This window comes from Ornithodoros turicata, unplaced genomic scaffold (assembly GCF_037126465.1).
Source record: "Ornithodoros turicata isolate Travis unplaced genomic scaffold, ASM3712646v1 Chromosome166, whole genome shotgun sequence".
Lineage (NCBI taxonomy): Eukaryota > Metazoa > Arthropoda > Arachnida > Ixodida > Argasidae > Ornithodoros > Ornithodoros turicata.
This window is the reverse complement of record NW_026999324.1, coordinates 16,737-160,915: the sequence shown is the minus strand read 5'-3', so window position 1 is coordinate 160,915 and position 144,179 is coordinate 16,737. Positions and strand designations below refer to the sequence as shown.

The window sequence follows — 144,179 nt, the reverse complement described above, 5'->3', positions numbered from 1 at the left end:
ATTCGCTGTGCGCATTTTTTCCTCGTATTTTACCCTTTTTGCTGAGAAACTTCAGCAGAGTGCTCTGTGAAAAAGAGCAACCTCACATTTATCTGTTGCAGCCCCATTCAGCCGACACACAGAAAATAATGCAGGCCATATTTGTTATGACGCCTGATGCATTTGGTATATTCTTTTTCGAAAGCCCTGTACTCTGTCGATATCAGCAGAGGTAAGGACCTTTCGTACATGTCAATACATTTCGGGCTTAATCCAGTACATGCCACAGCATTGACTTGGACGAACAAGCGGGTTGTAGCGGGGTAGACGTTTTGGTCTGTGACAGTGCAATTGAAATTTTAAGATGCTATAATGCACTATGCATGCTAAGGAATAATAAACGCATACGCCTGGTAGCCTTTGGTTCATTTGAGGTCAGGGCAGGGTTTGCCACTGCATCTTGTGGGATCTGCCCTTATTTAGGTAAATTATCCCACGGGTGTAGGCTATAATAGCTAGGTTTGTTCCCTTCTACCAACCAAGAATGACTCTGACAGGCAAAGAAGACCAACTCATTGTCCCTGTACCTCTGTCAAGCGCTTCTGCACTGTCTGCTGCCAGAGACACGAGTGTCCCGTCTCCTGCACCTTTCTTCCCGTCACACCTCACAGTGACCATCGCTCCCAGGGCCTCCGAGGAAGAAGTCAGGTTGGCTTTTATCGGTGCACGATATCAGCGAAAGCTAACTTGTTTTAGAGGCTGGGAGCAGGTCACAGAGCCAGTGCACACGTGAATGGCAAAGTTCCTTTCGCTCTATAGGTCCAGGTGTGTTCCTGTATACGCCGTCTGCAGTGTAACTCAGCAGAGTGACATGTATAACCTAGAATCGTAACAGTAAAATGTTAGTTCGGGCCACGATCGCGGCCGATTTTTGAGTCCAGAAGAAGTCAGGTTGGTTTTTATCGGTGTACGATATCAGCGTAATTTAACTTGTTTCCGAGGCTGGGAGCAGGTTAAAGAGCCAGTGCACACGTGAATGGCAAAGTTTCTTTCGCTCTATAGGTCCAGGTGTGTTCCTGTCTACGCCGTCTGCAGTGGAACTCAACAGAGTGGCATACTGCCACGAATCATCTTCGAGAAATTTGGAGCGCAGGCACGAAACGGTACATGTCATCCCGGCGCGTGCTGAAGAAGAAGCAAGAAGCTTCCAGACACATCGCCTGCTCTCTGGCAAACGCAGGTGCTGTTTCTAGACTTTTCGGCGCGACGCTTAAATGCTTTTGTGCTCCAGGCTGGGGCATTCATTCTTTGAACTCAGTGGTGTTCAGAGAACTATCACTCTTGTGCCTTTGCTACCAAGTAGTTTAATAAACCGTTTGCTGTTTATTGGACGACTCGCCGGCCCATTTCGCTTTGTGACATTTCTGGTGGAGGTGCGGGGCATCCTTTGTTCAACGGCCTGGAAGACCAACTGCGACGAAGCAGAAGACAGCTTGGCCTGCCTGCACAATTCCACCCATTGGAACCCCCTAAACGTAAGAGGAATATGACTGCGGAGACCAGCACCCAAGTGGTGCAGCCTGTTGCCACGCCCATAGTCGGTCGCACGCACCTGCACGGTCATCGAATACATTCAGGTCTTACGACGATGTGGACGATTATGTCGACCACTACGAGCGGATCGCCAGGTTCAACAACCGGAGTGACGACCAGAAGGTCGTCAACGTCTACTTCTCCCTGGAAGGCACGCGAAGACATGATTCGAGAACCTGGGCACTTCGCTCACGTCCTGGGACGTCTTCAAAAGCAAACTCCACGAGGCATTCGCTTTTGAACAACGAGCTGTAGCTGTACGCGCTGAACATCTGCTCCAGAGACGGATCCAGCTGCCAAACGAAAGCGTTACTGGCTTCGTTGAGAATATGTGTTGCGGCTCTTCCAGCGAGCTGACCCAAAAGCATCCAAGGAGAAGAAGATTCAGCGAGTCATGAGGGGCGGAAAAGAAGAAATTTTTCGCGCCCTGTCCCGAAATCAACCCGCCACGACCGACGCTTTTCTGGACGAACCGTCCGCATTGAGAGGGCTCTGCTCTCTCGGCTACCGTCGACCAACGACACCAGGGCTACGAGGCTTTCTCCACGACCGCTGGCCTCGACGTCTGATCGCTCAGACAGCTGATTCGAGAGCGATCATCAAGAACGAGGTTCAGCACGCAATCCAGACGTCGTCAACCGCCTACTCCGACGCCGAAGCACCGAGACCAGCCTACGCCGCCGCTCTGAGACAGGTGCCACCTACTTGTCCGCCGTGTTACAGAAACCGTTGGTCGCCTCATCCGCCTGTCCAACCGACTTCGAGCGTACCACCACGCTCTCAGCCGTTTTGCAAAAGGGACGTCCTGCGGACTCCCGACTTCAGGCCGCTTTGCTACCACTGCGGAGAGGCCAACCACGCCGATGATCGCCGATGTCCCTACCGACGCCTTGGCCTTCCAGGATTTTCACCCGACGCATCCCGCCCTCAGCGCGGTAGTCGCCCAGCCGAAATTGAATCTACGGCAGCAGAATGCTTCTGCTGGATAACGATGCGACCTGTTCCCAAGCGTCCCCCACCGCAGCAGGTCGCCAGGAAGAGCACGTTCACCGTCACCAGCAAGACGACCTGTGTGGCGCAGCCCTAACCGGGGAAACTGAGGACTGCAGCTCCGGGAGGTGAAGCTGCGGACCGACGACAAGTTACAATTCCTCCAACTCGACGAACACCAACAGAGCACCAACACGACGCTCGAAAAACTACCAATAACCTGAAAATACTTATCGACGGCCATGAGATGATTGCGTTACCGGAGCCGACAACTCTGCTATAAGTGGTACGTTGCCTAAGTGGCAGTCATACAAGTGTGTGACATCCAGTACATCATCAGCTTCGCCGTCCTACCGAACTGCCCACGGGATGTAATACTCGGAATGGACTTTCTAGTCGAAAACGAAGCAGTCATCGTCTTCACAAATGGAGTTATCTCTTTTAAAACGCCGGAAACTGTAGAAGACAAGTGTCCGTGTCTTTTCTGGTGTTTGTTGTAGAAAGGGTATTGCAGAGGTCTGTGATTCCGTCGTTGTGTGGGATGTTTGTATACAGTGATGTTACATCCAGCGTGGCTAGTATGGTGTTCCTACCAAATGTACGAGTGTTGTTTACATCTCTGATTATTCTGAGGAGGTGCAGTGTGCCTTGTACATGCCATGGCAGTGTTGTCGGAATATGGTTTAAATAGTGGTCCAGGAATTTCGAGGGTCTTTCTGTTGGTGTGTTGTTATTAGATACAATGTGCCTGCCGGGGATGTCAGCGCCGTATACAGCTCGTTGGCGTGTACCTTGTGGATTTTGGGCAGTAAATAGAAACGACCTCCGCCTGTGTTTGATGGGGTCAGATATCTGAGGTCATCACGTGTGATGAGCTTTTGTTCGTGGAGGTCCTGTATGGTATGGGTTATTAGCGCCGTGTACTTCTTTGTTGGATCGTGGTCCATTTTGAGGTAGTGTTGCGTATTGTTGAGTTGCCTACGAGCTTCAGAAATATATTTATCTGTGGGCCTGATGATGCTACTCCCACCTTTATCTGCGGGCTTGATAATGATATCTCTGTCAGCTAGCGCTTTGATGATGTCGCGCTGTGTTTTAGTGAGGTTGTGATCACGCGAGCTTTAGGAAATACCGCGAAGGATGTCGTTCCTTACTTGTTTAATGTACAGGTCTAATGCGGGTTCTCGACCGTGATTTGGTGTCAAGGTTGATGGTAGTCGGAGGTCGTTGTTGTTTTCTTGTGTTGTGTCAGCGAATAATTCTCTAAGGCGTAGCCGTCTCGCAAAGTTTGATATGCCTCTGTGGATTTCGTATTCGTATTCTGTAACCGGTCTGGAGCCTAGATCACTTCGTTCACATAATCCCCTCCACACTCTAACAAAACGGCCATTCACTCCGGTCGTAAAGGCCGTACGGACCTTTCTTCCCTCCGGGCTGTTGACCCACAATTCGCATGAACCTTTAAACACGTCACACCTATCCCTTTAAATACCGTGCCAATGATGAGGACGGTGCCCAGAAGAACAACAGTCTCTGTTCCAAATATCGGCGGCTTCTGTCCTGAGGCAACTCCTTTCCGTACCGCATAGAATAGTTTTAGCTAAGATCTTATAGTTTCCCGTCAGTAACGTAATCGGACGATAAGCATCTAGGTCAATTTTCGAGACTTGCCTTTGCACGGAGGAACAACAACACGCTGCATTTGTCATTTCAGGGCCAGCATGCTGGGGCATAACAGCCCCTGGGTTAAGCAGATGTTAAGAACCCGACTCATGCAAGAAGCGATCGTGCTCCAGAAGCGCTTATGGAAGTCAACTGGGAGGCCATCAATGCCAGGGCACTCCATTGTTGTTGTTTTTTCAAACCTGTATTAAAGCCCTCTCCCTAGGAAGCATAGTTGCACTGAAAGTGGTTCAGTGGATTCTTGTTCAGATGTGGGCATTTCGACCATTGCGCTTGCTACGAAGTTTGACGCCACGTATCTTCATAACTGTTTGACTTATTCAGCATGTCTTTTTTTTTCCACATTTTGTCAGTGGTGGATAGCATTGCATCCTAAGTTCAGTAGATTCTAAGGTTGGCCTTTGAGGAGATAAGAAATCGCAAATTTTCCAGATTTGTAAAATATGGTGCCCTTTAAGAACTTCGGTAGTCTCCCTAATTGCTTAACACTGCTCACTGCCATGATAGGTGACGCTGTCACAAGTAAAAAATAAATTAAGTTATAGTTACATTTAACCAATGATTACAACTGAGCAAAATCATCGGCCAACATTGAACGAGCCTTGTACAGAGCTCCAAACCTTTTGTCACTTTCTGTTTTTGTTTTTCTGTTTGTTTGTTTCTGTCTCTAGCGCACTTTGGGTCCATGATGTCCGCGTCCCATCACACTCCCTGCATAGGTTTCCTTATGGAAATAAGAAATCCTTATTCCTTTAGCACAAGCGGAGTAGCACCGTAGACAGATATCAATTTCACACTATATTTTATGTGCCCATCAACAGCAGTATGCCTTGAGAATGGTGCACATATGAACTAATGCAACGGACAATTAACGGCGAAAAAAATTGCAGGACTGTTACGATTGTGCAACGCGAATTTCAGCGATAGCTGTTGTGTGTTGGCGTTGACATTTTTATATATGACACTGATTACTTAACTACCTTAGAGTGACGAGTACCGCCGTGTGGTCTGCAAAGTGAGTGGTGATGTGTAGAACCGGGATTAGCGGGTAAAAAGTATTACTAAAATCGTGACACAGTGGTACAGGAAACGCTGAAAAATCGGAAAAATGGGAACACTTTCCGGTACAACATACCCATCTTTAAATATGTCAACACTGAGTTTGAGCTTGATAGAACTGTTCTTATTTGCTTCAGATTGCTTTGCATCAACGATACCGACATTCAACAGACAGAAGAAGACAGAGAAGAAGAAGAGACAAGCAGCGGCGGGTTTCGTGGTACAGCTATGTACTGCCACAGCAATTTCCCGAGAACTCCCCGTAATAGCTGCCACTACAAAAACACACTAATGCGTGCGTTGTCCTGAGTTCACGGAGACATCTATAGAAGGGGTGTTTAAAGAGCAAATTGACAGATAACTTTGGGAGGCGCACTTGACGACACGCAGCGAGGTAACCCCGTGATAAGCACACATTCCATCAAGATGAGCCCCTTAGAGAAAGGGTATCTGCAGCAGATTACGCCTTGCGTTGTAGGTAAGATACCTAGTCGAGCACGTTCACATGCTACCCCACATGATCTGTTGTTTGGTACACCCTTTTTCCCTGACTGTCTTTTGTCGTGCCATTAGTGTGTGTTTACGGCGGAGGCAGTTCTTATGAAGTGTGTGGAGAATTTTTGTTCGCAGGCTTTTCGTTAGCCTCGCTATATTTCTGCACAAAAGTCGTGCAAGCGTGTTCCCGTCCCTCCAGTTTATCTATGGAATTACATATTTTTCAAGGCCTGACGCAATCCAAAGATTTTTGCAAAATTAATGCTTGCCAGATTTTGAACACATAGAAGCCTATGGGAGATGCAACAAAATCACTTCTCTCTGCACGCAAACTCGTGATATTTGGGCCAAAGAAATGGCATTCCCTAGAGTAACAGTCGGGGCATTGATTACAATCAACAAAGTCGACAAGCTTACTGCAGTTTTCCCGATCCCTGCGAATCAAAATTATGGCTTCGTCGTATGCTATCATATTCTGCACACTGACGCCGATTGCATTACTTCCCTGAATCGTGGGAGCAAACAAGGCCAAGGCAATAAATCTGCGACTGTGCGGCTAACTTTCTCGGGAAGCGGAGGGTAACTACAGGTTTTCCCGTCCATTTTAGTCCAAGTGCCATCTGAATTAGTCCAGGTGCCATCTGAAATAATCCGAGCGCCATTCAATTTAATCCGGGCGCCATCTGAAAAAAATCCAGATACCATTGAATTTAATCCGGGTGCTATCTGAAATAATCCATGGTGTTTTTAAGCACTATAACCGTGTACGCACACGAGGGACATCCCCGCAGAATATTCTACAGATATGTTGTGGAAAGAAAAATAAAAAGCTGCTGACAGGACTTAAATTCTGCTGCGTTTTATGTTGAGCATTCGCACGGCGCCGATATATCGAGTGTTAAAGCAGAAGCGTAGCAGACCACAGCATTGGTGATGTCGTCTGCTACGGAATATCTTCCGAGTGAGCTGCAGGATATTCCACACGGTTAGAAGAGCACGAAAAGGCATGACTCACATAGCAGACGACACCACTGGTGCTGCCGTCTGCTACAGAACGTGTTCTCACTGAGCTGGAAGATATCCCACGCGGTTAGAAGAGCACAAAATGCATGACTCACATAGCAGACGACACCATTGGTTAAAAAGCGATAAAAACGGGGCGATAAAAAAGCGAACAGGGTTTTATCGCTTTTAGGACACCATTGGTCCCGTCGTCCGCTACGGAATATCTTGTGACTAAGCTGTAAAATGTGTGGGATGCCTTTCCGTGCTCTTCAAACCGCAGGGAGTATCCTACGGCAGAGTCACAACATATTCCTTCGCAGACGACAGGAACACTGGTGTCGTCTGCTATGAGCATCATGCCTTTTCGCGTTCTGCTAACCGCGCGGAATATCCTGCAGTTCAGTCAGAAGATATTCTGTAGCAGACGACAGCACCAGTGGTGTCGTCTGCAATGTGAATGGTGGCTTCTCGTGTTTTTCTAACCGCGTGGAATATCCTGCAGTTCAGTCAGAATATATTCTGTAGCAGACGACAGCACCAGTGGTGTCGTCTGCGATGTGAATGGTGGCTTCTCGTGTTTTTCTAACCGTGTTGAATATCCTGCAGTTCAGTCAGAAGATATCCTGTAGCAGACGACAGCACCAGTTGCATCGTCTGCTATGTGAGTCATGCCTTTTCGAGCTCTTTTAACTGCGCGGAATATCCAACTGTTCAGTCAGAAGATATTGTGTAACAGACGACAGCACAAGTGCCATCGTTTGCTATATTTCCACTCCAACTCCCAATATCTCAGCGTCATGCAAATGTTCCACACGACAGACACGGCACACCTTCGATTTCATCAGCAGTTTGTTTTTTACTTTTTCTTCCACTAAAATACTATAAAAAGATGTCCCCGTGAGAACACACGGTTATAGTGCTTAGAAACACCATGAATTATTTCAGATGCCACCAGGATTAAATTGAATAGCATCTGGATTTTTTCAGATGGCGCACGGATTAAATTGAATGGCGCCTGGATTATTTCAGATGGCACTTGGACTAAAATGGATGGAAAAACCTGTAGACCGCATGAGTCCGCCTTAACTCGATTCAGTTACACGTAGAGCGAATCAGCTTATGCAGGAACCAAATTTTACGCTTGAATCCACCAACATGCAAACGTGCTAAATGCAACAACTCCAACAGGTAGTCATAGTCATAGTCATAGTAAAGTGATGGACCAATGTATCTGTTGCAATGTATCCCAACTGTTGTACGCGTATCACTAATTAACTTTACCGAAAGGTTTGGATTCGGTATTCCACCTTGCGAAATTCCCCATCTCGAAACGAAAATAAATGTTCTACTGGTTTGCATTTTTAAACATCCGATATCACTGATTAACCTCTCAGCTTCAAGACTTTTCGATGTCGGTCGAAGTCGGTAATGAAAGTCACATTTTAACGGACGTTAAGTCTAGGAGGGCATACAATCTGGAACTGCATTTTTTAAAAATAACTTTAGTGTGTAGAATCGTGTAATATGTGAGCACTTTTTGAAACCTGAGTACGGTTAAGCTGGCTTACTGCAATGACAACGAGGAATGTCGCGTATAGGGATGTCACCAAATGCTACAATTGACTCGTTGCCATGGTCATTTCCGCACTGAGCAGAACTGGTGGAGAACAACTGGTTTATTCGCGCCCAGCGCGCTCACGTTCAAACTGAGCTGCCATCATCCGATGGCACTTGTGCTCCCACAGGCCTCAACCCCTGGTGGTAACCAGGGGAGAATGCCAGGAAACATTGCGCCGGGGGAAGGAACGTCACCGTGGAGGACCTCCACGGGGGGAGGGAGGTGGGGGAGATGGTTTCACCCTGTCGAGGGAGATGGTTTCGCTGCGCCCATTAAGGTCGACTGTTACGGTATTTTCTTCGCTGCAGGCCAATATATTGTAAGGGCCAGCATATGCAGGGGTCAGGGATTGCTTGCCATGATCCACACGGGCGAAGGCGTGAGAAGCACTGGCCAAATCTGCGTGCACGAAAATCTTCCTATGGGAGGGCTGACGAGGTAGGGCGGGTTTGACGGTCTGGAAATGCTGACGGAGGCGCCTTGCGAAGCTGTCACCGGCGAGGGGAGGCTTCGGGCTGGAATAGAGGAAGTCACCAGGCAAGCGCAAAGGGGAGCCTCCCTCCGGCGGAGTAACTCCGCCGAGCTATACGTGAGATGCTGTTTCAGCGATTTCACGTATGCACGTACAACTTAGTCCAACTTTCTCATGGCTCTACCATGCTCATACCGCTCATATTGTTTATAGCGGCACGCATTGCGCTCATTGCTTTTGCTCATATGCTCATTCGCTTGCTCGTAGTGCACGTTGCTTTTCTCACATTCCTCATATTTTTTTCACATAAAGACCTCCACGTTTTCTTTTTTTTTCAACAGGGCTACCCTCGGTGTCCGTGTCCAATCACCTGATATATCCCGAAACGATTGAAAACTGATGTATTGTCATCAAGCAGGAGAGCTACCTATGGAGGTAGGCTACTTTACACTAGACGTGCACTATGCTGAAAGGCAGGATAACAACGCTCCTAGGGGAGATTGCTGTTTGTACGGGCCATACCATGCGAGCAATCCATGATATACGGGAGAATCGCGACGGAGGACAGTACAGGTCTAGCAAACTGGCTAGAACAGAATGTGCCACTCACCCTGATCATAGCGGAAGGTGCGAGTGAAGCAGAGCCAGCGACGGGAGCACGCGACTGAGCCGAGCACTGTCTGTTTCCTGGTTATCAGCGCCCGTAGTCCAGCACGAACTCCCTGAAACAAACCTACGCTCCCACAGTCGGGGCCACCGAAGGTCAACCGGCACCGGCGTATCCACATTTGGAAATTTTTTTCCGCAATCAAACACGCCAAATGTTTCCGATCCCTTGCTGCAACCGGCAACGGTTCCATGAAACTTACAGTGGCCCATTCAACTCTTGGAAGGTCAAAAACAACAGCCGCTCTGCACCACAAGAGCAGCGGAATCTGGCACTGAAGGAAGCAGTGCTCTGGTGACTCCGGGATGGCACAAGACGGGCAGTGATCAGTGCGACAAAGTTGGAAGCGGTGTAAACGTTCACGAAGCGGGAACACACCATGTGCCAGCCTTCATGGAAAACTGAAGAAATGTTACTTCGACGATCGCCGCAAACGCAGATTGGGTTCTGGCGAATGCGACCCATCACCTGTGCCAGCTGTACAAGTTTGCTGGTGTGGCGGTAGCGTCAACAATCAAAGTGGTCGCCTCTCGGGCTCCCTAGCGGTATCCAACGACGACGACGATGATTGAGACAATGACATGATCTGGCTCAAGCCAGATCATGCTGCATCGTCTGCTATGGAATTACATCCCCACTGATCCCCACTATTTTTTATCCCCACTGATTTTTTTTTTTTTTTTTTTGCTGGGATGCCTCTTGTGCCTGATGTCCTTAGGTATCATCGAACGTATGCGGGAACCTTAGGTGCAGGAAAAAAAGAATAGGTTTGTACTCTTTGGCGTGCTGCCAAACGTGTGCGAAATGCGACGCCGTTATAACAGCCGCAGGAAGGGTCTGCTCTTCGGATGTAAAAGATACACACTATCGCTTGTTTTACAGATCAGCAATATTCTAGTTAAAGGGTATGATAAAGGAAGCTCTAAAATCAAAAGTCTATAACGTTATGCAAGCCACTTCGAGGGAATCGAGCGATTCACTTACCATGTTTTCCGAAGCGTTGCCGTTAAGTAGTCGCGATGTGCTAAAACTCTCTATTTGTTCCTAAAGCAATAAAGCTGAACGCATGAGTGTCAGTGTCGACCACCACTCGGGCGATTCTTCCTCGTCCGCGTGGTCCTAAATTCCGCTAACGCAGCGTATAGCTTTTTGAATTCTGTAGTAGTTTATGTTGTCAATGCAGGGTACGCTGTAGAGCTTCGTTCACAGTGCAGCATTTCATCGCGTGCAGGCAAATTTGTGCGTACAAGTACGACAGAAGCGATCAGCTAGTGGTGGTGGTGGTGGTGGTGATTGTGGAAGGGCTTCCCGTTGTCGGCCTCACAAAGCTCGGAAAGGTCACAGCTGAGGACTGCGGACAATGTGCGTCCTGGGCCGACATCTAAAGGAACTGCACAGACATATGTCTGGAAGCGTCTCAGGAAAACACAGGAATAAATCCAGACAACACAGCCTGCACCAGGGTTAATATCCGGGCGCTTCACATACGTGCGTGGTGCCGCAACTGTCACCCAACGCATGCGTTGCACGAAGTGTTGTGACGTCAAGTTTAATGTACACATTTTAGTTCGCCGTGTCGCAAACTCCAGTTAGTTTTGGGGGCAATTCAAGTACTAACGTCTGATTAATCTTGAATAGTTCTTTCTTTGTACCTCCATGCATTCCATGTTTGCTACGGCCATGTTGAAACACGTATTGTCACGTATAGGGACAACGACTAGTAGGAAAAATCACATCTCTCGTGCTGCTCCGAATGAACAAGTTACAGCCATCATTTCCCGTCATATTTCATTAAGGTGCGGGGCACGAGAGGTGAAGTTCCCCGTCGCCTTTATCCCCGTAAATGACAATATCCCAAGCAGCACGCAATATTGACCCATATTAGCTTGTCATTGGCGAGAAGGGTCCAATATGAGGCCCGTTTCGCAAAGATTTGCCTCATATCGGCTGAAACTGGGCAATGAGGGCCCCATGTTGCCCAGTTTGAGTCAATATTGGAAAAATCCTGGCAATATGGGCCCCATATTGCCCACTTTGAGCCAACATTGGGAAAATTGCATGTATACCCCATATTGACTGAAAACGGTACGTACCCGTGTTGCGCACATGCCCAAGCAGCACTGTAAGATTGGACGATGAAGCGTGTGAAATGCCCAATTCAGTGCATCGATCGTTACATCCAACCACATCCCGCAGAGGATACACATTATTTGAAACAGTCAACAAACGTGGCAATCCCATTGTAACGCTCAATAGAACTCGACAACAATGCCAATCGGTCGAGCCGACTGAAAGCGAGCAGGTTGTTGAGATTTGTTTGAAATCATGCGTCCTACAACTAATGCTCATGCGCAACAGCGGGATCGGACGTTTCATACGGCTAAAATGTCGCTGGTTCCTGTAATGATAACGGAATTGCGGCAGGTCAAGTAAAAAACACAATGTTTGATAGGAAGGGATGGATGAGGCGTGCTTCTTGGGCTGTAACTCGTTTCAGCTCGTTTTTACACTATTAAAAAAGGGTGTACAGTAACTCTTTAGGGGGGAGTGCACCTTGTGGAAACCTACGTTCCCACAACCTCGGGGCGTCAGCCCGTCCGTTCTGCGCGCAAAGGAACAAGCAGCACACACAGAAATTCAAACAGACATACCAGATTTATTGTCCTTCAGACCACAGACTCCCGGCAGCAGGCAATCCTAAACCAAAAAAGGCTCCCCGTGATAACGTGCCCACCGCTTTTATCTATTCGGTCACGCCCCTCTTCGTCGGATGCCCAGCGCGCCCTCTGTCGGAGGGCATCCGGACGCTGGATCCGATACTTCCCCTCCCCCTAGAGGGTCATCAGGTCGTGCGTCAGTTCTAGGACTGCCTCGTCGAATGGTGACTGCGGGGCTGCTGTCTGGGGTGGAGGAGGCCTTGCTTCTGCCAGTAGTTTTGGCTTGAGTCGTGTTAGGGTTGATAGGGCCGCACTGACATCGCTGTCCTTGCGGGCGGCTTCGACCCGGGCGAGGTGGAGGGGACCCCTGCGATGGGTGGCACGGTGCAACTCGGGAACGTGGAAGGTTGGACAGAGCAGTCGTTTCTCATCTGCCGTTAGTGGCTGGAGTGGGTCAGCGGGGTGCCGCTCTGTCAGGGTGTGGCCCCGAAAGGGAGCTGGAGTGAGGGGCAAGTCATCACCTCGGAGAGGCCGCGGCTGGCAGGTCCAACGCGATCGGGATGCCCACTACAATGGCTGCCCGTCTGCAACGATGGTCCACGTTGCCACGGAGTGGCCCTGGGGGAAGGCAGGACCAGGTGCGGGTGCAGAACTTCCCTGCGAACAGGAGCGGGAGTCCTGCCGGGGGGACTGCGCTTCGAGGGCTCGTGGGGCCGGGAACGTCGACGCATCTGCATGCGAGGAGAGAAAAAGGGAACACGGTAAGAGGGCATCTCCAAGTCGTAAGCGCCGGAAGGGCACTCCCTAGGACAAACAGCGGAAAACTGTGCAACAGAAATCACACTAATAAAACACTATATCAAAAGCACTATGCTTACCGATGGAGATAGTGGCAGCTACGTGCGCCGCCTGCGGGGACGCAAGTTGTAGCGGCTGGACGCAGGTCTGGGAGCGGGATCCGGGTCCAGGTCCTGGAGGGAGGCAGGTTGCAAATAGGGGTCCTCTCAGTCCGGGTCTCGGATATTATAAGACTTCAAGTCCGAGATGTGAACCGGCCCAGTCTCTTCGCCGGTATCGCAGCGACGAAGCCGGTAAGTGAGGCCGGAGGAGCACGCACTTACCTCGAAGGGCCATCCCGCCTATCTGCGACTGAAGCTGCAAAGCCTCGAGAGGCATCACTTAGCGGGTGAGTCCGTCGAAGGACGAGGTCACCGACGCTGTAGGTGAGGTTCCGACGTCCACGGTTGTACCGGTGAGCCTGGTCCAACCTTGCGACGTCCAGGTTTTCCCGAGCCGTCCGGGCTGCATCGTTCAGTCGACTCCGGAGGTCCTCAGCAAACCTTGAATAAGGAGGCCGGATAGCACCATCCCGGAGGCCCAGAGCATTCTCCACTGGAAAAGGGGCCTCTCGTCCCAAGTTCAGGAACGCCGGGGTGAAGCCTGTAGATCTGTTGACCGTCGTCCGTGTAGCGAACGCCAGTTCAGCAAGGCGAAGATCCCAATCACGGTGGTGCTGACTAGTAAAAGCAACCAACATCATTTTCAGGTTCCGATTAACACTTTCGGTAGTGTTAACCTGAGGGTGATACGGGGAAGTCTTCTTACGCTGAATGCCTAAGACAGTGCAAGAATCTGAGAACACCTTACTTGTAAAGTAGGTTGCGTTGTCGGTGATCAGCTGTGCGGGAAACCCGAACCGGCAAAAGGTGCCGAGTAGTTTCTCCCGCGCTCTCTGGGAAGTCAGTGTCCTTAGAGGAAACAGCTCAACCCATTTCGTGAAATGGTCAGTAACCACGAACAAATATTGGTTGCCTCTAGGACTACGGGGAAACGGTCCCTTCACATCACAAGCAACTATCTGCCAGGGTCTATTGCTCTGAACAGACTGTAAGCGCCCAGGGTAAACCACCACGAGGTTTTGCTCTCTGGCATACAGGACAAGTACGAACATACTTTGTTACATCCTGCCTCATTCCTGGCCATGTCGCAATACGACACAACTTTTCATAAGTTTTCCTGTCGCTGCTGTGACCTGCCAAGGCCGAGTCATGAAAGTAACGTATGAAAGACTTACGGAACTTCCGTGGCACCACGACTCTGAACGGGGATGAGCCGTCGTCCTCATCTGCCTGCGGTATGTATCTGAACAGGATGCCATCCTCGCCCAGCAGATAGGAGTCGTGGCGTCCGTCTGTCGTTTCGGTGTCCGCCGAGTCATGCTCACCTATCCACTGCGACACCCGCTGACAAAGGCCGTCCGCTCTCTGAGCGTCTAGGAGCTGCTCTCTTCTCACGACCGTGCCCCAAGACGAAGATACGTCTCGTGCCACCTGTGCTGCTGCCAGAAGTTGAGAAGGCGCCTCGGTGCCTTCCTCTTCCCCCTCCGGTAGAGGCGCGCGGGACAGCGCGTCTGCTACCACGTTCGTTGAGCCCCGCGTGTACTCCACGTTGAAGGAGTAGCCTTGTAGCGTCAGGGCCCACCTGGCAAGACGTCAAGACGGGTTATGGAGCCGATGCAGCCAAGAAAGTGCCTGGTGGTCAGTCTGGACAGTGAAGGTACTGCCGTCCAGGTTAAGGTCCAACTTCCTGAAAGCGAAGATTATCGCCAAGCACTCCTTTTCCGTCACGGAGTAGTTCCGTTCTGCCGGATTCAGCGTGCGACTTGCAAAAGACACTGGACAAAGAGTAGCGTCATGCTCCTGCAAGAGAACTGCGCGAACACCATAGTCGCTTGGATCTGTTTGCACAACAAATGGTCTGTTAAGGTCGGGCAGATAAAACCTAGCCGTATCAGCGATTGCTTGTGATAGAGCTCGAAATGATCGTTCCTGCTCTTCTCCCCAATTCCAGCACGTGTCCTTACGCAACACCGCTAGCTTGGCACAATTAGGAAGGAATTGTCTGTAAAAACCAACCATACCTAGGAAGCGCTGCAAGGCTTTGACGTTACCGGGAACTCCGTGATCGCCTTTAGCTTGTCGTCGTTAGGACGGATGGTACAGGTTGGGGCAAAAGTTTACGGAACACGCGAGCGACGTACTTTTTCTTCGGTGCGACACCCTAGCGGCTGCCGGAAGCGGGTGAGTTCACTGTTTCGGGGGGGGGGGGGGGGGGGTGAATGGATGCGCTGTTAGCGACACGCAGTGGTCGCTCCAGTGTCGCTTGGGTGTGCCTGGGAAGTACGAGTTCCCGCTGGCAGTGTGTCGCTCACAGCGCACCCTTCCATCCCTCCGAAACAGTGAACTCACCCGCTTCCGGCTGCCGCTAGGGTGTCGCACCGAAGAAAAAGTACGTCGCTCGCGTGTTCCGTAAACTTTTGTCCCAACCTGTACTTCCGTCCACCACAAAGCCTAGAAGGCTGATCCTACACGATGCCAGCTGCACCTTGCGGGGGTTGATCGTTATACCCGCTTCATTCATCCTTGCAAGGACGATTGACAGGTGTTCCAAGTGTTCTTGAAAATTTCTAGAAAACACTACGACATCGTCCATGTATGCGATTGCGAAATTGTGCTTCGCATCTCCCAACACTGTATCCATCAACCGCGTCCATCAACGTCACCAGACACACGGGAACCGTCACCGTTCGGATACAGCGTGGTCCCTGGCCAGCACAGCGCTTACACGAAGTATCGCACCTCTCATGCCCAAGGTCATCACAGCGAGCACACAGCGGGTCCACACACTCTTTTTGGAAGTGACACTCTGCGCCCCACCTCATACAGACTCGTTTGATGTCATAGTAGTTGAAGGTCAAATGCTTTCCGCGCACACTTATCAAGTTCAGAACTGGGGTCCGCACTTCCATAGGACAGCGCCGGTTGCCCGTTTCGACCACCCTCTAGCTCATTCTGAGGGAACGTCTCACGAGCTACTTCACGACTTCCCAATCAGGTCGCATTCTCCACCGTCAATGTGGCGCATGCTTATAACGACCTTCCCTACCTTCTTCACAAGAGGAAGTAGGAAGTTCACTCGTGACACAGCCGGGAGCAGTGCTCCGGAAAACGCTAGAGGCCGTCTGGCCATAGAACTATATCGTGAAAAACGCCGAAAAACGGTACGCTATACTCGCCTGAAATAGCGAGGCGTACCACACAAAGAAATCAGCATACGGAAAGACGAGAAACCATAAAAAAAATCACCCACCCGTAATATGCAGCGAAGCTACAACCTCCTTTCCTAAATGTTCATATCTCTCCTTCTCGTTCATGTTCTCCTTGTTCCTCTTAGCGCCGTATTGTCGACTGCAGGATGGGACTGTATGGTGTGTATTGTCATGTGTGTTGACAAACACTATCTCTATAACTAATTCTAACTCTAACTTGCTCCCAAGGGAGATTGCTTTTTGCACGTGACATACATTGCGAACAATCCTGCAACTCTGCGAGAGTCGCTACGGAGCGCAGTGCGGTCCTAGTGGGCTTACTAGAACTTGATATGCCACTCACCTTGATGACGAGCAAAGAGCCGAGTCGTTGTAAGCCAGCGGCGACAGCATTCCACAGACCCAAATAATGACTGCTCACGGATGATATGTGCACGCAGCCCGGCTCTCAATACCTAGAATATAGCCATGATCCCTACATCCGGGCCATGAAAGGCCAGCCTGCACCGGTGAATCCAAATTTGGAAGTTGATTTCCGAAATCAGCATTGCTAAGTGCTTCCGCTCTGCGCGCACGACCGGAAACGGCTCCAGGTACCTTACAGTGGCCCAATCAACTGCTGGGAGCCCAAATATTTGAGCTACCCTACTCCATAGCAAAAGTCGCAAAAAAAAAGAAACAATGTTCTCTCAGTCTCAGACATGCCACAAGACGGACAGCAGCCCGTGCGACATGTCCGAAAACAGTGTAAACGTTCACATAGTGGTAGGACACTATCGGCCAGCTTCCAGTGGAGACTAGCGGGCCGTGCATCAAGCCAGCAGTGATAGGCCGCCAGGCGAATTTCGTTGGCACTGCTGGTCTTGCGGGACCCGGTCGCATTTCCCTGTAGGCGGTGTACAAATCACGAACGCTACACAAGAAAATGTCTTCACATGTGCACTGGATACGCACACAAGTGCGGACAAGTGTAAGCTTGTCCACATCAAAAATATCCATTCAAAAATATCACGCATCACGACTTCCGTGTGGTTGAGACCTACAGTCCCATTCAACGGATACGCCCCATAGAAAGCGGTGCGCGTGTCGTGTGAAAGCAGCTTGTGTTACCGGTGGTGGGGATGAAGCAGGAGCTAAAAAGCACATGCGACTGTAATGCCATGCAGCTAACAGTCGTAACCGCAAAGTAATTGGCAGATAAACAAACTTAAGCTCCCGCAGCACAGCACTACAGCGGCTGAATACCCGTGACGATTTGACAGCTGAGCCCCCGCACTGTCAAAACCAAGTACTAGGATTTTAACCTGAGGTCTTACAGGGAATTCAAACGGTGCAACACAGGCTGGCTCAACATTTAAAAGAAGAGCGACACTTTTGGATCTGTTCAATCTTGCCCCAGAAACCGTACCGTAGTCTTCAATCGCTTTCAAAACTGGCGCTAGGGAACTCTCGCGCGGTAGTATGACCGAGACATTATCTGTTGGTATTAATCTTGTAATGTGCTAGCCACCAGTGAGAGTGGATATCTTTTTATATGTTTACGGGTATCAGTGTTATAACGGCTCGAGCACGACGAGCGCACGCATTACATGTTTGAAGCTTGAGCGCCTTGTCTATTTCGCGTTGTTCCAGCGCAATTACAGCGCTGTACTAGGACCGGGTCGCACTGCGTACACATTTCTAACAGGTTATGGGCCCAGGACGATGCATGGACCAAGGTTTCATTTGACGTGGCGAATGGACTGGCTTGCGATATGCTCGATGAGCTGCGAGACTGTTGACGATGCAACACAGGCAACTTCAAGGCACGCTGTTTCTTATCCGCATTGGTTTAGGGTGACGTCTTCAGAAGAGATTACTTTCAGGGTACGTCTACACAACCAAGTTAATCTATTATGTCTATGTCAGACGAATTCAAACTTTCGAATATGTCGTCTGACAATTACCATTCTCGGTCGATCCGGGTAAGAGCCGCCCTTGTACAGAAGGGATGCTGGGAAGCGATCGACCTTGGCTACTCAAGCAGGGAAATGAGTGCCCAACAGAAGAAGACCGAGAACAAGGCACTGACATTTCTGTTCTTCGTAGTCGAGGATAACTACCTTGATGACATCGGGGCAAGTGCAAGAGCGAAGGAAGCGTGGGATGCGTTGCACGAAATATATTCGAAGTTTGGACTTCTCCACGTAGTACAGTTGATGAGAGACTTCTTCAAAGTTAAAATGAAGAGGAAAGAGCTCATGAATGACTACCTAGGAAGACTTATGGACCTGCACAGGAAGCCGTCGAATGCAGGTTACGCCTTCACGGAGCGAGAGGTTGCATTGGTCATGCTCATGGGACTTCCTGGTACGTATGAGCCACTTATTCTCAACTTAGAACAAGAGGAAGACACCGTGACTACTAAAGCAGTGAAGACGAGGCTACTTATGGAAGAAAAACAAGAATTGCGTAGCGATGAAGAGCTGGTGAATATGAGAGTCAGAGAGCTTTGATGACTAAAAACTACCCTAAGAAGGACGGCAGAAAAGCTCACCAAGGGTGCCCGTGACGGCACCAAGGCACGCGGAAGAGGAAAGTACGGTGTTTCGCCTACGGAAGGGTTGCACACACATATCTAGAGATTGTAATCAGTTCCCTGCTGACGAGAAGGTTGACAACCTTGACAAGACCAAGAAAGGAATCGTGTCACAAGCGAACATCGCGATGCATAATGATCTATGTGTCCAGAATACCGTTTCCGCACAGCCTCACGTGTGGCATCTTGACCCGGGTGCTACAGATCACATGACATCGTACAAGGCGAAGCTGACTGACTTTAAGCCCTGCGAGTCTACAGTAGAGAAATCCAACACAGAGTTCATGAAAGTTATTGGGAAGGGAGGCGTTCAGATGCAATCGTCTGAAAAGTGAGGTGGCACTCACGTCACACTGGAAGATGTTCTCTACGTGCCAGAGTTGAACTGTAACCTCCTTTTAGTTGGAGTGATCGAGGATCAGTGTCATTACAGAGCTATAGTGCGACCGGGTCGCACTGCGTACACATTTGTAACATTAACAGCGTACGCAAACACAGGCGGTGGGCATCTGTCAGGTGGCTAGGATGGCTTGATGGCAAGGACATACAAGGCGGGGGAGAGAGGGCATCCCTGTCGCACATCAGGCATAACGTCAAACGGAGACAACAGACCACAAGCTACGGAAACGACACTTTTTTGCGCCTTTCAAAACATCTGATAGCGGTAGAATTCGAACCATACGCTCTTTCGGACTGGTGCCTAAAACCAGCGGCTTAGACCACTCGGCCACGACACCGTTACTGTGTGCATTGTTATCAAGCAGAAGAGCTACCTATGGAGGTCCCCTTTACACAAACAGGAACACTACAGGCTCACTCTGCTGAAAGGCAGGATAACAAAGCTCCTGAGGGAAATTGCTGTTTATACGGCGCATACTACGCGAACAATCCATGATATAAGGGAGTCTCACGGCGGACGACAGTACAAATGTAGCAAACTGGCTAGAGCAGAATGTGTCACTCACCCTGATCATAGCGGAAGATGCGAGTGAAGCGAAGGCAGCGAAGGGAGCACTCGACTGTGCCGAGCACTGCGTGTAGAATGGTGATCATCGCCCGCAGTCCAGACCGAACTGCATGAAACAGACCTAAAGTGCCGCAGTCGGGGCCACCGTGGGCTAACCGGCACCTCGTACTGTTACCTCGTATTGCCAAGTGTAGGATAACAATTCAAAACTAGTACTGCTCTCGCCTTAAAAACGAAGAGCAGCATTCTCCTGGGGTGAGGCCTGGTGTTAGCCTAACCCACGGAACAGTGTATTGTCATCAAACAAGCGAACTATCTCTGGAAGTAGTTCCGACCCTCGGCACTATTACGTGTATTGTCATCATTGTACTGCCAACTGTAGTATGGAACAAGCGTAATATCGCGGACATCACGCTTCAAAAGTAAAGCGCCACCTGCGGCAATGCAAGCGCCACCTGTGGCACGCAAGGGCTCATGGGAACTTAAAGCGCCTTCATAGGATCATTTCTATAGTACGTGTATTGTCATCAAGCAGGAGAGCTACCGTCGGAACTATATATATATATATATATATATATGTATTAGCATCGTCGGAACTATATGTGTGTATTGGCATCGAGGCGGAAGACCAGTCACAAGGACTGGCTCCCATATAACTATCGCAACAAGCTAGGACTAAAACTAGAACTAGTGCAATGCCAACTCCTGCTTGTGAAATCACGTGACGTTAAGGATTTAACGCTTAGTAGTGAACAACGTACCTTCCATGCGTTTCTTCGAAGAGCACTGACCAAGTTAGCCAGCGTCTTCCGAACTCCATAGCACCAAGGACTGCTCTCTCCCTCCGTAAAACTCTGCGAACACCCGCTCGAACGAGGCTTAGAACGTGTGACGGCCCCCGAGCGCGACCGCCGTGTACTGCTATGCAGCGCGCAATCCACACTTGGTAAAAAATCAACGATGAAAGATGAAAGTCACTGAAAAGGTTAGCCAGCTGTAGGGATCGAACCCACATCTTCTGGATTGCCGGTCCAGGGCTCTACCAATTGAGCTAAGCTAACACGCCTCACCAGCGACTTTCGGGGTGCGTCATCTGAAGGGACGACAAACCAGCCACTCACTCTCACTCACTCATACACACATTCATACGACGGAAAATTTTCCGTCGTATGAATGTGTGTATGAGTGAGCAAAAATGTAAGAGTGAGAGGAGGGTGAGTGAGAGTGAGTGGCTGGTTTGTCGTCCCTTCAGATGACGCACCCCCAAAGTCGCTGGTGAGGCGTGTTAGCTTAGCTCAATTGGTAGAGCCCTGGACCGGCAATCCAGAAGATGTGTGTTCGATCCCTACAGCTGGCTAACCTTTTCAGTGACTTTCATCTTTCATCGTTGATTTCTTAGGCAATTTGAGGCTTTGTTTGTATCTGTCCCTTCTATGTTGTTCCAGCCTCAGAACATCAGTTTATCTCTTGCACACTTGGTAATTTATCTCTACGGCTAAGAGAATGAACTGTCGTCTATCCCGGATTGGAACGGGGGGTTGAAGGAGCGTTTGAGTGGTGCCCCAGCGAATCCGTGGAACCCCATACAGCTCCTCAACTCTGTGCTACAAAACGTCGGGAACGAGACACTCATGAAAAGCGTGCTGCGCAGTTTCATGGCTAGAACAGAAAGGACATCGAGGCGAGGTGAGACCATAACGATGCAAACGATCCCTGAGCGGCAGGACATCGTGCGCAAGTCTCCACTGCAAACTTGCACGACGCGAGTCCAACCATCCTGCAGTAGCGTAGCGCCACGCGATCTGACGCGGAACAGATAGCTCCGGTGCACCCGTGGGTGCCGGAAGTAAGCCCAGCAGGGACACATAGAACCGCCTCACTGACCATGTAGAAAGATCAGCGTCCACGTGGCTCTCGCGGAGGCGACGGACTGATGACACGTACTCTTTTAAGTGGGGAGCAGTAAACTCTGAGCGCGGCCTATTCTGCTGAAAGGAACAAAAGAAACGAATCTCCGGACCAAGAAGGTAGTGCAAAAGGTCGTGTGCAGGATGGTTAGGCTCACTCAGAGCATCAAAAATTGCCTTTATACCTAATGCAAGGCACTTCACTTTTACATGTGGCACTCGCAAGCCACCAACCTCACGCGACTGGTACAGACGCGCGCGCGACACCCATTCCACGCTGTTACCCCATATGAACTAAAAAGCAATACGGGTCACGGTAAGAAAGATCTGACGTGGCGGAAGCGATATGGTACCATGGTACCAATACTTGCTTAAGAACCACGACGCCGCTAGCCGAGCTATACAAGTAAGTGGGAGAACCAGACCCTTCAATTCACGGAGTACGGGAATGCTACGCTGGTGAATGCGCATCCACAATGATACTGCGGAACTATAACCAGTGTACTGCAGCGATAATCGCAAACGCGAAATTCGAGTCTGGGGAGTGCCACATATCATCGGAGCAAGTTATACAACTTTGCTGGTGTGGCTGATGCGTTTAGAAAAAAATGCTCATCACTGCTGCACCCCTCGCGGGACGCGATGACGACGACGCCTCAGTTAACCGTTGCTGTTGGCACCATTCCGTGAAACATTGTATCGGGCCAGCAAGGCTTCCCTTCCCCGAAGATGTTAATCTTTTGGGACAATAAGATACAAATAACAAACTACCAATGACAGTAGGCGCATTCTTTTCGCTCGCACTGGATTGCACAACCTTGGACTCCGCGCAAGACGGGTTATCGGGTGCTGCACTTTCCTGCTGAAAGGAATTTTAATAGTAATGCTTTTCTTTTCAACAGGAAAGTGCAGTTCGGAAACAACCCAGTTCGAATCTAGCGCAAGAGGTGCAAGCGAAAAGAATGCACCTAGTAATTAGGTTGAATCACGCGCCTATTTTAAATATAGCGACTGTCAGGATTTTTAAGAAAAAAATCTCGTGCAAAAGAAAAAAAAGATGCAGTGCCGGCGTGGTGGCTTAAAGGGTCATTTCATCGCGAACTCTTCCACACCGAGGCGAAAAAGGTGTGGAGAGTATGGTCACGAGGCACTTACGTATGTGGAAAAATGCAGGAAGTGTGGTGGCGATCATTAGACGACGCGTTGCCGGGTGAGCAACTATGCCAGTGCAATCGTTGGAGAGGAAGCTCGGGAAGGTGAGCCAGAGGCTTTGCAGGGAGCTCTGCAGGAAATGCTGCGAGCCACTGACGAAGAGTTCGTGGAACCGGCTTGGAGCAGGGAGGGTGAAGTGCTTCCTCAATATACTGAGGCTCAGTGCGTAGAAACCTCCACAGATGTGGAGACTCCATGAATGGTCCATGTCATTGCAGGACCTGGAGGCGACACACAGAAGCTGTCGCGTGACGAACACTTGTTGTGAACGGATGCAGTAGGCAAAAGCTCTGCTCTATAGGCAAGCAGCAGTGTGACTGACAACAGCGGAGGGCAATGGGACTCTGCGCCAGAGGAGACATGGGCGATTCTCAATACCCACGAGGGAGAAGACTAGGAGATGATGCTTGCTATGGTAGGAAGCGCGGGTGCTCAACCGCAGAGCGGCACGTTGGGCAGAGGAAGAAACAGGCTGTTGCTTGCACTACGTGACAAATGGCGTAGCGGCGCTGTCGTTTGTTTTTTTGTGCTTTTTCGTAGAAAGCAATGGGAAAACCCGTACGCTTTACGAGTAGTATGGCACCTTCTACGGATGAAAACAAAGTGATGAATTGGTTGTTGTGACAACAAATATGACACGTTCCAATTATGGATGCGCATCTTGTTTAGCATAATCCACAGGGAAGAATTCCGTTCTTTCTGCTCTGTTATGCAGACGATGACGATAAAGCATTTTATATTTTTATGCGTTAGTAGTACAGTCGACGGTACGCGAAAAGATGTGCCGTAGTCTATGTAGCCCTGGCGCAGCGCGCATGCGCGGTGAGTCAAAAGGGAAGGACAGCGCGCGTGCAGAACGCGCGATGCTGCGCACGGATAGTGTTGCTGGGTTTACTCAAATTTTTGGAGGTCAGCTCAACTTCAGGTCGGTCTCCAAAAATACCGGAAAAATATCAAAGTACGCCTAAATATACTGTATTTGTGCGTGAAATATGGTTTTACGCAATTTGGTATGCGCGTGCCAGGGGTCCCACTGCTGGGGGTGATGTGAAAAAATAAATATTGAGCCATTTCACAATAAGGGTCGGAGTCCTATGGTGGCCAAAAAGGTCAAAGAGCTTTGAGGACGGACTTTGTAGGGTTGGATTTGGCCAGGGACCATGCAGTATTCAGGGAGAGGCCAGCTGATTGCGGTTCGGGAAGCTTGGTAGTATGGGCAATGAGGAGTAATGTGCTCTAGATCCTCTGCCACTGCGGCTGTCTACAACTTAGATGAAACTCTCTGTATATACCCGAATTGCGTTCATCCTACATCCTCCGAACTGTCTACGAGACCACTATACAACTGAAAATGCGCATTGATAGTTGATGGTTGCGAGTGCACGCTCATGCATTCCTCGTTGTCATTGCAGTACGCCAGCTACAGCCGTACTCGGGTTTTAAAAAGTACTCATACATTACACGATCGTACACACTAAAGTTGCTTTTTAAACCAAAATGCAGTTCCAGATTGTGATTGCAGTACCAGATTGCAGTTCCAGATTCCTGCCAAGCTTAACGTCCGTTAAAATGTGACTTTCATTACCGACTTCGGCTGACATCGAAAAGTCTTGAAACTGAGAGGTTAGTCAGTGATATCGGGTGTTTAAAAAAAACGCAAAGCAGTCGAACATTTGCTTCCGTTTCGTGACAGTGAATTTCGTGATGGGGAATTTCGCAAGACGGAATCCCGAAACCCAATCTTTTGATAAAGTTAATTATTGATACTCGTGAAACTGTTGGGATACCTTGCGACATATACATTGGTCCATCATTTACTATGACTATGAGTGCCTGTTGGAGTTGTTACATTTAGCGCGTTTGCATGTTAGTAGATTCAACCGAAAAAGTTCGTTCCTGCATAAATGAATTCACGCTAGGTGTAACTGTTTCGAGATGAGGCGGACTCATGCTATCTAGTTCACCTCCGCTTGCGGAGAGAGTTGGCTGCACAGTCGCAGAATTATTTCCTTGGCTTTGCTTTCCTCCCACGATTTAAGGAAGTAATGCTATCGGCGCCAGTGTGCACAACATGATAGCAAACGACGAAACCATAATTTTGATTCGCTAGGATCTGGAAAACTGCAGTAAGCGTACTTGTTGATTGCTATGAATGTCCCGACTATTACTGTAGGGAATACCATTCTTTTGGCCCAAATATGTCAGGTGGGCGTGCATGGAGAAGCGGTTTCGTGCATCTCCCGTAGGCTCTCATGTATTGAAAATCTGACAAACATTAATTCTGCAAAATTCACTGGATCGCGTCAGGCCTTCAAGAATATGCCATTCCCCAGATAAACTGGAGGGACGGGAACACGTTTGCGCATGTTTCGTGTAGAAATATAGCGAGGTTTACGAGAAGCCTGTGAACAAAAATTCTCCAAAGACTTCTAAAGAACTGAGCCCGCCTTAACGTTCTCTTTTCGAATACTTCTTCCTGTACTATCTCTCCATGGCTGCGCTCTTTTTCATTCCACATTTTGCAAGTGCGTCTTTTATTTGTCACGTATGGCGATTCTTACATGAGCGTGTTTCGCATGTTTTTTTATCTCATTTTTAATCACAACGCGTGTATAATTTACGAATCACTTTTACAGCTGTAGCTCTTCACCTCACTCGCGACTCAAGTTTAATGGAAACACACATTAATGGCGGACAAAAGACATGTTGCAAGGTGATCAGTCATACACCTGGGAACAACGGTATATCCAAACAGCAGAACATGTGGGGTAGCACGCGGACATGCTCGACTTGAGGTCTGACCTACAACGCAAGGCGTAATCTGCTGCAGATACCCTTCATCTAAGGGGCTCAGATTGATGAAAAGTGCGCTTATCACGGGGTTACCTCGCTGCGTGTCGTCCCAAAGTTATCTGGCGATTTGCTCTTTAAACACCCCTTCTACGGATGTCTTCGCGAACTCACGATAACACAAGCAATTGTTTTTTTTTTGTTTTTTTTCTGTGGCAACTGTTAAGGGGAAGTTCTCGGGAAATTGCTGTGACTATACATAGCTGTACCACGGAATCCGCCGCTTCTTGTCTCTTCTTCTTCTCTGTCTTCTTCTGTCGTCTTCTTCTGTCTGTTGACTGTCGGTTTTGTTGATGCAAAAGAAGTTAAAACAATCTGAAACAAATAAAAGCACTTTTATCCAGCTCAAAATCAGTGTTGACATATTTAGAGATGGGTATGTTGTACTTGAAGGTATCCCGATTTTTCAGCGTTTCCTGTCACGATTTTAGTAATACTTTTGTCCAGCTAATCCCAGCCCTACACATGACCACTCACTTCACTGATCCCACGGCGGTACTCGTCTCTCTAAAGTAGTTGAAGTAATCAATGTCATATATGAAAATGTCAACACCCACACACAAGAGAATTCGCGTTGGACAGTCGTAACAGTCCTGTCATTTTTTTTTATCGTTAATTGTCCGTTATATTAGTTCATATGTGCACCATCACCAAGGCATACTGCTGTTCATGGGCACATAAAATATAGTGCAAAACTGAGATCTGTCTACCGCTGTGCTCCGCTCGTACCCGTACTTGTGTCGTGCCGCTAATACGGAATAAGAAAGATGCACGCAATAGGAAGTGTTCACACACCGGAAGCGCTCTAGGAAACTGCACGACAAAGGAAGCTCTGAAACCCAGGATTCAAAAGCAACTTTATTGTTGCGTTTGACGGCGTGATGCCAATCACTTCAAGGGAATTAGGCGATTGGCTCATCACATCATCGGAATAGTTGTAATATAGACTTTCCAGTCTCCTAAATATCTCATTATCCTTCCTATCCTTCTAAGTCGATAAACGTTGCCAGCCACGAAGCCATTGCTGTGAAGTTTGACGCTACGTTGGTTGACATACTCGAAACGTTGCCATGAACCCAAAAGTGCGTTAGAGTAATGCTATCGCATTTAATATAACTTTAGTCTGAAGTTATAGATAAAGCGTGAATTCTTTGTCTATATCCTTTTTGCTCTCCCCATCGACAAACACTAAATAACAAAGGGTTTGAAGCACTGTACAAGGCTCGTTCAATGTTGGCAGATGATTTTGCTATATATTATTTTATATATTTTTTATAATACTATTTGATATAATTTGCTATTTGCTATATACAGAGGGTGTCCACGCTAAGTGTGAACAGATCTTTTAAAAATATATCAATCACTTTTTCCGAGATTAAATCAATTGCAATATAGCATATGCTGAAGCGCACTCCCTAGGGGGGCATTAACAGACTCCTAAGGCAATGTCTTAATTAACTTTCAATAATTAACTTTTTAATTATAAAAGCTACGAAGTTGCTTCAATGTGAACATCTGATCTCTTCGGTCACCAGATACCAAAGCCGTTTTCAGAATAAAAATCCATTCGATAGATCGTCCGCAAAAAATTCGTGAAGGAACGCCTTTTTTTTCTTTATTTTATTCATTACGCATCTCTAGACGCGTCTTTCCTTCGCCTCCAATACAAGAGGATGAAAGAGCACACTATCGCCTCTTGCGTCTTGGAAAAAGATTAAAAGAAAACAGAAAATGCAGCCCAAGATAAGGGCAGTCGCGATAGAGTCACCCGATAGATTTGTGTTCTTGTTTTGTTTCGGCTAGTTAAAGCTAATCTTCGACGCATGAGGCGGCACTGTGCTCTTTCACTCTCTCACACTGGGGGTAAAGGAAAGCCGCTTCTTTGAAGATGCGCAATAAACCGAGTAAAGAAAAAAATGGCGTTTCTTCACGAATTTTTTTGCGGACGATCTGCCGAACGGATTTTTGTTCTGAAAACGGTTTTGGTGTCTGGTGACTGAAGAGAGAGAGAGAGAGATTATGGTTTTAATGGCACAAAGGCAACAAAGGGAGAGAAGAGATCAGACGTTCTCTTTGGAGCAACTTCGTAGCTTTTATAATTCAAAAGTTAATTATTGAAAGTTAATTAAGATATTGCATTAGGAGTCTGTTAAAGCCCCCCTAGGGAGTGCCCTTCAGCATATGCTATATTGCAATTGATTTCATCTCGGAAAAGGTGATTGATATATTTTTTTTTAAATCTGTTCACACTTACCGTGGACACCCTGTATATATATATGTATAAGCAGGAAAAATCAGAAGACGACAAAGAGCTTACAGGAAAACACAAAGGGGAGTTTATTAACACATATAGGGATAGGGGACGACGTTTCGGCAGTCAGCGCTGCCTTCGACGGGACTGGGGTTTGGTGACAAGAACAAGCTTTATATATGGGAGAGGGTTATGTACAAGGGAAAGAGAGCAGCGCATGCGCTTTTGTCATGACTAACATAGGTTGGTGACTAAGTGAAAGGGGAATGACCGGGTCTGTGCAGCAGGACCTTGAGGAAATACCCGTGAGCCTGAAAAAGAGACAAAAGAGTGTATGTATTGTGCTGGATTAGGAATGCAGGTTGCGAATAGTAGAAAGGATTCCTGGATCTTCGTTTATCTGACACTGGAATTTATGAATGAGATAAGACTCGCGCTGTTCTTATCTCATTCATAAATTCCAGTGTCAGATAAACGAATTACAGTCTAGGTTTGCTCTAATTGCTCTAACTGCTCTAATTTGCTCTGACAATTAGAGCAAACCTAGACTGTAATTCGTCCAACGTTATCTATCTCCTTCAATGTAACGCATGCCAAGCACAATACGTGGGCCAGACAAAAATCGCATTCAGAATCAGATTTAACAATCACCTATCGGACGTGACGAAAAAACCGAATCTTCCAGTTTCACGCCATTTTAACCAGCCAGGGCATTCAATTAACGATGTTTCAATTTTCCTTCTTCAAACAAACTTCAGTTCCGACCGGTGCCGAGAACAGTGCGAATCTTACCTTATCTACAAATTCCAATCTATCATAAACGAGGACCCCGGTGTACTGTCAACAATAAGAAACTTATCTGCTTAGATAGTGTACTGCTGCTTGTTCCCCTTTTCTTTGCAGAACAACAGTCCACAGCCCTTGGATGCCATCCCACCTCCCGGACTATGACCTCTTCACCGGACATGACTCAACCACTTCCTTGTACTTGACCTGCTGACGGCCGCCAGGTGGCGGGACCCCCTGACTGTGACGTCATTGTAGCACTGTATAAAACTCCAAGTGTCATTTGTCATTCTTCAGTGCTGACGAAGACGGAGCTTCCGCCGCAACGTTGACTTCCCCCTTAACTTTCCACTAGTAAATAAATAACTCCCCCTTTTTCTACTTCCTACATCTTCGTTGTCTCCCTCATATTTTGTTAGTACCTATTTAATTTCGCGGTCGGTCGCCCGAACCCCTTTCTTCCAGTATATATATATATATATATACGCTACAAAATTTAGGTTCGAACGACCAGGATGTTGAATATAGATAGGGGAGAAAAGACACCAGAGACTGAAGTAGGGAGTAGGGGAAGTTATTTATTAAGCTGGCATTTAAACTAAGGGTCTGGGGAAGTCTACGTTTCGGCGGAAGCTCCGCCTTCTTCGGGACTGAGACGAAAATCTATGTACAAGGTCTTTTAAAAGGTTACAAAAGTGTCGTCACAGTTGGTACAATTCCACTGCGAGGCAGTCGTCAGTGAGTCATGTTCTGGAAGATTCCGGAAGGTTCCTGGGTCATCGGCCGGGGAGATTACGTGTCAGAGTCTTGGGTCGCGCTCGTTGAAAACCTGTTGTCCGGGGTGTTCTTAGAGTCATTGTGTCCAACTGTAAAGAAAAGAAGAAAAGAGGCAGCGGGCACTCCGAGGACATACAGAAAAAAAGTTATCCGGATATGCTTCTTACAGTTGATAGCACTCCTTTATCCTCATTTATTAGATATTGGAATTTGTAGATCAAGTACGATTCGCGTTGCTCTCTGCAGCGATCGGATGTGAAATTTGACTCTAAAATAAAAAGTGCGACGTTATTAATGGAATGACCGGGTCGACTAAAATGGCGAGAAACCGGGAGGCTACCTTTTTTCGAAACATCTGATCGGTGGTTATTGAATCGAATCCTGAATGAATTTTTACTTTGACCTACATATTGCGCGGAGCATGTTGTACATTGAATGATATAAATAATGTTACTGGAGTTACAGTCAAAGTCGCCATTGATTTTAAGGGAGAAGTCGGAGTTTGTACTCTTGACCGCTGCCGTGCTTTGCATTGATTTGCATACAGTATTTGGCATCTTTTACCATTGCATGGATGGCATCCCGCCGTAGGTGTTAATGGTTTGGGAACTTTGGAGTTGACTAGTCTATCTTGGAGGTTGCGGGCACGTCTGTAGGTAACTCGTGGCTTCTCGGCAAATATTTGTCGTGTCCGTTCAGATTGCAGAAGGATGCTATGGTGGCGGTGGAGGATACTGTTAATATTACCCGCGCCTGCACCAAAGGTAAGAACAAGGTTTACGCGGTCGCCCTTGGGTTCGTCGTTGCGTTTACCGAATAAGTTCCTCCGGTCTGTTTGTCGTGCTTTGGACAGGGCGTCTCTTACTAGACTGGGTGGAAAATTACGATTAACGAAGGTCTGCTGTAATTCCGCGAGGTTTTTGTTTAGAACATCGTCGTCCGAGCAGATCCTCCTTGCGTACGTTGGTGCCATCTTGGTTCCCATAGCTGTGCCAAGCACAGTGCCTGTGCCTGGCACAGCTATGGGAACCAAGATGGCACCAACGTACGCAAGGAGGATCTGCTCGGACGACGATGTTCTAAACAAAAACCTCGCGGAATTAGAGCAGACCTTCGTTAATCGTAATTTTCCACCCAGTCTAGTAAGAGACGCCCTGTCCAAAGCACGACAAACAGACCGGAGGAACTTATTCGGTAAACGCAACGACGAACCCAAGGGCGACCGCGTAAACCTTGTTCTTACCTTTGGTGCAGGCGCGGGTAATATTAACAGTATCCTCCACCGCCACCATAGCATCCTTCTGCAATCTGAACGGACACGACAAATATTTGCCGAGAAGCCACGAGTTACCTACAGACGTGCCCGCAACCTCCAAGATAGACTAGTCAACTCCAAAGTTCTCAAACCATTAACACCTACGGCGGGATGCCATCCATGCAATGGTAAAAGATGCCAAATATGCAAATCAATGCAAAGCACGGCAGCGGTCAAGAGTACAAACTCCGACTTCTCCCTTAAAATCAATGGCGACTTTGACTGTAACTCCAGTAACATTATTTATATCATTCAATGTACAACATGCTCCGCGCAATATGTAGGTCAAAGTAAAAATTCATTCAGGATTCGATTCAATAACCACCGATCAGATGTTTCGAAAAAAGGTAGCCTCCCGGTTTCTCGCCATTTTAGTCGACCCGGTCATTCCATTAATAACCTCGCACTTTTTATTTTAGAGTCAAACTTCACATCCGATCGCTGCAGAGAGCAACGCGAATCGTACTTGATCTACAAATTCCAATCTCTAATAAATGAGGATAAAGGAGTGCTATCAACTGTAAGAAGCATATCCGGATAACTTTTTTTCTGTATGTCCTCGGAGTGCCCGCTGCCTCTTTTCTTCTTTTCTTTACAGTTGGACACAATGACTCTAAGAACACCCCGGACAACAGGTTTTCAACGAGCGCGACCCAAGACTCTGACACGTAACCTCCTCGGCCGATGACCCAGGAACCTTCCGGAATCTTCCAGAACATGACTCACTGACGACTGCCTAGCAGTAGAATTGTACCAACTGTGACGACACTTTTGTAACCTTTTAAAAGACCTTGTACATAGATTTTCGTCTCAGTCCCGAAGAAGGCGGAGCTTCCGCCGAAACGTAGACTTCCCCAGACCCTTAGTTTAAATGCCAGCTTAAAAAATAACTTCCCCTACTCCCTACTTCAGTCTCTGGTGTCTTTTCTCCCCTATCTATATATATATATATATATAGTTGAAATAAATGGGAGACAGAAGACGAAAGTAGGGGAAGTAATAAAAAAGGGGTTTATTAAAACTTAAAAATCATGAAAGTTAGGGAGGATGTCTACGTTACGGCGGAAGCTCCGCCTTCTTCGGGACAAAAGAGCTAAATGTGGCCACGAGGCTGATAAGGGGCTTGAGCCCCTTCTCAAGCCCCTTCTCAAGCCCCTTATCAGCCTCGTGGCCACATTTAGCTCTTTTGTCCCGAAGAAGGCGGAGCTTCCGCCGTAACGTAGACACCCTCCCTAACTTTCATGATTTTTAAGTTTTAATAAACCCCTTTTTTATTACTTCCCCTACTTTCGTCTTCTGTCTCCCATTTATTTCAACTATAATTACGTAGCCGTCCGATCCAACTCCAACTTTTCAAGATATATATATATATATATATATGTGTGTGTGTGTAGGGAAGGCTTTGGCTGCTCGTTGAACACATGTTTATAAGTCCCAACCCAAACGTCGCCACACCAGCATTGGACAGCTGTTTCGGACTTATTGGGCTTTCATCAGCAGTGCGTAGGTGGGCGACGTTTGAGCGAGTGGCGTCGGAATATATATATCGACTGAGTATGTCAACCAACGTGGCGTCAAGCTTCGTAGCAAGCCCAATGGTCGAAATGGCCACATCTGAACAGGAATCAATTAGGTAAGAGGGTTCTATCCGGAGCAATCTCTGAATACAAACGGACAACCTCTTATTGTGCAATCGGAACACAAACTTTTGGGGCTTACTTTTGACAAGAAGCTCACGTTCCAATCTCACATCAACAACATCAAGGTAAAATGCACCAAATCATTAAATATGTTAAAAGTTTTATCTCACAGGTCTTGGGGAGCACATCAAGAGGCTTTACACCGGGTGTGTACCGCTGTGGTTCGGTGTAGACTGGATTACATGTGTATGGATTACGTATGGATTACTTGGATTACGTAATTTATGCGTCGGCACGTCGTTCTGTCTTAATACGCATAAACCCCGTACATCATCACGGACTACGGCTGGTGCTTGGTGCTATCCGCACCTCGCCAGAGGGAAGCTTTTATGTTGAAAGCAATGAGTGGCACTGAAAAGACGACAAGCCTATACGTTTATATACGTTGTGCACTCAGGGTGAGAAGTTACCGACTACACGCTGCTTGTTCGAATGTTGGGGGCACACATTTCCAACAGCTCTTCTTGAACAAGCCTTCAGTTGTTCCTCCTCTTTCGATGCGTATCTCACAACAGGTTCAACAGTACCATTTTGTGAATTCAACTGTTAGGACAACTTCCATGGACACCGCCCCTAAGGTCTAACAGTTCCCTAGCAAGATACGAGAAAAATGATACCAACACGGCCGTATTGCAACAGCAGTTGGAACACCTGAGATGAAGTTTGGGAGAGCACACAGGTTTCTATACAGATGAATCCGAAACCAACACAGGTGTATCGAGTGTCATGGTGACTTTGAGACGCACCAGGGCAGTCCGTTTGAACTGGTAGACATCCATTTTTAGTACTGAGGTTTACGGAATTATTGTCACACTGAATTACATTTTGCAGCACAATATCGTCTCATCAGTCATCTACACTGACTCTTTTAGGGCTATGCAGGCAATATGCAGGCCACATAAAACAAAAAAAACTCCCTTGCTCACCGGGCGCGGTATCTTACATCACAAATCATCAACAAAACTACCGGTTGATATTCTGCTGGGTATCCAGCCACGATGGGATACCGGGAAACAAGGGTGCTGAGAGCGCAGCAGCCAAGGCAATGGACAACGACATCACACCGTTTGATATTCCTGCCCAAGACCTGATTCGGCTCCTGCGAAACTGCAGCAGCAGCAGATCCCGAGCGGCAGGAGATTTGCAATACACAGGAAAATAATAAGCTCCACCTTGTCGAAAGGAACATTGAATGGCACGGGTATCACCTTAAAAAACGGAATGCAGGAGACCCTGCGATGTAGACTGAGAATAGGGCAGACTTATGTCACTCACAGGTTTTTACTCCGAGGAGGGAAGGCCCTTAAGTGCACACACTGTGGTGAGCAGCCCTCTGTTGTCCATGTCCTCACCTCATGTCCTCTTTTTGAAAGTCAACGTCAGTGTTATTTTAGCAGGTTTTGGAAGCACTTCACAGGCCCTCACCAACGCCCTCTTGCTGGGTGATGAGCTACTCGTTCAGTTCGAGGCTGTTTTTAACTTCCTCCATGACATTGGCTTCACTGGTAAGTTGTAAAATTTGTACTTGTTAGTATTTCATTTTACAGGACTCACAATGTTTTGTTCTTAATGTCATTATTTTATTTTTACTTTCCCGTATGACAGCTGCGGATCAAACTTGATCAGACCGGATCTGGTTTTCATCAGGCCGGATCAAGAGAAATCCGAGGTCGGCCTCTTCCAGTAGGTTCCGTGATGGATATGCCATTATGCTGCCTGAACAAAACCGAAATTTCTTGGATCCCGGAACACCTAGGTTTTGATCAGGCCAGTACAAGCTATAGTAAGGTTCAGTTCACCCACCGAACGCGAACCTGGCATTAGTCGATGTGGATGGGGTTAACACTAGGGCCCCCCGGCCCGGGTCGGGGCTTGAGCTTTTTTCTGTTATTTTTCTTTTGTGTTTAAGTCGTGTGGTACCCTTTGAAGGACTTCTGCAGAGGTAGAGGGATTTTGTAATGTTGAGTCGATGATGTTTGCGTGACCTCAAAATTCATAGCATTAAAGTTAATTTTACCCTGATATTGATTTTTCCACATGCCCACTGTTTTTGGCGCTCTATGGCTTTTGTCACTTTTTCGCCAAAAGCCCCAATCAATCAATCAGTGCATTTGTTTAGTTACTCATGTTCTCATTAGACAGAGTTTGCTTTGGCTCCCTACACATGTCATATCACTATCATGAACTCAATTGCAGACAATAACATCTGTAGGGCAAGGAGCCCCTCTAGTGAGTGAAACATATCGTGCGAATCGAGAAATAAATTCGGAAAACTGGCGAGGCGCCACCGTTCCGTGATTTAGTGAACTGTCGTTTCACCATAGACGATGATAAAGAACGACGCTTTTGTGGTATCTTGCGATCCCCGCACAACCGTTTTGGTACCAGCATAATGACCCCGAAAGTACTTATCATTATGCTTTTGGTGTGCATGATAGGAGCCTCTAACTGCAAATCTTTCGGGATGCGAGAAGGCCCATCATGGCCCCGGCATAGGGTTGAGTATAAGTGGGTTCCGCTTGAGCGCAGTATGTCTCTACTGTCACTCTGTGCGGATTTGCTCATCTTATGTAAGATGTGTTTGCACGATGCGTGGTCGCATGTCTTACCCCCGGGACCAATTATTTGTGTGTGATTTTCACATGCAAATTGGTGGTGGTGGTGGTGGCGGCGGTGGTGGTGGAGGTGGGAGGGAAAACCACCACTTTAGTTACTACATGTTCTGCTTTATTACCACATTCTTTAGTTTTATTGCAGGGAATCAGTACTTCAGAAGTGTATCGTTAAACTAGTCATGTACATTGATGTTATGAAGGTTCTTCAATGTACCCACAGTGTCACTTTTGAAAGATGCACCCAATCTGACGGTGCACTCTGCTGGGAGTAAGCTTTTTTTTTCAATATTATTTTAAGGTGTGATTTGAAAATGGTCGATATCAGCCGTCGGTAACTCAAACAGACAATGCGAGTCCCGATATGCTCTTTTTCTAGAAGGTTTTTTTCAGTGAACTGCGAGAGCTGCTGTACCCTGACAGGAGCACCTTATGTATAGGTTGTCCAGAAAACGTGTTATTGAATAATAATAATAATAATAATAATAATAATAATAATAATAATAACAAGTAATATTATTATTAGTATTTTACTCACTTCATTCAAATGATTACAATGCGAGGACTCGCCTAAGCCAACAAGCCCTTGTGAGCAGTCATGCGGGACAGTGGAAACCGCGCTTAAAAACTGTACGTAGAAACACGAAATACAGCATCAACGAACAAGTTACAATGAAACAGAAAATGTTACAATAGATTCACAATAAAAGAACACGTTAAGCGCATTCAACTACAGAATAAAGAACGAAATAATGTTTTTAGGGTGGCAGTCGATGATAAATTCAAATCATCAGCCTGCAGGCAGTTAAAAAGGGAGGGAACATAGAGAGAGCGTCGCCATTTTCCATAAGAAGTGAAGATTCCAGGGACAACGTATATTTCAGGGAGCCTGGTTTCTATTTGAAGAATCCGCACAGTCTTAGAATTTTCGGTCCAGTAATATTTCCGAATCATTATCTCGGCAAATAAGTTTTCAAATGGAGCAAGGTTATTTTGTTTAAATAAACTGTCTGAACGCGTCTGTCGGCCAAAGAACACACTTTTTAAGGCAGACTCTTAAGACATGGTTAATCCTGTTCTTCCAAGTAAATCAACAATTGAAAAAGATTGTTAAACCATATCTCAGTATGGAGTAACCCAAAGACAGCAATATATGCCTGCCAATTGAGCAAGGAATACACGACCTAATATTGTAGAGCAGACAAGCAAAGATGAATACGTTTGTGAGGATTCCTGAAACATATTAGCTTTGATTTCGCTTCATTGACTGCTATAGAATTTACAAAGAACCAGTCCATAACCTTTTTGGCATCTCTTTGTAAAGATCGAACTGCATCTTGGAGTCGCAAATCAGTAGAGAGCAAGATGGTGTCATCAGCTTACTGAAGTTTTGAAGTCCTGCTCACCACGACAGGTCGTTTATGTGGAAGAGATGTGGAAGAGTACAGGGGCCAAACAGGACACCTGAGGAACGCCCGTATGGAGGGCTACTGACTTGCTGTGTTGACAACTAACAATGACTGTGTGTGAACGTCCTTGTAAATAACTACATAGCCAATTAAAGAAAAGGCCATCTTTTGCGAAAATTATACTCGTGGGGGTTAACCCCAACAAGTTTAACTTTCGCAAAAGATGCTCATTATTTATAGAATGAAAAGCTTTGAATAAATCCAAAGAAAGCGCAACGGCTACAAGGTTCATGTCAAGTGCAGAATACAAATAACCAGCAAAGTCTTCCAACTAAGATATAGTACCCTTATTTTGCACAAAACTATAATGTGAAGCGGATAATAGGTCAATTTAGTTTTATTTCAGGGAGTCAGTACTTCAGAAGTGTATCGTTACATTAGTCATGTATTTTGATGTTATGAAGGTTCTTAAATATACCTGCAGTATCACTTTTGAAAGATGCACCTGTTGTCAATCTGACGGTGCATTCTGCTGGGAGTAACCTTTTTTTAAATATTACTGTAAGATGTCATTTGAAAATGGTCGATATCAGCCCTCGCTAGCAGAAACAGACCATACGAGTCCCGATATGCTGTACCCTGACAGGAGGACCTGATGTACAGGTTGTCCAGAAAACGTGTTATTGAATAATAATAATAATAATAATAATAATAATAATAATAATAATAATAATAATTGGAATTGGAACTTTTATTGCAATATATTAAATATACACATAATACAGGCCCCGCCTAAACCGATAGGCTTGTGGGCAGAACCTCGCGGTCAAGTGGCAAAACACTATGCACTAGCGAGACAAAACAAACATACACTGAAAAAACACAGACTGAAATACTTCCAAACAGCAACGCAGTAACGATCTAGATATTAAAATTATCAGCTTGGTTCATAACGTCCTTATACTTCAAAGAATGAAGTGCTTGTTTAACATCACTGATAGTATTAAAGTTTAAAGCATCCTGAGGTAACAAGTTGAATATGGTCGGCACATAATAACGGCGATAACTCTTCCCGTAATTTGTATAAATTCTGGGAACATAATATAAATCTGAAGATCTAGTGGCATAGCAACTTGAGCGATAATTCCTAAATTCCTGTGACCAATAATGCCTCAGTATAACAGTTCTGGTGAAAAGGTCCTTTAAATGTGGCATGCCATGTAACTTGAAGAGGTCAACTGTTTCTAAACATGACCCGAGTAACCGCCCGTAAGACAAACTCCTAAGCGATGCACGGAGAATACTGTCAATTCTATCACTCCAAAATCTGGAACAGTTAAAATATAAGGTGATACCGTAATGTAAATGAGAATAACCAAGAGATTGTAAGATTAACCGTCGTACAGGGTAAGGCATGAAAGTTCTAACATTATACAGAAGACAAGCGACAGATCGTAATTTCCTTGCAATATTCGAAAGATGAGTATTCCACTTCATGTCCGAATCGAAATAAATGCCTAAATGCTTAATAGAAGAGACATACGGCAACAAAACGCAATCACAATCATAACATTCCGACCCGTGCAGATATACAGGCAAATTACAAGATACTTGCTTCAAAGGGCTATGGAAGCAAATAAGCTTTGACTTAGAGGGATTGACACACATGGAATTGCCATTAAACCAGTCCATCAACAAACGAATGTTGGCTTGTAAACACTCTACCGCCTGCGTGTAAGAAACGTGACTTGTTAGAAGCAAAGTGTCGTCAGCGTATTGAAAGATATGTGCGCCTTTTGTAACTCTTGAAAGGTCGTTGACGTATATATTAAAGAGCAGCGGAGCCAAGCAAGACCCTTGCGGGACACCAGCACGTATGGAAACAGGTCTGCTCGTGGCATCTTTTATTTTCACCCTTTGCGTTCTATCCTGTAGATATGAGTGGAACCAATTGTAAAAGGGTCCTCTGAACCCAATAGCTTCTAATTTTCTCAAGAGGTGAGCGTGACTGATAACATCGAAAGCTTTAGATAGGTCTACTGATAGTGCTACCGTAACGATGTTATTGTCCAAAGCCTCATAAACAAGGTCACATAAGTCTTCCAATAACGATATAGTACCTTTAGCTTTTACAAAACCATACTGATTCTCAGAAAGTAATCCAAATTTTTCAAGAAAGGAATTAGCAATTCTACACACATGCTTTTCCATTATTTGAGATAATATCGGCAAAACCGAAATAGGACGGTAGTTCGTCAACAAGTCACGTTTCCCATTTTTGAACAAGGGACGCACAACAGAAGTTTTCAGCCCAGAAGGAATATAGCCAGAACGAAAAGTACCATTGATTACAAAAAGCAGTATTTCCTTCAAGACTGAGAAGTTACGTCTGATATCAGCAATCCTAATCCCATCAGAACCAGCAGCCTTATTGCACCTAAAACTAGATATAATTGACCATAAGTCAGCTTCAGTCATCTCATGCAGAAATGCAGACGCAATAGATGAAGATTGAACAGGATAATCACAAGGAGCGCATTCCTCTGAAGACGTACGACCAAAATGAGTGCAAAAATCAACGGCTAGTCGCATTGGTGGCAAATCAAATTTAGAGATTAAGACGTCCTCAGCACTATCACCACTAGAACCACGCAAATTGTTAATAAGCCCCCAAGTTTTTTTGGGGTTTCTGCTGTTTTTTTGAAAAGCATTATAATAATAACGCTTCTTTGCCAATTTAAGCATGCTGTTAACCCTGTTCCTTTGTGTTTTGTATTGCAATATCAATTCATCATCATCAGGTCTATTGCGCACTCTTTTCCACAGGGCATTTTTTTCAGCTATTTCCGCCAAGATGTCGTTTGTTAGCCAATAGTGGTGAGAACGTCTCCTTTTCCGATAAGTCACCAACCTTGCTTTCTCGTAAAAGTCATTAAAACAATCAACCAGCCTATCATAGACTTGAACATGGTTGCCAGTACTAAGTATGGCATTCCAATCGTTATTCGCTAACAGTCTGTCAAGTATCCTAGTGTCAACAATTTCAATTCTAGATAGTTGTGGTAGTTTCAGTTGAACCGGATGAACTACAAGTGACAGGTAGACTAGATAGTGATCCGCGATTTTCTCGGAGATTACAGCACTAAACCAGCTTTGACAATCAGAACGCACATTTATATGGTCAATACATGATTCTTGTAATTGGCCCAATCGTGATTCAACTCTTGTCGGTTCTCGAATGGTGGGTTGCATTCCATAATGTGTAAGCAAATCTAAATAATCTGAAACAATCTTACGGGTATCATCTAGTATATTAATATTTACATCACCAACCATACAAATAGTATTGCAAGACTTCTTGGAATCAAGAACTATACGTAATTCCTCCAAAAAGGAAGTCACATTGGTACATGGTGGACGATAACATGCCAACATCGTAAACAATTTTGTTTTACAAGATAGAGTCAAAAACAGTAATTCAGCCTCATGTACCGCGGGAAACTCGATGTCACAATGCCATGAAGATTTAACAAACACAGCAATTCCTCCACCTCGCCTATTTTGTCTGACATGGAAAAATGCATCAAAACCATTAAGCTGATACAATTCAACTTCTGTATTACATAAGTTTACTTCTGTTATCACCAAAACATCTAAAATGTCAGCACAACTCTCAACTAACGCAACCAGCTCCAACCAGTGCTTACGTAAACTTCTAATATTTACATGCAAAACCTTTATAGATCCTTCAAGAGAACCTTCGGATGCTAATAAGTTATTCCGTAATGATAAGACATCGGGAACACTACAAGACTCGATAGACATGAATAAAGACAACCAACCATTTCAGATCAAGTTATCAAAATCGGAAAGAGATTTGATCTGTCTTGCGCCTTCGCCCTCTATCTTTCTAATGAAAACCTTTCCGTTTTTCACCCACGCAAACCGGTAATGATTTTCCTTACACCAGTTTCTCGCTTTCCAAAAAAGCTCTCGATTCTTTTGCGTTAAGTTCTCGTTGAAGTACAACTTTGAAACCAACCAATGAAGTCCGCCTTGCTTGGATCGCACATCCATTAAACGATTTTTAACATCTTGGTTTTTAAAACGGACTATAATAGGTGGAGTAGTGTTTCGTTTTGTAGGAAGCCTATGAACTTCTTGAATATCATCTATATCAAACGGAGTTATATTGAATTCTTGTGCCATTGTAGGCAACAGTGAACGCAGGTTCTCGTCAGTTGAATAGCTCAGCCCGTGTATCTCCATATTCAAATTCCTACTACGTTGTTCATTATCATTTAGAGCCTCCCGAGCAAAGTTTAGTTCTTTTGCTTGTAGATTCAACTTGGTCTCCAGGCTGACGACTTTCGTATTGAGATCCTTTACCACCTTACTGTGATCAGATACGGTAGCGCATAGTTCGTCGTACTTGTTTGAAAAGTACTCCAGAGAGGTCTCAATTGATTTGACAGAATCCTTAAGGGAAGACAACTTCTCAACGGCCTCCTTAATGGCCATTAAATCATTTACACGATGGGAGATATGCTTGAGGTTTTCCACGGCCGATTTTAGGGGCATGAATTCGTCGAGCTTTCTACAAACTTCAGCTAAATCAGGTGAACAGGCCGTTGACTGTGAACTACGACTCTCGGAGTTGCGACACGTACGGCATTTCCAAGCTTCCCTCTTTTCAGCACTCATAGATTTAAATGTGCTGTCAGCTACCCCTGAGCACTGAGTGGCTAAGTGATAGGCAAACTTACATTCAAAACATTGCAGAAATCTGCCATCTCTTGGTAAGGACCTATTACAAGCGATACAATCGTGTACCGACATAACGACTAACACAGTTTGTGTATTGCAGTCAGTGGCAATGAATAAAATAACACAAATATGGAGCTATAGCTCACCTGTTAAAACAAGCAGAATCAATTGAGCAACTGATCAACTTCGCCACTGACTGCGAGCCGTCCCAACATGGAAGTTGCTTAAATATCCTGAAGGTAGATGCCGCACATGCGTTGTAGCGGAGTGAGATCTGGCCGATACGCAGATAATACACGTGTTGCTCCCTACTGCCACCAAACTTGAAAACCGGACTGAAGTACAAAGAAGACAGGGTATCCAGGCAAGATAGATCCTCGTAGTAGGCGGCAGCTGTTAAAACAAGCAGAATCAATTGAGCAACTGATCAACTTCGCCACTGACTGCGAGCCGTCCCAACATGGAAGTTGCTGAATGTGGAATAATAATAATAATAATAATAATAATAATAATAATAATAATAATAATAATAATAATTACTATTATTATTATTCAATAACACGTTTTCTGGACAACCTATACATGAGGTGCTCCTGTCAGGGTACAGCACCTCTCACAGTTCACTGGAGAAATCCTTCTAGAAAAAGAGCATATCGGGATTCGTATGATCTGTTTGTGCTTGGGCTGATATCGACCATTTTCAAATCACATCTTAAAATAATATTTAAAAAAGCTTACTCACAACAGAGTGCACCGTCAGATTGACATCAGGTGCATCTTTCAAAAGTAATACTGCAGGTATATTTAAGAACCTTCATAACATCAAAGTACATGACTAATATAACGATACACTTCTGAAGTACTGTTTCCCTGCAATAAAACTAAATAATGTGTTAATAAAGCAGAAAATGTAATAACTGAAGTAGTGGTTTTCCCTCCCACCTCCACCACCACCACCACCAATTTGTATGTGAAAATCACACACAAATAATTGGTCCCGGGGGTAAGACATGCGACCACGCATCGTGCAAGCACATCTTACATAAGATGAGCAATACCGCAGAGAGTGACAGTAGGGACATACTGCGCTCAAGCGGAACCCACTTATACACAACCCTATGCCGGGGCCATGATGGGCCTTCTCGCACCCCGAAAGATTTGCAGTTAGAGGCTCCTATCATGCACACCAAAAGCATAATGATAAGTACTTTCGGGGTCATTATGCTGGTACCAAAACGGCTGTGTGGCGATCGCAAGATAGCACAAAAGCGTCGTTCCTTATCATCGTCTATGGTGAAACGACAGTTCACTAAATCACGGAACGGCGGCGCCTCGTCAGTTTTTCGAATTTATTTCTGGATTCGCACGATATGTTTCTCTCAGTATAGAGTGGCTCCTTTCCCTACAGAGGTTATTGTCTGTAATTGAGCTCATTGTAGTGATATGACATGTGTAGGGAGCCAAAGTAAACTCTGTCTAATCAGAACATGATTAATGGACCATTTTCCTGAGATGTGGCGCCCTCTCGAATGTCGTCTGCTACTGGCTGAAAACAAATGCATGTGAGGAGCGCTGCGGTTTCTGTGTCTTTCGTTCCAGCATACTTCGTGCATTCACTTTTTGAGTATCCATCTTAGGCTTCGAGGCCTGCTGCTTCTCCCTGTACAAAGTGTAAGTGTCCGTTTGATGAATGCAACATGACCCTGGAGCAAACCGTGTCCGTGTCATTCCATGCCAGACCAATGAACTGTGCAAAACTGTTTTTAAGAAGAGGAAGAAGAAGATTCTTGCGCTTGTTGAGTGCAGTGCAGTCATCCAGCACTAAAGCTATTCCTTATCGTTCCTGGGTCCTTTCATACATTTCTGGTGCCGAGAAGCGTAGCCTCGCTCATTGACGGAAGCAATCCAGGAACGGGAAAATGGTGTATAGCACCGTTAACGTAGTAATGGCTACGGCTGTTTTCAGCAATGGTTTCAGAATATGGTTCCATTGTTTTCAACCAGAAGAGCAGACGACACCGGATGCGCATGCGCACAGCGATCGCGTGAAAATGGCGGATTAAACAAATGCACTGATTGATTGATTGATTGATTGATTGATTGATTGATTGATTGATTGATTGATTGATTGATTGATTGATTGATTGATTGATTGATTGATTGATTGATTGATTGATTGATTGATTGATTGATTGATTGATTGATTGATTGATTGATTGATTGATTGATTGATTGATTGATTGATTGATTGATTGATTGATTGATTGATTGATTGATTGATTGATTGATTGATTGATTGATTGATTGATTGATTGATTGATTGATTGATTGATTGATTGATTGATTGATTGATTGATTGATTGATTGATTGATTGATTGATTGATTGATTGATTGATTGATTGATTGATTGATTGATTGATTGATTGATTGATTGATTGATTGATTGATTGATTGATTGATTGATTGATTGATTGATTGATTGATTGATTGATTGATTGATTGATTGATTGATTGATTGATTGATTGATTGATTGATTGATTGATTGATTGATTGATTGATTGATTGATTGATTGATTGATTGATTGATTGATTGATTGATTGATTGATTGATTGATTGATTGATTGATTGATTGATTGATTGATTGATTGATTGATTGATTGATTGATTGATTGATTGATTGATTGATTGATTGATTGATTGATTGATTGATTGATTGATTGATTGATTGATTGATTGATTGATTGATTGATTGATTGATTGATTGATTGATTGATTGATTGATTGATTGATTGATTGATTGATTGATTGATTGATTGATTGATTGATTGATTGATTGATTGATTGATTGATTGATTGATTGATTGATTGATTGATTGATTGATTGATTGATTGATTGATTGATTGATTGATTGATTGATTGATTGATTGATTGATTGATTGATTGATTGATTGATTGATTGATTGATTGATTGATTGATTGATTGATTGATTGATTGATTGATTGATTGATTGATTGATTGATTGATTGATTGATTGATTGATTGATTGATTGATTGATTGATTGATTGATTGATTGATTGATTGATTGATTGATTGATTGATTGATTGATTGATTGATTGATTGATTGATTGATTGATTGATTGATTGATTGATTGATTGATTGATTGATTGATTGATTGATTGATTGATTGATTGATTGATTGATTGATTGATTGATTGATTGATTGATTGATTGATGATTGATTGATTGATTGATTGATTGATTGATTGATTGATTGATTGATTGATTGATTGATTGATTGATTGATTGATTGATTGATTGATTGATTGATTGATTGATTGATTGATTGATTGATTGATTGATTGATTGATTGATTGATTGATTGATTGATTGATTGATTGATTGATTGATTGATTGATTGATTGATTGATTGATTGATTGATTGATTGATTGATTGATTGATTGATTGATTGATTGATTGATTGATTGATTGATTGATTGATTGATTGATTGATTGATTGATTGATTGATTGATTGATTGATTGATTGATTGATTGATTGATTGATTGATTGATTGATTGATTGATTGATTGATTGATTGATTGATTGATTGATTGATTGATTGATTGATTGATTGATTGATTGATTGATTGATTGATTGATTGATTGATTGATTGATTGATTGATTGATTGATTGATTGATTGATTGGGGCTTTCGGCGAAAAAGTGACAAAAGCCATAGAGCGCCAAAAACAGTGGGCATATCGAGCAATCAATATGAGAGGAAAATAAAATTTAATGCTATGAATTTTGAGGTCACGCCAACATTATCCACTCAACATTACAAAATCCCTCTCCCTCTGCAGAAGTCCTTTAAAGGGTACCACACGACTTAAACAAATTGGGAGGAAGTAGAGTAGACAGAGTTTGTGTCAAGTCGCTTGCTGTGTAAGGTAGAAGATATTCAGATGATTGAGACCAATGACATCTCTGATCATAAAGGAGTTTTAATTGAGTTAGCAAAAGCGGGTTTTCCAGGCTCCCGACACTCCTGCCACACGAACACCAAATTATTGCAGTGTCCAGAAATTCGTGTGGACACACATACCTTAATTCAGAGAGCGGTCCGGGAGAGTGACGGTGCATATGATTGGTGGGTGAAACTCAAAGATGACATGTGGAACTGCGTGAGAGCAGGGGGCCAGAAAAACTCCCATGAGAGACGTGGTTTCACATACAAAGTTCGGCACATCTGCATCAATTTCAGCAAACCGGCACTGGGTTTGCTCCCGGTGTGGCATTTTCTTCTGCCAACGATCACCTGGTACCCCTGAAGGAGAAGCGGTGGGACGCTGTAAGGTACTCGGCGGTGAAAAATAAAGGTGAGAAGGAAGCTTTGTGCTCGCGAACGCTCCTTTCCAAACATCTTTCTTTGGCGTAGCCTCCAATGGAGGCTGCAATGGAAGACGAAAGCAGGATGACAGACACGAGACCAGGGCGGCTTAGCCTTGCCGGTGGTGCTCGACAAGTGCCTTGCACTTCAGTCGCGCATTTACGTCGAGGTGTTGCACACTTCCAAACACCCAGCGTGCGCATTAGTAGAGTACTCTCTGTGATGTGCCACCAGGTGGTTCGTTCAGAGCCCTAGGTTTCGGCTAAGGTCTGAAGTCCTGCCTTGTCAATACAGTACCAGTGTTGATGTTGTAAGACTTTTATGACTCCAGCTTCAGGACGCTGACACTCAGTTAGGGGCTGTCAGCGATTTTTATACAGCAATCCTGGAGTTGGAGTCCGGTCCCCCAGTCCCTTTACTGCCGACGAAGATGTCCTGGCGTAGAATCATTGCGGGCTGGCTATATGCCCACCGCGTCAGAGTTTAGTAGAAGTTGGCCCACGATGTTCTTCCTCTTCGTCAGCGATTGCGCCGTCTTCATATCCACGCGCTGACGGTTGCTCGACTTCACGGATGTGTGAAACGGCCGAGCACTGTTTAAGGCGTTGTCACGTTCCCCTTTCGTTGTGGCATAGGTTAACGCAAGTATTTGAGCTCTCGACTGTTTCCTGGGCCACTGTGCGGTTCCTAGAACCGTTCCGCGCACTCAGCGCAAACGATTCGCTTCGTTAATTACGGTGGTAAACTTTCAAATTTGTAACCGTAGTTACCGGCTGGCTTTCGGTGACCCAGACTTCGGAGACGCAGCTATATTCCAGGCTGTCAGAATAGGTCTTCGTAGTCAAATCGCCAGTGATAAAGCACTGTACGGCTTCCGGAGTGCTCTTGCCGTTGGCTCTACTCAACTTTTTCGTCATGTTCAAGGTGAGTGGCAAGTCATGTTGTAGTCGACCGTTTATTTCGAGGCACAGGAGAAGGAAATGGGTTCATACGACTAAACAAATCAGGGGAGAGTAGACTTGACAGAGTATATGTGTCAAGTTGCTTGCTGTGTAATGTAGAAAATATTCAGACGATTGAAACCATTCAGATCTCTGATGATAAGGGAGTTTTAGTTGAGTTAACACAAGTGGGGCTTCCAGGCTCCCGACACTCCTGGGGCATGCACACCAAATCACTTCCTTACAAAAATGTTTTCTACTCTCTATAGACATTCTATAAACGAGACCACTACAATTCTTTAGTCTGTCTATTGAGACCCTATACACATTATTTACACATTTTAATAGACAACGAACTGATAATTGGCACACCACATTCTATAGAACGTGTATTTATTTGACAAATGGACAGTCTATAGAAACATACTTCAGCCTGTATAGTAGATACGCAGCGAATATTAAAAATGGCAAGGATTTCTGACTAGAATGGCACGCTAAAAACACTAAAGGATCATTTTGGCTTGTTGGTGACAGACTTTCATAATATTAAAGAGCTAAAAACAGGACCAATACAAGACATGCACAACACTGAGCGCCCACTTTCAACAACTTTAATGAAAGGCCACATGGAAGGTGCTTGTAATCCTTGCAACAGGAACTCCCTTTCAGATAATAGAATGCTTTCCGAGCTAACACACATGTTGCCTGCTTTCTTGACCAGGCAGGCCTCCCAGATCTATCGGCTTTTTATGTTCCCTCATCTCCGTTTCATCGAAAACGCCATCACACCCGCAGTCCCTCCTGTGTATAAACAAGTTACCTTGTTTACTGTTTTTACGATTCTTACGTTCTTTTGAGAGGGTGTTCAGACATCTCTCATTTGCCATATCTCATGTACCAGTGTCGCGTCACGAACGTTACAAAGCACGAAGAAAGCTCGTTCCTTTCTCTGGATTCCTTACCACAGTAAATATAAAAATATAACATTAAGATGTACATTTCTGAGTAGCTTGTAACATGTGTTCTACTTTAATCTTACTCCTCTTCACGTCCTTTTTTTTTTCCTTTTCCAAAACGAGAAGCAGCGACGCGAGGTTCTTCTTTATTGGTGCAGGTGAGACGCCGAAGGTTCTACATGTGTAGTCTGTTTAACATGAAAAAAATGACCACTAATCGCCAAAAATGGAAAGTCACAACAAGAACAACAATAGTCAAGGCAATAAAACTTTCAAACTAGCCGACATTTCACGTGTGAACCTTAGAAAACCGACCTCGAATTTTACTGAAATTTCAAAGAGATATTTGGGGACACTGAAGTTACTGTCTGCTGCGAAAATTCCAATTACATCGTGTAGAGTGTTATAGCTTTCACGTACCATTTTGCAAATATAAAAAAATATATAATGCCGTTTGTTTTCTCTATCTTCTATACCCTGTTTTGTGAGATACCTGGGCCATTCCACGCCAAGTGATCAGGTGCAGCTCGACCCTCCCCCCTTAGAATTTTATGTGATTGTTTTTGGTGGCTCCTTATGACTCCGAAAGGAACAGCACATAAATCTTTTCTAATGAAATTGAGATGTGTGAACAGCCCGGAGGGAAGAAAGGGTCGGTACGGGCTTCTACAGCCGGAGTGAATGGCTGCCTTGTTAGAGTGTGGAGGGGATTATGTAAAGGAAGTGATCTTGGCTCCAGACCGGTTACAGAAATGGAAGGTTCACGAAAGCAGGGACGAAACGGGACAGCAGGCAAAAATTGGCAAGCGTTCCGAAAGATAAGGAGGTTAGTGGTTTTGTGGGGAAACCTCCAGAGCGAGCAAATCTTTTTTTTAATATATATATATATTCGTAATACAGAGTTGTGGCATGCAGTAAAGAAAGCAAAAAGCAGTGGCCATTCAGAACATAACAGATGATAAGGGGGACAGAAGAGAACAGGTATGAGCATATTTTATTTGTGAAGTGTTTCTAGGGTGCCTTGTGATTTGTTGATATACCAGACGGGTGAGGAGCGTTGAACTTGTATACGAGATAAAACTCCCTATCACGTCTGTCACGTGTAGATCTGAACGTGCTTGCATGTTTTGCAGCGTGGGAGGTTGCAAGGTCATGTTCCAGTGCGCTGGGCGTTCGTTTTGCTGATCTTGGAATTGACCAAGGAGTCTGCGGTTATTTGCACGTCGGTATGTAACCTGTATTGGGTGGGTGGATATATTGCTAAGTCGGTCACTGCCTTGCACAGGCATCCTTGAGGACGGGCTCGTGCTTCTGTAGAATGACTTTGATGTTTGGAAGTACGTTGGAATATCTTGTGATGAAACTTATTTGGCACGCGTCAGGATCTTTACAGTGTTCCAGAACCTCGTTTCGATCAAGTGTGAGTGCCTTGCGACGGAATTCGGTTAGGAGGGAGTCTGGATAGTCCCTTTCGGCAAGTGTGCTGCTGAGTTCGTCAAGCTTCTCATCATAATCTGTGTCGTTTGAACAAATTCTGCGCAGTATTACACTCTGCCCATTACGAATTTCAGCTCACATTCGATCGAAACGAGGTTCTGGAACACCGAACAGATCCTGACACGTGCCAAATAAGCTTAATCACAAGATATTCAAACGCACTTCCAAACATCAAAGCCATTCTACAGAAGCACGAGCCCCTCCTCCAAAGCAGTGACCGATTTAGCAATATTGTGGCAAGGAAACAGGTTTGGCAAGGTTTATTCGGGTTGATGCTGGAACTTCCAGAAGCGGGAGCGAGCGAGCGAGCGAGCGTGCCGGAACCGATGATCACGTTGACGATCGTCTGCCTCACAACTTCCCCCGGCGAAGAAAAGGAGCCAACCTGGCGACTGATGAACGGGACGGTTAGGGGGTGATGAAAGGCTTAAGGCGGGTGACGTGGACGGTTTCAGTGCCGCGGTGTCGACGGTCAGTAGGAGGCTCAACGGGTTCCACGACATAGTTCACCTCTGAGGTACGGCGAAGGACGCGGTAAGGGCCAAGGTATCGGGAAATGAGCTTTTCGCATAAGCCAGGAGTGCGAATGGGCGCCCAGAGCCATACTTTATCGCCGACACGAAATTCAGCGTGCCGGTGGCACTCATCGTAGCGATGCTTGGCGAGCGCTTGGTGGTGAAAAGTACGGAAACGGGCCAGTTGGCGGCATTCTTCGGTACGGGAAGTAGCGTCGGCCTAGGGTAGGTTGTGATCGGTTTGCGGGGTGTAAGGGAAAATGGTGTCGATGGTGCACAAGGGCTCGCGGCCATAAACAAGACGGAAAGGGCTGAAGCCCGTGGTGGCTTGGACTGCCGAGTTGTAGGCAAACGTGACGTAGGGGAGGATGGCGTCCCAGTTGCTGTGATTGGCAGACACGTAACAAGCCAGCATATCGGCGAGGGTGTGATTGAAGCGCTCCGTAAGTCCATTTGTCTGAGGGTGGTAGGCAGAAGTGGGAGTGTGCACCACAGAGCAAGCCCGGAATATCTCCTGAAGCAGGGCGGCCAAGAAAGAACGGCCACGGTCGCTGACGATAACCCGCGGGGCGCCGTGGCGTAGGAGAATGTACCATCAAGGTGGCGGATTATAGGGGAAAATGTGGTATCCTTGAGCTGCTCCGTTCGAAGGAATGTGGGGTCGAAGGAGGTCAGAGGACAGCAAAGTAGGAGGGAAGGATCCGAGGCAGGGGACGGTTGATCGAGGGGTGGTGCCATCTCGTGCGGAAGGGGACAACGGGAAAGTGCGTCGGCATCAGAGTGCAGGCGGCCCGACTTGTACTTCACAGAGACGTCGAACTCTTGAAGTCGTAGTGTCCACCTTCCAAGGCGGCCAACGGGATCTTTGAGGGTGCCGAGCCAACACAGGGCGTGGTGATCGGTAATAACAGAGAAGGGCCGGCCGTAAAGATACGGACGAAATTTCTGTATGGCCCAGATGACGGCAAGGCACTCCTTCTCAGTGGTGGTGTAATTACGTTCGTTCTTAGAAAGGGTACGACTCGCAAAAGCGACAGGGTGTTCCATGGGAGCGTCAGAGGGGCGTTGAGCCAGTACCGCGCCGATGCCGACCCCGCTGGCGTCCGTATGCAGCTCTGTAGGTACGGAAGGGTCAAAGTGCTGAAGGACTGGAGCCGAAGTCAGGAGGGATTTGCCAGTATCCCGAGCGCAAGTCCAGAGAAGAAAAGAAATTAGCATCACTGAGGGCATCCAGGGCATCATCAATCCGGGGCATGGGGTAGACGTCGCGACGTGTTATCTTGTTCAGCCGACGATAATCAACGCAGAACCGTATGCTGCCGTCCTTTTTCGTTACTAAGACAACAGGCGACGCCCAAGGGCTGGATGAATATATTCACCCACCCAATAACGCAAGGTTACATACCGACGCACAAAAAACCTAGAAGATTCCTTGGACAATGCCAAAATCAGCAGAACGAACACCCAGTACACTGGAACACGACCCTGCAACCTCCCGCGCTGCACAACATGCAAGCACGTTCAACACGCAAACTCCATCAAAATCACTGTGAACAATTACACCCACCCCGTTAACCACGCATTCACATGCACAAGCTCCAATGTCATATATTGCATTGAATGCGATGCGCAGACTGCTCTATGCAATACATTGGTGAAAGCGTCCAACAAATGAACAACCGCGTTACCGGACACCTAACCGACATGTCCAACAAACTCCCCAAAGCAGTCGCCGAACACTTTAACGTCCCTGGTCACAATTTTGACAAGATTAAACTATATATTCTAGAAACCAGGTTCAGATCCACACGTGACAGACGTGATAGGGAATCTTGTCTCATATACAAGTTCAACACTCTTCACCCGTCTGGTATCAGCAAATCACAAGGCACCCTAGAAACACTTCACAAATAAAATATGCTCATACCTATTCTTTTCTGTCCCCTTTATCATCTGTTATGTTCTGCATGGCCGCTGCTTTTCGCTTTCTTCATTGCATGCCACAACTTTGTATTACAAATATATATTTAAAAAAATTTTGCTCGCTCTGGAGTTTCCCCCACAAAACCACTAACCTCCTTATCTTTCGGAACGCTTGCCAATTCTTGCCTGTTGTCCCGTTTCGTCCCTGTGTTCATGAGCCTCCCATTTATGTAACTGGTCTGGAGCCAAGATCACTTTGTTCACACAATCCCCTACACACTCTAACAAAGCAGCCATTCACTCCGGCCGTAGAATACTGTGCTGACCCTCTCTTCCCACCGGGCTGTTGACCCACAGTCCGCATGAACATTTAACACGTCACACCCAACCCTTTAAATACCATGCGAATGATGAGCATGGTGCCCAGAAAAACAACAGTGTCTGTTCGAAATATCGGCGGCTCCTGTCCTGAGGCAACTCCCTTCCCATGGTCATAATTTAGTTTTACAACAGTAATTATATCGGCAACCTCTTAGAATAGACAAAACAGGAAACACTATGCACTCTTGATGTTTCAATATTTCTCCTCAATAAAATGAAGAGATGCATACCAACGGCAGCGTCTCGTCTGCGTGGGTCAATAAACGGCTTCGGTGACATTCTCCTTACACAAGTTGGATTGCAATTCAAACAGTGATTTTCCAAGTAGCTCATCATCTTGGAACACAGCCCTTAGTAGGTTGTGGGCAAAGCTTAGGGCTGCTACCGCACCTATGTATGTAGCCTTTAGGCGTTCTAGTGTGTTGATGCCAACATGTACACCATTCCCAATGTCCTCCTGCAGGTGGAGAAACACACTATTAGCTAACTATATTAGCACACTACTAGAAAAACAAACTATTAGCTAACTATATGACTTTGACATTAGGGCAAACCCTGATGCTTGCATTCATCATGCACGAACTCTGTAAACACTACACCATTGATATATTATGTAAATTGTATACAGTGAAGACACATAGAAAACTGAAAAATTTGGACACACTGAGAACGTTTGGAGAAAAGTAGACTCTCATGCGGCATCATGCTGAATGAAATGGTACGCAGTATTCATAAAATCTGGAAAAGTAGGCAAGTTAACCCATTGAAAAGTGTTTCTTGTGTGCAAAGAAGGGTTTTGAGGACTACTGGCTATATGTTAAGGGGGAATCATTTTTTCATAAATCTATGGGCAATTTTTGTCAGCACAAGACACGTGAGCGCTGTAAACTGTCATCTTAAAATTGGTACTTGTGTGTTCTCTTAACTTTTCTCTAGTCAGTGACATATTTGTTAGGGTACAAGGTTGAGCCGTTGATTTTTAATAAATTAAAGTTTGGTGCGTCTCGACCATGTGCTGCCATCTCGATAGAGTGTAGCACACTAAAATATTTGCGAATTCGGGCTCAATACAAATCAGTCCTGGAATTCTACATGTGCCATTGACAAGTGTAAAGCAATGAGAACAGGCGTGTACTTTTGTTTTTACGATATTTTATGCTGTTTCTGAGCGGTGTGCGAACAAACTTTCTCTATTGTCTTGCGCAGAAGTGATTCCCCCTCAATACTAAGTAGGAAACAATACTAACTGCAAAACATACGAAACGAGAGAAATTCACAAAGCATCACCATTCTTGAAAGCTATAATACTAACATGAATGAAAATATAGTAGCAAACAGCACATCGGAAAAGATGTATCTCATGCTGGCGTTTCCTCCTCCTTTTGGCGAAGAAAAGAGGCATATTCTTCGATATTGAAAATATGTAATATTCGTACAGTCCTAACTGCAATACTGAAGACAAATCGGCCATGAAGCAAAAATTGCAGATTACGTGCATGAAATGACAACTTACCGTGGCGGGGGCCCGACCATTAGTGGAGCTGCTGGCAGTACGGACCCACCTGCGGAGCTTTTTAATCATCTTCACAACAGCATCTGGGTGTAACAGTGCAGGTTAATGTTGCGAGCACTAATCAATGCCGCCATAGAGGGTGTCTCAGTTAAATCCTCAGGCTAGATAATTCGCGAACATGGTGCACCAATCCAAAACCTTTCTTTTTTACAAGTATCTGTCCGATACCGCCTACAAGCTCTGCACCATGTGAATGAGTGGGAAGCGCTCATTATTTAAATAAAAATTCAAATGAATTTCGTCAAAAAAACATTATTTCTAAAGCAGGGTGCTATCTGTATTGAAATGGGTACTACCCCCTTTGGGACCTGCGGTGGACAACTGTGGGACATTTGTTCCTGTCATTAATTGGTTGCGGTTTACATATTTTTGTCGCAGCTGGTCGCGGAGAAGCACAAAAGGACACCTACTCCGCTCACTTTTCCACCAATGAGGTATGCCCTTACACCAATGAATTACACCCTTTTGCACTTCACTGCGACCAGCCGCGACAAAAATATGCAAACCAAAACAAATTAATTACAGCAAGAAATGACCCGCTTCGGTGGCAGAATTTTCTCTAAAAGGTGTCTACTGAAGTTTCCAAAAGCGGTAGTGCCCATTTTAATATCGACGAAACTGATTAGAATTTATATTTAAATAATGAGCTCCTTACACTCATTTACACAGTGCACAGCTTGTAGGTGGTACCAGACAGATACTTCTAAAAAAATAAGTTATTCGACTGGTGCACCCGTTCGCAAGGTATTTAGCCTGGGGACTTAACTGAAACACCCGGTATAGCAGAAGCGAAATAAGTCACAAAAAGATGTCATACCTCCCTGGGCCTTCTTGTCCTTCAGTTCGTTGTGTGTGCTAGCCAGTTCCTCCCGCAGCTGTACGTTTTCCTGACGCAGTTCATTGTTTTCCTCTTGCAGCTCTGCCAAGCCCTTTTTGAGTTCCTCCATTTGATGGTCATGATCACAGCCCCCTTCATGCTAATGCAAATGACACATTCCAGATAAGCATGTAGCGTGAAATGAAAAACATAAATTAATGTACCTCTTGCGTTTGCCCCTTCATTGTCATTGCCGCCAGTTCTGTGCACCTCGTTTCCATTTTGCGCTGATCGCCTATAAAATAATTAAGAGCTAGAACACTAAGCAAGTTCTGACAGATAACGTATGAGCAGAACTAAGCACTATGCAGTGGTAAATATACAATTCGTGTCTTAATAGCGGTGTGCCGATGACTATCGTGAATATAAAATGCTCCCTGGACAAAAATAACCCTTGGTTCATGCTGCGCCATTTCCTGGCCATGTCAGCCTCAAAGCACTGCATAAAATGCGAAACCAGCAATGCCAACAATATGGCCAAACATGGCAGCCATGCTGGCCTTCACTTATACTTATGCAATGAGGGAAGAAAGAAAAGAGCAGTGCATATAACATCAAATGCATGAATATCTCACTTTTTACGTACCAATAGGAACGAAACTGAACTGAACGAAAGCTGGCGATGGCTCCTCTCCGTCTTTCCAGACGATGTCGAATGTCTTTCCGACATAGCTCTGAACAAGGTCAGGGTCTCTTGAAAGTGGTCTCGCAGTCTTCACGTCGGTCATACAGACTAACGAATACACATCCCACGTGTCCTCGCTAACCCATTTGACTATATAGAATGTGAGTCATGACAAAGCAGACAGTGGGGCTACCTACACACATAGAACGAAAACAGAAAACGCGAATAGGAACGACAGCGGTAACCGTTCAAAACATGGCGCGGAGTCTGTGACTATCGGATAGAGAAGTGGCAGTCAGAACAACTACGACTTTAGCTAAGCCAGTTTTCTTCGCAGCAAGTTCAACGTATCGCCAGTGGAGAATTTAGGGGGGGGGGGCGACCACCCCCCATACGGTCGTGTTCCCTATGTAAAAACCCTATCTCCTGGACGATGCTGCACCGCAAAGCACGAAATTTCTTTAGGACCCCCCCCCCCCCCATATCAGACCATTAAATCCGCCCCTGCGTATCGCATGAAAGATAGTGATCCCATTTAATAGCATCATACTAAGGCTAATAAATATAAGTCATGACGTTACCAGTGTTTTAATTATATTCTGGCGGTTGCTCTTGGTTTCGATGCTGCCGTACGCCATACTTCTTTCCATTCCAACTGAAGCCAATTCGTTAAGCGCCGGTGTACAACAACTGTTGATGCGCCTTTTCTCGAATCTTTGTGAGAGGAATCATTCTGGCTCGAGGTGTCTGCTAACGACAGTCTTCGACGCAGATACAGAAAGTTTTTGTGGGACGATAGTGAGCCGATACCAGCAAGAACTGAAGTAAGGCAAAAGGAAACGAGCGCGTTCGGCGCGGCAAGACGCGCAAGATGACTCTGACAACACGGATTCAAGGAGTGATGAGCCCAACGACTTCTCCGAGGATATATAGTTCTCCATTGAATCTGACGATGACAGTGATGAAGATCATTGGCATTACCCATGCTGAGAACGTAAAAGAGGGTGCCCGTGAAATGTGCGAGACACCTTACGACGAAGACGACGCTCTGCTGCACAATGAGGATGCGTGCTCACTACTTCATTACTCACACGTTAATGTTGTACGTTAATGATTTAATTAGTTGTATACATGTGCATGAAAATACAGCAGGCTCAACTTTTAGTGCTTTCAACTAATGGCGGTTACGCGAAGCGAGTTCTTTTCTTTTTCTTTTTGTTAGTTGACTGGGCTTAACTTGCGTTTTCGTTTTCTTTTTTCCTTTTTTTGGGCATAGGTGGAGGAAATTTCACTGCTGGAAGCCGACAGCCATGACCATGACACAGAAAGCTTGTGTTCCGTAGATGTACCTTCTACCTCTGGAAGTGAGGACGGCATCTTACTGTACATGATGAGGAAATGCAGGAGGAGCCAGTGGAAAGAAATGATCTGGTATGCTCATTTTCATGAAATTTGCGGCGTAGCTCCGGGAGCTAAAGCAGAGTAAATTTGCATATCTCTGGTAGTTCTTTGCTAGCACAGTGTAGTATAACGTTGGGTATTCGAGGCAGCCTACACTTGCTGTTTACGGCAGGGTAGAGTGGTGCCTGAGGAGGAACAGAAGTAGGAGATAACATAGAACGAGATATACGAGGAAAACGACTTGGCGGATACCTAGACCATTTCTAGGTTAATATTAGGTGTAGTAGCAACACCGGCACCAGAGCTACGTCTGACAACATTAAGAGCCCCTCCGTCACTCAGATTGCCCTGCAACACCAAAATAACAAGAAGGAAAGGAATCATTCATAATAATGAGCAGTTGTAGGCAGCTAAGTTTCTTCACACGGACACGTGTCAGTCATGTCATACAGCTTGTCCAGTCTTAGTACAATGCTATGAGTGTTAGCTAGCAATTAAGATACCTGTGCTGCTGTCTGCGTGTTGACAAGGTATATTTCTTGCTGTTTCAATAATGGCAACCTGATAGACATCAGAGTGCTGCTGAAGGGTTATACACACATAATGCTCGAGATAAGCAGTATATTATGTCTTTATTACAGCTTAATGAAGTGCAAGGATTGAAACCAGTTGCTAGAATTACTGGTAACATACGTTTGATGTGACTCTTGTTCGTGTGAGTGCAGGATCACAAGCTGTATGCTGGCTGCAGACTAACAAAAGGGGAAAGCCTGCTTTTGATTATGGGTCACTGCCTACGCCATCACTCAACAAAAGAGGCAACATAATCCTTGCTCAAGTTGGTGGAGCTACATCTGCTAAACCCTTATGAAAATGGATTTTTCTTTCTGCAGACTTCTTGTGGACTTCTTGTTTCTTGTTTTGACAGTGTGTTGACTTTAACTTCTTGTTGATCAAGTCAACAGGAATTGGTATTGACATCATTTTTACAATCTCTTGAACTACCTTATGTGTACCTTCTGTGGACAAGGTATATAGATGTCGCTGTTGACATGCAGTTTGTGGACTTTCTATGCGCCTATGTAGCAAGTACTTATTTATTTCAACCGTTTTTTTTACATAGACGAATTCCGTATTATTAATTACTGCATTATCGGACAGTAATGTTCACAGAGGTCGACCTCAAGGGGGCACCGAGCATCCCATAGGGAGGGGGGGGGATATATGTATATAGAGGCATACTGCTCTATTCATTGGGAGGCAAGCTGGGTAATATCAGCAATTTCTGAGTGTGTTGTAAAAAAACATGTGCGGTGTACACCACTCCTGGGAGGTGGAGAGGTCCGTGTTATCGGCTCTCTAAACAAAGCGGTATTTGGATCTGACCTTATACTTAAATGTAGCAGATTGAACGCAACTTTGCCACCTTTTAACTACATATTAAAACACTAAATACATTTTCGATGGCTTTGAAAAGACTGTTCCTCGTATTATTTATACTTCAGTTCAGTACACAATATATTTCCAACTTATGCGATCACATGAGAATCATGCGCATGCGACAGGTTTGCTGCACATTTTGATTCTGCGCCTCAGTGCCTCGCCCTCGCCTCATCACGAAGGAGTCATCGCCATTAGCATCATCGGAATATCGTTGGGACGGTTGCAACATGTTTCATTTCAGCGTTCGCTCGTCAATTACAGAACAAAGGAGAATATGATTTTGCGTCGTGAGAGGTAAGCTGTGTGATAGAAGTATCATGTCTCATCAAGCTTCACTTATATTCATACGATGACTGAAAATTGTGCTGTAGGTTTTTGCTGTTCGTTTCGAGCAGCGGCTGCGGCCTTGCGTCCCGTCACGTAAAGGGCAACCTCCATGGAGCGAATGTACAGCGAAAAAGCTGCGAACTTCGCTCAGCGTCGGACGCCCAGCGCGAGGCGTCAAAAATGTCAGGGTCCGCCGCCGATCTGCCCATGCCAGATATTTTCGCCCAGCGTCCGCGATTCCGGAAGCGTCAACTGCAGATGAACCAATCAAAGTGCTCTTCCGCTACGAATCTAAGCCAGATCGCCTGCACGTGGTCGTCTGCTCTCGTGAATCGTCGTCATCGTCCTCTTCTTGCAACTGGATGCTGTCGTCTGCTCGCTGTTTCGCCAACTGCATCGTTAGAACGTGAGGCATTCCCTGCCAAGAAACATGTTTTCCTTTCGCAGTAGTGAATATGCCTTTCGGTACGTTACTGGGCGCATCTTTCCCGACAGTTGTTGGATTTAGTTGCAAAATTGCAAGTTGCTTAGTTGCACTAAGCTTTCACCTTATACCCTGGCAACAGTGACATCACAGCATGACTTCCCGACGCCGTCCGCTGGTTTTTCGCTCCATGGAGCTGGTGTCGGCGAACAACTGGCGGCGGAACGCGCGTGGCAGTCTGCCGCGCGAACTTCGTTGCAAAAATTCGTTCCATGGAGGTTGCCCTTAAGTGTACAAGTATCAGTTCGTGGCCGGTGTTGGTTCTGCTAATTTCATTCTCGTTTTTGCAGGCCATGAAAGAACAAAGGAGGATATCATTTTGCGTCGTAAGGGCTAATCTGTGTGATAGAAGTGTGTAATCAAGCATCACTTGTACTCCTACCATGACTATTGTGCTGTAGGGTTTTGAATGTTTCGAGCGGCGGCAGCAGTTTTCCGTCCCGTCAGGTATGTGTACAAGTATCAGTTCGTGGCCGGTGTTGATTGTGAACCAAATTTGTTGTTGCTATGACCATTCTACTCGGTTTTACTCACTTGTGTTTGAACATTACTAATTTGCGATTGAACGCCCTATTCAGACACATTTCTCTCCAGCGCTTCAGCGACATCGCTTTCGCCGAAACTCAGTGAATTTTGAAGTCCACCGTTATCGTGGGTCACCAGAAGAACTCAGACCGCAACCCGTCATTGACTGTCTGTGCCACGCGACACTGTGTGGCATAAAGCATGTGTTACGTGTGGAAAACTTCGCTACTGTGTGCACGGGATGTTTTGTATGATTGTGTCGACACTGGATATCACTTTCAAGGTATGGATTTTAGGAATAAAATAGATACATATATAGTTTTGCAGTACTTCATTTCGTGTATTTTATACGTGTTGCGATTGAGTGAACTATAGAATGGAGAAATTCAACTTCGCTCAAGTCACAGAAAGTCCACAAAACGTCTTCGCATCATACGGGGATGGCGTTATAATCTTGCTTCAGTAAATCATGTATCTTCCTCGATTAAGAAGAATATACAGAGTGCCTCACGGTAACGGTCGCCAAGCCTTTTAAAAAAGAACGAAGGTAGTTTCGTGGGTGACGCCCACTCATTGATAGCTGAGTCACAACAAAGTCAACAGAGAAATTGAGATAACGTATAACAAGACTTACACATGAAGGTCACACGAAATTTGTGTAAAGTATATGGAGAGTTTGCAGAAAGACCTGTTGCCTTCCTGTGTAATTGTCAACAAGACTTAAAGTTCCATAAGTCAGCATGAAATCAATAACACAAGGCTAATAGACAGTCTACTGAATGCCTGTGCTCTCTGTTGACTAAGTTTTGTAGAATGGAAACAAAAGGTCAACAGCCATTTTTGTAAGGGAATGACACGGCACTTCCAACGTCGAAGTACAGGTTCTTCAAGGAGTTCGCAGCAGATAAAGGATGTAAAGTAATGCACTATTACTGCCCAAGCTGCATGTTCTACCTTGGTGAAGATGTCAGCAACGAAGCAACATGTCCTAACTGTCAGACATCCAATGATTTAAAAATTCTAACAGACACAGGCTCATTTTTTATTACGTTGAGCCTAAAGGACCAGTTCACGGACCTCCTCCAGCACCAAGAGCTGCATTTTTCGAAGCGAACATGCCTGTCACTTGACGTTGGAGATATGACAACTAGCGCAGCGTACCAGAGCTTCCCTATGCATAAAAGTGGCCTTTCCATTACATGGAGCACAGATGGTGTGCAGCTCTTTAAGTCATCGTCGTACAGTGTTTGGCCCCTGCAGCTTCGGGTGAACGAACTCCCACAGAACGAAAGGTTGAAGCACATGTTACTTGGAGGCCTTTGGTTTCGCAAGAAAAAGCCTGACATAAATGTGTTCTTGAGACCCGTCGTGAAAGTAATGAAAGTAAGGTAATGAATGAACTTTCTGCATCCGGTGTGACCTGGACTGATAACTGTGGTGCAGAACGCACGACGAGAGTATTCCGAGGACCCTGTTGCGTGGACACTGTGGCTAGGGCAATGGTGATGAACATGACGCAGTTCAATGGAGAATACGGGTGCGCGTGGTGCCACCATGCTGGTGATGTTTTGAGTAAAGGGAATGGCCATGCACGGGTATATTCTGCTCATTACCAACAAAATCATGTTTTGTACCGACGCATCCTTTCGAAGAAATGCATCTGTTGCTGAAGAAACGTGTGAGCCAAAATTTGGCGTAAAAGGTGTAAACATACTATTTGTGTTGTCTTTTTTCGCATTTCCTGGCAGCTTTGTGGTTGACTATATGCATGCTGTGTGCGCTGGCTTTGTCAGATACACAGCAGGCATGTGGTTTGACCACTAAGCAGCGTTTCCATGCCCAGCAAACCCGCAACCCTCTAAGGACATCCTCGCATGATCCTGAGGTCCTGGTCCATCATGGATGTCCTAAAAATGTCTTTAATATAATAGATATCTAATAAGATATCTTTAAAAATGTCCGAATTTTATCCAGTGGGATGTCCGAGCAGTATGTCATTGGGACTTCCTGACAACATGCTACCTGGATGTCAAATTTAAATTGAAATGCATGTATATTTTTGTGCTGAAACTATTGCAGCTTCATAGCACATAACACAGTTTTGAACAGTATGTTGGAAAGGCAGGTCCATGGTCATTTTGAGCATCGAACAAAAAAGTATGAAATCATTATTGAAGCGCACATGGCAGGTAACACATCAAACAACCAATATTTCACGAAACCTGTTCCTCATATCATTGTTCATATCACCTGTTCACGAAACCAACATTGCAATGCATGGCCCAAGCTTACCTGAATTGAATGAGAGCGAATTAATTTTGGAATGTAGAAACACACATATTTCATGCTTCACTACACAAAAGTCTCGTACTCTGATAAAGTGCACCTATATAGGTCAACTGACCAGATGTCCCCGGCTTTTTGTCCATTGTTTCTGTGTCCGAAGTTTGTAATGATCTGCTTGTTGATCTAACAAAAATACAGGGCCTTTATTTTTCTCCTTTACAGCATTTTCTAAAAGGCTGTGAGAGCAGCACAGATGCCGTTTTTGCAATTGAGTTATACGGCCATGCGGACATCATCTGGAAGAGAGTATATCAGTACAAGATGATTTAATACCTAAAATTCATTAATTAACTCTTTAATTAGGGAATTTTGGACAAAAGCGAGATAGCAGGATAGGAGTCAATCCTCGTTCAAAGCCATTCTATGTTTTAAAAATCCAGAAAAGAGCGCGTGCCGTGAAATATTCATCGCTGGATTTTGGTATGCAAAATGAGCAAAAACAAAGAACCGCGCCTCAGACCGCATCATCTAAGCCGACGAAGGCTTATCAGGGCCGGAAAGCGGTTTATCTGGCCAGCATATCGGCCAACTCCAACCATCTCGTCGCTCCAAATCACGTGGCCCCTGACATGAACTGAGCGCTGTGCTCTCTGCGTTCCCAGTCACTGCGGTTTCGTGTCAAAATTCAGGGATGGATATTTTAACGCACGTGCGTGTTTCAGGATTTGCTAGACGCGGAATGGCTTTTAACAAGCATAGTCTCTCATTCTGCTATTGCGCTTTTGCCCAAAATCCCCTAATTAAAGAGTTAATTAATGAATTTTATGTACTTAGTCAACTTGTAGTTTTATACATTCTTCGAGAGGATGTCCGCCTGGTCCTATAATTCGATTGCAAAAATGACATCTGTGCTGCGCTCATAGCTTTTTTTATAAAAATTCTGCAAAGCATCAAAATAAACAGCCTGTATAGTACTTGGGCTCGTTGGAAATGTAATCACGCTAGAACTTTGGTATTCAATCTCACGAAGCTTGTCGTCCTCCAGCTCGGGCGTGATTACTTAGTATATGGGCTGTAGTTCCACAATCCGTGATAGCAATTAATAATGTTGAAATGCCTTGCGCTGAGTTGAGGGAAGCATTTTGACTGTGAAACTACCCGCCTGCCAACTGCTGCAAAGATAGTGCAAGCATGAAACGGTGGGCCAGCACAAACCCCGCTTACTAAAATAATTGCTTACTACTGCTGCTTTGAATTCACCGAGTTCTGGTGACGCCACATATGTGTGTTCGATGTTGTACATGGCGCTACAGCCCTGTCAGGTCGCACAAAGACGGTGAAAACATATTGAAAGACGTACAGTAAAAATATATGTAACAACCTTAAAGATCACAATGGTGGTTACGGTGGGTGATCTCCCCCAGGTAAAAAATCTGAACTGGAATCCGAAGTGGTTCCATTTGTATGCCAAAGTGGTTTGAAGTGGAATAAACCGTTTCTGGTTCAGAGTAAAGTGCTTCCACTTGATTGCCAAGCGTTTCCAACTGTTTGTTGGGTCAATATACCAGAAACATTCGCGCAGAGTACCGAAATCGAACGTTGCACAATTTTCACTTGAGTTTGAAACCGAAACTTTAATGGTCTCGTCGTCGACACGAGGAGCAAGACCGAGTGCCATCTGCATAAGTACGTGTTTTGAAATATCGTTGCGGTTGGTCGTCGGCACGGAGGAGAAGTAAGGAGAACGAACTCTGCCGAGCCGCCGTTGAGAAAGCGTGGTCTCGATTCCTCGAGTCAAACTGTTGCCGTGGCGCGGCGCTCGCGCTCCGTCAGGTACTTGCTCCTCTGAAATAAGGTTGCTGTAATGCACTCTTTCAGATGTACTTGTGTGTCCAGTGGAAGCAGAAAAAAATGTTTTGATAAGTAAACACGCTTATCGTGTATCAAGGAACGATCTCTCCGTGAATTTTTCGCCTACAGTTTTTGTTAGTGCAAAGCGAGAAGCTTTTATTTTAGAATGTGGGGAAGCCGCCGTGAAGGGGGCTCCGCGTTGGCTGGACGGCTTGAATGTCTCCGTAAGCGTGGTGCTCTCGCAGTCAAGAAGCTATTCTCTCTTTTTTTTGCGATAAAACACGACACCCGAAGAAGCACAAAGGTTGTTATCCGACATCGTACAGGATGGTACGCGTATTTACATCACCACGAACGCACGACCACGAAATGTACATTGATAATGGTTGGCATTGATCAGTATTAGTTCCCGGGAACACCTCGCAGTGTAGGGTAATGATATGTCATTGGGCTGGTTAATCCGCATTTGCATTCTAGCTGTTGCACGAGAGCTTTGTCGCGTATGCACAACGCTTTGGGAAACAGGAGCATTTTGTCGTAATTGTGATGCCGCCGCTGGGATAGAGAGTTACATATTTCGCATGCCACCATACACGAATTTAATACCAAGGTACCAGAACCCACTTCTGTCGCAGGTTTTGCAGGTCGCGGTACAGGATTCAGTGCATGCACTTCCTGTTTCTCGAAGACGATTTTCATCTTGGTGTACCGGGGGGGAGGGGGGTAAATCCCATATCTACTGGAATTAGGGCTTTTTAGCTTTTCTGGCAGGTATGTATTGGTGGTGTTGCAGTGTATTGTTCCTTTTTTTTTTGTGGTGGTGGTAAAATATCCGGTGCAACGCTTTGAGAAGCATATGCTTCTACAGAAGTAACTTGAAACTGAACACCAAAGCGATAGTGTATAATGTAGAAGTGTTGTTCAAGATTTCAGTGTTCGTCAACATAAATTCGAGACTAGATCCCGACTTTATTTTGCAGTTCGCAAAAAGCGAGCGATTGGCATGCATGACAAGATATAAGAAACTAAGTGCCAGAACCTTCGGAACCGCACCGTCTCCCATCATCAGTGCGTCCCGCCCCTCCTTGCCCCCACTCACACACACAAAGGTCTCTTAACTGATTGACACGTATGGAGATAAAACTTTCTCAGCCCCAGCTTATGCAACGACCCACATAACGCGCGATTCCGGAAAGATAGCATCCGGTGACTTTCGATTACACAGCTTCTAACTTTCTTTCTTCCCTCCTGACTTTCTTTCCTCCATACCACTCAAATGCGTGGCTTTTCGGAACAACGTTTGCTTCCTGTGGGGTATGTTAGCGTGTTAGCGCAGCGGTCAAAGTACGCGCGCACCACAGAGAGAAGGGCACGATACCCGAGACGGCCGGGGAGAAGCGACAGAGGATTCCGTCGGAGGCATTCGACACTGCACCTTTGGCAATGTCAGACGTTTGTCTTACGTATTAAAGTTTCGTTTTTTTTTTCTTCTTATTTCCGATTCAATTTTTATCGGACAGGTAGGTTCCATCTATGAGATAAAAACGAGGTAGCAGAAACCGAAAAAAAAGAAAAGAAAAAATAATTGTAGCTGACCAGAAAATATTAACTCGTTACTGGAGACACCGTTGTTTATGCTTATCAAACAAACATTCGTTTTGAACGCTTTTTAGTAGAGTATTCGAGCACAAACGGCGCATTGCCGTGCAGGCGATTTCGCGGAGCGAGTACCGGAGGGAACGCGAGCGCCGCGCCGCGGCCAACAATTGACTCGATAAATTGGGACGTCGTTTTTCAGTGGAGTTCGGTCTCCGTACTTCCCCTCCGTCGGGTCGCAGTTTTCGTCTTTCAACTCTTCAAAACGGGCAAAAACGTGAATATTTAGAATATCCGTCGTCAGGCACTGCATTATGTGCAACTGCTTGTGTTACAACTTCTGCACCAGCTCAATCGGAAGAAACTACAAGCGATGCGCAGGACTGCAATTACGCTGGTAAGTAGTAGTGATTCGACATTTATGTACATTTATCTCAATGTGTGGTTCTACTCCCCGTTATTACTATTGTTTAAAATATCGTAAATTCCAGGCTACCTGTTGGGTAAACTCCATGCCCTCCTGCTCATGCTTCTCTCCCATGCGGTTACTATTATTTATCTGAACTTTGTGTAGCCTCCTAGTGCTTGAATTGACTTTGTTATGAATTGTCTTGTAGCTGACAGTTTGTCATACAAATGGAGGAGACTTACAGGATGCTTATGAATCACGCAGAACAAGGGCCAGCGACTGAAGTGAGGTATGTGGCATATGATTGTTGCAGGAAAACATTTACGTGTACTTTTACGAAATGTTTTTCTACAGGTTTTCTCACTGAAACTGAATTCCAAGTTTATCGCTTCAATATGCACCACGTTTATGTAATTTTGTCCTCGGATGAGGCAAGAATGTATCCAGTCTCATCTGCCACGAGGTGTCCTTCAGAATCAGTTAGGAACAGCAGCACTCCTTTCTGGCTGTTGTAAACTGTACTTTTTGCACGAAACAGGATTGCAGATACTAAAGTAGCAATGTGGGTAGTTGGTGCTGACGCCTCATCTCAAAGCAGCAACACAGGACAAGGACGACGAGTGAAAAAGCAGTAAGTTCTTATCACTCGTCGTTTCTGTCCTGTGTTACAGCTTCGAGATGAACAGGGCTGCCGACTGCTGGTAAGACCAAATTATCTTCACGTAAAGCAGCATTGCCACTGATGTGAATTTCTTCTTTTTGGTGCTAACAATACATTCGGGTACAGGCGTCGTAATACAGTCGGTTTGCGCTTTTTCTATCATTGACTCCAGACATCATTTATACCCGATTAACTACCATACACAGGAGTGTTATGAGAATTGATCTGAGAGTTGCCATGTTTTACAGATGCGGAGAAAGATCACTTGCGCCACTCTCACTGCACCGCCGAATTTTATGGCAAGTCGAGTCCTTTCTTTCCACTTATTCGGCTGTCATAGTGAGCGCCACTTTGCCAGTGCTTAAGTTTTTTTCAGTAAGCAAAGCCAATAGTCAGTTGTGACGTGGATAGGTGAGCATGCGGATCTGGCTAGTTCTAGCAGAGGGTATTATAGCTGTTGATATTTCAGTATGGTGAACCCTTTGGCTCGGCCTCACATATGCAGTGCTGTTCTGTAAGGCCCGAAACGTAGCCAGTACTCAACGTGTTGTTTGTGTGGATTATGGCCGTCGCACAAGAGGAAGATTTTGAAGTAGCATGTGTGTATGTTTCATATGAAATCAGGTTAAAACTTGGGCAGGTTGGTGTGACATACTAAAATCGTATGTTTCCTGGGCGCTGAGGAGCGTGACGTTGCGGGCAACGAGCACGAGCTGTACAATGACTGTGCAGTGAGCTTTATGTGTGGTCTCATCTTGCATCTGACCCAATATGCCATTAAGCGAAACAGAAAACTTTGTGACACTATTATGTTTGAAGTGGACACTGCGATAAAAAGGCGGCTACGCCACGGCAAAGAACGTGCATCAAAGGAATCAAGAACCGCTGCATCTCGCCATTAAATCGAGAACCAGGGAACTGTGTGCGACAGTGCGACTAAGTTAAGTCAAGAGAGAAACATTTTTAAGTACAATATCAAGAGGTGCCGAAGATGTGTTCCAACATCAACCAGATAAATGTGTGTGACAGTGCGACTAAGTCAAGCCAAGACTGAAACATTTTTAAGTGCAGTATCAAGAGATGCCAAATAATCTGCATCAAAAGAATCGAGAGCTGAATATGTGTCTCAACATTAAATCAAGAGAACCAGGCAACGGTGTGTGACTAAGTCAAGTCAAAGTGAAAAATTTTGAAGTACAATATCAAGAGTGAAAGTGCTTTCGTATTGCGCAGCATAAAATAAATAACTTTTAGAGTCTTGCTATGTTATGTTGCTTGCCTGTGCTGCAGATAGGCAAACTGATGTGCAAACAGAGTTGAGTAGAACAAACCGATGAACTGACGTACAGGCAAGCTAGTGGACAATCTATGATAAACATGCCTGAGCAGTTGGTGAACACTGAAGACTGCACAAGACAGCTGTCTTGTATAGTGTTTACCCATTGCTCAGGCTTGTTTAACATTTCAGCAAGTCTGTCCACCAGATGCCTGTATCTCTGTCATTTTATCAGCATTAGGGGCACGCCATGAAAGAAAACACAGTATGGGAGAAAGATCCATTTCAGGTCCGTGAAATGTAGTTCGGAACGTTATAAGGACGTTTTGAGGATATCCTGGGATGTGACTTTGGCACTTTACCGGTAGTCCCACAGACGTCCCAGAGATGATAAGGGATGTCGGAAGGACGTTTCTAATGTCCGGAGCTGAACGTTCTGGGGACGTCCACAGGTCGTTGTTGGTTTACTGGGCATGGCCGCACATCCGCCGAGAGATACTCTACTTTTAACTTGTCAGGTAAGTTGGGCTTATCAAAAGTCAATGCAATGTTCCTGGTAGTGATATATTCACCATTCTTGCGGATTTTAATTTTTCTCACGTCGATGACATCCTGGTCCTTTAAGTTTTCTAGGATTTCTTCCACAGGCACGTCAATCAGTTCTGATACTGCGATGACGCCCCTGCAAGTGTTTTGTGCAAGGAAGCTGAAATATTTTTACCCATCATCTCATGTGTGTTTAGAATGCGTTCACAGTCTATTTCGTTGGTGCATTTTACGAGAAGGTCGCCAGATCTGATGCGTTTGATTTCAGTAATGTTCTTAGACAGTGATGCCACTGCTTTCTCAATGAAAAAAGGGTGACGTCTTTCCCAGTGGTGTGCTTTTGTCTTTCTCTGTATCTGAAGAAGAAAGTACAATGTATTTTGAAGTGAACTGTTTTGTTAATGTCCTTAAGGCTTCGGTCCGTGGACGCTTTGCGGCCACGATCTCAGTAGAAGAAGAATATGAAGCATGTAGGTTTGATCAATGAGTATTCCAAAAAAGTCACCCGTATTTCATGATCATACATAAGGGAAGGTCCCGTAGTTTGACAACCCATCAGCCAGGGCTTGACCAAGACCCCGACTGCCACCGTTCAAGGCTTCTACCCTTCGCCTTTCATCCCCTCGGCACGGTACGGATAACACCTTGGGACTGGGGGCTAGGCTCCGTGGTGGCGCCACTCACCAAACATCAGCGTACGCCCTTCTTAGACTTGGCCAAGTGAACTAAGTGCTTGTCTGACATTTTTAGCGCTGCTCAACACATTTGCCAAGCAGTCTCACGCAACCAGCGAGCAACTTGTGCTTTCCTCTTTTAGTGCCTATAGGATTAGACACTTCGAACTCGTCAAAATACAATTGTATCACAATTTCGGGGCTTTGTGCGTGCTTTCCAAATACCCTGTGTTGTTTGAAAAGCTCCTCATCACAGAAGTGGCTCCGAGATGCCGTGACTTTCATAGCATACATCGCGAACTCTGGAAATCAACTGGATCAGTTCAAGAATGGGAACATATGCATAGCTATCTGCTTCGCATGTGCCTGGTATCTGCGGCAGCCTGACAGTGGATGGTTCTATAAACCCCAAGCTTCGTTTCCAGTGGTTCTCTCTTTCACGCCTGCTATAAATGATCCTCATTGAGTTTTCACTGACTTCCGAAATTTCATTTTTGTATCTAAATAACTATTCAACCAAATCTTCCGATATCTCACTGATTGTGGACTCTGGAATTTGCCGGGCTTCTTTCCACTTGAGCAGGAGAAAGGATAATTGATCAACAGCGCTCCACATGCTTGGTTCTTCGTCAGAGTGTCTTTCATTCCGAATCTCTTCCTCGACGTCGCCTGAATAATCGCTGTCAGCGTAGTCCTGCAAAAACGGTCGACCACAAAATCTTGTTGTTCAGTGCCAGTGAAGAAATGCTTGTGGTGTCTCCTTGCATGTTTACTGAAGGAAGCATAACGCTTGAAACTTTGTGCGCAGCCCTCGAGACTACATATCCAGCCTTCCTCACTGATGTATGCGCAAGCGAAATGGCGAAAAAGGGACTTGACAGAAGCCCAAGCTCTTGCATAGCATTTTGTGCAGGTGTACACTCTTAAACCCGTACCTTTTATTGTAACTTTTAGAAACATGTAACTTCTGTATAGACGTAGATTTCGAGATTTCTTATAGGTTACACCACTGTAACGTATATTTAGAGGTTAAAAGCGACCAAAGTCATGTCTTTACAACACGAATAGAAGTTACATCTCGGAAAAAACAAAAACATCTTGTTGTAACTTATAAATGTACCCTCTACTCCGACACAGTAACTTCTAAGCGAAATCTCCAACGATAATCTCTTTGTTAGTTTCTTATCGTTTGTTTTCCTTTTGTTTTTCAGCATAATTCCGCGTTTCAGCCTCCCATTCGAGACGACAGTTGCGAATCTACGCTGTTATTTTTTATCTGTTTCAGCGTCACCTATACGTCAACTACATGTTATCAATGCTGTATGAACACAGATTATAAGTTCGCAGTCTGAAATACAGGTCGTATGTTTCTTTTTAAAGGGTGGAAAACAATTGTCAATGCCGCAACCACCAAGATTTCCGATTTCGCTGCGTAGCCGAGCCTGGTCTAGGTCTATCCACACTGAGAGCGGTTTCCTTGAAACGCTTAACGCTCGTCGTCCGTCCGTTAACAAGTGTAATCTGTTTTAATCAGTGGTTTTCCTCGCGTTTATCATAGTATCGTCAGGAACACCGGAAAAGCTAGATGTCGCTAGCAAACAAGTATATTTTCGGTGTTCTGAGGGGAAAGTGTAGTGAGTGCGAAGATTGCAAAGAATATATAACCGAAAACGAACGTCACCACCGCAGCCCTAATTCACACACTTCATACACTGGGTAAGTGTACATTTTGTGCTAGGTACGTGCGTTATTTTGATAGCAAGAGCTCTTAGCGCATGTTTGTTGTGATTATGGCAAGCGTTTTGCGGCCCTGCATATGAACGCCACTTACGCTTGCTACTTTTCTGCTCTTACTTGGTCGCCAAGTCAATACACCGGCGTGCATTTTGCGAGCTGCGGATATATGCATCGAGATATATAATTCGCAGCTTCCTACTTGTTGTATTCTTACGATATTCTAAGACTCAATCGCGGAGTGAACGCCTTCCCGCATTTATGCTGATTTGTACCTTGTGCTTTGTACGGATTTGAATGGTTCCGTAAATGTTACTCTCATTGCCCAAACTTTTGTTCCCAGGATCCCACATGCAGGTTCACATACCGTCACCAGCGCAATGCAGTACCTCACAAACTCGTCCCAGAGCGCCTCCAACGCTGATAACGCAGTAATGTAGTGTCTCCTGCGTTACTGTACACTCATATTCCTCAAGGTTGTGTGCGTTTTATGTAATACTGTATTGCCATTTGCGCTCGCCTCTGCAACACGAATGTGGAATAAATTTTTTTCTGCTGCAATTCTCCATTTCGTTGGGTGTGTTCAGCTTAGCAAACATAGGTCAGTTGTTTTGACTCGCTAGCTTCCTCGCACTTTTATGCATTGCTTCACACTTAGAAGATAGTTCTTTTTTCCACATACATGGTAAAGCGACCATGGTTTCTCCTCACATCAGAATCGCACTTGTGCACAATGTGTCACCTCTCGACAGACTTCTGTTTTTGTAATAAACATATGTTCAAGATCTCCTTTTCTGCTGGTTCATTTTGGTACCTTGGTGTGTTCTGTAAATGTCTGTCGATATCCCACGCACAGGGTGTTTGTTTTTATTCGCATCACACCAGCGCTCATTTGACAGATGGGTTATGTTAATTTTCGCAAATTAACCCATCCGTAGTTACAAACATTTCCGACATTTCCTGACGCATGTGTTTGTAACTACGGATCGACTAATTAGCAAAAATTCACATACCCCACCTGCCAAATGAGCGCTACTCTGTTGTGAATAAAATTGAACATCTTGTATAAAAAGCCGCACGTTGGCGTAACCTTTACGGGCAGGTGCTGGGTTGAAGGCCGTAACCTCTAATTAGTGGGTTTCCTTGTAACTTTTATAAAAGGGGTCGCTCAGAGGGTACCTGGTAGCTTCTGAAATAGAGGGTAAAATATTGCGATTTTTTACCCTTTACTAAAGGGTACGGAGTTAAGAGTGTATGTATTGACCTGTGAAATTTACAACATAGGTTGTAAAGTTACAACATAATTTGTTGAGTTTCATAATTAACTAATAAACAATTAGTGAAAGTTCCACATGTTAACTTGAACTTCAATAGACACAGGGACTCGCATACTTTGGTACCGGCACAGTCACAGGCACAGTCAGGAACGTCAGAACAGGAGGGGGGGCGCAAAGCTCCGGTTTTGCCCCCTTCCACCCACCAACTCCACACACTGACGCCCATCACTGGAATGGCGAACTCTGCGACTTTCAAAAATCGTCGACGGCACGGCGAAGAAGGTTGATAACTGACATAAGAAGCAAGTCCTGGCTTGATGACGATAAGTTTACCTATTAGTACGCTGTGGCGACTTTTTCGGGAGTTTTGATTCAGTATTTGGCACGTTGAGATGTTTCGGACCGCACATGTCGCTGGACGGGTATGCTGTAGCCAGAGAACAGTGACGAAATAGAAATATATGAAGACTAGTATGAGAAATTGTGAAGTAGAGACTCCTTCAGCAGGACAGTACTGCAAGTTAAAGCATGTAGGAAGACCAGCTTACCTGGAGGCAGGTAAATGATGCATTCACACTGGTATAAGCTTGTAACGGGCAACGTTAATTTCAGTCTGGGGACGACGAAGCAGGTAACAGGACGACGGGTCCAGTGTGTTTTTTCCCACCTGTCATCTGCTTCGTCGTCCTCTGTCTAACATCTCCTCTGCATCATGCATGCAGGTTCATGGAAACGAGTATGGCGGGCTAGAATGCTGCGCTTCTGTGCGCCTCGCTTTCCTTTTAGTCTCTCCACAGTCTAATCTGTAGCTTAGTGAAAATATTGTAAAGAAAAACCAAGAGTGTGAACAGGATGACTTCTGCTCTCCTTGTTGCATTATACATGCCGCCTCATTTTGCACAGGTGTTTCACCAGGATCGGCAAGATTTCATTGATCTTGAGCCGGACGAAGTGATTACCAAAAGCTGCAAAAATCAAGATTGCTCACAAATCCCGGATCACTACCGCCACCACGGTAAATTTCGGAATTCGTTTCATAATGTGGCTCTTTTAGTTTATATTGTTTTGAGATTTCATCATTGTAGCATATTACTTGAAGGCCACGTCAGAAGAGCAGCACGCAAGATTTTGAAGACGCAGCACCTCTGATGGTCCCGGGCCGACAGTAAAGCACTATTTCTGAAGCCTATGCACCAATTACTGCATGGTTATCAAAGTGTGCAACTTTTGTCTAAGTATCAGAACAAAGCTTACTTCCGGCAGTTTTATTGTTTTGAGTACCAAGTGTTGACATTTTTCAGGCTTGTAGCTTCCCTCGAGACAGCGCACACGCCGCTGCAGGACACGGGTGATTATAAAAAAATTCGTCGTTCCCGGCTTTGGTAACCAAGAAAGTGTCTTGTCAAAGGGTACTCCCATAAATGGGAAAGCAAGACGCCACATCGTTTCAGAGCTGCTTCAAGCCTGTGCCAAAATTGCATGGTAAGCCACGGCAGCTTAGTCTGCCACCGCTGCTAAGTATGCTACTCGTATGCTATCAGCATTAGGATTTCTTTTGCTTGTATCTATATCTTTTTACATTCAAAAAAACGTCTTTTTCTGTTCAGGTTTCCGTCTCCATGCGCACGACAGGGCGCTTGATCTACTTTTGTTGAAGTACCCCCACTTGATGGATACTATTGGAACAGGAGGGGTACGGTTGTTGTTCCTTACTGAGGAGACATCTAATAGGACGCTGTCAGATGGATACTTCTGACTGCTGTAGAAGTTACTTACTTTACTTATGCTTCCTGTATCTCGCGAAACTTTGTTTATCTTAGCAATTGTGGAAAGAGAACCTGAGGCGAAAATTCAAAAATGAAAGAGCGAAGCTCGATCCAAGTGAGGAGGGTGTGAGGAACATTCGCGGAAAGCATAAGCAGAAGACCAATCCCTGCAGAAAAGGAGAAGATGGGCCAGCACCAAAGATTGTGCGCTAAGTATCCCGCATATGTGTGTACACAAACCCTCTCATTCACATCGTGTTATATACAGGGTGTCCAAACGAACGCGCACAAACGGTTTAAAAAAAGACGATGCGCTCCATGTAAATGAAAACCGCTGGGTGTAAACGCAAGTTCTGTTCCCGAACCACCTCTGATATTCTCATTGCGCATAACTAACTAGCAAACTTTGAGATTTTTCACTGTAGAGCTAAGGTGTAGATTGGAAAGTTGTAGAGTGTGTTGAGAAACCGCCATCGCGACCGTTTCCGTCTATGTACGCTCCCGGTTGGCGTTTTTTCCTGCTGACAAAGAAAGCGCGCGATATACAAGGACGTACATCGTCACGGTACCCAGGGAGCCTTCACATGCGCCTGTAAAATAGTGAATTCACTCATCTGTGCAAATGACATCTACAGATAAATTGGGACAGGCGACTGGTAATATTACCCTGCCCTGCAGTGTTGGTTCACGTAAAGCGTCCTGTCTTCGCTAAAGTAACCCCCATTTTTGTTGTGTTGCTTCGGAGTGTTCTGCAATGCATAAAATCAGTAGCTGCGAAGAACGAGGTACGCTGGTTAAATGGGGGCGCGTGCCTCTGAATGGCGTCCCCTTCGCAATGCCCTCTGCTCTTTCACTGGGGCACAGCAGAAAACTTCACATAACGTGGACGTGGGCCCGGCAGACCCGGCGGGCCCGGCGTGGGCCCGTGGGTGGGACGGGGAGGCGGGATGCGTTCCCCGGGCGCTTTTGTAAATTTGATTGTGCGGCGCTTACGTGACTCACTGAAATAACAATAAAAAAAATGCATGGTTCCTCTTGATAAACTTCCTCTTGGAGGGCTAATTTAGATTCAATGTCATGCTAAAAGTCCTTTAAACCTGTTGGTGCAGTGTTAGTCGGGGCACCTTGTATAAATACCCACATGCAATGAAGTATGGTACAGCTATTTGTGCCGTCAGTTATCATTCACTTCTACTGAAATTGCGGGATTGCAATTCCCCCCCCCCTCCCCATCTCCTCCTAAAGTTGTCTGGGCTGTGGTTAAGAGCCTCCTCTCGTTGCACGGAGAGCAACGGCGCGCTAAACTAGACACGCGTAGGACAGCAGGAAGACATAAGAACGATATTTTTCTTGCCACCTGGGTCGTGAACACAGACTTGGAGTGACGTCGGCAGATTCTATCTGGTAGCATAAAAGAGCGAGCTTAACTGGACAAATTTCGGGGCTGTGTTGTGATATTTCATGAGGATAAAGCTAAAAAAACGGAATAAATCCATATCATGCAGGATGTGACAAAAGCGTAATAAGATTAAATGTCGTGGACCGTGGGCCTTTGCCGAGTGTACGTTTTATTACAACTTTCTGACGTTGTTACCAGGACATTCTGTAGATGCAATTTCAGGCCAGAATTTTTAGTGTACCACTTGTATGCTGCCATTTGCATTGCACCGACTGACACTGTTGCTTGTCTATCGTCTTTTCAAAGAAATAACAAGCAGTCTTCTGGCTGACCTTTCCAGGATCGTTGAATACGTTCTCCCTTGTTACCAATTGAAATCACATACGATCCCTTCGCACCAGTCTGATTTTAATTCACACGAAGCACATAACTTTATTTCAGAACATGGACAACCTTGGAATTGAAGGTGAAAATGGCACCACCATACAGCAACACCAGGAATGGTTACTAACATCAGCGCCCGAGGAAACGGACCACTACAAGGAAAGTATGGTGGTTACAGCAAAGGCAAGGCAAGAACATATCAAGTCCCTGACAGTCCAGGAGGCGCTAAACATCTATCCATTCCTCAAGAGTCAGACAATAGTAGTTGTTAGTATTCCTTGTCACGGGATCCTCAATGAGCTCTTTCCTCAGTTACAACAATGTGTATTCTCTGATTCCAGGCCTTATTGGAGTTCGAAATACAGAGAGGAAACTGGTTATGCCAATCCCGAGTGGGTTGACGACCGTAACAGCCTTCATTAATGAACAGGAAAGTGAAGAGGATATCACTAGTGTACAGTATACAGGTAAGCGTAATTCGTTTTGCATAAGTACTACCGTGAGCATTCAGGGAACACCAAGTGTGTGGTAAACGGCCTCGCACACGACTTGTGGCGGCGCCCAGTGCACGATTTGAACAAGAAATCGGTCGAGAGCGGCGATGTCGTGTTTTAATGTTACTTTTATGTATTTGCGACCTTCTGCATGGCGGGCACGAAGTCATTTACCCTCCGCTCGGTGTTTACGCTCGTAATGCTCACGGTAGCACATCCACAAAAAAGTCATAGTCAGAAGCGCACAAACACACACGGACGAAGGCACGCAGACGAACAACTAGAACAGTGCGCTAGTGTTGTCTTCTGGCCTTCGTCCGTGTGTTTGTGCGCTTGTGATTATGAGTTACCTATACCAACTAGCCCACTGTCTTTCATGGCTGTATTCTATTAGCTTGCACAGCGCATATACTGATGTACGTCTGAGTTTTGACATGGTAGCTACTGACAACATAGTTTCTGAAACATTCAACACTACCCAGTACCAGCTGCGTTATCTATATCCGCCTGTTGTTTTCTGTGCCAAACAAATTGATCTTACCCCACACATTCATGTCACGGCAGCGAACACAAGCATATTCGTGTGTTGGGACACTTGAACTCTGACCGCATAGCATGGTATATGCACTTACAATATTTATGCTGAAGTCGTAAATGTAAAACCAATTGCCGGCTCGCTTTATCACTTTCAGATGACACAGTTGCTGCAATTGCGCTGCGCTGTGGAGATAGCACGGATACACTATTCACTAAGGTGTGTGCTATTTATTTCAAACTTTATTTAGCAATGGAGACCCACAATGTCACCTGCTTTCATTACCATATCTTTCTTTGTGCTATACTGTGTAATACAATAATTTCAAAGCGACGTCCTACCGCTTCATCCAGTCATCCTGGAGAAACACCGCAGCTACGAGCTCTATGTTGACAGGCAGCTGGTCTGCGCATGTGACGGAGCAGCACAAGCCCTTCCTGCTTTTTTGCTACCTTTTGGATTATTAACATAATCTACCCTATGAAGGCACTTAACACATTAACATTTATTGAGATAGCGCTTGCTGGGCTCTCCGAAACAAAACCAAGGGTAAAATGTTTGGAATTCATTACCTTTGGAAACCATTATATGACAACAAAATAAATATTCTTGTCAAGTTGCCAAATACGTTTTGTAGTTTGTGCTTGCCATCGATCAATGATACATGGTTCGGGCGTGCGTTTTGGTGTTCAAGCAACAGTATAAAATAAGGTACTGCACAAGCATATATCAACGCTGATGCACGTAACAACAAGTGGTTGTCAAGGCACATCCCAAGCATATCTCATGTACACCATGGAACGCCCCATGTTACGTACAGCATGTTACGCACCATTTTGTACGCCCCAAGGGGAATAATGCACACGCTCGAAGAGGTATAATTTATGCACGTCTAAGGTGTGCATATATACCTTCGCCAAGATATCGTTTATATACCCTCGGGTATTCATATATCCATTTGCAAAGGTATAGTTTATGCACCCCTAAGGTGTTCATGTATACCTCCACGGAGGTATAGTTTGTATATCCCCTATATATTTATATATACCTTTGTCGAGGTATAATTTATATATCACCAGAGGTATACTTCCATGAAGGTATAGACAGTATATGCCTTAGGCGGGGGTATAAATTCATGCCAAAAAAGGTACGAGTTATTGCACGTCCGATTTATACCATTGAAAACAACCAGAAAACCAAGAAAATGACTTAAGACAGCTACACGTGGCTATTGAATCAGCAACCCATCCTTTCTGCACATTCCTTCTCCCCGGAGACTAAGCCTTGGGTACCACTAAAATTTTGTTCCTTGTCTGAGAACTCATCTGTTATTTGCGCCTCGTTGTCTGCTCAGGTCGTCAGTATGAACCAGCTAGTCTGCGCCCTTTCATTATCATCACGGGACGTGCCGGTTGCATTGACCTCAGCTCACTTGCTGATTTGCTAGCACTACCAAACAGTCAAGGTGATAATCAGCCATCAACTCTGATTGATATCGAAGCTTTATTGCAAGGCAATTGCACCAAATACTACACTACGTTTACACAGCTAAGCTTGAAACATTGCTTACAGGGTGGACTTCCTTCGTAGTTGCTTACGTTGAGCGGCAGATCTGAAATACTAAAATGCGCGGCAGTGCACACACGCGTACATTCTTATTGTCCTCTGCCGTTTGTCCTCGGCTTGTCGCCTGTCCTCCTGACTCAGCAACGAAATCACGACAAAGGATGTGGTATATCGAAAATATCTCGTTCCAGAACTGCGTATATTTATTACAAAGCGAGCTTCTCTGTGAAGCTATAGGTCGCTCAGATAAACACACTTCTGATATAGTGAACTAGAATTAGAGGTGTGCTGAGCGATGGATAGTACTCTCGCTACTAGATGGTTCCACATCTGTCTCGATCGCGCGCGACTGAATCACCAGATTTCCGCCGAACTAATCGTCACGTGACAGCTTCTGAGCCATTAGCTCAAGAGTATGTATTCTTTCTTGCATGCGCTGTGTTTCACCTTGACCAGGGCAGAGAGCCCCGCAAATGCCACACATACATGCAGTTTCTGAAATATGTTTTCTGTGCATTATCTGTATGTTATCTCAACCAGTACGTTAATGTCGGTATGCGCGAGCTTCAATGACAAGAATAAGGCTCACGAAGCCAACTTGGATGTTTTTCAGTCTGCGCGGAGAAGCTGGCAGTTCATCATCCGTATATCACGCATTTAAGGAAGATGGATTGTCTGAGTGAGGCCTCCACTATTTTTGATCATCAGCATACAACATTAACGTTACACAAACAATCTTTAACAAAGTTTAACACCGCATAACTTCATTCAATAACAATCATCACATTTACAACAGAGACAATTGATACATTATCCCATCGCAAACAAACGGCTCAACGGCTGACTACTTATGCTTACTTATGCTTACGGCTTATGTCTATGAAGGTTAAGCATGACCACCTAAAGTATCGTTGACAGAAATAGCTCATCGCGGCGGACGCCGTCAACTCTTTTCATGACGAAAGATAAACATTGTTATCTGCTAGCAGTGACGGTGCCATGGAGGGACTGCCATCCCCCTCAGCGAGGAGAGCAATATATCGGATGTTTCAGTTAAATTCGCGAACCGGTGCACCAATCGAAGAACTTGTATATTTGTATTCTTATATAATTACATATGTTTATCTTTTTATAAGAATGTTCATTTGTTAAGTATCTGTCTGACCCCTCCTACAAGCTGCGCTGAATGAGTGGGAGGCGGTCATTATTTAAATAAAAATTCAAATGAATTTCACGCAAAAACATTATTCATGGCGCCGTCGCTTTCGATGTGGCTACTACCCCTTTGGCACCTTCAGTGGACATCTTTTAGAGAAAAATCTCCTGCCGAAGCGGGTCACTGCAGTAATTAATCAAAAGAAAAAGAAAAATGTGTTTTTATGTTCACGCGCAACCTTCAAAGTTGCGCAACCGCGCAACGGTTCAGTTCTAGTTCAGCTCCAAAACGGCGTTTACGGTTGCGGTTTGGTGCAGTTCCGGCTCGGCCAAAAATAACGGTTAGTAACAGTTGAGGAAAAATACGTCGCCACACCAGCATTGGACAGCTGTTTCGGCCTTATTGGGCCTTCATCAGCAATGCGTAGGTGGGCGACGTTTGAGCGAGTGGCGTCGGAAGGTCACGTGGAACGTGATGTCCTCCCGTCAGGGTGAGTGACTGTTAGTAACAGTGTTCGTTTCAGATTGGTTCGACTCTGACACAAATAGTCTCAATAAACAAGTGCACGGTTCATAATCTATGCATGGACGTACGTAAGTGGGACACTTACACTTTTTGTCCTCCATGACGAAGCAAAAAGCTCAGAGGAAGAAAAAAAGTGCAATGAACCACTCAATAAGTTTGTGAAGGGTACCTGTTATCAGGGCGCAAAACTATTCCACTAGTAAAACCGCGATCTAGCACGTTGAGTCTTCTGACACGGTCACATGAAATAGCTGCTTTGTGAGCTGCACAAGCAAGCTGCTTTGAAAAAAAAAAAAAGAAAACTTCTACACTGAAAATAGCCACACACTGGAACACTGAGGTCGTCGCAGTTCGAAAAAAAAAAAACGCTTTGTGTGCGGCAATCGCATTTTGTCAAAGATCACGTGCCCGGCTTGAATCGAGGGGTACACGCCTGCAATGCTTCGCATAGACCACTAACACTAGTCCACCTTACTGCTGACGTCATCCGAGGAGAACACAGGTTTCCAAGCGGACGATAATGCTGGTGGGTGACGTCATAGTATCCTGCTCCGGACGAAACACCCTAGTACGGAACTTTTGTTTTTTTTCTTTTGCTCTTCGCATTTCGGTCATCATCATTGTCATTGTCATTGTCATCATTTACGAATTAACTACCAGCGCAAAAAGCATTAGTTTGTTGTATTCGGCATCGAGAAGTGCTCCGTGTTCGGTGTGATGCTCACCTTTACAAAAAAAAAAAAATCCTTGCGGAGTCTCCCTTTAACCTAACCCAACCGAACCAGGTGTACAAGTGACAAGTGTTATTGCGTATTTAAAACGCGTAATGTGTCATGGTTATCTCTGTCCTGTCGTTCGCCTTGACATTCGCAAACCAAATTTAAAACCATCCGGATAACCTACACTTGCAAAGTAGTTTGACGGCACTCAGAGCGCGTGATGTAGGATAACCATCCAAGAATCAGCCGCGTTTTGAGTTGCCTCCAACTTTACGCAACCTCACGTTATAGCTCTTGTAGCACAGTTTGAACAATTATCGCACAAGTGGCAAATGAGCATCAATCTGTTATAGAGTGACATATTGAACAGCAATATTGAACACAAGACAGCGGCAGCAGCCACTTAGACGAATCGAAGTACCAAGCACGACACGACCAGGTAATCTGGAGCAGATGAACGTCATGTCATGGATATTTAGCACAGGCATCCATTTCGTCGTAATGGCTGTCTGGTAGGTTCCAGTTACGACGGGACAGCGCTTTTATCTCGCTGTATTTCCTTGCACATTGCTTCAAGAAGCACAGCTGTAGGAAAAAAAGGAGAAACGATTATTGTATAGCACGGAAAGTAGAGCGACTTTGTCCATTATGACATTCCGGTGACCTGTGACAATTCGTGCGTAAGCCAGACGGGGAGGTACCTTAATGATAGGCTTATGTAACATGCTACATCTCTAAAATCAGGGACAGAAAACAATTTGGCGCTGCACTCAGGAGCATCTGGCTACTGACCTATATTAGGGAGCACTCGGGTTTTCGCCAGACAGAGAGATCAGTGCACTAGAGCGATATTCGAATCTCTCACGATGCGTGACAGAAAAGAAAGCTGTCAGTGCACTTTGCATTGAGCTTCAACTACGGGAGATTGCCTATCTAGAGGCTTCTCCTGTGTAGCCAATGTGCCCTGTATTCCCTTGTTCCCTCCCATTACCCTTTTATTTTCCTGCGGTGCACAGCATAAACTTCAGCTGTTACTCAGCGCCTATGTTGTGTCGTCGATGGTTGCTGCGCTGTGTTGTTGCGTTCATTAAACAGATCGCACCATGGACGTACACACAGATGAACGCCTGTGTCTGAATCCAAATTGCGGTCCAATAACGTGAATCGTATGAGAGTTATTCAACTTTAGACCCATCGTCATTTCAGCTGAGTCGTTGAAATGAAAGCATCGGCACGCGAATTCTCTTTGTTTTTTCCTTGGCAAAAATAAACATACATGTGATATACGTAGAACTGTACATGAAGACATGCGACGTTGTCCAAACTCACTTGGATAGCCAATGACTTTCCCGTCGTGTATTGTGCGCTATTTGAGTACAAAATGCATCTCCGCGGCTATATGAATCATGAACCTTCGAACATTTTTCTGTTTCGTGCCACGCAACCAGGGATTGTGACGGGAAACAGATGCTGAAACTATGAACGGTATCTACCTGAATTTCATCGGAAACAAAAATAGAAACAGAAACGATAATGGTTTCGTTACTAACACCAGAAACCGAAACAGAAACAAAAATGTATTTTCATTCGTCTTACCAAAATCGGGAACAGAAACGAGAACGGAGCCCGACACCGAAAGAGCTGAGGCACAAAAACAACCGAAATACATCCTGCAGGAACGGAAATCGTTACCAATATTTAATCACCAATGAATGAAAACAGTAAGGAATACAATAAGCGGGGAACTTCGAGGGACAAAAAATGGAAGACTGGCTAGTCGCTGACGGCCGGTAATGACAAAAGCGGCAGTCCAGATTATATCAACATTTGACCAAGATTGATAGTGATGGATAAAGGTATGGAACATCAGGCGTTTTATGAAAGGCATTAGCTCGGTAATAGGTAGTACGAGCTTGTCTTGGTAGAGCGACTGATTTTCCTGAGAGACTTCAGTGGCAAAGCGTTCCACCGAACTTGCGTAAGATTAATGTAGAAAATGAAAACTAACTTCTTGTTAACACAATCATCCGTGATCGAAGCCATAAAATGACGTAAATTCGTCACGTTAAACTCGCATATATTGCTAATCAGCCTTAGATGGTGTTCCGCGGCGAGGAGAAAAATGTACAAGATAAGGAACTTTCCTGATCTCTAAGAGAGCTTGGGAGACAAGCGCGCAAAAATTCTATTCTGCTCCGAAAAGGAGGTGAACACAACAGTGAGTACTGAACTGTACAAAATAGATGCCGCAGGGAATCGGAACCGACTGAATATGGAACCATCTTGCCCCGTAATAGAGTGGAACTCCTGTCGACCGCGCCATGTCAGGCACACAAAAAATTAATGACGGTGTCGCCCAGCTGGTCGCGTGATGACACAGTGGTGGTCCAGATGATATCTTCATTTGGCCAGGTCATATACCGATGAATAAAGGTGTGAACAGCAGGCGTGCTACCATAGCCGACTTTTATTCAAGTTAGACGTTATAGAAGATAGCATTAAGACTTCGTAAGGTTCGTAAGGTTCGCAAAAGGTTCGTAAAGGGTCGAATTAAAGAGCTAGTACATGTCGATGCGTCGATTCTGGCCTATGAAGTCTAGTGGCCTAGTTCATCGCTTTTATGAACGCCACGGTGAAAGTGATGAAATGTCAGAGGCAGTGATGACGACGATGATGATGCTCACACAATGTTCTTTTCAGTAACAATCACTGCACATAACGGCAAAGGTGGCTTTCTTGAAGGCCAGCTAAACCATACGGACAGAGGTTAGAAGGAAAGGCGGGGAGGAAGACCAAAAGAGGAACTGAGGAAGGAGCTGGACGGAGCTCTAATTTCTCTGTGGGTGGCCGCAGGAAGGCATACCGAATCAGTCGAGGGAACGTAGCGTATTTTTAGCTGGTGAAAGCAGGCGCAATTTCGAAACCAATTGGCAACGCTTGCTCCGGAGCTTCCGTTGGCTACGGATTTTGTCACAGTGTGCTTCAGTCGAGGATCGTAGCCAAGGCTAGTTGAGGCAGTTGCGTTGGTGTGGCAGTGGTGGGGCAGTCTGGGATGTGGCATCCACCCATCGAGATTCAAACTTGTTCGACCGCGTTCTGGCGGTAGTGGATGATTCTGCTGATCATTTTCGAACTTCAGTTTCGCTGAGCCTCTCATTTTGTTATATTCAGCCTCAGCTTCTTAGTATTTCTCTTAAATATATTGAGCAACCAGGCTGTACTGAAAAAGTGTTGTTACATGTATTGCGCGTGTTCTCAGCAGGCAACCAAGGTCCCACGAACGTCCTCAGGAAGCACAGAATATTGACCCACAAAGGCGAAGCATTGCCAGGATTTTCCCCATATTGGCTGAAAGTTGACACAAAGGCTCCATATTGTCATGATAGGCAAGCCTGAGCGATCAAGACACGTAAACAAACACTAACACGAGGGCTCAAAACCAGCAAGACGTTTAATATATAATAACGAACTTCATGAACATGTAGATGGTGCGTGGGAAGACAGAGAGAGGGGGAATATGGAATTGAGGACAAAGTGAGTTGAAGGAAGGTCAGAGGAGCCGCTTGAAGGCCGGGTGGATAGATACAGACGACACACTAATACAATTGTCCACACTCTGTATGGCCAATGCTTCTCTCAAAAGACGTTTTCGCCTGTCTCGTTCCCACGCCAGCACCGCCGTCTGGGACCATAGGGGTTGACCAAAGGCGTTAAACGATCTAACCTGAAGTTGTTCCTAGAGAGGAGACGGACCCCCATCTCCTTCGACATAGCCTTCAAATTATGTGGTATCTTGTGGTAGTACGGAACTACTGCATTTTTTTTCTCTTTTTCTTCCATTAAACATTTCGGGCGAACTTGAAACGGTGCAAGTAAATTGTGCTGGATTAGCTTAATCTCGTAGCCTGCTCTTTGTAACTTGGCGGTCTGTAGCATGACAGCACTGAACACGATTTGGAGTAAGACTTGGTCAGGGCACTGGTTATCAAGGAATTTATCAAACTATTTTTCACCAACTTAGAATGGCAACTCCTTCTTGGCAGAAGGGGTTTTTTTACTTGAAGCACCATATTGCCAGCAGTGTAAGGTCAAATATAAAAACTTCAATTTCCCGTCGGTAGGATGCTCACACTTTTGGCATACCCAAGAATTTTCCGATTGGCAACGTTGTCAAGAAGAAGAATTCGCTTCTCTTCGGTCAGTCCTCCGTCGCTCGGTTCGCAAACCTACTGTGAAACGCCGTGAAGAGCACGTCCATTCATCAACTCTCTCCGTCAATCCTGCAAGTGTGCATCTGTCGTCGCACCTCACAGACCTTCTTTCCAAAACGCCAAAGTTCTGCCTTAAGAGGGCACACCAGCTCTCCGTCCCAATGTATTTCCTATGGAACATATCATGTGCTTTTTCTCGGTAACTATCGCGCAGATTTTGACGCGGGTGATTTCACAATAAAGAGGAAGACGGGATGAACAGAATAATGTTATTAGGTTTCTCATACATGTCGTATGTACTTTACGGCGACGTCATGAACATGAAAAAAATACACAATTTTTCCCCTGCCTCTTTGGACAGGTTTTTATTAAACTTCTATAGCCATTTCGAAAAAAAAAACGTTCCATTTACTTTCTCCCGATATGTTTCAGGAATTGATAGATCGTTTTTATAAAAAAGCATGAAATGTGAGTACGCAAAATCACCCACTAAAAGTCCACTGAACGGCATCATTCTGACGATACAGCAAAACCGCGCGGACCGTATCCTTCCGCCGAGCAAGCGTGCGCGTGCGTTCCACATTACTTTCCTGGACCGCTGACTTAGGGCATGACCTTGCAGACCAGAACAAAAGCTTACTTAGCTGGTCGTAAAGGGATTATCGTCTGAGCCGGCATTGTCGCCAACAACCACAGGCCAACAACCGTCTTCTTTTTTCGGTGCGCGTATAGAGAATTGAGATGAGTTTATTCGCTTCACATGAAACGTCAATTTGCCCGATTTTGCCGGGTTTGTGCTTACTCAGACAACTGTCTCATAAGGCTAACGAGAATCTGCCGTATTTACGATTAGTGGAAGGCCGACTTTACAAATATTCCAGTAACGTTCAACATGACTGCCCTGTAATATGAGAGAACTGATGCTCTGAGGCTGGAACAACATAGTAAGGACAAACACACACAAAGCCTCAATTTGCCTATGAAATTAACGATGAAAGAAATGAAGTCACTGAAAAGGTTAGCCAGCTGTAGGAGTGGGTGAAGAAGATGTGGGTTCGACCCCTACAGCTGGCTAACCTTTTCAGTGACTTCCATCTTTCATTGCCCTGTAATGTTCGTAATGTGGAAACAGCGATCAAGAGGATTACACACAAATAAATGTTCATCAGGATAACTGCATTTAGAACTGCCAGGTTTCTTTGTTCTTTTCTTTCTTTCTTTTATTGATCGATTTATTTTCATTTTTATCTTTTTTTTTTTCGTCAACGCTCCACGTGAACCAATAAGAAAAATCGATCAAGCGACCGCTGCACAATTATTTCCGCCCACGCAATGGGCAGCAGTCTTTTCCGGAACCCAAATTCACGTTCGCTAAAGAAGGAAAACCAACGACAATGCTCGATTGCTTGGTACGGTGATATGCCGTGTTTAAAAGTCCGACATCACTATTTACCACACAAACTCAACAACTTTCGATGAAAAAATTGCTAGGAAGCAAGCGAGCTGGTGAAGATGATGCATGATGTAAAACCCTGAGACTAGGGGACGCGAAGGGACAGACACAAACAGCTGTTTTTGAGACTTCGTGTTTGTCTGTCCCTTCGTGTTCCCTAGTTTTTCGGGGTCTGTCCAAGTCATTTTAGCGAACGAGAGCCACATCTTTGGCTGCTTAGGCTTAGCGGGGTGGACGCGACGGAACAGCACATTAGGTAGTTGATGATTAGATTAGTAAAAGTTCGGTGTTTGCATTTTCATGTTCATGTTGTTTATTTTTCAACGGGGACTTCGATCACGTTATTTGAGATACGGCCAATTTTTCGATACCGGTTCCCTGGATTTTTCATCTTTCGACACTTCTTGCTGGTTCCGCGTTGGATGACCCAAAACCTGTACCCGTCGTTCTTTGCACCGCAAACGAAGGAAAGCCTTCTGAGGAAGATCAGGAAAAGCTCCGGGTCACTGGGGATTCGCCACTGAACTAGTGACTCTACGCTGAACCAGCTGAACGAAAGGTCTGGTGTACTGAAACCAAGGAGTACTGAAGTTTCCGGGTAATAATAAGCGCATTATGAGACGGAATTCGTGCTCCGAGACCTCCTCGCGTACATAAAGACGGAGTTCAAAGAGTTTTAGGAGCTTCCTTCTCCTTTTTTATTTCTTGTTTTTTTTTTTTTGAATAGCTGTTGCTAAATGCAATTCATTTATTTAGACTGACTGAGTGTAAGTATTGAGCGTATCAAAAGGCCGAAAATCATAACGTCGAACTATCAGAAAGCCGAAAATCAGAAGGCTGAAAACGGAAAGGCCAAAGAGACACGGGGTGAGCACTCTAGTGAATGACCACTGAATGGGATGGTGTTGATTATGAAGTTTATGAGTTTTGTGGCTATTGTATTAGAAATCAAATAACTGGAATGCATAGCATTTCGTGCTCGCAAATAGACTAGCCAGCGAAGATGAAAAACAATAATGTACAACTTGTTTACTACGAAAAGAAAGTGTGTGGTGGGTAAAGTGCGGATAATTGTGCACTAAAAGCCCATTAAATATAGATGCAAGTAAAAACTGAAACCTAGATAGTCGATGAAGCACATCACAGCCGACCGAGTGTTATCGTTCGCTTTGCGCATTTGTTGAAATTGGGAGACATAGGGTTCTTTTTTTTTTCACGTATTAATGAATAATGAAATCTGCATTCCATTCAACGAACAACATTAAATGGATATAGTTCGCTGCATTAGTGCGCTACCGATATCGTTCGCTGGATGCTTGTATTTCTCTACTGTCGGTGAGACACAGGTTTTACAGTTGTCCTTACATCTTTTTCGGTGCCGATGTTTATGGGTTATAAAAGCTCTACACCCACTTATTCAGTTGTTTCATTGCCCTTACAACTCCGCTTCTGCTGAAAATACTGTACATCAACATCATTGTCTGGCCACCACCACCAACAAAAAAAGAACTATATATGAAAATACTAGTATTCCGGTCAGTGGCGTAGCTACGGGGAGGCTACGGGGGGCCCGAGCCCCCCCTAACTGCCACTAGCCGACCCACGCAAATAGTGCAAATCCGAGGAGAAAATAACATATGGGGGAGGGTGGGGGGGGGGGGCTAGCGTGACGATCGCGAAAGTTCTTACAGTTCATGGCGTCTATCCAAGCGGCACACTTGAATCGTTTCTAAAGTATGAGCTTTTCAAAATGCTTCCAATCTCGTGACACCACCTCATTGGACATCACAGTATAATCTTATTGTGAATAAGTCCGACCATACCCACGTTCAGCGAGCGTGAAGTCAGAGCCTCAGGATAGTGGGCATATGCGTTTACTTTCGTTGGTACGAATACAGAAGGTCATGGCGCCCAGTATTCTGTAGCACATATCTGCCAGAAATAAGTAGAAGGCAGCAGGACCTTGGAAAATCACTAGTGATGAATCACCTCGTGTCATAGTCAAGATTTATTTGCTGATGGATAATCGCTTCCTAATCTTACCGCGTTGTCAGTACTCAGCAAAATTTGCGAGAGAGGAACAGAAAGAACAGATGTAGTCGGCACAACGGCGCAGCGGGTGCATTTATGTTCCTTGTTCAATCGTTTTACTATGCGTTAGCATCAATGTTAATTTAAAAAATCCGTCTCCCAACTTAAATAAATAATGTGATAAAGCTTGATCGGCTATGATCCGTTTCCTCAGCTGTTCACAACGGCGCTCCTGTGATTTCCGGGATACGGCGAAATCGTCCCCAGTGGGAACCTAGTTTAGAACCGGGTCCTAGGTTAGTTTTCAGAGGTTTGGTTAGTTTAGGCTTGTTTTTGACAGTCCACCGTCCACAGTCCATCGCATCCTCCTTATCACATTATAACTGGATATTCCGAAATCCTAAGCTGTTAGTTGAAGAAAAGTAATTGATAACGTACAAACATGAGTAAGAAACAACGTAAACAGCATAACAGCATTTGATCGAACGCCGTTTGGTCGAACGCCGTTTGGTCGAACGCAGTTTGATCGAAGGCGGTTGAGCGACGCCGTTTGTTCGAAAGATGATTCTTCGAAGGGAGTTCGAAGCTCGCAGCGTGTCCTTAGCACCTCTTTTTCTGTAACTTCTGACTCGAACATACGGAGCAGGCAATAAGTGTTCTCCGCTTCTTTGTTTGTTTGTTTCTTGCTTTTTTTTTCAGCTAAAGAGAGGAGGCCACTGGTTATTTGCGGACCTTTGTCATTCACGAACAGCACAGCCTTCTGGCTTTTTACTCTCTCCCATCCGAAAGGAAACTAAATTGAATGGAACAATGCGGAAGTATCCCGTGAAATTGTAACGGGACCCATTCACCTCCAGCAATGCGGTAGAGTATCGCGCCCGGCGATGAAACTCCCCACCTATCATCCTGAAATCAAGTTGTTGTATCCCGCGAACAAGTGGGACGCATAGAAAATGTCTTCAAGTTGGGAGCAGCCAATAGCCTGTGCTTCTTCTGGGAACCCTTTTCATTGCTGACGACAGGGAACGATGATAGTGATATGTACACGAAAGGCACCGGAAGTCTGAATGCTAAGAAGGAAATTTCGCCATAGTATAAAATAAAGATATTCTATTAACAGCCATATAATACTTTAGTTCAATCTTGTTGAGAGTATGCATCTCCTTCAAACGAACCAATAAAAAATCAAACGACCGCTGCCGTTTCGATCAAACGGTGTTCGATCAGATTGTCTTGGACGAAATGTCCGGCGTTCGATCGAACGGCTTTCGTTCTTGCGGAGAAGATTTCTCTGGGGCTTTTCCTGGGGATGTTTCTTCCCGGGGACATTTTTTTCCGGGGAGGAAAATCCGGCATCTCGGGCAAGCTTTGAATATAGGAAACGACTTCTCAGTGATCATTCCTTCATTTGGCAACTAGCGCTCATATTCATCTCTGGAAACGCCAATTTTGTAATTGCATCTGTGTTGCCCTACAAGAATAGTGATTTTCCTGTCCCACGTGATAAGGAGACCGAACTGCACTTTTTGCAACACTCAAACAAGAACCTGTTATGTTGTCAGGTGACCATTGTTAATATCTTTCTAGTCTGTGTCCTTTTATTTTTGTCGAATCCTTCCTCTTGGCGTCCAGAAAAAAAAAAAGTCTGTGGGAATATCGCGACTCCCGCTGGGAGGCCTCGCCGCTCGACCTTCCCGTATCTTCCTTGGTTGGGTCGACCCGAAGCCTTTATTGCCCTTCGCCTTCTTTGTACGGTTTTGCAACTGGCACACCAAGGCGAGAAGAAGGGAGTCCCCTGTTACTGGGGTTGTCGACTGACATCACTTTTCTGAGCCGATGTAATGTGAAAGAAACAGAAGAGGGAACATAGGGGAACGGATTACTGAAGTTTTCGGGTAAAGAAGTCTATTCTGAGATGAAAATTTTGAAAAGTATTTTGCACCAACGCCCTGTAAATGAATTCAAATATTTGATAATGCTTACTTACCAGAAATATACATACCAAAATGTCATTTTTGCATGAATATAGAGTTATTATCAAGGTAAATTGCATGTAAGCGAGTACAAAAAAAAAAAAAGAAGGGAATACTGTTTAGAGCACTAGATTTTCGTGACTTGCACTGTAAGCGCTGTGTGTTTATGGCCTAATTACAGCCGCTGGTACATCCAGTTGAGAGCCTCCGAGATACCAACATCTTGGGCGAGCTTTGCCCATATTGTCATCCGTACTATCCGATCACACTTGTACGTCGGCATACAGTAAGTATGCACTAGTAAAACAATACGAAGAGCAACAAAAATTACAGACAACAAACACAACAACAACAACAAAATAAAGTACTCATATAGCAATAGGAGACACGCAAAAAGACGTGAATGTCTCGAATCGAACTGCGGACCTTTCGTGTCAAAGTCCGACACTTTACCTCTCGGCAAAGAGCGCAAAGGGTGCGCGCCGCCTTAAACTCGCGACGTGAACCACGCACAATGGGGATTATTTCGCAGTCGGAGGCGAACGGCGTGATAAGGACGGCGACCGTGGCACCATCTAGAATCGAGAAAATCGTGAATCGGAGTTGCTCCCGACGGGTATGGCCTCTTAATGTGAACCTTCAAAGTTCGATTTCATCTCCGACGTGGACCTCATAGCTTCTATGCCGCAATGTGGTTCCCAAACACATGCTTTCATTGAAAATTCGATTGCCAAGCTTTCCCAATGCATGGGTCCCGGCTACTGTGTCAAACCCCGTTCTGTGGTCGCGGCACAGGAAGAGTTGCAGGCTAAAAACGTCCTCTTGCTTCAAACTGACAAATCTGGCCGTTTTGGTGTTCTCCCGAGAGAAGAGTTCTTAAAAAAGCGATCGGATGCGATTGACGAGCTGTTAGTGCCTTTCATTGGGAACCTTCGAACATTGAAAAGGGATGTTTCGAATATTTTGAATGAAAACGAAATGTCAACATTGGTAAAGAGTATCAAAGGAACTGCGTCTTGCGCGTTCTCTTCAAAATTTTTATTGAAGGACCATAAACCCAATCTACCCCTTAGAATTGTACTTAATGAAAATAGCACTTGGCAGAAGTTCGTATCAGCGTTCATCCAGAAATCATTGTCAGTTTTAAATGTACCCAACCCCTTATCTCTGAGAAACTCCCAAGAATTTGTCAAAATGCTTTTGCCATTTCATGGTTCTGAAATGTTCCCGATGTCGTTGGATGTCAAAGATCTGTACTATTCTCTTAAAAAAACCTTTGCTGTGAAACGCGTTTTGGATCTTTTGAACGAAAATTTGGTACGTTTCCAGTCTCACGCTGGCATAGCTATAAGCGATTTTTTGGAATTGCTGAATTTGTACTTCAATTCTAATGTAACTTACATAGATGGCGTTTTATACACCCAAAAGGATGGTGTTTTCACAGGTTCGTCTGTTTGCACCATTCCTATCTGAAATCTATGTTAGGCTGCCTCGACTTTCATTTACGTGCTTTTGTAAATTCGTCTTTGCCTGACGCTGTTTTGGTGACTAGATACGTTGGTGGTCTGATATTTATGTCTCGTTCCCGATCCTGCTTGGTAGAACTGCAACGTGTGGCTCGTGAATCGGCCCCCAAATTAACATTTACGGAAGAGCATCCTGCCGACGGGAAATTGAAGGTTTTAGATTTGACATTACACTTCAAAGGTGGGTTATGCTGGCACTATGATGCTTCAAATAAAAAAACCCTTCTGCCAAGAAGGAGTTGCCATTCTAAGTTGGTGCAAAATAGTTTGATAAATTCCTTGATAACCAGTGCCCTGACCAAGTCTTGCTCGCATTTTGTGTTCAGTGCATTCAAGCTACAGACCGCCAAGTCACAAAGAGCAGGATATGAGTTTAAGCTAATCCAGCACAATTTACTTGCACAGTTTCATGCTCGCCCGAAAGGTTTAACGGAAGAAAAAGAGAAAAACGAAAACATGGCAGTAGGTCCGTACTACCACAAGATATCACATAATTTGAAGGCTATGTCGAATGAGATGGGGGTCTGTCTCCTCTTTAGGAACAACTTCAGGTTAGATCGTTTAACGCCTTTTTCGAAACCAGAGCCTGGATGTAATGCTGAACCACAGAACCATCAAATTTGTTCCATGTGCAAAAAATGTTGTGTGTAGAATTCCGTTAGCTTGTGGCTTTGTATACATAGGTCAAACGTCTCAAGGTTTTAACCAAAGGTTGGGCCAGCATAAAAACAGCCCTGATTCAAATTTGTCGGACCACCTAAGGCTCTGTAATAATTATCAACCCCTATGGTCGCAGACAGCGGTGCTGGCGTGGGAACCGGACAGGCGAAAACGTCTTTTGAGAGAAGCATTGGCCATACAGAGTGTGGGCAATTGTATTAGTGTGCCGTCTGTATCTATCCAACCGGCCTACAAGCGGCTCTTCTAACCTTCCTTCAACTCACTTTGTCCTCAATTCCCTATTCCCCCCTCTCTCGGTCTTCCCACGCATCGTCTACGTGTTCATGAAGTTCGTTATTATCTATTAAACGTGTTGCTGGTTTTGAGCCCTCGTGTTTGTGTTTGTTTACGTGTCTTGCGCATCGCTCAGGCTTGCCTATCATGGAATTTATTCACCAGCTAGCCTGCATTGACGCCATTTTGTCTATGCTCCATATTGCCAAGTGTGAACAGTAATGGGGAAAATGTCGGCAATGTGGGTTCATATTGCAAATATTCAACCAATATGGGGAAAATGTCAGCAAGATATTACTCATGCCCATATTACCCATGCGTAACCCCCTAATAATGAAAATGCAGATAATGGGACGAACCCGTATTGGTACCTGTTCCAAATATATCGGAATTTGAAGCGTGTGAAGTGCCCTACTCAGCGCGTCGTTACATTCAATAACTTCCCGCAGACTATACACATTGCTCGAAACAACATATCTGGCAATGCCACTGTAATATGCACTGGGACTCTGCTATTATACCTGCTGTAATGAGTCACCATCTTGCTTGATGACAATCGGTCGTAACCGCAGAATAAAACGAAACGTTTCAAACGTTGTTTCAGCGAAATCGCGCTAATTATAGAGGGGCGTAAATAGTGTGTAGCGGTGACGAGGATGGATGTGCCTTTGCAATTTCGCTACACCTGCATTGAGTCAATGGATGCCAACAATAATTCCGACATCATTTCCAGTCAAATACTGTGTTTTTAATTCAGGATGTCAGCTCTACTGTGATTACCTGCTAAGTAGAGCTGTAAGGCCTTCATCTGTTGCTTGAAGAATGCTACGTAAATGCTTTGCAAAGAGAGCAACACGCGAATACTATTTATTCACGCTGTATCGGACGCTCAGACAATGTATGTTTGCTTGCTCCCAACGCTATCGAAATACTACTCAGTAAAATAAGACTGACAGTAAAAAATAGATTGTATAACATCCTACAGATCCGGTATATCTAAGACGACATCCCGGTGACATTCGCGCGACGTTCATCGAGTGTTCATATCCTGGTCTCTTGGATAGTCCAGGAACTACCCCAGGATATATGAACTGCGCTTTATACATCGGAATGCAAACATCCAGAGCGTGATATTCTGTACACAGACATGTGCTGAGACATGTGTTGTTTACTGGGTAGAATCACAACGTAAATGGCTTTGTGGGATATCCCCTTCATGTCACAAAGATATCCGGATATTCAGGACTTTCATGACCAGGTAGAGATGTTCCAGGGATATTAATCAAAGAGGTACATTTCGTTTGGATTTGAGCAACAAATAATACAAAGAGGACAACACAGGACTCAAACCAGCTGTGAAGCCTTAATGCAGAGGGTACCGGAAAAGTGGAAATTGGAATATCGTTGTCTCTGGCAAGGCTCGCAACCGTAGGAATCCTAAGCAGTCAGAGCTATATTTTTTTTCTTTTTTTTACATTTTTTTCCCCCAATTCGTTCCCTTTGTCCGTGTTTAGTATGTAACAGCAGAGCTTCAGGTAATTGTGCTTGTTGATTTTGCGATGCGTTCCAACTGACAACTTAATGCGATAAATTTCCTCGTGCCACTACGCTCCCCAACGGAGAGTAACACGACACGGGTGCTACGTGGATTGGAGACAGACCCGCTTACAGCCACAAATGTAGAACCGAGAACCGTGGCAGTCGTATGACTTTGCTGTTGCTGAAGTGGTCGAACGTTTGGGACTGATTTCGAGTACTAAAAAGGGATTAGTAAAGAATCGAAAATATATAATTCATAAATAAAATGAGAAAATAACTGAAGGACAAACTGGAATACTAAGTGCGAACTAAGTGGGACTTACGAAGGCTACCCCAAAATTCGCACTTACTATGCTAATTAATTTATTTATTCTATCTTTCAACACGAAACAAAGTACAATACCATTTTTATGTTTTAGCATTACAACTCCCGAGTTGGAAAATCGTGACAGTCTGATGGATGTGCGTAGCGCCGAGAAAAACCTCTCCGCTCCCTTCCTCATTCAATACCGGCATTCCACCGCATCATCATGCATTAATTAATCGTACTTCGATTTTTGCAGTGAACCCGTTCCCTGGGGTAGCAGAATTTTCTAGCAGAAATTGCGTGTGCAAATAGTGCATGCGTAGTTCAGTTGTTTGAGACACTGACAGTGGTCACACGCACACACACAAATACACACGCGCACAAATTGTTCATCAGTGTACTTGTTTCAAGTATTTACTGTTTATTTTCACAGGTGCCTGCAGTATCCTGGATGGGGTGATGAAAGAACGGCGGTCTGTCGATGAAGCGTCTGCGTGCTAAGTTGTGATTGTGAGATCATCCTATCAACTTGGTCTCAGTCAACTCAGTAACTGTCCTCAGTATCAACTACGTGGTGACTATCGACGTGGTGACTCTCTTGATGTTTCAGTGCCCTCTCGTCCTGGAGGTTTGATCCAAAACAGGTCGAAGTCAGGGCTCGAGTATTTGCCATATTAGCGTATGACAGCCGCGTTAACAGATCCAGGAGATTGGTAGCGGACGAGTGCAAGACATTTTAGGCTATCCTGAGGGTTGTGTTACATGTCCATCACCTCTATATTTAGATATGAGTTGAAGGTATACTAGTCGAATGACGATTGAAGGACAGAGCGAGCTCTGGAAGGGACGACGTTTTTCAGACGCTTGAAACGGGTGCGTGAGCTGCAAGCTGTGTCATCAGAGATGAAACGGGCACTTCTCTCTAGACATAAAAAAGCTAGGTGTCTGCGTCGTGTCTGCCTGTGTCTAAGCGTTGCGTCGTTTGGATGTTTTTGGGGGCTTTGATTAAAAATTTGGTATCAATGTCCTATAGTGCCAGCATAAAGCATTCAAGAGTGTTTGACGGAAATGTCGAATGATGCAGCCAGTTTTCACGAAAGATTCTGGTGCTTTCTGTCAATCTATCTGGTCATGGCGTAGCTAATAAAGTTGGTTGTCCAATTAGAAGATAAACGTGCACGTACCACATGGTCGTCGTCGAAGCATGCTTGTCCGGACTGAAAGGCAATAACGAAATGTTAATCAGTTTTGTGTCGCTCTCGTCCATTTGGATCAGTTCATAGCACACTCAAGGGTACCAAGGAAATGTTTTTTCTGTTTTACAGAAAAACATTTTCTGTGCCCCATCGTTTGATAGATACATAATCATACAAAGATGGGTAGAAATCCAGCGAACCGGTGGAATGTAGGAAGGGAGTTGCCTCAGGACAGAAGCCGCCGGTATTTCGAACAGAGACTGTTGTTCTTCTGGGCACCGTCCTCATCATTGCATGGTATTTAAAGGGTTAGATGTGACGTGTTCCGTACGGAACCTTTCTTCCCTCCGGCTGTTGACCCACAATTCGCATGAACCTTTAAAACACGTCACACCTAACCCTTTAAATACCATGCTAATGATGAGGACGGTGCCCAGAAGAAGAACAGTCTCTGTTCGAAATATAGGCGGCTTCTGTCCTGAGGCAACTGCCTTCCTATAATCATACAAAGTTCGGCACCAACCCCTGATATGAGAACAGATAGAGTATCGACCATCGCATTTGTTTTCCGTTACGACGCTACGCTACGTAACCCTACGCTGCATGACGATACGTCATCCGTAGACGTCTGCCGTGGCCATGGCCGTGATATCTCGCATAGTAAGCTTCCGTATTCGTGCTACATATTTACACCCTGCTACCCCGTTTAATGTAAAACTTCGTATTGGGTTCACATCGGAGCAAATGTACCCTGCTTAAATTGGGGTATGTGTGGGGGTGTATAGTGGGGTATTGGGATATTGCGAAAATATTCTGGCACAGCGTCGATGTATTGTGTGTACCGGACTGTACTGAAAAAGCGTTCTGACATGTGTTCCCACTGTTCGACATGGTCCAGAACAGTTTTCAGCACACCACCAACCAAGACAGCACACGACATCGGGCCGATATCGGCAGCAAGTTGGGCATGTCGGCCCAACATATCCCTGACACTGCCAACCTGTGACCGATATACGACAGAAGTTGGCATGTCGGCTCGATGTTGATGGAAAAACGCGACATCTAGCCGGACACTGCCAACTTGCGACCGATATCACGCTGAAGTTGGCAATGTCGGCTCGGTGTTGACCGAAACAAGCGACATGTAGCCGACAGTGCCAACTTGCGACCGATATAAGTTGGCAATGTCGGCTTGATGTTGACCGACACCAGCGAGATGACGCTGACAATGTCAACGTGCGATTGATATCTCACAGAGATTGACAATGTCGCTTGATGATCACAGAAACGAGAGACAAGACGCCGACACTGCCAACTTGCGACCAACACCCCACTGAAGTTGGCATCGTCGGCTAGATGTTGACCGAAACAAACGACATAACGCAGACACTGGCTTTCCATCGACCTACTTGGTGTCCCGCGCCAAAAGCAAGTAGGAAACACATTCGTTACGTTGATGTCGAGTTAATATTTGAAGCAATACCTCATTGTTTGTACCGCCTTGTTTGTATGCGTGAGCGAACTAAAATCAGACACGTCACCTCCACCATTTGATTCTGAGACGAGCAGGGCTCTCGAATTTGCGGAAGCTCGTAAGACATGAAATATATAGTATGTTTTTGTTCGAAAGAAATGCCGGTACCTTTTGAAAGCTTCTTGCGCTTTCGTTTTTTAAGGAGCTTTCGAACTTTTTTTCGTCTTGCTTTTGGTAATACCGCGCTCATTGCACGCCGTGGGAAATACGAGAGATAAAGAAAACCATCAGAAAATAAACGAGTAATAGACAATGGTAGAAATAAAACGTAGTTTCCTCGCAAACAACCAGTCTAACGTTGTTTTCATCCCTACGATGGCCAGCACACGAATAAAAATACAAAATTATGTTGGCGCAACATCGGTCACAAATCGGTAGCATGTCGAAATGACATCGGCAGCATGTCCAAATGATATCGGGCCAATATCCTGACCCGACATCGGCCCAGCTCTGAGCGGTGTTGCAAGCGTATGTTAGGCCGATGTCGGGGAGTGTCGGCAGCAGCACATAAGGTTTTGCCAGGAGTTTCCCCGTATTGGATTAGACTTGGCAATAGGGACCCCATATTGCGAAGTTTGAGCCGTTAACGGGGAAGTGTCGCTAATATCGCCCTGTATTGCAAGTGTGCAATCCGTCCCAACGTCATTCTCTCGTTGTTTTAGCGGCACATAAAATAACTTTGTTCTGTTTTTTCTAAAAGCGTTCTGGAATTTTGACAGGACAACACCCAAAAAAGACAGCAGCGTATTCGTACGAACGGCACGATTGTTATCACCCAGCAAGAGAACACTGATCATATGTAATCCATGTGTTCCGCACATGGTGCTAAGGCGTCGCATCGCTAATGACGACAACGGTGTAGAGGAACTAGACGCCATATAACAATGGCACCGGGAAACAATCCGCACCGGTGACGCTGAATCGCGCTCTTCCAACATTTTCACATTATTGCGGCCTCTGCCACGCCACCTAGATACAGAAGGTCTGCTTATTACCTCCTCTCCCTCCTTCTCTCGTGGACACAAAGCGTAACTTCGTCTGATTGCGGTGCGCCTGTTACGAATCCGAATAACTCCGAAAACCTATAGACACGAATCTGTAGATAAAAAGAACACTTTCCACAAAGTTACTGACGATAGAAATATGGGACAGTTTTGAGCTTTATTTTGAAGTTTTCCTGTTTACTACGCCTGGACGGCAGTGGTTCATCTATGTGGCTACGACAGCTAAAAGCTTTGATTTGATTTGATTTTTTTTTTGTGGCGCATTAGTGGCGTTATTAAGTTTTACCTAGGTACAATTTTTGTGCTTACTAAACCAGTGCTAAGTGCTGGGTAGTAATTAAAATCACAGATCCTTTAAAAACTCGGTATCTCTAAAAAAACATGTATACCTTTTCAAAGGGTACAAAACTTTCATTGCGAGCTCAAGAGCCGGGTGCGCAGTGGCAAGCAGTTTCTATTGCACGAAACAAAATGACGTTCACTGAGATGCTGGTAGGCTGGGCATACAATGAGGATGTGAAAGATTGAGAGTTGTTCCCCACAGTCACTGCATTCGGGACAGTCTACTTCCCGTAAGAGATATTCATGTGTTAAATAGGTGGCGTCCCAGGCGGAGCCGACAGGATAGCACCTCATACAGTTGATTGGATGCAGATGGAGGAATAGGTTTTATAGTGCGTAATTTGTTGCTTGTCTGTTGGTCCCAAAAGCTCTGCCAGTGTCTGCTGCTTTTTAAACATATAGCCCGACATCTTTGATGGAATGTCAAAGGGCGTTATGTCGTATGTTAGGCAGCAGCAAGCTGCTCGATCGGCCTTTTCATTTTCTGGTATCCCAACATGGCAGGGTACCCAGCAGGAAAAGTAACCGATAAACTGTGTGCTTGCTAGGTTCCTTGCACGATAGACAATGGGGTCTTTTGTGCAATGAATGCTACATATAGTCTGTAATGAAGTCAAAGAATCTGCGTATATGACTGATGATTTAATACGATTTTGTAAGATATAATTAAGGGCTAAAATTATGGCATACACTTCTGCTGTGAAGACAGACATGGTGACCTTCACACGATGTGACCTTGTAACAGTGCCAGTGACCATAGCGCATGATACCTCGGAAACACCCTTTGAACCATCAGTGTACTCTATGTGGCTGCCAAAGCTATCCTTTCGCACCTCAAATTCCTGTTGCAGTATTGTGTTTCACAGTTTCAAGTTTGTTGTATCTGGTGAGGTACATGTTTGGAGGCGCTGCCATGGATGAGTTTTTTACTTGACTCAAGGATGATAGAGTTGTACTCTGGAAAGCCATAGTGATGAACTGGTTGTGACATTCGAACGCTAAAAGAAGACACAGCTGAATGCCTGTTCAAGATATGCTGTCTGAACGGTGTGCCTTTCACACATTGATATGTTGATTCTTAATGCATATGAAGGAGCCATTTAAAACCTGCGTTGCTCTAAAGACCACTGATTTGACTAAACGTAGTCCTTGGAGACCTACTGACCCAGGATTTTTAGTGTTGATGGCCGTGCTGAGACGTACACAGCACATCCATAATCCAATTTGGAAAAAAGAGTGGAGACGCTCCCCAGGACCGGTGAAGCTGAAGGTTCGACCGGGATTTGCTACCGCCGTGAAAAACACTGTTCTGATTGGCTACGCCACATCCACGGGTGACAAGGCTTTATCCATCTAGATAGTGTTGACTCTGCCCTATGCACTTACAGTCTGCGGAGCCTTGCATGGACCAAGGAAGTTGGTGCCATACGAGTGTCCCGAAACCCCCACACGGCGTGGTACACGATTTGCTCACTGTAGAGCCTTTGCCCTAGAACGGTGACAGACGAGACGTGTATTCATCACTCACCATATCATACACACACACATCACACATGAAAATGACACCCATGAGCATTTTCAGTAAAGTTTCAGAATCAACAGCATTAGATGAATTTTAACGGGACCCGGGTTTGGACTGAACTATAACGTTTTATTTTTAGTTTACTTCACGCTAGCGCCAGGACTTCACGCAGCGCCTGACGCCAATTGCGTGCTTCGGATCAAGCCTGAAATCAAATGCATGTGATTATCCCTACGGCTATGAGTCTTTATTACTCGGCACCTTATGTGGCACAGTTGTGTGGAGTTTTTTAGTATTCTACTTTCGGCATGGATATAAGGACGGTTCTCGCCGAAGTCGGCCTGACACGCAAGGAAATTCCCCTGTCTCGACGGCACAGTTGCAGCGTCCAATGTTGCTCCATAGACGAAAACGTGCTGGGAGAAGGCAATGCATTTAGGACAGGTCCTGGTCGCACGTCACAGCAAATGTCAACCTACACGTGACCATAAATATGGCCGCACCCGTGATCCGCTCGAAAATCGTTTGTAAATAGTCCGTTTACTCTTTTTGTGCACTGTTCCGGGCGTCTTTCGACCTCGGTAGTTATATTCATCCGATAATCTCGCACTAAACACTCAGTTTTCTACATGAGATCTCCTACTGTTGACCACTTTCAAGGATGCGATGGCGACCTACTATTACACACTGAGTCGATGCGATTGGCTTAAGCTGAGGGGAAATCTGCTACTATGTCTCGGAAGAAGCATCGTATAGTTGACGTTGCCAAAATACGTTCGTCTTCTGGCATGAAGCCAATCGGAATATGTCGACAAGCGCTAAAACGACATGACCTCAAAATGATGTCTATGCTTTGACACCATGCTTAATGTTGCTTCACGCGTGTTTCCTAACGTGGTGTCTAAGCAGAGGCCTCGTATTCTCCACTTTCGGGGCTCCTATCAAACGCACATGAAGGACACATCTTTCAGAGTGTTGTTATAGCTGAAACCGGTAGTACTCCGGTGAAGCGTGCTTTTCCTGAAGTGCCTTCAGGTGTAGTAAATAATGTACTGTTTACTGTTGAGATCCGAAATAGCACAGATACAGTTGTGTTGAGAAAAATGATGTATACATGCCAGGAGTTTTGTTTCTCTGGTTGCGAGGCGAAGGATCCGCCTGAGGTAGACGACTTGCTTTGTGAGTGACGTATTCATTGTGTCAGTGGACCCAAGCAGCACACAATATTGGGCCCATATTGGCTGGTCATTGGCGATACGGGTCCAGTATGGGGCCTGTTTCGCCAAGAGTTTTCCCATATTGGATGAAAATGGGCAATACAGGCCCCATAATGCCCACTTTGAGCCAATACTGGAAAAATCCTGGCGATATGGGCCCCATATTGCCCGCGTACACCCCATATTGACTCAAAATATAGAAAATGGTACGTACCCGTGTTGCACAAATGCCCAAGCAGCACGTCAAGATTGAACGTTGAACCGTGTGAAATACCCAATTCAGGACATCGTTACATCCAACAACTTCCCGCAGATGATACACATTATTCGAAACTGTCAACGTACTTGGCAATCCCAATGTAACGTTCGCTAGAATTCCACAACTCAACATTCCCCGTTCTGGAAATAGCCGCCATCTTCCTTCGCGATCCTCTAAGTAAAAAACACAATGTCTGATAGGAAGGGATGGCTCTTCTGTAAAATTAGGTGCTTTCAAGTTGCTGCAAGCAGTGTGAATTGCTCTGGCGTATGTCCGTCACCGTCACGAAAGTGTTTCGCTCCTTTGTAGTCTCGGAGCGGGTGGGAAATTTTTAGTTCACAGAATATTGCGATCCCAATGAAGGCTTCTGAGGGATCTTTGGCATTGGCAGCTGCGTGGGATTGCTTGTGGCCTTCAGCAAGGCGGGCGTAGTTGTTCGTTCTTTTTGGGCGATGCCGTGTTTTGTCTGCTTTTTTTGCAATCATGTGCAACGTGGATCAATTAGATCCGCAGAAATAAAAAAGCAAAGATCAGAGAAAACTATTATCGGTGGTGAATATTATACAGGATAATTCTTTATTATTACACGAACTCCCCTTTGGTGATATTACAGAAATATTGGCAATATTGGCGCAAAACGGGCTTGCCAATATGTGCACCCCCATATTGGCAGCCCACATTGGGCCAATATTGGACCGATATTGGCGTGCTGCTTGGGAAGTATCACTAATCATATGTGAAGAAGGACACCACGGCAATAACTCCACTAGGTTTGCAACACTGGGTTTCCTTAAACCTGAGTATCGGATCTATTCTTTGGTTCTATCAAGAAGCGGTCCGTCTGTAGTACCAGAGTACCTCATCACTAATAGTCTGCTGCTGAGACGCTTGGAGCTCGCACAATACTAATCAATCATTAATACGATCCATCGCTATTAAACGTTAATGCCGTCAATCCTCGTATCTTCTTTTCATCACGCGCGAAACAATTTCCTTGGAAATGCAGTTACCGGAAAATTCAAAACAAAGTATTTTCGCAGAAAAAAGTTCGCACAATCGAAAAAAACAAGCGTTCTATTACTTCCCAGCGCTACGACCTCGTTTACATTTCAACAATTTAAACAACACGAAAATACGAAATATATGATTTTTTCCCGTAGTGATGCTTACCGCTGTTAGTCCATCCATAGTAGCGCTCGCCTTACAGAAATTATCTACGTTGAATCCTACTACTCCTGAAAATGTAGGCGCATTTTGCGTGTCTGTCGTTGTGTAGCATAGGCTTCTATTCAAATCGTCCCTGTAAATAAACAAATTAGCTTCCAGAAATTTTGGTACAGGCAGAGTTGTTACGCTATTGGAAAAGAGCTGTCCCAAAACAGGAACTAAGATGGCCATCTTCAACACTCTCGGAGCTAATCATCATTGAGAGACATTGTTCAGACTTCTTAGTAGTTGTAAATGCGAGCCGTATTTGCGTCTTCGTGCTAAGCGTCTATGCTCTGCTCTCCGTTGAGGGGCATCAGGCAAGGGCACCAGTGGGCTCTGCCACTGGGACAGGCAACATCTGTTGCCCTGAGTTTTTATGAAAACAATGCGGCTATTCAGCAGCCTTCCTTTCATGTTGGCACTCCGACTCAAGACTACATGCCATCATTCCCATCATTCCATGTCTACCTTCGAACGGTATTGCTTACGCGCAGTGTAGAAAACACGTAGTTTATACGTTAATGTAAGCACCTTCCCCCTTCATGGAGGCCAACTGTCCCATTGCGAAGGTAAGTAATCGTGATCATAATCATAGTTCGAAATTTTTTGTCGCCAGACAAGTGCGATCACGAGCGACGCGAAGACGGTCGCGTCTGTGGATTAACGTTGTCCACACGTTACTTTCTTTTTGTTTTTTTCATGTGCCGAAATCTCGGCACATGAGACACCAGATTTAATGTCAGTCGTGGAAGACTGCGTTCTTCAGCAACTTGTGCCCTTCCAAAGAACTTACCATCGTCATCAGCCTGCTTTGAATCTTCCCAGATAACCAGAAACGTCTTATGAACATCCATAAGACGTGTAGTCCTGGATATTGTGCACGTGTAATAGATATCCATTTTAATCCACTGGATATTCCATGGACGTACTATCAACATATAAAAACCATCCGCACCGGAGTTCCTCAGCGATTTGTACCCTTCCAAAAAAAGTAACCAGCGTCATCGGCCTGCTTAGAATCCGCTATCTTTGGATCGGCGGGCGGATACGCTACCGATCATCCGCTGAGAGAAGCCATTATGAAAGGTGACCCTTACTTATATGCAGGGATGAGATGTTGGTAGCATTGATCAAGATGCATGACATCGCATTCACTCGTGTTCGCTATCCTGCAAAACGAGAGTCATATGGTCATGTGAGCTTATTGACTGCCTCTGAGACTTCGTGGCGCACATGCGGCAATCTCCAACTGCTGCAAGCGTACAATACTTTCACGTACATTTAGAGCGTCTTGCTGAAGAAAATGACTTGAAAACAACGGCAATCCCGAAATGTTTAGCGTAGCGGAATATTTTTGTGCATTTTGTGTGTGTTTTCTTCCTTCTCAAATATTTTCAAATTCTTCCTGCGCGCATGATACTGTGATGATGCGTCCACCTGTACGTTGACTTTTCTTTATTTTGTTCATTTCGGATCTTCGGAGACCCGTCTTTCTTTCTTTCCCCAATGTGAGAGGAAGAAAGACCACACTGTCGCCTCTTGCGTCCTGGAAAAAATATTATCAGAAAACAGAAAATGCAACCCAAGGTAAGGGCAGTTCAGATAGAGTCACCCATACACACGCTTTTGTTTTATTTCTGCAAGTTAAAGCTCATCTTCGATGCATGAGGCGGTACTGTGCTCCTCCACCCTCTCACACTGGGGGTGAAGAAAAGACGCGTCTCCTAAGATGCGCAATGAACAGAATCAAGAAAAAAAGGTGTTCCTCCACAAATTTTTCGCGGACTATGTACCGAACGGATTCTTTATCAAAATGGTAACGATATCATGTCGCCGTAAGGAACAGATGTTCTCTTTTGGGACAGCTTCGCAGCTTGTTCAACGATTCTTAGGTAATTAGTCGTTTGACGGTTGAGCAACATATGGCCAAGAACGTCGCCGGCCCAGAGAGAATAGTGAAAGTAGCATGCCTATCGCATATACATATATATATTGCATATATATAGTTGCATATATTGCATATATAGTTGAAATAAACGAATGCGGTTGACCACGAAAAATAAAGGTATTCAATAAAGATCAGAAGTGGAGACGGTGCTTCTACAGGATAAGGAATAAAAGGGGGACTTTATTAAAAACTAAGAGGGGGTATTCGACGTTTCGACAGCAGCGCTGTCTTCAACAGGAATGGGATACTATGGTGACGCAAGACAATTGCAAAGAATGAGAGGGGAATATGTACAAGGAGAGAGGGCAGCACACGTGCTTTGTCAAACAAAGGTAAAGGGTACAATGAATCATAGGCAGTCAAGTTCTTAGCCGGAGGGCAATGATTTCCTGGGGTGACCAACCGGGGAGTCTGAAAGAGATACAAAAGAGTGTATGTATTCTGAGAGAATTAGGAATTTAGGTTGCGAACTGTTGAGAGGACGCCGGGGTCCTCGTTGATCTGGCTTTTAAATTTGTAGATCAGGAACGATTCTCTTTGTTCTCTAAGGCGTTGGGATGGAAAACCCGATTGCAGAACGAAAATGGCTATGCCGTTAATTGAGTGGCCGGGTTTACTAAAATGTCGAGACAGTGGCAGATTAGGTTTCTTTGATACGTCGGACCTGTGGTTGTTGAATCGGATTCGGAAGGATGTAGCTGTTTGACCGATATATTGGGCCTTGCACTCATTACATTGAAGGAGATAAAGGATGTTAGAAGAGTTGCAGTTAAATAGACCATTAATTTTTGTGCGATAGTTGGAATTTGTGCTTTCTACTCTGGTAGCAGTTTGCATTAATTTACAGATCTGGCATCTGCGTCCGTTGCATGGTTGACAACCGTTGTGTTCCGAGCACTTGTTTAACTTGGCGTTCGCAAGTCTGTCTTGGATGTTCCTTGCTCGACGATAAGTAACGCGGGGTGGTTCCGGAAACACCTGACTCATACGATCAGATTGGGTGATGATTGCATAGTGCCGTTTAAGTATACGGTTTACGTCCGGGGCATAACCGTTGAAGCTAATAGTGAGGTTTACCGAAGAATTCTTATCGGCTCGGGGCTGTGTTTGGAATAGGTTCTCTCGATCGGTTGATCTAGCTCTGGCTATGGCATCTTTTACGACCTGATTAGGATATTTTCTATCTGCGAAAGTTTCTTCAAGGCTCTCAAGATGATTGTCTAGTTCATCATCGTTAGAACATATTCTCCGGTAACGCAGTGCTTGACTATAAGGGATAGCTAGCTTAGTGTGCCTGGGGTGGCAACTCTGGAACGATAGATATTGTTGGGAGTCGGTAGGCTTGCGATACAGACTGGTGGTTATGATTCCATTATGTAGTTTAACTTCCACATCCAGAAAATTAACAGCTGAGGAGGAGTAATTGAATGTAAATTCAATACTGGGATGTACTTGGTTAAAGTCGTTAACAAACAACTGAAGGTCGCATTCGGAGTGGGGCCAAATAATGAATATATCATCTAGGAATCGCTTATATAGGAGTGGCTTCAGTGCACAGTTTCTGAGGAACGGTTCTTCCAAGGATGCCATGAAGATATTTGCATAGTTAGGGGCCATTTTTGTTCCCATTGCTGTACCATTGACCTGTATGTAGTGTTTGTCGTCAAATTCAAAGTTATTGCATGTTAGGATCAGATTCAGGAGCTCCGTGAGGACAGACGTATCATAACCCTGATCGGGTTGATTCTTAAATGCACGCTCTGCTGCTATTCCACTTTTATGATTTTTAAGTTTTAATAAACCCCTTTTTTGTTACTTCCCCTACTTTCGTCTTCTGTCTCCCATTTATTTCAACTATAATTACGTAGCCGTCCGATCCAACTCCAACTTTTCAAGATATATATATATATATATATATATATATATATATATAAAGCAAAAAAATAGCCGTAGCTCTGTAGCTGCACATTGAGCATATGTTTACAATTTGATCGTGCACTCCCAGCCAAGGACAGCTGTTTCGCTCTACTTGGAGCTCGTTAGCCTGGCGCAGCGCCAGGCTGACGAACTCCAAGTAGAGCGAAACATTGGGAACCGCATTATTACGGGACGTCTTACCTTGCCAAAAAAGAAAAGTTTTAAGGAAGTGTATACCGGAAGTCGCACTGTGTAAGCCACAAGACAAGGGTGTAACAGCTGTGTTTCAAAAACGCTATATTCCTTGTGATGAAATTAAGGAGGTGCATCATACCAGAGCATGCTGGTAGTACAGTTCGGATAATCGTCCCAGTCGAAAAAAAGTAAAGGGTCCAATTAGAAAATTTTCAATTGGATCAAATTTTCGATCAGTTGTGCTTTTGCCACACATTGGACTGAAAATCAATGAACCTATTCAAGAAGCAGTTCGTGCTCCCATTGCATGGCCAATTGGAGTTCAAAGTTGAAATATCTTTGCTGAAGGCAATGCATGCGTTACGGATACGTATTCGTAACGCCCGCATTGCGTTCAGAAAACAGTTTTTTACAACGAAACACAACAACTTCTTTGTAACAAGTACAATGATGTATGTAACTACACAACACAGGCTGGCGTTGTGTTGTTACGTCGCGTCCTTGTCGTTGTGCTTATTAGGAAAGATGACTGCAGTGCGGGTAAACCCGCGGATAGCCGCGGGTACCCGCGCAAGTTTGTCTTTTCGAGTACACAATTCCGTGTCATCGCGGGTTGCGGGCAAGGTGCCGGTAGACTCGCACTGCCTCAGCGGATTACGGAGGTATACCCGCAGTAGCAGCAGGCGCAGAACCAACCCGTTGGATTGGGGTGTATGACCCGATTCATTCGAACATTTGGCCCAAATACTTTACAAGACGTTCCACATCCAATTCATCATCTCAAAATAAAGTTGTTGTTATTGTTTGCCACATAGGGCTAACTTCGGCTATCTTTCGACACCAAGACTGGTACACTTCGCATCAGTAAGCTGGCAACCATGTCCGCAGTGGCCACAGCGTACGCGTTGGAAAAATGGCTCGCTAAAGGAAGGACATTGTCCTCAGTATCAATAAATCATTTCGTGCCGTCACGATCATGTGGCATATAATTCATATATGAGTACGCATTGGGCTGCGGGTATATCGCTGGTATGCGGATAGGCGTTGGGATGTTCGGGTACGGAGCGGGTTTTGCGGTTGCGGTCGTGTGCGGTTGCGGTAAGTGAGCGGTACGAACTTTCGTGCCCGCACTCATCACTACCTATAAGGTCATGCTCGTCGTCATGACCCCACGGCAAGCTTTTCTACGCATGTCCTCTTATGTGTATAAGTGTGTACTTAGTGTATATTCCACTGATTTGACGTATTCCCGCATAAAAGACGTACCTGGCCAGGGTTTCGGGCCACATAAATTGTGTAATAGCTAGGTAGGAAAAGGGAGGGTCGTAGTAGATGTTGGGCAGCAAACGTCCTCCACAGGGTCCTGTTTTATCTTTCGTACCTGGCTGAAACAAGTCAGCACACTTAAACAATGAAGGACACAATGAAGATATCATGATACTCTATCGACCACAATCGAATAATCACATATTTCTGTACTAGAACGCCCCCGGCAGAGACAGCCGTTGCAGTTCCGCCAGCAATTTCACTTCACTAGACACACCTTGCCTGACCCAGACAGGACTCTGCAAGCTCTACACTCTAAATCCTGTGACGGACATGTGCCAGTAAAAAAGCTCCCTCAGAAAGTGCAGCGGGTACACAGCCGTAACCGTCTGGAAACAGCCGTAACGGTAATCAAATAGCAAGCACAGCGAACCTCATCGCCAAATTTTCAGCAGGTACAAAGCCGTCACGTCGGTATGAAACGGCTTTGTGGCCCTTTGAATAATCTGTGTGCCACCAGGAACCTCGTACTAGTGTGCTTGTTGAATAATGCGTGTGCCGGCTGAATATGCGTGACTTCGATGGAGCGTACTACGTTGCCCCACGCTCCTCCGGTGAGGAGTGACATGGCAAAACGTATTCTCCCGCAGTACGTTCCTTCCCGCCCGCTGTCTGCGTTGCAACCTCGCCTTGAGAAGGATGACACCTTGCTTTTTAAGTACAGGTCTAATGTTTACTCAGGGTAAGTCAACCTAGCTGTGATGCATCGTACGACGCCTGCGTTTCACTCTTGTTTGACAATCGAAGTACATTCTGTTGCAGACGGTGGACGCATTGCAAATGGCGGCAGGAGAGGATCGACTGCATCGGTGAAGCGACGATGTACATTACAAGCGAGGTTAATAGTCGAAAGATGAAAGTCACTGAAAAGGTTAGCCAGCTGTAGAGATCGAACCCACATCTTCTGGATTACCGGTCCAGGGCTCTACCAATTGAGCTAAGCTAACACGCCTCTCCAGCGACTTTCGGGGTGCGTCATCTGAAGGGACGACAAACCAGCCACTCTCTCTCACTCATCCTCCTTTCACTCTTACATTTTTGCTCACTGATACACACATTCATACGACGGAAATCGACGCAAGCGGCACCTGTTGAACAAGAGATAAACTGATGTTCTGAGGCTGGAACAACATAGAAGGGACAGATACAAACAAAGCCTCAAATTGCCTAAGAAATCAACGACGAAAGATGAAAGTCACTGAAAAGGTTAGCCAGCTGTAGGGATCGAACCCACAACTTCTGGATTACCGGTCCAGGGCTCTACCATTGAGCAAAGCTAACCTTCTTTCCTTTCGTTATAGGTGACCGTGCGACTGTATCGATTGCGAGGAGGTGAGTTACAAAATGGAATACCATTCCAGCATTAACGTTGGAACAATACCAGCGTAATATTCACTTCGGTGTCTTTACAGGTTGTTCCTGTCTCAACGGTCACACATACGCGTTCAAGATTGCAACTGCTTCTCACATGGAATTGGTGTCTGTTGCCACTTGTTGGACAATTGTTCCTCGGCCATTTCGTTTGAGGAACTGTCGTGTTCCGTGTTCGAAGTTTCGGGATTGTGTGTTTGGCATTTGGAGGACTGCCTGGTGCATCGGATCATCGGATGGGTTGTGTGCCCGTGCAACGTGTGCTCCATATGTGTGTGTTGGATTAGTGAACCGTGTATGCTTTCCATTCGGCAAACGATTATGTACTGGATGCAATTTAAGGTATGTGCAAGCCAATAAAATTGGTGTTTCATGTTCGATGTGCTTGGAGCATTTTCTGCTTTTTCTTTTTTTGCGAAGCGTGGAGGTCATTTTTCTGTTAGGGAACTCGAGAGGGCGTAATGTGTTTTCGCGTATTAGTGGGTACAAGTAACCCTTCGATACGTCCGGGTACACTGTGGCACCTGGCGTCAGCAGGGTTATCGTACCGGTTGCTTCAGGGAGCATATGGCACCCGCAGCTCTCGCAGGCACCGCGTGCCCCTTGAAGACATCTGGCACATTTAAAAAAAAATGTGCCAGTTGATCACACGGCAGCTATCCGTCACTGGGTTTAGAGTGTAGGCAACATTTTTGCATTTCAAAATGAAATTAGGAACTGAACGAACTTGAAGATGGCCACTAGCACCTTTGTAGTGCTACTGAACACTAACGAGACCAGGTCAGGTCAGAGCGAGAGCTCGGGCTGAGCGAGGCAAGGCTATTTATTATTCGCGCCTTGATGTGATGGCACTGGCAATGCCGCCACACCTTCAAGTAACGGAGTAGTGTGAGAGTTCAGTGAAATAGTTGCTATCTGTATTTCAGTCTTTCATTTTATTCTATTTGTATTAGGATGGAATTAATCCGAAACAGGAAGGTTGCGAGGTGATCCCAAACATTTCTCTCTCCCAAGGCCACCGCGTACAAGCAGTATACCCAAGCAGCTCCTGCCTGCTCAGTGACATATATAAATGCTTTCAAACATGAGTAACCCGCACGCTTCCCTCCACCACGCATACGCCACAAGACTACGTGGTCTTTTGCAGTCCGGATGAGTTCTACGCTATGGAGGGACGTGACGTTTAAAATTTCCAGCCAATAAACAGACTTCATTATCAGCTGTGAGGCGGATTGGTCCGTTTGCTTCTGTAGAAGTACATTTCGCCCTCCGTCGTTCTGAAATTCAGCGTCATGACATCTCTGACATCTCCGGCTCGACTAAACAATACTAAGCGCCCATGCCGAGGCGAACGTCAATAGTTGGGCTGGCGCGATTCCCACCCGGGTACCTCTCAGATACAACGTCACATGGGCAGCACACTAACCACTGAGCCACGCGAGGTGGTGACGCGATGCCGCGTGGGTTCAATACAAAGTACGTCAGCCCAGTCGTCCGAACCATTCGAAGGTGACCAAGACGACGACCCATCGCTTACCTGAGATTCGGGAACTGTAGCGCCGTATATTCATTCGCGCTTGCGTGTTCTGCGTGCTAGAAAACGTGGTGCAAGTGTGATAGCTAAATTGAATGCATTTCTTTTCCAGTTTGATGTTTGAACCGTTTAGGGCTTGAATGTAATATCATTAACATTCATCTAGTCAATTTCCGTAAGTGAAGTAAAATCATTCGTGGAACCCTTGATTATAATGGCAGTTCGGTTTCCGAAAGAACAGATAGACTGAGCTGGCTGTTTTAGTACAGAAAGGAACCGTACTAATAAAACACTGAAAAGAAACTCAATACTCTGGGAATTTTTATTGATTTCAGCAAAGCATTGATTCGTTTTCACACAGGATACTATTACTAAAACTGTCGCGTTGTGGAATCCGGGGCCCGACACTTTCCGCTGTCCTCGTCATATTTAGATAATAGGCATCAGAAGGTTGTCATTAATGGCTACTCTTCTGCACTGCAGCGCAAGGTAGCTTATTTGGTCCTTTGCTCTTTAGTGTTTATCATACCATATAGTTTTATCATACATGCCGACGATGCGAGCATCTTTTTTCACGGTTCAGACCCTGACGGGATAGTCACACATGCAAATGAGGTACTGGACGGGTAAAGTATTCGGCTGATCCTAACTGTTTGAACACTAACGCCAGTAGAACTAAGGCGGTTTTCTTCAACGCAAAAACAAGTTCAGCCCTCAGTAAATCTTGAAATAGATAACACAGTTGCCGACATAGTAGGAAATGCAAAACTCTCGGCGTAATTTTTCTTCTACACTACTACTTTCTTGGTCATTGATGACGTGCATTCCAAGGCATCGCGATTCTTTGGTTTTCTGTATAGATATCGTAAGCATCTAACCAAACGAGTTATGCTACTTTAAAACTCATTATTGTACACACATTTTAACTACTGCTTCTTGGTATGGGAACAACCAAAATGCCCAACCTACATAGGTTGCTTGTGTTGCAAAATAAATTCCCCGAACTTTGGATTGTCCACCATATAACCACACCACAACTGGTTTGTTTGAACGGTACTCGCTGATTATTGTTAATAACCCGTATCGATATAAACTTTTGTGTTATTACCGTACTGCTCATAAAACGTCCTTAGATAATATCTTATCACTAATTCACCTCAAAGAGCATAGTTATTCTTATAATAATCGCGCCAAGAGGTTTCGGCATATCCCCCGATGTAGAATCAGATATGGTGAACAGAGTGTTCACATATATTGCCATGCATCTTGAACGAGCCCCCTATTGATTCATTTTGACAGTGTCAAGAAAGATATTCATATTGCATGCATTTATAGTTTACCTTCCACGGATGCTTTTCGTCTCGCTTACCAATGTCATTTTGTACGGGAGCTGTGAACCCGTCAAGTCGTTACTGCGACTTTTTTTTTCAAGGCTCCAACCACGACTTAAAGTGGGAATAAAATTCATTCATTCATAATTGGTGAGGAAAGCCCAAGTCAAAATGACGTCAAGTGAGATCACAGGGTGGAGCTAAAAAGCGACAGAGTGCATTGAATATGTCATCCACATCCAAGCGCCTTTCGGATTTCAGCGATAGTAAGTACAACGAGCTTTCACTGCATAAGTTGCGCTGATATAATGCAGAGAAATGCGCACCTTGTTTTACTGCCCCTTTAAAGCAGCATGGAAAGTGGGGAGAAAAAGTCTGTTTGACCGCGTTGAAATACCAAAGTCATTGCGTCCTATGCGAACATTTGATTCCCCCCGCTCGCGCGAACCTCTCCGCTTAGTTTGCGCCACAGAGGCGCGAGACGTGACTGCAGTTCCTTTTCCTACGTTCAGCCTTTGACCAGTAAAGGCGTTCGCTCCCCCTTACAGGCTCGTCCCTTCAATCGATTATATCATGTTCCCAAAGCAAGATGCATAAAACCTTCTACATGCCTTATCATCAACCAGAGCGCCGGTGACGCCCGCGTCAACTGGAGTCCGCGGCGACATGGGCGGGTTTGGAAATCCGCCACTGAGCATCGGTCTGACCCTCCATAGACCACAATATGCGATGTGGCTTCGACTCCTTTTCAACAACCGTTCAAATTAGTTACAGACAACGTGTGAGCCTATACAGTTTGAGCATCAGCGCCAATTTCGGAATTTCAGTATTGGGCTGACCACCTCGTTAGCTCAGAGGCTAACGTGTTGACTGGCTGAGCCAAGATCTGGTTCAAACCCGGCCGAGTGGGGCAGGAATGTGGGGAAGGGAACATTGCAGTAGTATTTATACAACCAAGTTTTACACAGAAAATCCATGGCAAGTATTGGACTTTTTACTTTCAATTATTTTAAAATTACTTAAAATATTTTTTAACTTAAATTTTTAAAATTTTTAAATTGTGCAAAATCTAACTCAATGCAATACTTGACGTGGATTTTATATGTAAAACTTGGGTTGTAGAAAAAAAACTAGATAGAAAGGAAGCAGACAGTGGGAAAAAAGTTATTTGAAAATCAACGACACCATCTTGAAGAAATCACGCCGGTGCGGCGACTGGGGCACGACGGTTGCAGAGGCATCACACCAGATGGTGCCAGCATCGTAGCTCTCTGCGAGAAAGACAGATAACAACAGTACTAGCGGCAAGTTAAAATGGCAGCACTGCTCAACAAGTCTAGCATGCAAGAGAAAAGGCCTAACCACAGCGTCACCACACAACACTACACTAAACAGGTCTAAACATGTGCGTACGGCGAGAAAAGGCTTAACACGAGCACGGTAAAACAACGCGCAAACGTCGGTAAATCACTCACCTTTTCCCCCTGCGGCGACGGTGCGACTGCTACATCCGAGAGCCACTCAGAAACTGAGAGGGCGCGGGGACTGGGTGTTAACTAAACTGGGTGTTAACTTAACTGGTGGTTAATTAACTGGGCGGAAAATTGGGTGTTAAAAATGACTTCTGTGCTACCTTAGGAGATAAAACAGTGCGCCCGAACCGCGCCCCACGCGAGCCGCGCGCGGGCCCGTTCTCGCGCCCGAGTGAGCGCACTGTTTTATCACTTAAACAGCAACAGAGCTGACATTGTAGTACCCTCGCGATAAATCTTTTATTCCGGCGACAGCAGAATGTATTCAAAAAGGCTTCGGGTGTGTGTAAGGCCAGTCCAAGGCGCGTTGATGGGAGCCCACTGCTCTGTTGGGTACCCAAACTTGCAGCCAGCGATGGTGAATGATTATTTGATTTGATTTTATTTGGAGTCATTGTTGGCTCACCTAGTTAGTGAAAGCCTATGAACACATGTTAAGTGGTTTAGTTTAAAAATGATGAGAGCTACAGTGTGTAGCGAATGATGTTCACATTTACACGTTCTACTCTATAGTATTCTTGCAAAATATATGAGAGCAAGGAAATGAAGGAAAACGAAGTGAATTCACTCCTGTATAATGATCGCTGCGCAGAAGCACGGCACCGTTTTCTTCGTGGATGTATAGCGAGCATGCATTCCTTTCTTTTTTTGGTCGCGCCGGCCGAGTGACGATATCCTATTACACCTGGAACGAAGACCTATTGTTTTGCGTTCACATATATATATGTGCCTTCTTTTGACGATGGTAGGATAATTATTGATAGGATTGATGATAGGATAATTATTAGGACCTGAGGAATAATATGGATTTATGTGGATGTGAAAATAGACTGTTTGTGAGTGTGAAAATGTGAGTGTGTGTCTGTGTGTGTGTGCGCACGCTCGCGCGCGCTGGGACCCCACTTGACAAGTAAGTGCTATCTGTTTGCCTTTTCGTGTGATACGAGTGATACATTTATGTACTATTGCGTGAAATAGTTGTTTAAAAAATAAGGGCAGTCGCGTTTGCATTGCTATCTGTATGATAGGACGAGCGTTTTTAATGGAATTGCCTCGCGAACCCTGGTGAAGTCTTTGTTTTGGGCAGGGTATTCTATGAATGCCCGACGCCGGTCCTGTTGTTGTTTGTTTGTTAGTATGTATCTGTCTATGACTGACTTATGGTATTAAGCTGTCGGAGTAGAAGTGACTTTCCCTGCTCACTTAAGATAAATTGTGTGTCCTTTTCTGTGCTTTCTTCACACAGGGACAATGCAAATGAGTATTTAGCATTATGCAATAAATTATCTGATAGCAGAAATGAATGTCTTTGTCACAGTTTATTAGCGTGTGCCTCATTATTTTATTTTGTTCTCTTTTCTCTAGCTATGCGAGCAAAAGTGCGTGTAATTTTTTGCTGCTCTTTCTTATTTTCTCTACGTTTACGCAGAAGAAAGCCTCCTGTAAAAGCTGAATATTGTTCTATCAGTGAAGTGGGTTGTTTGCTTGATTTTGTTGGGTGTTCGATATCTTGATGAAGTAAGCAGTGCTTAATTTCGCAGTCATGGTTTTTTTGAGCAGAAATGCTGGTATCTGAGCACGGAGTAAAAATTCTATATTTCTCTGCTTCTAAGAATATTTGTGCGTCGTTTTCCAAGCAGACCGCGTTTAGTTTACGCGAAATAGAAAAATGAAGTTGCGTATGCTCTATGATTTTCGGTCGCAGGCTTAAGCCCTTTTGCCCGATGAGCAGTATTTTGTATGCGATGTCGCATGTCTGGACTTGTTCAGTAGTGTTGCAATATTTAATCTTCACTAATATCTTTTTGCTGTCATGTTGTGCTAGCCGCGTAGTAATAAGCGGTGATTCTCCGAATATTCCTGAGCGGTTTCGACCTAAGCTTTTCCCTGCTCACTTAAGGAAATTTGTGTATCCCTGTCCTGTGCTTTCTTTACACAAGGGTAATGCGACTGGGTATGTGGCATTATGCAAGAATTATCTGGTGGCAGAAATGGGTGTCTCTTTCTCAGTTTAATAGCGTGCGCTACGGTTTCTTGCAGTTACAGCTATTGGAACACAAATGCGTGTATTTTTCGCGGTTTTTCTTCTTTCACTGCTTTTACTCAGAATGTACGTGAGGGGAAAAGTAAACATCTAGTAGAGCAGGAGAAAGCCGCTCGGCAGAGGAGAGTTCATGAGAATGAAATTTGTTTTGTGTTATATGTTGTTGAGTGTCAGAACTCACTTTGCTTGATATGTTGATGGAGTAAGCTGTATGCAGTTATAAGTATTTGCGCAGAAATGCTGGTATGTGAGCGTGGAGGAGAAATTCCAATAAAGCACCTCTCCTTGTGCATTCCTGAGCTTGCTGTGTGCGCGCGCGTGCTTTTTTTTCCTGGTTTACGACGTCATCGTGGCATGTTGGGGCTTGTTAGCAGTGTTTGCAATTTTACCTGCCGCTATTATCTTGTTATATTGTGTTAGCCGCTTAGCGATGTCCGGTGACTCTGCTATTATTCCTGAGCACATCCGTCTTAAGCCTTTTCCCTTCCCGCTTAAAGGAATTTGTGTGCCCTCGTCCTGTGCTTTATTTACAAAGGGACAATGAGGCTGTGTATGTAGCATTATGCAAGAATTATCTGATCGAAAAAAAAGTGTCTTTTTCTTAGTTTATTAGCATATGCTTCAGTTTTTGAAGCCACACACAAGTGTGCGCAATTTTTGCTGCTCTTTCCTCAAATCACTGCTTTTGCGCAGAAGAAAGTCGCATAGTAAAGCTGAGTAGTGCGTTTCTCTGCTTGTTTGTTAGATGTTGTTAAGAGCTCGGTATGCTGAAGTAGTAAGCTGTTATAGGTATTCGTGCAGAAACGCTTGCATCTGAGCGCAGGATAGGAATTCCTGAAGCACGGCACCTCAGTGTAAATTAATTATTTTGGATGTGAGTCTGTTTCACTGCATGACAAGGCTGAAATGGGAAGAGAGAAAAAAATTGGAGTGCTTCATTAATAGCGATGCAACTAATAGGTCAATTATAGTTTCCATAGAAAGTAAAATTTTAATAGGCTCCTAAAATTATAGTTTTGTCGTAGTTTTTCTAAACTGCAATGAAATGATCATTAATATGGTGGGAATGCAATTCATGTTCCCGTAAAGGCGTTGTGTCTAGTCCTCCGTCGAGCGCGAATAGGACTTTGCCCCCGGCTTTCGTGCCTTTTTGCTCGCAGGTGTAGCCTCAGACAACGAATGTATGACCATAGAAAGGGTCATGTATTACACAAACCTGGTGATGATGTTGAGTGGTCTCACTTATTATTTAAAAAGGGCAGTGGTAGTTACTGGTGTTGTGATTCTAATGACCATGATGAGCCTTTGGGGGTGAAAATCGCTAATATGCATGGTGTTTTTTTTGTTGAATTTTGTTGTGAAAGTGAACGTATTAACAGTCGGACAAAGGAAATAACCTTGCGATGCAATAAAATAATAGGAGTGTTTGTATTTGCCGCTGTCTTCTTCAGGCAGGATGTGATGATGTCATGCAGTCTGTAGCAATGCATTGACTGTTACTGGAAAAAAAGTGTAGCAATCGAAAAATGGTGTGTGTTGTCCTGGACGGATTTATGATGAGCACTGTTTTTGAAATAGAGGAGTGCGTGTGCTTAGAAATACTTTTGATGATGGTTTTCTTCTTGTTCAAGTGTTTCTCTTTGCTTTTTTCCCCCTTGTTGTCTGACAAACATGCACTGACATGCCCTGACCTGTTCTGTCATGTTTTCCTTCTACATGTAGGTTTTTTGACAACGAACATTCTTGACGATGTCGATAGTGCTGTCTTGAATGGGAGTAGTGCTATCCTAAATAATTTTGCGATTCATTTAGTTCAGAGAGTAACCAGACGGGGGGAAGGTGCATGGCTCTATCCAGTCGAGGAACAAAGTGACATTATTCAGTTAGCTGCCTGGCTCTCGGAAAGGATGGACATGTCTCGATTAGCTCATTGTATGTAGCCATTGAAGGTGTTAGGATATTTTGTTCTTTTGCAAGTCTAATTTAGTAAGACTTTGGTAATGAAATGCTTAATTCCTACGATCACCTCTCATGTATGGTGTTTTTCTGCGATAGATCCCAATGCAATCATTATAGTAGAATAAAGGAAATTGGGATAGTGATTCAATAAATAACAGGTCCCCTGTCTAGAGCGTACGCGTCCTCGAGCCACGCAGCTGCATGATGACGTAATACCACAGCACTATTGTTTCACACGTGGACCTCGTTCAGAGGAGCATTAGTGAAAAAAAACAGTGTAGGCCTGATACAATAGGATGACGTCACGACCAATCAGCACAGCCTCCAGGGGTGCAGGGATTCACTCTTGGACACTGGACGGGTGTGGACGCATTAATTCTGTTCGTTAGCAATTCGTTGGCCGTTAGTGGAAGGGCGTAGCTTCGGTGGGGTTCTGTCTGCTTCTGATGGGGTGCGGATGTGTTGTTCGTCACTGCTGAATCGTGGATTTTGTGTCGAACGGATTTACAATGAGGAATATAGTGTACGTGTCCGATGGTGGTGAGTGTTCACTCTGTTCAAGTGTTCTTCTGTGTTTGCTTTACTCTGTTGCCCGGCAGTTGTGCGATTTGTCCTGACATGCCCCGACATGCATGCTTTCCTTTGTTGACGCTTTGTATTTTTTCTTTTTTGGCAAGGAACATTCTAGTGTTGACGATGTCGATAGTGCTAGGCTGAACGGGAATAGTGCTATTCTTAATAATTTTGCGATTAAATTAGTTCAGAAATCAACCGCAAGAGGGACAGATGCATGAGTTTATAGAGGAGAAAAAGCATTACGATTCAGTTCCGTGCCTCGCTGTCGGATGGAGTAGACGCATAGTTCTGCGCTCCTTATTACCATACTCTGTGTTGATTTGTTGAGTGTCTAGTCCTCTTATTAGCCATTGAGTTACGTTTTAGGATATTTTGTTCTTTTGCGAGTCTAATTTAGTAAGACTTTGGATTCCTATAATCACCTCTTATGAATTGTGTTTTTCTGCAACGTTCCCTATGCAATCGTTATAGTAGAATAAAGGAAATAATCTTGGGCTAGTGATTCAATAAATAACAGGTCCCGTCTAGAACGTACGCGTCCTTGAGCCACGCAGCTGCGTGATGACGTAATACCGCGACACTATTGTTTCAGGTGGACCTTGTCCAGAATAGTATTAGTGGAAAAAAACAGTGTAGCCCTGAGACAATAGGATGACGTCACGACCAATGAGCAACGCAAGAAGAGGGCGCAGGAATGCTCTTCGCTCTTGGGTGGTCGCCGCGGAGGGCGCTAAGGTCGCGCGCGTATGCGTAGCTGCCGCGGCGTCAGTTGCTCGCTGGGTGTCGCGGAGAGGGAGACGTTCGCTCGGTTGCTCCGCAGTCGCTGCGCCTGCTCAGTTTTCTGCCTGGCTCTCGGATGGAGCAGTCGCACCATCACCGCAGGGGAAAAAGGTGAGTGATTTACCGATGTTTGCGCGTTCTTTTACCGTGCTCGTGTTAAGGCTTTTCTCGCCTTACGAGCATGTTTAGACTTGTTTAGCTGTGTCCAGTACCAAGCCTGTTGACTCTCGCTTACAGTCGTGTGGCTAGTGGTTCCCGCCTTGCGTTAGCCGCGTAGTGTTGTGCGGTGACGCTGTGGTTAGGCCTTTTCTCTCGCATGCCTAGACTTGTTGAGCAGTGCTGCCATTTTTACGTGCCGCTAGTACTTTGTTGTTTTGTCTTTCTCGCATAGAGCGCATCTAGTGTGACGCCTTGCAACTAGGCGGCTACCTGCCTCTGCAACCGTCATGGCCCAGTCGCCCGCACTGGCGTGGTTTCTTCAAGATGGCGTCGTTGATTTTCAAATAAATTATTTCCCACTGTCTGCTTCCTTTCTATCTAGTTTTTTTTCTACAACCGAGTTTTACATAGAAAATCCACGTCAAGTATTGCATTGAATTAGATTTTGCACAATTTAAAAATATTAAAAATTTTAAATTTTAAAATCATTTAAAGTAAAACGTGCAAAACTTGCCGCGGAATTTTCTGTGTAAAACTTGGGTTGTATAATTAATTGTTGTATAGTTAATTGGTTGTAATAATTATTAGTTCTCACTGCCTATAGCACCATGCGTCGGAGGTTTCAAAGGAACCCCGGATGGTCGAAGTTATCCGCAGCCCTACACTGCGGGACGCCCAATATGTCGCCGTATTATAGCCCGCCAAACCCTACATGTAACATAATTGGCCTAATGTTGTCCCTGCTATATCCCTGCCTTGTATACTTACCAAAAATATTCTCCTGAGAACCTTCCGTGCTGAGGAGCCTTCTGAAAACGACACACGTTAAGTTTCGATGGAGCCATTTTGATGACCATTAGCTGACTTTCGCACTGACGATCGGAACGATAGCAGCACACCAGCAGAATATATAAACAGAACTATAGCTTTGGTGAAAGCCTAGATAGTAGACACGTCGAACAATGGGCACTGTTTATGCTAAAAACACATTCTCTTGCGTTCGGCGTGAAACGACTTGCATTGATTTTTCTTGTAAGGGGTGTGCGATCTAGGAGAGACATCTTGCGTCGTGTGTTATTCCCTCGACACTCACCTCGTGAATACGTAGACGATGTCGGACTCGTTGACCCCAGGGTATTCACAATTTTTCCCTTAGTATCTCAAAGGTTCTCTCTTTGTCAATTGACTGAAACTGTCTCCCAGGAATTTCCACGAGGTGGTTTGTGTCCTGTTCCTCATTCAGCTGGAAATACGCACGGTTAACAAAGTCATGCATGTGTCCCTATGTCTGAAATTCCATTGCTTTCAATATTTATCATCATCAGTGCCGCCAGTGTGGTCGCTCCGTGACTTAGGCTCAGATTTTTTAATGGGACTGTCCTTCCACTGCTTTCGTTTTTTTCCTTAGGAACCCACAAAGCTACTCTCGACAGAAGGTCGTCTTCTTTACCTAGTTATACTGTTGAACTCTGCTTCAGTTTTTCTAAACTGCTTCCAGCAGTGAGTCTGATTGCAAGAGTACAGAGCATAACTTTACTAACCGCGGCTTAAAGACAAGCCATCGTCCCATATTTTGAACCTAAAAATGTTTTAGAATTGCACTACATGGGTTTGAGAATGGACGATTGCAAGAAATCAGAGTGCTGAATGAAGCACGCGTTGCGCCATGGGAGCTTATTGAACTGAGAAAAGACAGAATTGCCGATTGTGTTTCATTTTTGATGACTTTGACACGTGTTAACTTTCACGTAGTAAGGATACCCAAGCTATATCCACTCGGTGTATGCTGTCAAATGTAGCAACATGAACACTAATACGCCATAACAGATGAGGCAGTGGTCCTGCTTGAGCCAATAATGACCTACAAGGCCCTGCTGTAAAACAAGAAAACCCATAGCGTGTCGACGGAAGGCGAGACTTGAAACGAAATGTAGCTCATCAGCAACATTTGTAAATGCGGCCCTGTAGTGTCTGCGAAAGTAATACCAAAGGGGAAGGACTGTCTGAAACCGGGTGGGTTCTCTGTCGGAGCGAAACACGGGTCGGAAACGAAAGTAGCCTTATTTTTGCCCATTAATGATGTACTGAATTTGAAACACAGAACACTGCGATATCAACGTCCCTTGCAAACATGTTCCAATAATTTGTTGCTGCTATGAAATTGCCTTGCCCTCAACCTGGTTTCATGACAGGACCTTGGCTCAGTGGTTGCCCTCTGTATGAATAGGCCCACTAATGCTAATGCATGTCTGGAAGCCGAGTATAAAATCGTACCACATAGGTGTCCGTATACTTTCATCTTCAGCTTGATGTTATTTTCTGCAAAGGCTGCATTGATCTGGAACATAGGAAGAGAGATAGACAGTGTCCGTTAATTCGTATATTATGCAGTGTTTTTGCCATACCCGTCGAATTTTGTCATACGCGTCGAAATTCGTAGATTCGAGCTTCGTAGATTACATAGCGGTAAAAATTACAGAAAAGAATTACCTTCGTCCAAGAATAAGTTCCAACAACATCGTATAGTGTGGCTAATGGCGAGTTCCACGCAGAGCGAAAATCATTTTCCAACCATTTGGTGGGGTTTAAGCAGTGTTGTACAGCTTGGGGAAAAGAGTGCACGGGACAGCACCGTGCCGCATGTCTACATTGCAGTGACATCAAAACAGGAAACAAGGGCGGACACACATACTGATACATGAATAGAATAGTCCACCCCGTTTTTGACTGGAGGTGTTGGGGTCGAATCCTACCGCCGACTGTTCTGTCTGAGGTTTTCCCGGGGTTTTCCTGAGACTTTCCAGTTCCCCCTGAAGTCGGCCCAGCACGCATAGTAACTCCCCTGCCCCCAACTTCTTTATGCTATTCCCTGTTCACCGGTCCACATCTGTACGCCGCTCAAAGCACAGTTGCTTCGCGGCGCTAACACGGAACAACAAAAAAGTTTCATATTCGACCTCTTCCTGGTATAATGCAGGACGACCTCTGCGATGAAGACATGCGCCAGTGCCGTGCATGTCAACTATTGTCTCAAGCTGTACATGCAGTAACCGACATGGACATATACAGTGGTGGCTCTGTGTTCAGTTTGTGAGTAGAGATCTCGCAACGTTGCAACATTTTCCGCTGCAAATATGGGTAGCTGTGGGCTCTCTCAGCGACTTTCTGCAAAGCACATAACTGAAAAACAGCAATGAAGCTTCCTTTGAAGCTTGAACTTTCGCGTGTTGACCACGAGAAAGCTTTTAATTACGTTTTTGGAATGCCCGTTATCATTTTTGAATTGTCCTCTACTAGTTGACCTGATTTTTCCCGGGTGAACCGAGGTGTACCTCATCTACTTCATAATATGGAAAATACGGGGCACCCAGGACTAACGCGATGGCAATCCTTGAACTTCAACAAAACAAAACAAATAAAATGCGAGGACACCTTGAAATTGCGTGTAATGCTTTGCCAATATGGGTCAAATGTAGGAGCTTACTAGAGAGGATAACGCGCTGCGGGTTTGGCATTAAAGAGGCCATGAAATGGTTAACGCGAAATCTAAGTACTCCGCAGGAAATCGTTCTCATGATCCATAACTATCGTACGACACGATCGACATTTACCCGTATTCAGTACAATGGAGGCGCAGTTACCAGGCAAAAAAAAAAAAAAAATAGCGGTGCGTGACAGCCTGATAGATGCCTTCGAAACACCAGCTGAACAGCTGGCTAACCTTTTCAGCGAGTTTCAACTTTCATCGTTGATTTCTTTGTTCATGTGGTCTCTGTAAATCTTTGTTCCTGCTCTTGTTAATATTGTACTGCTATTAATTACTAAGGTTAAACATTTCCCTATGTATTCCGTCATCGCTCTTAGACTTGTTGCGGCGAATCACCTCATCCCATTGTCATTCATGTAGTTGTTCTTAGGCAACTAATAAATCAATGAATGCATTTCAAGGTTGCATAATACGGCAACTGTTCACCTTCAACCGGGAAACCAAGTAAGTGGTCATTTTTATCCTGTGGTTTATCCCAGATGCCCTAAATCACCATTTCCCGGTTGCTACAGCAGATGCTATGCCCGAGAACACGCACGATCCTCATGACGTCCTCACAGTGTCATCATGTACCGAGCTGTATCCCCAGAACGTCCTAGGGATAACGCTCGTGGACTGTTCTTGAAGAGTAATTCAGATTCGTCCTGTGCCCGCCCCTATAGGTGGATAGCGGGGCGAGTAATGATACTTCGTTTAATTTACATGCTCAGACTCCCTAACACATTTGTTCTGCTTTGCTTTTTCCGGCCGATCTGAGTCATGATAGACATTTCTCTTAAATAAAGAGTATTCCAACGTGCAACTCTCTGGCTTCAAAAAGGATGACTGAGGATACATGGAGCATTTCTCGTGGAAAGGACAGCAACGCGCGGTTATGTTGCACTGCAAGAAACATAGACATAGTGATCCAGAGCTAATACTTCGATCAATTCCTCGCTTCGAGTATTTCTTTTTTCTTTTCGTAATCGAAAGAAACATGTACAGCTCACCCTTGGTTTTGTGTCGCAGGCGAGCAGGCACTCGAATTTACGGTTGGTCGAGTTCTAAGCAATTAATAGGATCTGTTTTGGCTTCGAAGAGAATAACACTGAAAACACCACTTGGCGCTTGTTTCTGTGTGACTCCTTGCTGCCCGTCCTGTAAAACTTTGCAGCACTTTATGCACCTTATTCCTTTTTATTTTATTCGACAGAAGGACATGTCTCGTTCGGGTGACACTCATGAATTTTTGAATTGTGTGAGCGAGAGGTTACTACAATCTGTTAATGGAAGGGAGGAGAGCGTAGCGTGAGCCTGGGAGAGGAGATGGTAGGGTTACCGTTGTGCATGCGTTATCCCATAAACCTAAGAAGATTAGTCAGGAGCAGGACGCGTCAGTGGTGCAGGCTTCATAGACGGTGTCGAGTTTTTTAACGCCCGTGTTGCGGGAAGAAGCATGCAGGGGATTTTGTTTAGTGCAGAACAGTAGTAGTGTACTAGATACAACTGTCGTGTGGATGATGCCATATTGGCCCGCTGCGAGGTGGGTGAATGACAGATTAAGAGAGCATGCGCTTGGGGTTCGGTCGGCCCAGTCTGGCCATTGCGTAGTTCACTGTGCCGCTGCACCTGTGAGCCGGATTGTTGTATGACCTTCAGCGTTCTCAACGACTCTCTAGCGTTTGTTAGAAACGTATTACGTACACGATTCGTTAGAAGTAGAAATATTTCTCAGAGAACCGAGAGGATGGCGGGTGAAGATCAACGGCATGTGTTAATGAAGGAGTCTCTCTCCAGTGGGTACGACTGTAATATCAGCATCGAGGGCTGTGTTACCTGTTACTTTCGACAATACCAAAGCCATGTAGGTACCGCAATACGTGTTTGAGCGCGCCCGCAGACCGTGTATCACCAGAAGCACAACCGGAACCATGTGGACTCGGATTGGATTAGATAAATAGCGTAGTATGGCTTGAACTGACTCGATAGTCGACAAAGCCACTGTTGTTAGGTGGACGCGTGAGCTAGGGTATCGCAAGTGCAAGCACGCACTTCTGTTTTAGTATTGTTGCTGTTCAATATGGGGGGGGGGATAATTGGTGCACAGCGGCGCAGGAAATTAAATATTTTGACTTTTTTAACAGGATGTGGGAGGACATCGCCCGGGCGCAAAAATGCGCAATCGGCTCAGAAATCATACCCCTGCAAATATGTCTGCAAAAATGGTCAAGAGATATGGAGCGGGGAGAGGAAGTCGCATAGACAGCTCTTCAGAAGAGAATATGTCGGCCGATATGTGATTCATTGAACTGTTAGAAATGAACAAAACACGGAAGAAAACTCCGCACCAGACAAGGTTGTTTTACGGTTTTGTTTTTTCGCTTCCCTTATGGTACAGTTATTCCCCGAATGTTGAAGTAGAAAGAATAATCTAGTGCAGAGAGGGAAATCTGCGGAACATTCAATTAGGACAGAATAAAAAGACAAACGAAGTCGCGAAGCACCCGGGCGAGGACCACAGAGAGACTGACACAACCTGCCTGACACAACCTGCCGTCGACACAATCGCCAATGCTATGCGGAATTTTTTTCATTTCATTTCATTTATTTCACCTTAAATGCCCATGCGGGCTTTACATAAGGGAGTGGATAAATTGACAAAATATGAACATTTACAAACATGATGCAAACCTGAATTTACATGAAAAAAGAAAAATAATAATTCAAAATAAATGAGAGCCACAAAAAGTACACCGTACATAATAAGCCATTAATGCAAAAAAAAAATATGAATCCAAAAGTGAACATCATAGTAAAAACACATTAGCAAAGGAGATATGATGACAACTGTGAGCCAAATGAAGCACTGTCCTGATATGTTTAATAGTGATTCGGGTAGACCATTCCATTCGCTTATTGCGAGAGACAGAAATGAGTTAGAGCAGCTAATGTCTGCATTGAGGACGTCTTATTTTGTATGGATGATCAATGCGAGATGACACGTAGTCAGGCGGTGTTATGAGGATGTCCTTAAGGAATGGAAGGTGATGGTAAATTCTGTGCAGTAGTGTGAGACGTGCGACCTTGCGACGGATGTTAAGTAGAGATAACTGAAGACTAGATTTCATTTCTGTTATGCTGGAATGACGAGAATAATTAGAGCATATGAAGCGACAGGGCATGGTTTTGAACACTCTCGAGCTCACGCGAAAGATAGTCTTGGTGAGGGTTCCAGATGGATGAGGCATATTCTAACTTACTGCGGATGAGTGATTCGTAAGCCACTTTCTTTACTGTGATGGGAGCATGTTTAAGATTGCGCCTGAGATCGCCGAGGGTTCTGTTAGCGTTGGCGGTGAGCTTGGTTATGTGTTCCTTCCAGGACATATCAGAGGTGAAGGTGATTCCAAGATAAGTTAAGGAGGTTACGGACTCAATGGGGAGGTCGTTAATGTAATAGCAAAGCTAGGAACGTTTTCTCGTAAAATGAACGACCTTGCACTTCGAGCTGTTTAGTTTCATTTGCCATCCGGAACACCAGTTCTGAACGCGGCGAAGGTCGTCCTGAAGCAGTGATTGATCGGAGGAGTTAAGATATTTTTCTGTAAATGACACAGTCGTCGGCAAATAGACAGACCATCAGGTAGATCGTTAATGAAGATCAAAAAGAGGAGTGGGCCCAAGAAAGTTCCGTGGGACGCCTGAGATAACGCGTGACCCCAGGGGAAGAGCAATTATTGACAGATGTGTATTCATGTCTGTCATGGAAATCGCGAATCCAAGCAACGACGGGCGGGTTTATACGTAGGCGGGCTAACGTGTAAAGTAATCGTTCATGAGGCACACCATCAAAGGCCTTGAAAAAGTCTATAAAAATGGCGTCAGTTAGGCAGTTATGATCCATGTGAAAGTAGATTATTAGAAAAGCTAGATAATTGTGTCTCACACGAGAAATTTTTGCGAATCCGTGTTGGAATGGTGGAGAGAAGGTTATTAGTTTCCAAGAATGATATTAGGTTTGAAAATAGGACGTGTTTTCATTATTTTGAACAGACATTAGTAAGGCGAATGGACGATAGTTCGTCAGCTGGTTACGTTCGCCATATTTAAAGATCGGGGCGAGCTTGCCTACCTTGCAGTCGCTGGGCACGGCTTCAGTTAGTAATGATTGGGAGAAAATGAGGGACAGGAAGCTACTGCAGGGGTTTTTAATGCTGTTGAGTACTTTGCGTTAATTTCGTCAATACCTGCGGCAGAGGGCTTTAATCTGTCAATGATATTCACTATTCCATCAGCATTAATCACGACGGGTGGCATCATTTCATGAGTAAGAGGAGGGAGAGACGGCACAGAAGACGCGTCCTCACGCGTAAATACAGAAGCAAAGAACTTATTAATGCAAGAGTTTTTGTTTGTTTGTCGATGGTCTCATGGCAAACAGTACTCGTGTTAGTCTACATGACCGGAAACTTAGATGATGAAGGTAGACATCGGAGTTTCTGCATTTCTCGCTTCGTTTATGGTCAGAAAGCCGGTCATTAAGACAGCGGGAAGTCAGTTGCACATATATCGTCCTACAGGAGAAAGGGTGTAGAGTAGACGGCATTCTTGCAGTGCGGCATATACCGGTTGTTTCACGAAGGGTCTCCAGGCTTGATAGTTTCGTAAAGAGGTGGGGCCATCGAAGAAATTTCTTTTTCGTAAACATGCTTGGGACATGGGTCATCAACTGAGTCGTGAGCGGATCATATGGACACGCTCACTAAGTAGTCAATCATCCTAATTTTTAAAGTTTACTTTGCACGCATTCAAGACAACTGTTTCCCGTATCGGCACCTTCAGCGAAACATATTCAAAGAAACAAAAAACAAACGTGTCACGTTCATATACAATGCCAAGCATAGCAATGCGTATCTTGCTGCTGTTCCTAATCTTCCGTCGCCCCGTGTTATGTACTAATCGGATGAACACGACATAGACAGCCGGATAGCTGATTGAAAGAGCACATTGGTGCACTACTCCGCGCAAGAAATATGTAAACCGAAACCGATTAATTGCTCGAAAAAGTCCTATGCGTCGACGAGTTTTTTTTTTTTTTACGAATGTTTCTCGCTGAAGGTCCCCATACATAAAACAGATATACCGTAGGTGTGTGAAATAAAATTGAAAAATGGGATGTGTATTTTATTCGTGAGAGTATGCAAATGAGCCGCTCACAACTCAGTTCACGGCAGATGTCTTAACCAAAAAGAAAGGTCGCTTTGGTGTTTACGAATTATTCAGCCGAGGTCCTTTCGTTAAACACCCGGTAGAGCAGACGCATCCGTGCTACACCTGACTTTAGGTACTCTGGTGTTTTTTTGCATAGTGGAGGGCGCGTATTTGGCTGGTAATCACCATCATCATCATGATCAAATCAAGTTGTTTTCCTGAAACGGTAGGACAAGCAGGACAATCACCCAGCAAGTAGAATGCATCCTAGTGGATGAATTCGGGACAAGTTCATTTTGTTGAGTTTGGGGTCCGGTGAACGTCAGGAAGTGGACTCAATCAAGTATTTCGTATCCATTTGCTTAAAAAAAGTACAGAGTTCTATAGCTTTCACAGCAAGCTCTATCATGAAGACAACCTCTCCCACAATGTGAGAAACATACCTTCTCTCTACACATTCCCACCATACGCAGTACGTACATCTATTTCACACTTACCATGTTAAGCTGGCTTTGTGCATATATCAGGAATTGTTCCTTCGATATCGTACTGTAGCTGTGGTCACCGACGAAGAGGACTGTGATGGGACGCGTTTCAGCCAGTTTAGTCAGTTCTTCGTCGGTCAGGGGACGCCTTGTAGCTGTAATTGAATATGGAAGCATCAGTGGCACTCTGCTCATATTACGTGTTACTCTAGCTCCTATTTGTTTGTCATGTTGAAGGTTAAGTGCGCCTCGTGAAATGGATTCAATGGGAACTGTGTGGGGCCAACGTGCATAAACAGTTGTACAGCAGCACAACATTTGTACTCTCCCGCCATTGGTGCAGGATTCGTTCTTATGCAGATATTAAGATTTTATGACCGGAAGTGAATTATGAGTTAAAATAACATTTGGTATGAGTTACATTAATGCGTTAATTTGATGGAACGGACTACAGCTAATCGATATCGATTTCTATTGCCAAATAGTAATTTTTCAGTTCATTTACTTTTTGCCATCGTCTTACCAAGTGATCGGCATGTTTTGCGTCTAAAGGCGCATAACGGGTGAGTTGTGCTAGCCGGCGATACTGAATGGTGCGCGTTCCCAACCCGCGCACGTCAAAGAGAGAGACAGTATGGGTGTAGTGGCACGAAAGCGGGTAAAGGGAAAAGAGTGCTATAACTATGGTGAGTGTGTGAGAGATGAGGATAAGAGAGAGAGAGGGGAGGATGACGATAACAAGTGAGTGCGGCAGTTAAAAGCTATCTACAATTATGAGCAATCAGATGATCCAGGATAACAGATTTACATGATGAGTTAGATGACAAAGACTAAAAGCGGGGCAATGCTGAACATCTACATCTGACACGAGTCAGTACGACTGAGGTTTTCGAGTTTGGAACCGCACTGCGAATAACTTCATTTTAATGAATACTATCAGTCAAAGTTCCTTGCTTCATCTGCTACTGCAGACGTTCGTGTGCTACTCAGTCTGTGCAAGCATCTGCTGGGACTTCGAGGCTCTTTGTGCAACGGACTTTTGGCCTTTAGCCGGAAGAGATGCCTTCACGTGTGCCTCCTTCATTTTTGGAAACACGCCAGTTTGTCGATTGGACAATTCGTAGCGATTCTAGGGAGCACAGAGTGTCACGGTTCGAGTCTCGTTGATCCGTCCGCAAGTGATGAGAGAAGTCCCATCGAATATTTCCAACAGACGCAACCGGGCATTAAAAAAACGTGTAAAACTTTGAAGATGAAACGCCATTGTCTTTGCATGCAGCGGTCCGGCGTAACATTATGCGAATACAAAAATAAGACTCTTGCACGTTCCGTGCTTTTCACGGCTTTCATTACCACTTTACAGGATCAGCGACTCAAAGCTCGCCTTTGCTCAACAAGTGTCGTTGGTATCAATAATGCCTTAACGTATCGCCGAAGCCTTTCTCCAGGCAGAACGAGAGCCTCGTCAACGCGAACAACACCCACATCAACACATTAAGTAAAGTGCCAAGTGCCGATATTCGGGAACACAAGAAATGTTCCATTGTCGAGTGTTCCTGTAGTTTCACAAAGGAAAGCTGTACAGTTGGTTTCTAAATGGTACATAGCCAACGCGTGTGCAGAAGGGAACTTCTCATGCGTTATATGGCCGTCGACAGGTAAGGACTAGAAGTAGGACGAATCCACAATTTTACCAATCCAAATCCAAAGACGGTTCTGCGACTCCACCACGCCTACGATTCTAGAATCGACTTCGTAAATGTAAACTATGACGTTGTTTCATCGACTCCAGGAGAAACTCCCGAGTATGCAGTAACAAACGATCAAAACCGAAACCATATTGCCTTTAAGCGTGTAATGGGAGAGTTCCTTCCTGAACTCCTTCAGTCCAGAACAATGCAACCACACACCACAAAGATCTATTTGGTTTTCTGTGGACACCGGAGGCGCAACCTTAAAAATATACAAATAAATGGGCTTGGTGGATCGAAATGCTCTTATTCGCCGTTTTGGGCAATGGGATTCGAGGATTCGGATATTCTATTGGTCCATCCCTTGCGAACACTGTGATGACTTTTCGAGATGAGGATCAAGTATTGGCATAAACGTCACCGTGACAGAGGTTCGACTAATGGTCGACACACTATTACTGTGTAATATAATGGAGGGATATATGACTTAAGCTGGGAAAGCTGAGCCTAGATCCCACTGCTCAACAACTCTCAACAAAGACATTTCCTAATCATTCGATGCCGTTGAAATGTGAGGGTTTGATGGAAGTAGCAGCTAGTTCATCAACTCTGCAACCTGAAACGCTCTTCAACGACTTCAAAAGCGTCAGTAGAGGTCAAACATCTAGGACAAGTCGCACAGGCAAAGAAGTTTCAGCTATCACCGCATATGTCTTGGCATTTGCTAATATGCGAGCGCCGGAAACCGTGACCGAGCTTTATTTTGTTCGGTACTGCGGATAGTGAAGAGTACTGTGAAGACGTTTCCGAATCTCTGGAATTATGAGATTGCCTTTCAGTTGCATGCGCTAAAGTCCTTCAGGATAATAGACGATATGTCTGGCCTACCGATCCTTGGACACACTTCGACCCCACCAAGACCGTCTACTTGGCGGAGGATGCACTTAGGCATTGGTGCGGTGATCTACTACAAGATTAGTGGCAAGGATTCATTAGTGGCAAGTCATTCGTCCACGTTTGGCAGACAACAGAGCGGTTTAGCAGGTCGTTGGTAACGTTGGTAATGTGACTTGCGTCGAATCGTATCAACCAGAACCAATCAGCGGATGTGTTTCTGAGTCACGCACCAGTGCAATTGATTCCGATAGGCACGATAACCTTATCAACGGCATACTAAAACTCGCATGCCGAATGATGCGAGTTATGAGCCGAATGATGCCACATGCGCCGAATGATATTAAGCCCACAAGCAGAAGGAACCTCTTTGCATGATTTTTAAGCATAAAGAAGTTGCACCATCACAGCTCTGCCAAATAGTTCGTTCTCTATTCGAACCACAAGCCATTTACCGCAATTATTGGAATACGTCTGCTTCCAGTCACTGCGGCAACAGCTAGAATGCTGTGTTGGGTTCTTACACTCCGGGGGGTTCTATGTGGAATCACGGGTTCGTTTGGAAATTGGGACAGACTGCCAAGACTTCTGCTGTGTGTAGGTGGCCCGCCCACTGTTCCTTCTTGTTCCTTTTTTGTATATTTTCTTACGGGCTCAATATGTGTGTGGACCGGCAGCAGGATCACACCTTCTATGTGTTGCAGTACTTTGTTGGCGACGATTACATCAGTTGCAATGGTTATGCTCCTTGAACGTTCCTGAGTTGTGTCATGGTTCTGCTTGGCCAACTGATGGCTTTCCACACAAATCGGCAACGTTCTTCAACTGCGAGGTTCTCACACGGCCACGTTTGCGGTTCAAAGGTGTACTTTTTTGCTCGTTTGTAGACCAATTGACCAACTGACCTAAAAACAAATGCAAGCGCAACACCAGCGCAATGCGAGGAGGAGGTGGATGAGGCGCTCTGGTTCTACGACAGTGGATCGAAAGCCCACAAGTGGCATCCATCCGCGATGCGGGCCATTTTGTGGAGCAAAATGTAAGTAGTCCAGCTCTGCTCTGAGTGAGTGTATTCTATGTATGGTATTGTTGTTCAGGAAGCGATAGCCACTGTCGCCGCATATCATGCAGCACAGGAACAGCCGTCCAGCAAACACCGCGATAGCCCAACTACCTGCCTGTATAGCACTACGGTCCCCACCTTGTACAGCATCGGACAAGAGAGACCATGAGCGCCCTCGTGAATCGAGTGACCGTGGAACAAAGTGCAGGCATCTATCGACGAACTCTATTGTACGTATTCAATAAAGATGTTTCAGTGAAAGGGTCTCGTCAAAGTTATTCGGACTGTTTAATGCATTGCATGTCGATAACCAAGTGGTATTTCATAAGTCGGTGACAAAGTTCACGATGTAGACTGCTTGCAAATGTCACTGTTTCCGCAGGGCGTACTTAATATGAGGAATGGCACGAGCGAGAAGGTCGACGGTGTCTGCAGCGATGTAGTTGAATTCTGCATTGGCCAAGCTCACAAATTCGCTCATCAGTCCCAGGGGTCCGTCTGGAACCGTTATACAGACGTTCTTGCAACGGGCGTAGATCCGACGCACCATCTCCTGCAGCGGCCCCGGCGAGATCTCTACTATATTGCCAAAGCCTACCCTGTCTATCACGTAGCGAAAAGCAGTGATGACCAGCTCATTCTGGGGACTTTCGCTTTTGAAACATACCTTCTCCACTTCTTCCGAAGAAGCATGGGTGCGGGAACAATTTTGAAATGAGTGATAGCTGAACATCTTCACGTTTGATGACGCGAGCGCGGTGTGCGCTGCCTTGATACAGATAAACGCGCGCAAAGAAATGAGAGCGAAACCGAAACGAAGAAGCCACCCATCGTCGCTAGGAGCGCCGCGCGCGCAGCGGGAGGAGCATAGAGTGAAACCGAAACCACCTGCGGTGGGTGGCGCAGAGGGTGCTAGGAGCGCGCCCGTGGGTAGCTGCTGCGGCGCGGCGTCCCAGTCAGTTGCTCGCTGGCTGTCGTGGAGAGCAGGCGTGCGGTCAATTGCTTCGAGTCCCCGCGCCCGCTCAGTTTCTGCCTGGCTCTCTGATGGAGCAGTTGCACCGTCGCCATGGGGGAAAAGGTGAGTGATTTGCCGATGTTTGCGTGATGTTTTGCCGCGCTCTTTTTCTCGCATCTTTGCCGTGCCCCGTGTTTAGATTTGTTTAGCGATGACCAACGAGTGATTTGCCGATGTTTCTGTGTGTTTGACCGCGCTCGAGTTAAGCCTTTTCTCACATGTTTGCCGTACACGCATGTTTACACTTGTTTAGCAGTGAGCCAGCCTTTTGTTCGCGTTGGCGCATGTTTAGTGATGTGTGCCCAGTGGTTCCCGCCTTGTGTTAGCTGCATAGTGTTGTGACGCTGTGGTTAGGCCTAACCGATCGCCCCTAAGCCTTTTCCCCGATGTGTAGTTTTCCCCGTGCTGTTTAGCAGTAGCGGTTAGACCTTTTCTCTCGCATGCCTAGACTTGTTTAACAGTGTTGCCATTTTTACCTGTCGCTAGTATCTTCTTGTTTTCTGTCTTTCTCGCATAGAGCGGTGATGGTGGCGCCATCTGGTGTGATGCCTTGCAACTAAGTGGCCACATGTCGTCGATCTCTGCAACTGCCCGTTGCCAACTACCAACATGGCGGGCGCTTCGGAGCAGTTTTCTTCGCCACGGCGTCGTTGATTTTTGAATAACCTGTTCCTCTCCACTCTATTTCTATCTCTTCTTTCTTCTTTTTTATGGACGGAGGTTGCCGCCAACTTACAGCTTGGTCTGGACACGAGATACATGCTCCACAATTAGTGTAATGACTCCCTGGAGGGTGCGATGAATCTGGGGGGTCCCAATTAGCTCTAATTACTAATTAAATCGTGTTTAGACGAAGTTATGCGTTGGCTGCAGTCTGTGTCCAGTTATTACTACTATCGGCTGCCTTAGTTGCGAACCCGACAAGGTAGCCCTGAATCACGCGAAGGCAGCGTACGTCTGCACCGTCATTCCCTCGAACACGTACTCTGAACTTCCCATTCCTTCAGCCACACTGAAGCCCGAGGCCTACACACCTCGAAAGACTGTGACATGGTCCCTTTCTTCTGACCGTCTCAGCCGGACGACACTCTAGATGGGGGAGCCCTGTTGCACCCTCTGTGGACGCCATCAAGGTGACGCCGCCGCAATAAACGTGTCTGCCAGTTGCCACCTGCCTGGTGCACAGCACAGACCATGTTCCTTCTTATGTACCCAGAGACAGTGTCACAAAGGACACTGTCAGACTGAACAAGGGTACTCTCAGATAGACAAAGAGGCTATAAGCATTATATTCGGTGTAAGCAAGGAGCTTCCTACAAGTGCAGATCAAAAGCCTTTGATCTCAATATTTGCACGAGACAAGAACATCCCTATACTAGCGGTTGCTAGAATGCAACATTATGCTCTGTACCCGCAAGGGTTTCAGTAACACATCAAGTACCACAATACAAAACTGCATGGCAGCGCAAATGCCCTGTCGCGACTCCCGCTCCAGTGAAGGATTTCCACAACTGGTGATACTGAACTGTTTGAACTACAGTACGTTTACAGCCTACCTGTGACCTACAATGAAATTGCCTGAAGCACAAGAAGGACCGAGAACTGCAAGAACTAAGCCGTGAACTCAAAACGGGCGTCAACAAAGCCAAGAAGTGGAACTGGGGTGGTGAAGAGTCCACGCTGCAACTGACTGCATCCTTCGAGCACACAGAGTGTTTAATTCCAACCGATCCGTAGCAGCAGGGTCCTCATGGAACTGCACCGAGGGCACTTCGGAATATCACGAATGAATGCACTCACTAGAAGTCTGGTGTGGTGGCCAGGCATTGATATAGATGAGATGGTCAATAGCTGCACGGAGTGCTTACTACACTGGGAAACGGCGCCTTGTGTCAGGAACTTCGATGGAGGAGCCGGAAACAGCATGGCAAAAGAGTGCATATAGACTATGCAGAGTCCAACAGGAAGTAGCTACTCATCTGCGTGGGCATTTTTTTTCAAAGTGGCTGGAAGCCTTCAAGCAAGGCTTCAAGCAAGGAGCAAGGCTTCAGGCTTTTTCGATGAACAGTGGAACAAAGGAGCTTGCAAATTCACTAAACATGACAATGGCGATCTCAGTGTTCATCGGGAGCCGAAATCTCCATGACGTCAGCTGCCACGCCGTGTCGCGTCTTCCTGTGATGCAAACCAAAGCCATCAAATGCGTTTCTCTGGAGTGTCTGACTGACAACGTGGATATTAGGTAATTGATTTTTCCATGTTACTTGGCGTTATGAGTGATGGTATTCTCTTTACATGCTTAAAATTCAATCTTAAAATTTGCATAATGTAAATACTCGAGACTACGGACCACCAAGGGACAGGCACAACACCAAGTCTCCCTTCGTCTTCCCTATATGGTGTCGGGGTTTCACATAATGTTCATGACCTTGTGCTTCTTAGCCATTTTTTTCATTGTCTTAAAATTCGGATGTCAATATTTTCTCTTATCCCTACATACGCAAATGTTTCAATTGATGTTCATACTTACTTGTTGTGGTGGTTGTGCTACGTGTGAGTTTTGCGTCGTCGTATCCTCTGAGGTTCAATTGGGATTGAATTTCGGATGTTAGTATTGTCTGTGATCTTTAACTCAGCAAATTTTCAATCGATGTTATTACTTACGCGTTGTATTGGATGTGCCATGTATGACATTTGGCGTCGTCGATGGGACTCGATGATGGATGTCTCCTGAATCTGTAAAGACGAGCAACTCTTACAAAAATCAGGACTTGGAGCAAACGAATCGGAACTGTTGCAGAATAAACGTTGCCGCTAATTTTGAGTTCGAAACAGACAACAGTCTGATCCGTCACAAAATTTGCCACGAGGACGAAATGTTTTCGGGAAATCTTATTTGCGGCTAACATGCCTATCAACACGGCAGAACGACAGTCGTAGAAATGGGGAGCAATTAGTAGAGAAACGCTTTCAGCAGATCAGTTTCAGCAGACACATGAGAGACAAATAGTGTATCACCTGCATGATTCTAAACGGATCACTCTTGATCGGATCTCTGCTGTGCATTCTCTGCACTTACGCACAGCCGCCTTGTGGTTATGACTGTGATACATGGAGCACAAGCCAGTAAGGCTGCACTTTTCAGCACAAAAGCGGAAACAGAAAAAGGGTGGTTAGCTAAATAATGATACTGACTCGGCAGTCGGATACATCAATATATCTTGCTGTCTGAAATTTGGCTTTGGCATAAATACGCTACAGGGAGGTCAGGAGGTTATATTATTTCACATTTAACATGCACATACTGGTTGAGGAAGATACTATTTCCAGTGTTCCTACCTTGCTTGAAGAGCATCCAGGTTCTTGCGGCGATGACGAGGATAACCATTGCAAGAAGAAGTAATACACAGGCCAACACCAGGCCTCTGGAAACGAAATAAGCAACAACAAAACGTTAAACATGCGAACTTCTCGAGTTCATCGAAGCTTAGTGGGAGACGCTCTTTAGTTGGTGAGTTCTTACTGCCGCAGTACCGTGGAATAGCATATTTTTTTCCCTTGTGCATTCTCTTTCGACGGTCAAAGTAGCGACACCTAATTCGCATTAATACACGTATGTCTATGGTCCGCCAGATGACATTCTGGCAATGCAACCACGACCGTTGCACCAGTAGCACTAGCTGTGCGAAAACTATCGTAATTAGCCTTAGCTCCATTTCACGAAACGCTTCAAGACATTATTCGCGAGCGAGATATATCAGAGAGATCAGATATACCACAGACATATCATATATGTATGTCAGAAAAGCTCACACATGGTGTCTCCAGAAAAAACACGGGTCGGATTCGATTAGGTTTCATTTGATTTTTGCGACGGACCTTCCACGGATCGGCGATCTAGAGACTAAAGCGTTGCAGCAGCTGTGCAAGATCATGCCGGCTTACAAGCTTCAGTGGTTTAAGACGGTATCGACATTGCCTTTCCGAAGCTATTTCTGTTCGCCCCCGATATAGTTCATATTATTCGCGACATTAATTACCTTCCTATTTAATGTTATGATGGAATGCGAAAAGTAACCACTAAAGCAAAGTTTTTGCTTATAATACCAACCAACATACTCGACGTGGTAGTGATACCATCACGTGTACAATATCATACGCAGCAGAAAGTACACTTTATTCTTACTGGTTTAGCGATACACTGCATTTTGTTGATTTTATTTTTGCAGGGGTCATCAAAGGCAGCATGTAGTCAACAAAGTTTCATCGAGGTGCCATCCTGGTGTCTATACCGCATGTAGCGATGATTACGCTGTTCTCAAAGGGGGTGGAGGTTCTATTTATTTTCACAGGAAAAGTCAGCCGGGGGGGGGGCTGTCTTGTTCTTCCTCATTAAGTAATTCCTTAGGGTGTATTCTTGGGGCAGTTAAGAGTAAGGCGATGTGGGGTCCGAGGTCATAAGTGTTGTGCCGTCACACACGCGATGTCACGGACTGCTGAAGAGACCGGTATCAGGAAGGTAGTGAAGAAGCACAGCGGTTACACCACTTCTCCGCGTGTCAATTAGTGTCGAGAGAGAGATGGAGTATCCGAGGCTGGTCAGGCGAGACTTGAACTTGTCGCGAAAGGACTTGGAACGGCGGCATTCGAGAAGAAGGTGACGAATATCTGCCTCAACGTTCCAGATAGAACATAAGGGTGTGGCTTGCTGATCCACTTTGAACAGCAGTGAAGGACTGCGCTGACGTTGAGGCGGAGGCGATGCGTGACAGATTCTTCCCTCCTTGAGACACGCAGATAGTGTACTCCATTGTTGCGCCAATAAACCTCACTAGTCTGTTCTTAAGGGGATCACGCTTTCTAATGGAAAAGTAGTTTTTGTAACAGTCAACTTTTTACTGCACAAAATAATCGAAAACGCAAAATAAATGAGTAAACTGGCTGCAGAACGGCTAGCTCTGTGGTTTTTGATGGTACGGTGTATTTAGGTTGCGTTCCGGTTTAGATTTGTTTTGGGATTTGTTTTGGTAGCACTTAACATTTGTGTGTAATTTCCGTAGGCTTTCATGCATCTGCTTGTGACCGCCATTGAAACCGTCAGATTGTATTGATGCAGGCGTAAGATATTCATTTTTACTGGTTATCATAGCTAGCCGAGAATAGTAATTTTCTTCATTGTTGCTTAGGATGTCTCAAGTATATTCTGTTCATTTTTGGGGGGGAGTGGGAAACCGTATATCTATTGTTGCATTTGGTATAAAGGTGACCATACATGTAGAGAAGCTCGTCGTATGCCTGGAAGGTTGAGGCTCAAGCCTAGTTCTCACATACGACAACGGCGCACGGCAACAGCAACGGTGACGTGCCGTTGCTGCCGCCGTGTGTGTCGCCGTCTCTCCACCTCGCCGTGCTGTCGTGTTCACGTGATGTCGAACATCACGAGCCGCGGCGAGCAAAGATGGATTTCCACGTGTTCTCCTTGCACGTGTTCTCTGTGTATCCTTAAAATCAGGATGCGACAAAATCATACAAATAAGGAAACCTTCTCACAAGTTCAATTAATTTCTCGGCATCAAGCTGAGAAGCCGCCATCTTCATTGGTGCGGGCCGTTCATTCGTTGGATGTGATGTGGGCGGGACCACGGCACGGCAGAAGTTGAGCATGGCTCAACTTCCTTTGCCGTGAGACGGCGGCCAGAACGGCGCCATTACGGCGTCGGAACGACACAATTTGCCGTGCCGTTCGCCATTGCCGTGCGCCGTTGTCGTACGTGAGAACTAGGCTTCACAGCCTTGGCAATTGCTTCGCCCTATTTTGCGAAATGAATAAGGAGTCAAAAACACATGGACTTTTCAACGTTGACAAGCCTACAGTTTAGTGAAAGTTGCAGCATCGAGCCTGAAGCATTAAGCAATATCAGACGTCAAGGAATTACCTCAGCAGTATTATGAGCGGACAAATTACTTTTTAAAATAATTGATAGTGTGCAATAGTGAATGAAGAATCATGTTATACAACCTGAATTCGTGTTTCTTTTCAGTTTGTGGGGCGCTGGTGTATGTGAACCATAAGGTTCTGCTGGTTCGCCTTTTCAGGCTAGAAAGGATGGCCGCGTGGGTAGGAAAGACGGCAGTCGTTTGCTGGCTCTGGAGGCAGCTCCCTTCATACTTCTCTACCGGTTCGCTGGATTTCTACCTATCTATACATACAAAGTTGACAGTACTTTATTCTTTATTTTTTTCTGCATTAGGCTGACCGTAAACAGACCTCAATTTCTCTTATTTTTCTTTTTTTTATTATTTTTCCCTATCTTTCTCTTACCGTACGGACGGCGTCTGAGTAATGTTTTCATTTACCTTTTCCGTAAAATAACAGACATGTTTAGAGTGTAGGAGCATAGCACACACAACATGTGTTATATATTCTTTTTTTGTAACTTGATGTTAGTCTTGTAGCCTCTGCGTGAAAGTATTTTCGCATTAAAATTTAGATGCTCTCAACCATCCTCTCTTTGTTGTACAAAATAATTAGAAACTAAACATGACTATCCATTGTCATTAAATTCGTTTCGTAACACACAAGGAAGAGCACGTTTCTGTCGCGGATGACAGCGTGGCCCTACACGAAAGGTGAACAAAATAACAGCGTAGCGTCAGTCTGTGGTGTACACGCATTCTGTATGCACCTGGTGCCTGCTTTTTCTTCTTTTTCTTTTTTTCTAGGGCATATATTCATATACGTACTGTGGTACACAGCTAGCTGTTCGGTATTTTCTTTGTCTGTATTTTCAGTGTATGCACACAATCATAATAAAAGGTATTGTATGGATATGTGCTTGATTGTCGCCTGACCTCATCAGTCTCTTCTCTCCACGAGTTCCTCCTCGTGCGAACGGCAAATAACATACAGCCGGAAAATTAAGTGCAATTTATTTGGTGGTTGAGAGCTGATGTACATGATTCTAGTTGCAGGGAACTATAATCGTGTGGTCTACTTTATATAGGCCAGACGGGTCGGTGTGCCAATATTAGGCTTCGAAAACATGCGTCATCTTTGGGTGGCACACCCTCGGGGCATCTGGTCCTGCACTGAAATAGATGTGGGTACAGTCCGACTTTTCAAGATACGGTTGTTGATGTGGTACCACGCAACACAACGAAAATTGTAGAGGCGTAGAAGTGCTTTAGTCAGCCGTCCGTGGCCTTATCGGGGAGGGAAGACTTCTTCCTTGATATCAGCGCATGGAAACCCCTTATCCCTGTATGGGATGACCCTGATTGAGGCTGTTGGTTTCTGAAGGTGGCGGCCGTGGCGTTCCCCAAGCAGCACAGAATGCTGCATATGCACATACCCATACTGGCTGGTCATTGGCGATACGGGTCCAATATTGTACCCATTTTACCAGGATTTTCCCCATATCGGCTCCAATTGGGCAATATGGGCCCGATATTTCCCAGTTTGAACCGATATGGGGAAAATCCTGGATATATGTACCCCATATGCCCGTGTCGAGTCCCTACAGGGGAGAACCCTGTGGCGCAACGCTTCAACGAAGTTGGCGCCACGCCTTCTCGTGGCATGTTTTCACTATCTTCTTTTTTCCACGGATCTTGCCCGACAGAATAAACTTCAGTTCCTACTCGGCACTTCCTCATCACTTCAGTGAACACTTCTTTAGCTTAGCCACTACAGGGTAACTCCCTAGAAGGGATTAATTATTGACTGTAATGACTTTTTTTAGACTTTTGAAAGTATTTCGACCACGTCTCATATAGAATGATATTGAGTAATCTGAGTTGTGTCTCGATAAACGACCAATTGATAACTTGGCTGGACCATTGGATGATTGTATCAGTACGTCTCTATCGGTGACATTCAGTCCGAGACATTACCAGTACCATTAGGATTGCCTCAAGGTTCACTTTTGGGTCGACTTCTTTCTTGGGGTGGGGTTGCTTTTTTGTCTTTTTAATCTTTCTCAACATTTTATTAGGTAACCTCACACCTACATGTAACTTATACGCAAATCACTTAGGGCTATTGACGACCAGCCACGTCTCGATGGTTCCTTACACGTGTTTTCTCAGTGGGCGGATATCTGGCAGGTGCAGCTGAATGTTTCAAAGTGGGTACCAATGTCCTTTTCTAATAAGGAAACCCCATTACGTCATGGATACTACATTCACGATATCGCGCTTAGAACGTTCATGAAGTCACGTACTTCGCTGTTACACTGACTTCGCAACTGCGATAGACCACACATATAGCATTAACAACAAACAGCTAATCGGAAACTGTACTTAAGGGGCACCTTGCGACAGTTCACACAAGGAAGTTAATTATCTGCTTATGTATCCCATGTGCCCTATTTTAAAATAGCCGACGTAATATGGGATGTTTAGATGCTTACACTATGCCTTGCGCATATTTACTTCAAATGACTTAAAGTAGGGCAATTCGATTAACCACCACCGCATATGGACCATGTCTCTCCTCTCTTCGCTGAACTCGATCTTCCATGCTTGCAACTCACCGCAAAATACACAATCTGAAGCATTCAGTTGGTAAGTAATTGTTTCAAGCGTGTCGGTAAGGAATATATCCCATTCAATGGGTTACCACCAGACCCTACTCGACACCACTGTCATGTCAGTTTCCCAAGGTCACATACTAATGCGCAGAAGGTTTCCTTCATCCTGAGAACATCGACTGAACTGACGCATAATGTCGTGGATAGCAAAACCGTTACGAAGTTTGTTGAACAGATTGTTGCATGCACTCCATCGCGCTGTATTGTATCCTATGCGTTCGTTGGTTTAATGTTGTCTTTATTGCCTTGCCTTATGTCGATGTTGTTGATGGCAAAATAGTTACCAAGATAGATGAACCACGCGCTGCATGTTTTGGATTCTATCCGTTCGTTCCTTTAACGCCAGTGTCATACGTATCGCCGTTACAAGTAACGTCGTTACAGTAAGCGATAGTTGCTCGGTATCGGAATGCGTATCGTGATGCTTTCTTAAGTCGGTATCGCAAAAGTATTTCCGTTACAAATTTATGGTAACGCGATCTCTGTATCGTTCCCGGTACCCATAATTCTTAGTGCCCCACCTTTCTTCACTGACCACATTTCTCACTCTTATTCATTCTCATTGGTCCGCCTAGCCCTCGACAAGAAGCTTGCAGAGACGCCTACGTGCTTCGTATCCGGAATTATGGAATTATACCAAACACGTGTTCACCGTTTTTCTTTGAAACTGAAGGAAATAACCACAGTGGGTTCAACAAAAGAGTTTAGGTCAACGAACAGAGGTCAAGACTTCGACAGTGCGCTCTGGATTCCACTGCTAAGCTGCCGTTTCGCACTGAGTCAGGCTCACATACTGTGACATTGTTAACTTCGGATATAGCATTTTTTGGGCATTGGATTCCATGGTATGTGTGGGCCTGACACTAACGCAAATGTCACACTGGCCTTTGTCAGCTGCCGGAGAGACCACGACTTGCAAGGATGGCAGAGAACGATTTCAAGAATCAGCCACTGATAAAAGTCAAGCATAACGTTTCCGAGCAACATATGAAATATGTTGTCTTTTAACTGCAAAACTAGTCACGTAGGCGATATTTCTAAGTTGCGACATCTCCGTATTTCAAAGAAAAGTATCGCCCAAAGTATCGCGTTTCTTTTTCTTACTAACGGTAGCGGTACACCGTTACTTTAAATAAGAAGTATCGATATCGCTATTTCGATACTTTTTACTCAAGTAAAGAGTGTCAGCATCGCGATACCATATTTCGGTAACGGGTACAACACTGTTTACAGCTCACTCTTAATAACTTGTCTTATGTTTGTAAAAACCCTGATGCATTATTCATGCCTTGACAACCAAAAGGTGGTTGATTTTGTGTATAAATGAATAAATAAATAAATACCCTAGATACAGTAATTCAGCAATACTGTGCAATGATACGGCAATTTCAGCTTACCTACATTGTATTATACCGGGTGTTTCACCTAACTGTTCAAAATATATATAAATTTACTTGCCCAAAAATCATGTGGTCAACGGTATTTCTGTTCCACAAACTTGTGCCATGACCCAGAGGCATTTTGATCAGTTTTCAGTAGTGATAAATCTAATTAATTGAATCCAACCCCGAAATTTACCAAGCCAATGTCACTTTAACATGCCAATGAGGTGTCAATGGCAGTGTTGTTCTCTTTTCCTTTTTGCCACAAACAGAAAATGCATGTCGGATATACCGTGTTCCATCACAAAATAAACTGCCCTGCTATAGTGGTAAGACCTCGAAGAAAGAAAAAAAAAAAAAAAACGAAACTCGTCGCTTCGAGAGGCAGGAACTGCCGGCTGCGCCGGTGACACCGCCCGTTCAGTGCCTTTTTCCATGCTTCTGATGATAACGGCAGCCAGAGTTATCTAAAAAGGCACTGAGTAGGAAATGAAAGAAAGAGGACAGTGACTTTTTCTTCTGTTTTCGCGTAACTCTTGCCTCTCTGGTGGGACACCCATGTTGTGATCGTACGGGGCAGATCCAACATGCGCTGTTTTTGGCAAATAAAAAACAACAACGTGACATTGGATTCGCATATTTCGGAGTTGAATTTAGAAAATTAAATTTATGGTGATTAAAGCGATCAAAAAAATTTATCAAAGCGATCCTGCGTCTTCGTAAAAGATTGCGGAAGTGTCCCGTTGAGCCGAGACTTCTCATGCAAGTAGATTTTAACACATTTTTGTGACACGTTAGGTGAAGCACCTTGTTTAATGTTGCGAGTGTGACGCCACAAAAGTGTAGGAAACAGTAGTGTTGCGCTGCTCGATCTGGAATGCGGAAGTGAATACTTACTCTGATGAAGTCGCTGGAAAGTGACACCGACCTCATGTCAAACACTAGCAACAACTTAACAAGTGGTTCAACATGTGCCCTTGTGCATGACCATGGTTCTTTCGGTATGTGGCCAACACTCGCACATTCACAACATTCGCAGGATATTCACTTGGCAATATTCCAATTTTTTTTAATATTGACGCGAATATTTATATGTAGGATTATAATTCCGAAGCGAATACGAATTTCGATATTCGAGTTGCGAATCAAATCGATCCAATCCCTTTCATACCGAATACATTCGAATACTCGCCGG

The 144,179-nt window shown here is 45.0% G+C and overlaps 2 protein-coding genes and 3 long non-coding RNA genes across 5 annotated transcripts; 1 reads left to right on the top strand and 4 right to left on the bottom strand.

The window, feature by feature from the left end:
• Nucleotides 1–52,324: 52,324 nt before the first annotated feature.
• LOC135372732 (uncharacterized) lies at nt 52,325–72,319 on the bottom strand. The gene is made up of 7 exons (XM_064606219.1): nt 72,182–72,319; nt 71,967–72,060; nt 69,160–69,316; nt 54,683–54,753; nt 54,459–54,618; nt 53,582–53,664; nt 52,325–52,525 (listed from the first exon to the last, which is right to left on the bottom strand). Exons 3-7 carry the CDS (start codon nt 69,236–69,238, stop codon nt 52,325–52,327), a joined length of 594 nt encoding a protein of 197 aa, XP_064462289.1. The 5' UTR covers nt 69,239–69,316; nt 71,967–72,060; nt 72,182–72,319.
• A 2,963-nt stretch (nt 72,320–75,282) lies between these two features.
• LOC135372735 (uncharacterized) lies at nt 75,283–76,637 on the top strand. The gene is made up of 4 exons (XR_010416091.1): nt 75,283–75,449; nt 75,524–75,649; nt 76,369–76,430; nt 76,565–76,637. It is a non-coding gene; the product is annotated as an uncharacterized LOC135372735 (long non-coding RNA).
• Nucleotides 76,638–77,693: 1,056 nt separating this feature from the next.
• Nucleotides 77,694–112,774, bottom strand: LOC135372731 (uncharacterized). Its single transcript, XM_064606218.1, has 7 exons — nt 112,688–112,774; nt 107,781–107,899; nt 103,552–103,623; nt 102,416–102,545; nt 99,634–99,736; nt 95,356–95,388; nt 77,694–80,762 (listed from the first exon to the last, which is right to left on the bottom strand). Exons 1-7 carry the CDS (start codon nt 112,772–112,774, stop codon nt 80,701–80,703), a joined length of 606 nt encoding a protein of 201 aa, XP_064462288.1. The 3' UTR covers nt 77,694–80,700.
• Nucleotides 112,775–121,412: 8,638 nt separating this feature from the next.
• LOC135372727 (uncharacterized) lies at nt 121,413–135,571 on the bottom strand. Its single transcript, XR_010416088.1, has 3 exons — nt 135,542–135,571; nt 128,361–128,503; nt 121,413–121,464 (listed from the first exon to the last, which is right to left on the bottom strand). It is a non-coding gene; the product is annotated as an uncharacterized LOC135372727 (long non-coding RNA).
• A 3-nt stretch (nt 135,572–135,574) lies between these two features.
• On the bottom strand, nt 135,575–136,436 carry LOC135372726 (uncharacterized). The gene is made up of 3 exons (XR_010416087.1): nt 136,351–136,436; nt 135,676–135,747; nt 135,575–135,588 (listed from the first exon to the last, which is right to left on the bottom strand). It is a non-coding gene; the product is annotated as an uncharacterized LOC135372726 (long non-coding RNA).
• Nucleotides 136,437–144,179: the final 7,743 nt, after the last annotated feature.

Excerpts from the sequence above, each read along its gene's own strand:
- LOC135372732 (XM_064606219.1), bottom strand. The coding sequence starts at position 69,238 with ATGTGGAGCGCTGTTGATCAATTATCCTTTCTCCTGCTCAAGTGGAAA. Across the intron at positions 54,754-69,159 it reads AATTCCAGAGTCCACAATCA|GCGATCAGCGCAAAATGGAA; the intron begins GTGAGATATCGG and ends ATTATTTTATAG. Across the intron at positions 53,665-54,458 it reads GGACAAGAAGGCCCAGGGAG|ATGCTGTTGTGAAGATGATT; the intron begins GTATGACATCTT and ends TGTTACACCCAG.
- LOC135372731 (XM_064606218.1), bottom strand. The coding sequence starts at position 112,774 with ATGCTCAGTGGCGGATTTCCAAACCCGCCCATGTCGCCGCGGACTCCA. Across the intron at positions 99,737-102,415 it reads CTATGGATGGACTAACAGCG|GGCAAAGGCTCTACAGTGAG; the intron begins GTAAGCATCACT and ends TCACCGTTCTAG. Across the intron at positions 95,389-99,633 it reads CATGCAAGGCTCCGCAGACT|TCCGGACAAGCATGCTTCGA; the intron begins GTAAGTGCATAG and ends ATTGCCTTTCAG.